We start from the raw sequence: 121,896 nt of genomic DNA on the forward strand, positions 1-121,896 counted from the left end.
TTTAATAGATAAATAACTATTATAGCTTTGCTATATTTTCCTAAGTGGTGGATAGAATGAAAGAGATATCTGTAATCAATCTTATGAAATGAATTAAATTCAATAATATAACTAAAAATGTAAACTTAACTTTCGTAAATACTGGGTATCTTAAAATATTTTCACATATTTTTTCTAGTTTCTAGTTTATGCTGATGTGTAAGTACTTCACAAACTATTTGCAGTCATATCAAGCACAGAAGAAAATCATGCTCACTATCCACTGAGTAAAAATTTCAGAAAATGCATATTATCTCAAAGGCTTTAGAAATAATGAAATATACAATAATAAAATTAATACACTCCTCTATCCCTATCATTATTTGAAAGAAACACCAAAATTGTGATGAAATAAAATAGATGTAGATTCATTTTCCTGCTCCTTATTAAAAGTGATTTAATGGGTAGAAAGGTCAATTGAATATTACCCACTAGTGATGTATCTAGTATTGGCTATTTCCACCTTTTAGATAAACCAAATTATTCAATCCCTTAAGTAAAAAACCTATTATTATTATTCTCATTTGATGTGTGGGAAATGGAGGCACTGAGAGCTTAATAATTTGCACACAGTAAATTAGATTAAGTGACTGGTTGGAAATATTGAACTCTTAAAATTCATGGGTTAATTTCAATACTCCCCAATAACATCTGATTTTGTAGCCCAGAGGGAGACCCATTTCATTAACAATTCTCCTTCTCACTATCCCTGTCGTTTCTTTCACTTTCTTTTCAACTATCGTACCCTCCCTCACCTTAATCTCCAACACATTTTCTTTCTTTATTTGCTTTTTTCATATAATGTATGTGATATGTATAAAATGATATTGGCAATACTTACCGTGGTGGCCAATTTTATGTGTCAACTTGAGTAGGCCAATGGACACAAATATTTCATTCTGTTTCTGCAAAGGCTTTTTTTTTTTTTTTTTTGATAGAATGAACATTTAAATCAGTAGACTTTGAATAAAATACTGTTTTGTTTTGCTTATTTTTTTAACTTTAAAGAAATGTATCATACTTGCATATATTTTAGTTTTTTAAAACTTATTTTTAATCCCCAAATTATGGTTTAATAGTTCATCTATGATGTTGAATGTAGCTATAGTTTATTATCCCTGCTCTGTAGTATGCCACTGTGTTAGTATAATACTGTAGTTTTAAATTTATTCTCTTGTTTATGGACATTTACTTTGAACCCAATGTTTTAGTGCTTCTGTAAACCTTGTACATGTGTCTTAGTATCCATGTGAATGTATACTTAGTATACATTTCTTGGAATGTACCCTGGAATCAAAGTGTTGGTTAGTAGAGTATGTGAATGCTTGAGTTTTCAAAAAAAAAATGCCATCATGCATTTCATGAGTAGTGTATAGGTGTTTCCATTGATTCATATCCTTTCCAACTGTAGATTTTTAAAATTTTGCTAAGCAAGTAGATATGAAATGGGACTATTTTGTCTATTTGTCTTTTTCTTATGATACATAAGCATTCTTTACTCTGGATACTAAGTCTTTGTCAGCTATGTGTGTTAGAAGTATCTTGCACTATATGGCATCACATTCTTTGATGTATTTTTGACAAACTGATTTTAAGTAGTCAAGTTAATAGGTTTTTTTTTTTTTAATGGTGTGAAGGGGCCATATTTAAAAATGATTTCCTCATTCTAAATCAGAATGGTATTATTCTATAGTTTTATGCATAAAGATTCTGTGTTGTTTTCCACACTTAATTCTTTAACCCATCTGAAATGGATTCTAAATAAGTGTGAAGTAGGAATACTTTTTTTTTTTTTTAAATGGATTCACCAATTGTGCTCACAACATTTATTGACATCTCTTCTTCTCCTTTCTCCCCTCTTCTTTCTTCCCAATCTGGATACTATGTTCATATTTTCCCCAGTTCCAAGCTCTCTAACCTGTTGCATTGCTTAGTTTTTAATCTCTTGGCACAAATGCTACATGTTCAAACACTATAGCTTTGTGACAGGTTTTGATATCTGGAAGGAGAAGTTCCCTCACTTTATTCTTGTATCTTTGTCCCAATTATTCTTTCTTTTTATACTTCCACAAACATTTTAGGATCCGCATTTGAAATTCTTGTTAGAATTTGATTGAGTTGATTTTGTAGATTAATTTGGTGTAACTCTACATCTTTTCCCTAATCTAATGCTTTCGTCCATAAACACAAGATATTTCTCCATAGGCTTTGAGTGTCTATCAATCCATGTTATATATATATATTTTTTTTTTGCATGGATCTTACACATCTTCCTTTGGACATATTCCTAAATATCTCATCAGTTGGTAATATACAGGATGTATTTTAAAATAATTATGTGTTGCTGATATATAGAAATGCAATTGATTTTTAAAGTACCAATCTCTTAACTATCTATCTTGCCAAAGATATGGTTATTTGCAATAATTAGATTACAGAGTATTTTGAATTTTCCATGTAGATTGTGAAGTCATCATATAGGATGAATCTTTTATTTACTTTCCAATTTTTAGGTCTTTCTTTTTCTTGTCCTAATTAATGTAAATAACCTTTAGTGCAATTTAAAATAGAAAAAAGCCTTTACCTTATGCAAAATATCCAGAATCTGACCTTGTCTCTCCTATTGCTCAATACCAATCTGGCCTAGGCCATCTTTATTTCTTGTGAGGATTACTTTAATGGCTTCCTAAAAGTTTGCCCTTACCTTTGCTCCCAGTCTGTCACCCACAGTTTTTCCTCAAAAACACAGCTAAATGACTTTACAACTTTCTAATGGTTCTGCATTGAATATAGAGTAAGAGCCAAGTCATTACAAAGAGGTAAAGTGCTCTATAAGATCACCCTTCCCTTCATCCTCTTCCCCTCGCCTTATCTCCACTCCCCTTGTTTTTGCTGCTTGCAGCAGACACTGTTGATTCCCCACCACACACCACATAAGTGTACCTCTGACTTCATTTATAGCTATGTTGATGGTTATTTCAAATGCCCCCTAGCACCATCTGTCTTCAAATACTTGTTTGTCTTGAGCCTTGTTTGACCCTTGTTTCTCTGCCCATTGACTGACTCTGGCAGCCAGAAGACCACTGAGTCCACTGCAGGGGCAGAGCAGAAGTGCCAGTTATGTGGTAGGTATTTCAACCAACACATCCCTTAACCTATAAGGTATGGAAATTAATGGATAAATATTCTTGCCTCCCTCTCTCTTGCTGGTAATTCTAAGATGTATCCTGGGCTAGTCCTCAGAAGAATCGAGATTCATCAACTCACCTTTTATCAGCCACTGTTTCTCTGCCTTACATTCCTCCCATCCTTTTGCATGCTTCTCAGGATCACCTCTCAAAAAATTCTGAGCATCCAAATTCTTGATAATGGGATTAATATCAGGGAAACCCAGTCTAGAATGCTGCTTTGGCCATGTGGCCTCTTTGTATTTCTCAAACATAAAAGTCTTACGATGGTTTCACTGTCAGGAATTCTTTTTATCCAGATGTTTGTTTCATTTTTCTCATAGCTTTCATATGATTCCCAAATACCTTTTTCTCAATGAGGCTTATCATGATTACCTATTTTTTTTAACATTTAATTTTAATTCCAGTTAACATACAGTATAATATTAGTTTCAGGGCTACAATTTAGTGTTTCAACAATTACATACAATACCCTGTGCTCATCACAAGTATTCTCCTTAATCCCCACCACCTATTTAACCCATCTCTCCACCCATTTCCCCTCTGATAACCATCAATTGTTCTCTATAGTTGTGAGTCTCTTTGCCTCCCCTCCCTCTTTCTTTCCCCTATGCTCATTTGTTTTGTTTATTAAATTCCACTTATGAGTGAAATCACATATTTGTCTTTCTCTGACCTATTTCGCTTAGCATAATGCTCTCTAGCTCCGCTCCATTCACATCATTCAAATGGCAAGATTTCATTCTTTTTTATGGCCAAGTAATATTCCTTTGCATATATATATATATATATATATATATATATATATATATATATATACATATATATATGTGTGTGTGTGTGTGTGTGTGTGTGTATATATATATATATATATATATATATATATTCTTTATCCATTTGCTAGTTAATGGACATTAGGGCTCTTTCCATAATTTGGCTAGTGTTTGATCATGCTGCTACAAACATAGGGTGCATGTATCCCTTTCAATTAGTACTTTGTATTTTTTATATTCTTTGGATAAATACCTAGGGGTAAAATTGCTGGATCATAGGGTAGTTCTATTTTTAACGTTTTGAGGAAACTCCATACTGTTTTCCAGAGTGGCTGCACCAGGTTGCATTCCCACCAACAGTGTAAGAGGGTTCCCCTTTCTCTGCATCCTTGCCAGCACCTGTTGTTTCTCATCTTGTAGATTTCAACCATTCTGACAACTGTGAGGTGATATCTCATTGTAGTTTTGATTTGTATTTCCCTAATGATGAGTGATGTTATTGAGCATCTTTTCATGGGTCTGTTGGCCATCTGTATGTCATCTTTGGATAAATGTCTGTTCATGTCTTCTGGCTATTTTTTAACCGGATTATTTGTTTTTCGGGTGTTGAGTTTTATAAGTTCTTTATATATTTTGGATACTAACCCTTCACCACATATGTTTGCAGATATCTTCTCCCATTCTGTAGGTTGCTTTCAGTTTTGTTGATTGTTTCTTTTGCTGTGCAAAAGCTTTTTATTTTGATGTGGTCCCAATAGTTTATTTTTGCTTTTGTTTCCCTTGCCTCGGGAAACATATCTAGCAAGAAGTTGTGATAGCTAATGACAAAGAGGTTATTGCCTCTGTTCTCCTCTAGGATTGTAATGGTTTCAGGTCTCACATTTAGGGCATGACTACCTATTTAATGGTATCACACACTATTTAACCTATTTAACCTGTATCACACACATCCCTTCCACCCTTCCACTCCTGATTTTCTTTAATCTGCTTTACTTTTCCTCATTTTCATTCATATTTCATATTATAACATTTATCATATATATTTAACATTTACAAATCTCGCCCCATGTTGGGCTCCATGCTTTGCATGAAACTTACTTAAAAAAAACAAATAACATTTATAAATCTTTATAATATTTTCAGATTCTAACATCTATGTTGTTATTAATTGTATTTACTGTTTATTTTCTATTTTCCTCTGCCAAACTGTAAATTCCTTGAAATCAGGTATCTTTATCTGTTTTATTCACTTCTATATCACAAGTGCCTAGAAGAATGCCTAGTATAGGTTTAATCAACATGTTTTTAGTAAATAAATGAATTAATAGATGAATCAATGGGCATCTTTGACTTGTTTGTCATTTTAAAGTAAAAGATTTTAATACTTCTCCACTAAGAATAATTGCTGTAAGGTTTTGGTAATAAATGTTTATCAGCTTAAGAAAATTAATTTCTACCTATGTTTTGAATCAACTTGGCCTGTGTTTTTCTTTCTTTACTGTCATTCTCTGATTTTACTCTTTTGAAGTTAATGGAGAATGGTCAACTTTTTTACTTTCTGGAAGACTTTTATAATGATGGAAAGACATATTTCTTTAAAGTTCCATAGAACCCTCCCCCCAAACTATATGATGCTAGAGGTATGTCTGTGTGCGTGTGAATTTTGCTTCAGAGTCTATAATTGTTAGAGGACGATATAGTGTTAAGTAAAGTTTGATGTTTTAATTACATAAGAATCTAGTAATTGCATGTAAGTATTCAAATGAATGACAGAAAACTGTTAGTCTCATTTTATTATCTTTGTATTCTCTGTTGCATCTGTATCTATGTACTCTTGTTTTCCTGATATTGTTTACTGGTTACTTCTCTCCTATTTTCTTAATCAGACTTTCCCAATTTTTACATATTATATTATTCCTTCAAATATCATACTTCCCCCCCCCCCCATCAAAGTTTTGGCTTTATTTTATCTTTGCTTTTAGATCTTTTATTTGTGTTCTTGTCTTTACTATCTTCCTCTTTCTACTTTCTCTGCATATACTCTGTTCTTTCTCTAACATCTTAACTTGGATATTTATTTCATTAATCTTCCATATCTTTCTTTTGGAATGTAACCATTTAAGACCATAAATTGGTACTGATTTCAGTATATTCTACAGGTCTGCTTCTCCCCCAACTGTCTCAAGAGGACTGATAGATATTTTGTTTTTCGAATTTCAAAATAGTTCTAACAAGTCCATTGAGTTTTTTCTAGTTCTTACTATGTGCTCTGTGCTATGACAAAGAAGTTGAGTAATTCATAATCTTAACTGTCAGTCCATTGAGCTCATATTTTAGTGAGAAACAGATACATAAAACAGGCAATTTACAATCCTCTGGCACAGGGGCAACACAGGGGATAAAAGGTAGTATAGGAACACAGTTACAAACTATTACCTTTTTTCAAAGCAATGGAAGTTATAAACCAGTATTCAATTATTGAGGAAATATGAAGTGCTTCAAGTGTGGTTATTAAAATGGAAAACAAAATTGCTGTTTTTACACTATAATGAATTTTGATGCCCGGGGAAGAGGGAATTCCTCACAGTTATTTAATAAATTTTCATATATGCTATTGCCTGAATCACTTCATTCTAAATAGTTTAGTTTTCACTATGGTTTCTTCTTTGACTCAAGAATTGTTTAGTCATATATTTCTTATTTTGCAAATATACAAGAATTTTTTAAAATTGTAGTTTATTGTTATTAATATCTAATTGTCAGGATTCTCCACATTAACAGAACCAATCGGATGTATGTATGGCACATATAATTTTGGAGCCTGACACGTCCCAAGATCTGCAGGGTGAATCAGGAGGCAGGAGACAGGAAAACTAATGTCTCAGTTGAGTGGGAAGGCAGGAAAAACTTGCTGTCCCAGGTTAGAGACAGTCAGCCAGGAGGAATCCTTCTTTGGTAGGGAGGGGGTCAGGCTTTTGTTCTATTCAGGCTTTTGTTCTATTAGATGAAGCCTACCCACTTTAGGGATGGCTGCCTGCTTTATTTATTCAGCCTGCCTATTCAAATGTTGATCTTTTCTAAAAATATCTCTCAGATACACCTCAAATAATGTTTAACCAAATGTCTGGGTACCCTGTGGCCCAGGCAAGTTGAAACATAAAATTAACCATCACACTAATCTTATTTCATAATGGTTATAGAATGTGATCCCTATGACAAGTCTTTGAGATTTGTTGAGAACGTATTTATGGCCAATCCGTGACCTTATTTCATGTGAACTTGAGAATAATATGTATTCTCTAACTGGGTACAAAGTTTAAATATGCACGTGCATACAGGTATGTGTGCATGTTTGTATGCATATAAATGTATGACACAAATAGGGTATTCACTTTAGCAAATAGAAAACTTTGAGTCATTTTTTATTTAAAATACAATGTGGCTAGGAGGTTCAGAACTCACACCAACAAAAAATGACAATAGATTCTGAGACTTTTTAGTAATGTACTGAAATTTTATTAATCAAATTTTGTATTTTAAAACAACTGAGTATCCATCCTTTACTCATTTATTCAACATTTTATTTACCATATTTTCTGCATTAACTTTTTTCCCCCCTCAGTCATGTTCTTTCTAGTTTCTTAAAGCTTGTACATTGGAATCATAAAAGAGGGAAAGAGACAACCCTCTGCTATACACAATTACAGCTCTTCCCTGAGGCGAAGAATACAGAATGGCCAGGATGACTGGATGGAGAGTATTGGGAATCATGAGGAAAGAGGAAGTAAAGGAAAACATAAATTCCAAAACATAACCCCCCCCCCCAAAGTTACTAACTTAGACAGAATTTACCCTTCAACTAAGATAAATTGTCCATTCCTAGGCTCAGTATGTTCCTTCTGAATGCAAATATGCCTTCACACACTTACATCCTTTACAAATTTGCTCTGGATGTCAAAATGAGCCAGAGTTTACCTATGTTCATTCGGTCCATGTAAGTCTGAGAGTGTAACTTAAACTACCAGGAAGGTGTTCTGGGGGCAGCCTGTTGTAAATCTCATGTTATTATTCATAACAGTATCGGTACTAATTTTAAAATTTAGGCATAAATAAGCAAATGAAATTTATAATGCTCTGGCCAATACTGAATCTAATATGTTTGCTGTATTGCTGTTGCCTCAGCGGGTGCTTCAGTTTCAAGCTGAAACTAACCATTGAAATGTTTTGACCCTAGATCACAATGATCAATTCCAATTTTTTCACGAGAGCATTACTGATTTGTGTTTCTCAGTTTAATCATACTATGATCGTATCTTCCCTTTTGGAGTCTCTGGTAGATATATAGACTTTGTTATTGTTAAAACGAGGGAGAATAAAACCATATACATATATATTCCAAGTTTGACAAATAGTTACTGAAAAAGTATATTCAGCAACATTTTTCACATTCTGTATGCCTAATTTTAGTCGTATAAAATGTTTTAATTGGCCAATTTACATCTTAGAATGCAAATAAGAATTGTTTTACATGCTTTCCCCAGATCCCCTAGCGTTCCTTTTTACCATGTTTCTGTGCTTGGAAGGTGCCCTTTTATTTGCTTTTGCTTTCAATAACTTGAGACATTTAAGGAGGACTGCCTTTGCACTTCAGAGGCCCCTTTGCCCAAAACAACTGGATGAAGCTCCTTAAGTAATGGCCAATGGGAGCTGGGGTACCCAAGCCCCAGACTCCTTGCCTTGGTTCCAGGCAACTCCAGGGCAATTTATACTCCAGAATATCTCTGCAGGGTCAGTTTGAAACTACCATTCTGAGACTGGGGCTCAGAAGGCCTGTCTATTCTTCCTTCTTTTGTTTCCCCTACCACTTGAATGGTTTCCCCAAGAGCATTTCCTTATAAATCATTTACATATAGATCCTCAAATCAAGGTCTGCTTCTGGGGTACTTGGCATAAATATATTTAGCCTTAAAATCACAGGTAAAATATGTCTCTTCCCTCATCTTTAATTTGATGGAAAATACACCCGAGTTTACTCTTCAGACTCTCTAACAGTTTTGATTGAAGTTTCATTTTTGCAATACATATAGTAACACAATTTTATACCTTGTACTGCATTCACAGTTGACTTAGTTATATTCCTAATATGCAGATGATTCAAAAGCCATTGCATTTGAAAGATCCATTTTATCTGTAGAGATATAAAAAACTAGACTTGAGAGTAACAAATTACTAAGAATTCTCTGGTGTATTCTATAGAGCGTGTAGTCACTTGTTCCCATTGAATTCTATGTAAGAACTTGCAATTCTTCATGGCTAGTTTTCAGAATTCTTGGGCTGTTGAAATAAATGGAGAGTCTTACTAACATTAGTGCAGCTAGATAAGACACTGAAAAAAACTACACAAATAAATTTATTGTATAAATAAATAAATAAATTCGTTTATAGACTTTTCTGCATATTGTATAGCTAGGGAAATGGTTCTCTTCAAAAAAAGAAAAAAGAAAAAGAAAAAGCAAGTAATGAGTCATTTGACATTGCCTAAGCTCAAATATTTGTAGTGGGCCAAAGTTGGTGAGGGTTTCCTAGGAGGAGAGTATGCTGCTGGGAGAAACCAAATAGGAAAAAGAGGGTTTTTATAAATGATCAAACCATAAAAAAGTAAAATAGAAACTACACACCTAAAAATCATTCAACTGCTGTCACAGAGTACAGAGGATTGAAAAGAATAGAAATTGAGAGACAAGGAGCCAGGAACAAACAAATGAAATGGAGGTTTTTAGAGGTCTTTGGCCAGATGGAAGAGATATTTGTTTTAATCTACCACAGTGGTCATGATACTATGTTATGTGCAACCAACTTAAGTTATATAATTAAAAAGCACTCTTTTATCAATTAAGTCAATTTTTTAACTGTAAAACCTAAATTCCATTTCCTCTCTAAACATTTAGGCAATATTTTTGAAGCTTTTTTTCATCTAGGCCAAAAAAAAGTTAATTATAAAAAAGTTTTTTGTTATATAGATCTACCAGTTAATTTTTGGAAAATAAATAATAAATTCAAAAAAATCTGGGTAAAAAAGGAAATACTGATTACAATTTTAAATGTGAGTCATAAGCTTTTCTCCATTTGAAAGCATTCAAAACTAGATATATGCATGATTTTATTTATTTATATTTATTTATTTATTTAGAGAGAAAGAGAGAGCATGAACAGGAGAGGGGCAGTGAGAGAGGGAGAAAGAGAGAATTGCAGGCAGGCTCCACTTGGAGTGGCGCTATCAGTGAAGAGCCCAATGTGGAACTTGAACCCATGGACAGTGTGAACATGACCTAAGCTGAAATCAAGAGTTGGATGCTTAACTGACTGAGCCACCCAGGTGCCCCATATGCATGATTTGTTAATAAATATACCTGCATATCAAAATGTTGGTGAATAAATATGATTATTTTTGTTTTAGGTAAAATTGCAAACGGATATAAACTTATTTGTTGCATATGTATACAAACTTATTTCCAAATAATTGAGCAACTACTGGTCGCATTTATGTTGATGTAGTAGACAGAAATCTCAGATTATACCCAGCAACCCTACCCTTGTATTATGTCTTCCTTGTGAATATATATGGACCTGAGAATATGAGATATCACTTTCCTGATTATGTTATATTGTACAGTAAAAAGGAGCATTTCCAGATTGACCCTGACCTAATCAAGGTAAGTTGTTTTTTGTTTTTTTTTGTTTTTGTTTTTTTTGTTTTTTTTTGTTTTTTTTTTTTTTTTTTTTTTAAGCAAAGAGTTTTTTCTGGCTGGTAAACACAGAAGTTGGAGAGGACCACTCCACCTGGCCTTGAGGACATGAATTACCAGGTGTTGAACTGTCCAAGAGGATCATGTGTCAAGGAACAATGTGTGGTCTCTAGGACCTCAGAGTAACCCCCAGAACAGCTAACAAGAAGGCAGAGACCTCCCTCCCATACCTCCAAGGAGGCAAATTGTGCCAAAACCAAAGTGGGCTCAGAGACAGGTATTTTCTGAGTCAAGCTTCCAGATGAGAACACAGGTTGGTTGATACCTTGATGTCAGCTTTGGAGACTCTGAGCATAGAACCCAGCTAACTAACAGTCCTAACTCACAGAAACCATGAGATAATAAGTTAGTGTTGTTTTAAGTTGTTACATATATAGTAATTTGTTCCACAGAGACTGAAAACTAATACAGTTGGATAAGTAGTGTTTTCTTTACATTCTTTGCCAAGACTTCAACAAATTCTACTTTTGCTTCTTTTAAATTCATCACATAACATGGTAAGCCTTAAGGCATGGGTAAGAAGGAGTTTTATTTGGACTACACACAAAATAATATGTTGATTATTCATCAAAGTGATGTTTTAGTAGATATTTTAGTATATTTCTTGACATAAAATATGTTCCCAATATATTGTTAATAAAAAAAGTTTTGAAACGTGTTCAGTGCTTGATTCCTTTTTATTTTAGATATGTGTTTATATATAATTGTAAACATTTATGTACTCACACCCTACATGATACTTTGCAAGGTAAATACCAAATGTCAATGAAAAAAATTTTAATTGTTATTTATTTCAGAGAGAGAGTGGGGGAGGGAGGAGGGGCAGAGAGAGAGAGAGAGAGAGAGAGAGAGAGAGAGAGAGAGACAGACAGAATCTGAAGCAGGCTCCAGGCTCTGAGCTGACAGCACCAAACCTGATGCAGCTTGAACTCACGAACCATGAGATCATGACCTGAGCCAAAGGCGGACGCTTAAATGACTTAGCCACCCAGGTGCCCCTAGGTATGTGTTTATATAATTGGAAGCATATAAGCATTCACACCGTATATACACACATGATACTTTGCAAGGTAAATACCAAAATGTCAATGAAAATTTTTGATGGTTGATGCAATTGAAGTGATTTATATTTTCTTAGTTTCTATAGTGAATATTGTGGATTCTAAAAAATATATACAGAGGAAACTAATAAAGCACTTTCCTACCACATATTTAATATGAGGTCCTGGACCTTAAGTTTTATTTTCTTTCTCTTTTCAAAAAAAATTAATTGTTAATTATTTTCATTGAACTGCTAAAAGTATTTGTAATATCTGTGCTAGAGTTATTCAGAGAAATAGATCCAATAAGACATAAATAGATATATATGAGGAGATTTAGTATAAGAATTGGCTCACACAAGTATGGATGCCAGGAATCCCACAATCTGCTATCTTCAAACTGAAGAACCAGGAAAGCTGGTGGTATAGTTTGATCTATAATATAAAATCTATAATCTATAATCTGAAGACTTGAGATCCAGGAGCTCTAATATCTGAAGGCAGAATAAGATGGGCATCAACAACTTAAGAGAAAAAGAAAATTCTCCCTTCACCTTTTTTGTTTCTTCAGCCTTCAATGGATTAAATGATGCCCACCTACATTTGTGAGGACAAATCTCTTTATTCAGTCTACTGAATCAAAGGCTAATTTCTTCCAAAAACACCCTCATAAGCACACTTAGAAATAATGTTTCAACAGCCATCTAGGCATCCTTTAGCCCAGTCAAGGTGACACAAAATTAACCATCACAATGTGTCTAATATATCAGAATAATATAAGTAAGGGGCACCCTCGAACCACATATTGAAAAGAAAGGCCACAACATGAGTCCCATGGTAGATCTGTCATATACAAATCAATAGCAAGGATGTATTAATGCCTCAACAGTGCCCTTATAAGCACTGGGGACAACAGTGAGGCAATGTGTCCTTGTCTGGTTGACATTAGAATACTGTTTATGCACAGTACACATTTCTTTGTACTGTATTTACATAGCTTAATGGGGTTTTGAAAGGTCAGAATTAGAGCTGTAGACATTTGGAGCTGTGAATTACATAGAGAGGCGTTGTTGAATTCTTAATTATATTATTAAAGGCTTTACACAAGTCTAGTTTCTACCAAAGAATAGATTGCTCTTGTATACATTAATTTAAAACTTGTATTTTCACTTATTTTTCAGATCTCTGTATCAGATAAGAAATTCCTATGTTCCAGGTTCACATAAAATAAAAACCTGGTCTTCCTGCACTATTCTATATTTTTCTGTAGTATATTTGACTTTTTTCTTTCTCTAACTGGTGAATACCAAGAATTATCACTGGACCAGGATGAATGTGTTTTCTGAAAGTATTATAGGAAAACTTTGGAAATGTAATGCTAACTGAATAAAGACACTGATTAGTTTAAATTGTTTTTCCACTGCTTTTTAAAGTTTCTCATATGCATTTTTAAATAATCCCAGAAGGAAGCTGTAGAAACAATCGAAGTTCCAAGTGACTTCAAGAAAAATGACTGTGCCAATGGGAATTCTGCAGAGTTTGCAACAACAAAATAAGCGAAATTTCTCCAATCATGGTCACTTTATTCTCTTTTATGTTTTTCCTATTACAGCTCATGTGAAAAAAGAGTTTCCTGCTTATAAGTGAAACTACATTTATTCTCTGCTAGCAAAAGTTTGTTCTTCATCTAGGAATCTCACAAATTGGAAGAAAATAGGTAAATAAGTCAGAAAGCAAGTGAATCCTTACCAAGTAATTCCTTTGCAATTCCTTTGCAATTTTAATGGAAAGTGAATGTTTGAAAGGCAAATGAGTTTTCAAAACTATTTTAAGTTTTAATAAGTTTTGCCTGACTGCTTTTGTGAGAATAAATATAAGATATTTGAGTAACCTTAGGCTGACCATTAGACCGAAAACATTGTTTTAGCTCAAAAATGAAATATTGATGAACAGAAATTGTTTGATGATAACAACAATAAGATAAACCATATAATGCTAAAAAGATAGTTGACATACGGGATGAAAGAACAGAGTTCAAAAGGCTTTTGACAGGTTAAATTGAATGGGACAAATTTACTGTGTATAAATGTATAGCTTTGTACATAGGTTTAATGTTATATCTACAAAGTAAAGAGAGGGAGATCTGATTGGCAAAAGTTTGTGTGAATGAGTCTTGAGTTTTTGTATTTCTCTTTGGCTCCGCTAAAGCAATAACATTATTAGTATTGTCTTCCCAAGCTTTTGCTGGCTTAAACTACCTTAATACTAGTATTAATACTACATTAATAGTCCTTAGGTGAAGTAGGAAAATCAATCGTCACGGATCTGCCACAGTTACACCACATCTGACCTATTGTATTCAATTTTGAAAAGCTGCAGTTTATAAATAGAAAAATACAAAGGGTAGTGAGGATGCTCTAATTCTTGATATAGTGACCTAATTAAATGTATTTGTTTGAGAAGGAAAGATAATATGAGAGCTGTATTATTACAGCACAATAGTTAGCTTGAAGAGCTGTGCAAGAAGCTTCTTGGGTTTAATCCAGTGCCACTGGGCAAATTACTTAACCTTTGGTAGATAACCTCAGTATCTTTCCCCTGTTTTCCCATATCTTCCAAACAGCATTAACAACTGGGTCTAATATTTAGGATTCTTGTTAGCCTTTCATTAAAAGATATGCACTAAACATATAGAACCATTCCTAGAACATTGTGCTCAGTAAATTGTGGTTATTATTGTTCTTGTTAATATACTACTAAATATTTGGAAAGAAGTTCATGTGGAAAAGGAATAAAGAATTCTGACTGGTTTCATACAGCAGAACTATTAATGGTGGGTTAGGCTTAAAATGAGGAAGATTAAATCAATATAAGAACTTGAAACAAAGTTACATGGTCTTCCTAGATGAAATAATAAATTTCTATTCCAGATGATTTCTAAAAGCACACATAGGGGCGCCTGGGTGGCACAGTCGGTTAAGCGTCCGACTTCAGCCAGGTCACGATCTCGTGGTCTGTGAGTTCGATCCCCGCATCGGGCTCTGGGCTGATGGCTCAGAGCTTGGAGCCTGTTTCCGATTCTGTGTCTCCCTCTCTCTCTGCCCCTCCCCCGTTCATGCTCTGTCTCTCTCTGTCCCCAAAAAAATAAATAAACGTTGAAAAAAAAATTAAAAAAAAATAAATAAATAAAAGCACACATAAAAGGTCATATATCAGGGAACACTAGAGTGAATGGGAGAGTCAAGGAGATACTATCTATAGTTCATTTCAACATTAAAGACCCTGTTTCTAAAATGTTTTGGAAAAACATTCCCTGTTTGAGAAAATGAATATTTAAAATATAAGTTATGTTTTATTTGTAATTATACTTCAGTAAAACTTAGAAAAAAGAAATAAAATAAAATATGGACTATCATAATTTCTAGAAACTAAAATAATACATATTCTGTCTTAAATATGCTCTTATTTGTTATTAAGATGCTGTTGAGTTGGTATTTTATGTTAAGTAATGTTGCTGTAAAGTAATTCTGAGCCTTGGCCAAAAGCAAAGCATAGATGACATTGATAAAGCAACCTTTATCAATTGTAATTGATAAATTACAATTAAATTGTAAATCACTGTAATTGTTGTTACAGTGAGTCTGAGTGAAGAGATTAGACAGGAGATTTTGATGCTCTATTCTTTGGTACTTTGAGAAATCACACTTCTGAGTATAAGAACCCTCACATGGAATAAGGTTATTAACTATTGACTTTTCCAATTTCTTTGAAAAAAGTAATCATATATTCAATGATTACTCACAGGTTGACTTTCCTATGTGGGTTTTTCAGATAGTTTCATTTAATGTTAAGGCCATTTTTCTTCACTTATGTAAACCCACCAACTTCTTCAATGGAGTGATCAAGTAGAAAGATATTATTTTGCACAGATATTGTAAATGAAATACATGGTTGCTTAAATTAGAGGGAAGATTTTTATTTGTAATGATGAAGTCTTGAGTCTATAACTATAGTGAAGGAGCAAGATAACGGGCATATGCTGTATGATCTGTATGCTGATGTGTACACAAACACACACACACACACACACACACACACACACACACAAATTGTTTATGTGTAGCCAGGGAGGACTTCTGAATGATATTAATAGGCTGCATATATAATATCTCTTAAAAGTTACTGTGAATAGTGTTGTCACTCCTAATATGAGTTAAGTTCAAATGGATTCATTGGTGGAGAATTTTCAGATTCTTTGAAATCTCAAATTTTTTCTTCCACCTCTAAGGTATAGGAGGCAGCTGTGAGGCACCAATGCAATGAAATGAAACAAATAGATTAATAACTAAAATTTGTTATAGACAAAATCCAAAAAAACTCAGTAGACATAGTTGCATTTTAATTTATATGTTGACTTAGATGAGCCTCTCTTTAAAGCAATGAAGATGAAACCAGTGGATTGGCACCACACACATTACAACCAATAAAAAGAAAATGAGCTAACTCCTCAAAGGGGCATTACCCTTTTTCTGATTGAGCTCTGTATAATGCTGTGCTCTGTGGAAATTTTAATCGCATCTCACAGTGGAGCAGGCTAAGAGACCATCAAACCTTGCACCTTATCTGTGCTTGAACAGTAACCTAGCATTGACCTTTTTGTACTGGTATGCTAACTGCAAGTGCAATTATGAGATTGAACCTAATTTACCATGCGGACCTACCAAAGTAGGATGCCAGCCAAAATCAAGTCCATATTCTGCATGCATTCTAAACTAAAGCATTTCACATTTGCATTTGAACAAGTATTTCCCATCATACTTTTGAGGTCTACATTGTCATATATGGCCAAATTTTCAAAGCTCCTATGAAAATTACTTCTATATTTAATTATCTTTGCATTGTTTCTGCCTTCACAGATCTGTGCCTCTTCTTTGAGATGTGTTGCATGTGGACAGATGTTTAATTTGGGATGATTTCCAGTTGTTATTTTTTAAAACTTATTATCAGAGTCCTCTTCATTTTACAGAAATATATCAGTAGAAATGAAGATGCAATTTGGATAAAAAAGACATATTCAAATCATTCTTATTTTGAAGAGAGAAAAGAATAGATGTTGAAAATGTAGTTGAAAATATAGATGTTGAAATCTTGCCTGAACGTAAGGTTTTTAATGTGAAACTTCTTATATTTGTTAGCAATTTGTCTTATTTATATACATAAAATCAGTTTTAATTCTCTTATTAATTTTATGTTTTTAGTTTCATAAAATTAGGCTGAAAAAAAAAAACCTATTTAAAGGCCAGAAATAATTCAATGAGGTCAATTACTATAAAACAAGTGTTTGAAAATTTTATTGAAAAAGGAATTTGAACAACTATATTCTTTTTTTTTAATGTTTTCATTTATTTTTGAGAGAGAGACAGAGAGACAGAGTGCAAGTGGGGGAAGGAGACACAGAATCCAAAGTAGCCTCCAGGCTCTGGGCTGTCAGCACAGAGCCTGACGTGGGGCTTGAACCCACAAACCCTGAGATCCTGACCTGGGCCAAAGTTAGATGCTTAACTGACTGAACCACCCAGGCTCCCGTAAAAGACTATATTCTTCAGTAATAACTGAATTATATTAAAAGTTCAGAAAATTGAAATTCAGCAAAAAAGGTATGCAATAACAATATTCGAAAAACCAAACAAATACTCATTTTAGTCAAAGCAGTCTATCTATATAAGTACAGAATGACCACAAAATATTTTCAACTTCTATGACCTACAGCATACCCAGTTAATGAAGATGTTACTTTACTGAGGAGAATTTTTACTGCTCTTCATTATTCAGTCATGCACTCATTCATTCAGTCAGCAAGTCCTCATGGGGTGGTTAACATGTGTAATCTACCATAGTAGTTTACAGAAGAAATGGCCACAAAATTTTCTGTAGTTGTAACCACACTCCTTGCACTATGACTTTGTAGCTTGCTTTTTATGTTTTGGAGTCTATTTCTCCACTCCTTGAATCTGAGTTGGCACTGTTACCTGTGTTGGACTGGAGGCCGTGGCAGAAACAAGACTATGCCGTTTCTAAGCATAGACCTCAAGATGCCTTACACAAGAACCTCCCTGGAAAACCTGTCCAGCTACCACAGTAACAAGGCTGAAACAAAAACCTGCCGGATGATAAGATTGCCATTGCCCAGACTCCCCTGTCTTCCATGCAGCAGTTAAGCCTCATGAGCACAACTACCTCATGTCTGCAGACATGTGAATGAGCCCAGCTGAAATAAAAAGAACTGCGTAGCTGTGCCTGGTCCTAGCTGACCTACAGAATAGTGAGCTGAAGGTTGTTGTTTTAAGCCACTGAGTTCCCCCGAAGTTTGGTTTGTTTGCAGCAAAAAGCTAACTGATATTAAATCTGCTCATTTAGAAGATGACGTATGTATACATCATTAGATAATTTTGCTTTGTAGCTAGATTTTATTCATTGTCCTTGTTGAAATGTTTTTACTTTGTTCAAGTAGGAGTATGAATTTAGAAATTGGCAAATAGGCATTTTAGGTCATTTTCTTCTTCAGATTAAATTTAATACTGCCAAAGCTTTGCTTCCTTCAAGAATTTGTCAGTTTTCTCACCTCACCTCAGAAAGGGGTTTTCCTTATATAACAGGGACAAAATGCACGATCTCGGACTGTAACCGAGAACACAACATGTGCTATTCAACAATCTGTAAAAAATACAGTCATTGTTTTATATTTCTAGTTTGCAAGATCAAGGAATATTTATCTCTTTATGTACTCTGCTAATTTTATTCATTAATTAAGAATAGAGTTAAAAATTCTTGCCATCTGTTTCTTTTTTAAACAATACAAGCATATGTCAAGTTATTACCGTGGCTTGTTTATTCAATGAGATAATGAAATTTTTGTACCGTGTTTTTTTAAAAAATATTTAATTCCATTTCCAAACTCTGCATATTGGGGAAATTCTTTATGTTTCTGAGAAAATGAATTTTGAAATAAAGCAAAATACTGAAAGATAGATGAATTATCATATATTCAATAACTTCACATAATAAATTCTCACAACCAGCCAGTAACTTTAATGGTGACTATTTTAAATTTGTCAATATTATTACAAGAATAGTTTATAGCAGAAGGCATCAAATAGGCAACTGAGAAGTGTTCGAACTTACTAAATAGCAGAAGGGTATATTTATCATAAAAGACTCCTCTTTTTACAAGTAATCTAAAATTATAACAGTAGTTGTTTTATTATAATCAGTATTATAATTCATGTATTAATTCAATGATCTTTACAGTATTACCAAAGTATTGAATTAGTAATGTTAATTCCCTTGTGAGATATACTAGGGTTAATATAATTTTATACCTCTTGTTGTTATTAATATAACTCTACTATTAGCTTCTGTTTAAATTATCCTTGAATAATGACAGATAATGTGGATATTTTCAACTGATGATATTCTTTTAAAATTCTGTTAAGGTTATAGTCTCTTAAAGTATTTTATTTTTATTTTATATGTTTTTTAATGCTTATTTATTTTTGAGAAAGGGAGACACAAACGTGAGTGGGGGAGGGGCAGAGAGCAAGAGCGACACAGAATCCGAAACAGGTTTCCAGGCTCTGAGCTGTCTGCACAGAGCCCCACGTGGGGCTGGAACCCACAAATCGTTGAGATTATGACTTGCCCCAAAGTCAGACGCTTAACTGACTAAGCCACCCAGGCACCTCATCTTAAAGTATTTTTAAAATGATAGTGGTAGAAGGGAGTTAGAGATGGTGAAAGGTGGTGGTGGTTTTGTGTAAAATTGTGGGTAGTCCACATGCATTTATGAAATGAAGAAACATAACAAATCTAAGTGGAAGTCATAGTCTTTGTCTTTATGGAGATACTGATGAGATTTATTTCATTTATTGATAGATGAACTAACTATAGTTTGATAACTTGGAATCTTCCTACATTTTAAAAAGTGTCATAGTCTCTGATTTTAGCTTTTTTTTTTTTTTTCAACATTTATTTATTTTTGGGACAGAGAGAGACAGAGCATGAACGGGGGAGGGGCAGAGAGAGAGGGAGACACAGAATCGGAAACAGGCTCCAGGCTCTGAGCCATCAGCCCAGAGCCCAACGCGGGGCTCGAACTCACGGACCACGAGATCGTGACCTGGCTGAAGTCGGACGCTTAACCGACTGCGCCACCCAGGCGCCCCTGATTTTAGCTTTTAATGCAATGTTTTAGTCATCAGATTCATTTGGGATAGATGATTTATAATATCACATATTTAATACAATTTTCCTTGTATTTAAGTATCATGGAAAAAAAGATCTTTCTAATTAGCCAAGTTTACTAACACTCTTTATCCCCTGATTTGGGTTCAATTTTTATGGATGTTATGAGCCATATATTTCATATTTATATTTCAAAATCATAAGAAAGACACATGAACACACATTATCATCTTGAATTATTCAGCAGATCTTCAAAATTTTGAATAGCTGTGAATTTAGAAAGGTTTCTTTGCATACCAATTGGAGAAATATAAAAAATCTGGTAGATATTTTTTATGGAAAAGAAGAATGAAGAAATAGTGAAAAAGTGAATAAATAACTCTTTCGAGGACATTTTAAAATTAAACAATACTGTTGATCTTTAAAAACATTACTGAACTGGGGCACCTGGGTGGCTCAGCTGGTTAAGCACCTGACTTGGGCTCAGGTTATGATCTCACCACTAGTGGATTTGAGCCCCGCATCAGGCTCTGTGCTGAAAGCTCAGAGCCTAGAACCTGCTTCCATTTCTCTGTCTCTCTCTCTGCTCCTCTCCCACTCATGCTCTGTCTCTTTCTCTCAAAAATAAATAAACATTAAACAAAAATTTAAAAACATTACTGAACTAATTAATTTACTTATTTATGAGTTCAAACTCAGTGTTTACTTGCTATAACAAAATTTGGAAATTTATGTTTAAAGAGTCTTGCTCCAAGGCCCTAAAAGTTATTTTCATTTAATATTTTATAAAAAGAGTTCTGCAGTGTTGATTTCTTTCAGTGTTTGAAGAAAAATAATTTTTCTTAAAGTTGCTCAAATGCAAGTTGTTTTTTAAGGTAAGATATATTGAAAGGTTGCATGATGGTCTTGGAATAGTGGAGTATCTTCAAAAACAATTCTCTTAGCTAGAAATTAAATACAATTTAAAAGAAATTTTTGAGTCTAGGACTAATCTACATTATTTCATTCATTTTACAAATAGTTTTATGAACTATGATATGACCATCTTTAGTAGTATAGTCTGTTGATTTAAACATTCAAGAGCGAAGTGTTCTAACATGTTTACCCCAAAACTGTTTCCATTAGAAACTGTAACTTCAAAAAACCACAAACATTTTATAAAATACACTAAAGAAATTTTAAAAATTTATAGGTCAAAGTTGGACGGTGTAGAGTCGAACCTTGAACAACATGGGAGTTAGGGGCACTGACCTTCTGCACAGACAGAAATCCAAGTATAGCGTTAGACTTTCCAAAACTTAACTACTAATTCCTATTAGTGAGTGGGAGGCTTACAGATAATACGAACAATTGATTAACACATATTTTATACGTTACATGTATTACATACTGTATTCTTACAATAAAGTAAGATAGAGAAAAGAAAATGTTATTAAGAAGATCATAAGGAAGAAAAATACATTTATTGAAAGAAGGCCACATATAAGTGGAATCACACCGTTCAAACCTGTGTTGTTCAAGGGTCAACTATACATTCAGTTTTACATAATCTTCATCTAATACTATAAAACACCAAGATATGTCCATTGTCTCCTTTTTTGTGACCTTTCTTAATTTTTTTAAAAAAGAACATTTGATTGTTTTTTTTAAACCAAAGTTAGATATATGTGAATAACACTTTGGGGGGAAAAATTACATGACTTCAAAAAACGTGTATCTGTAGTGCAATGACTATTTGCCAGGGAGACTGTCAGGCAGTTTGTTATACATGACATTTATGATATGGTTCAATGGATGAAGAATATGAGATAAAAGGAGATATAAAAGGGATTTAGATTACTGATTGATCCTCATTTTCACATCATTTTTCTGATACTTATCTCTTTTTTTGTGTTGATATCCCCAAATCATTTTTATGGAAGCAAAGCTCTATTCAAAGTCAGTAGCCTTGCAAAAGGGTTAATCATTAAAGTCTGCCTTAATTTCAGATTTTATTACATTGTTACTCCTTTTTTACCTGTGTAAATATAATGAAAACAATTGATGGTGGCTTTGGTGAACATTTTCATAATAATAAGGTAAATAATACTATGTAACAATAATGTTGACAATAATGATAATGGTTTCAGGCAGAAAATATGGTCTTTGAATGACAAAAGATTGTAACTGTAAGTAAAACAATTTAGAAGCAAATCTCTTTGACAGACTGCTGTTTTTCTGCTTTCTAATATCTATTCCAAAGTCTATTTTGTAATGCCACCTGTACTCGTTTGTAAATATTCAGGCTAAGATCACATGTTTTGTTGTCACAAACAGGGTAATAGCTTGCACCTGGACTAAAAAGAAAAAATCACAAAGAAGACCTTGCTGGAAAGGAATTCAGCCTGTGAGGGGGTGTCTTGTGTACTTTCCCCTTGTCAGGACTGTTATTTATCCCTCTTTAGGGTGGGAGAGATAAATTCTCAATTCATAGTTATCCAGCCAAGACTTAAAAGGTAAAGAAATTTCATTTTTTTGCCTTTCTGTCTACCTACTGGAGTTTAACATACTCAGTGCCTTGACAACACACACACACACACACACACACACACACACAACTGGTGATAATAAAGGTGCTTGCTCAGTGCAGTTTAACTCAAGATCCAAGGCCTTTAGAAATATGTAAGGTACATATGAAATCAAATAAAAAATGTTTCTTTTAATGACTGTGCGTCATTGTGTGTTATTTTTTTTGTTGTTTTTCCCCCTTACATGTTTCAGAGTGGAAATGCAATTATCCAGGTGATTGGTCTGTGGGAGGAATGTTTTAAAGCAGGAATGGTGTTTGACCAAAAATCCCCAAGGGGCTCGAAAGGACGGGGGAGCAAGACAATTTCCATGATATTTTCACTTTCCGAGTTGTTATGGAATGTGCTTTCATTATTGCAACTCCTTGAGTCCTACAAGCTCACTAATAATTGCAGTCATCTCTGAATAGCTCAAGTGGGAGCAGTTGTCTCTCACAACATCCCAAGTAAAACTCTATACTTAGGAGCTGTTCTGTTCTGGGTACATGCGAGGAGTTACAAGTGCTGGGCTTTTGCAGAGAACTGACTATTCTTGTAAGAAATAGTGAAGGTGTAGGTGAGAGCTTTCCAAAAGAGGGGATTAAATGCCAATTTCCCAGATACCTTTTCTATTTTCCTTTGTTATACAACTGATGTTGGTACCAGAAGTTGGAAAACAACAACACAACTAATAAAATGAACAGACTTGATTGCATTGTCTGGCATCCAAGCTGAGGGAGGAAATAGAGGAAGAAAGGGGAAGGAAATAAAAACAAATATTACTTCATAAAAACACAAAATGAACACACCAGAAAAAATATTCCAATAATTTAGAGATCAGACATTAACAAGCCAGAAATGGCCCTAATGGTTCTACACTATTACTCTTTAAAATATATAAATTATATTTCTCTTTGTATTTTATTTGAAAGAGTAATTTTATACCAGTTTTCCCCCATAACATTTGTAACTGCAGTGAATTATGACAGACCATGGAGTAGCATTGATTAATCTATGCTTAAGGGTCCGATTCTGCTTTCTATGTTCTATGACCAAATGGAGTATACAGATGGTACAGAATGAAGCAGGCTTCAATTACTGGTTAGAGCCATCAACAGGGAGATCATATCCTCCTAACCTTATATTGCCTATTCTGAACTGAATTCTTTATAAATTAATATATAGTAAAACAGCACCTAGTAGGACGTGACTAGTTGATTATAATTACTTCTTCCTTAGCATTAAAATTTTGCTATTCACTATTGTCTGATACATTCTGTTCATTGCCATAATAGAGTTACTGACATTCAATTCTTGGAACAAATTATATTTTAGAGAATATATGTTATGATCAATCACCTTATTGTTAATAAATTACAAGGATCCACGGATGCTTGATCCTTTGCATAATACTGTAGTAGATGATCAATTAAATGTTTAAATGCGTTGTCACAATTTGGGGGAGCTTATGATGCTTATAGCATTATATAAAATATAGAATATATAATGAAAGCATAATGCTTTAAGTCCCAAATAGTAATCAATGAACTTTCCGTAAAGCATTGAGATTCTTAAATTATTTGTGGGAGCTTCATGTAAGACATAATCATCTTTCTGGATGGGTTTTCAGGAACCATGGACTTCAGAATGTAAAATTTTAATATATATTTTATGAATGAGTAAATTAATTCATGGTCATTTTATTTATATTACATCTGTAAAATGAGGTTAATTCCAATGGAATGTGTAAAATGTTTGTATGTGCATGAATATTGTATTACACTATATTATATTATTAATGCTCTGAATAATGATTTAAAAAATACCTTGAATAGTATTATTTAGACCTTGATGTATGTATCTACCACTCCTTGTTGTATGATATCAGCCTATTGACATATTTATATTACCTGCCTGGTAATATAAGGCATTTTTTATTTGCACACCTGTAAAGCTAAAGATGTCAAAATATGAAATAAACAAAGACATATTAAACACACAAAAAAAATTACAGCATGAAATTGCTCATAAGCCATTTAGTTGCACATACAGCATTTCTGAGGCATCACTATTAGTTTATTTTGCCAGAGAAATACTTTTGATAGTAAAAATATTAGTTGCCTTGTAGCTTAGAAATTCAGTCTGTTTAAATCAACCATCTGGCTTAATTAAGTGTTCAAGGAAAAAACTCAGTTTTGAAATAATGTGTATCCTAAAAAATCATTGATATTGATACCTGTTAAAATATTTGGGAAGAAATTTATAATTCCCATTGGATGTCTTAATGATTTGTAACAACATGCTGCAGATAGAATGAACACAGCGAACCTCATTCATTACTTCGGAGTTAGGTATATAGAGGCTTCCTTACTTTTTCCTGGGTTTTCCTTAGACTAATGTGACGTGTAGATAATTTTATATTTCTGTCATGAGGCTTATTGGTTGTGTTGCTTTAGTCGATTTTTGTTACCTCAGTAAGCATTGGTTTACTCTTCCAGAAAGGTTTATGAGCATGAAGAGAACACGTACAATGTGTGTGGTACATAGGAAGGACTTCATGTACTGTCTGTTATTATACTCTAATTAGAAAATATATTGGAAAACAATGGCACATAATCAAAGCAACAGATAAAAGGCTTTGTCATTTTGTTTTGGTCTGCATTATGTGTTTGTCCCCTTGTTCTATACATATGCTTTTCTATTCTCATTTTACTTTGAGTAATATCATCATCAGTTTGCCTTCTCTGAATTCAAACCAACAGATGAGGAAGGTAGTATCCGAGTGCCAAAGTACTCTGGGCATTACTAAATGATTTCATGGACTTCTTAAATCTGGGTCATTATGAATAAGCTGTATGTTCTTGTCAATCCATATTGCCAACTGAAACTAAGTTGGTGTTAAAACTGGTCCTCCATAGTCTTACACCATCTGCACCTGTGTTATGGCATTGCCCACCTGAAGTGAACAATGAGGAAAACATAAATCTTGGTACTCAGCTCTGCATATGATGAGTGATAAATAAGTTGTGAAAATTATGAAGTAAAAAAGTAAAATGTTGATCAAAAATTCCATCATCTATCCCATTAATACGGTAAATTCCATGCATTTCTCTTCTCATTGTGTTACTTGTTACATTTTAGAAAGGGTTTTCCAAGCAGCATTAAATCCTATAAATGTATTGGTTACAGGAAAAGAAATGTGACCTCATTGTATATAATTTTGCTCAATTAAAATGTATAATCTGGTTTAAAATATTTAGTTCTCAGTGTTGTAATCTATTTTGAAAAGGACCGCAGAATATTCTAGATTTGACCTGACAACAATATACTTTCTTACCACAAATGAGAATGTTTTTTTTACCTCCTTTCCTCTCCAACCTTGGCACAAGGTGTGAAAAATAATTGTTTCTACATTTTATTGCCATCTGTTGTATGGCATTAAGATCAACTGCCTTTTTTTTTTCTGTTCATGGTGTTTTTTAAGGTTTTTCTCTGGCACTCAGGTCATACCATCTGATTTTGCGGCTCTGTGCCTGTGGGTGGACATCTGGAATAGTTGGCTTCAAAAGTTTGTGCTTGTTTCTAGTTTTGGTAGAGACATACTTCTCAATGGTTATTTCTTTAGATTATCTGTTGCAGTAAGTTGGTTTCGTGCCAGTAGAATATCTTCCATTGCACTTGTTTTCAAAGCCATCTCGTCTCTGGTGTAAGATTTTGGTTTCTTTCCAGTTCTTGCAGCTGTAGGTTAGTTATATGATTACATTTGAGTTGCGTATCCTCAGTTTTATATCTATGCTTTTAGTTTTTGCAGACTCCTTATAAATAATTTAGGAAATAGTTTCTCCTTATGCTGAACATTATTCTATGAATCCATAATATAAAGTGACTTAAGTCCTAGATTGATGTTAATTTTGGGTCTGAAGAGTGCTTGGTTTGACATGATCATGAGACTTAGTAAGCTAGTTGGATTTTTGAATCTTTTGCTAAATTTAATATCTTTGGATTTTGTCTGTAGGTTGCTTGAAAGACAATGTCTGTTGTATATAGTTGCCTCCCTGAATGGTGTCCCTATTCATGTCAACATAAAACAAAGATATCCTCCTTTGAGGATTTGAAGTAAGTGAGCCAAGAGATTCAGTGGAGAAAAAGAAGGGCAGCAGAGTAATAGTACAGATCCAGTAAGCGGAAAGAGCAGTTTCGAGAAAGCCATAACAAAAGGAGGGTTTCAAGAAAAATGTGAGAGAAAAAATTTGAAATTATTATTATTAATTATGTTTCTTTTGTGTTTCAAAATATAGATTAATCATCAGTTTAGAATTTTCTAACCGATTAGGAAACTATTATGCTCCAACCACGTGGAAATGAGATTTTTCTTTTAAAATATATTAGGCTACATTTGACCGCTTCAGAAATAAAAATGTAAATACTTCGCTCAAAGCAGTGCCTGAATACATGCTGATTTATCAATTGCTCTGCATTGAATTGCCCGAAGCAAAGCTGATACTGCATAAAAGGAACAAATGTTCTCCTGTTGACATGGTAAGTTAACTTTTCTGCACAGCTCTCATGATTTGCACTCATTATCTTCTATGGAGCTCACATCGTGTGAAATTCTTCAGCGTGACTTGCGGTATACCAAATGTTCTCTCAGTGTACTCTCTGCAGGTGAGAGTTCAGTATTCCATGTTCTGCCTACATTATTATATTTTACACATTAAATTAATGATTTCTGTTGTTTAAAAAGTCTCCCCCCTCTTCAGGGTATACTTCCAAATAACAGCAATGCAATCTTCCATATACCACCAGGAAATTCCAGTAACAGGTCAGCGATGATCAGTTTCGTTATATGAAAGAAAGTGTATGTAGGTAGACTTAACTCAGAGTTCTTACAATGATTGCAAGACTCCTTAGGTGTTTTTATTCACTCCAAATGGAAATTTGGCATTTAGGTATTGTATTACCATCTTTTCAGACTTGAGTAGAGAAATAATAACAAAAAAGCCTTCTTTTCAACTTTATTGAATTTCTTTTAAATTTTATTTCACTTAGCTACAAATTTATAAGCTAATCTTATAAATTAAATGGGTATTTCTAACATTCATTATTGAAAGTAAACAATTTATAAATGTAGAATTCTCAAGTATGTATCATATGCCTAATCAGATCGTTGCTTTCCCCCAGATATTTCTTCTTGAGTATATGAAAAAATAAAAATCTCCGAAACTATTAGATAATTCTATGATAACACCAGCAACCACTTAAGACAGGAAGAGATAGAAACTAATTAGAATTTTATTAGAATAGTAATTCTGTGAATGTTTAATTGATTGCTGTTGCAATACCCCCAGGGGATGTTTGATTATTTCAAGAGATAGAATACAATTCCCAACCTCAACAGGAAAAATTAATTTAAATTCAATTTAAAATATACAGCATCAAACCACTATTTTTAAAATCAGACATATGTAAATTTCAATGTGAATTCAGAATTTGGTATAAAATCTATGATAATCCCTAAGATCCTAGGTACCAAATTGTAAGGAAAAACACTGTTTATACACTGTTTATTCTCAGCTGTTGAATAAATGAGTGGATGGTACTGGAGGTGAAAACTTTAATTATCAGAAAGACTCCATAATATTGAATCCTGTTTTCTTACAAAGTTGGATGATAAATCAGTATTTGTGAATTTATAGGGGTAGTTAAAAAATAAAATATGACAATAATTTGATAGGAAGATTCAATAAAAAAATTAAACTTATTCATCACCCATTTTGTGGGTGTAAGTGGCAAAGGGGCAGTTTTCCTAGTCTATACAAATCATAACACGTTTGTACAGGTCAAAATTGTGGACTAAAACATCCAGAATGGAAACATTAAGTGTATGAAGTAGTGACAAGAGGAGTGAGTGTCTCATGAACTAAATTAATTTACTCTAACTCAAATTTTAACAGTATTACAGATATCTGGTTTGGCTTATTTTGTAGACTTACCAGCACAGAGAAATAAAGAAATGTGATTTGGTTTAGTTTAGTTTTTTTTTCTTTTCCCCTCTCTCTCTCAAATTGTGACCCATGTGGGTGATTTTATTTTTCAAACTATTTTTTTTTTATTTTTTTTCAACGTTTATTTATTTTTGGGACAGAGAGAGACAGAGCATGAACGGGGGAGGGGCAGAGAGAGAGGGAGACACAGAATCGGAAACAGGCTCCAGGCTCTGAGCCATCAGCCCAGAGCCCGACGCGGGGCTCGAACTCACGGACCGCGAGATCGTGACCTGGCTGAAGTAGGACACTTAACCGACTGCGCCACCCAGGTGCCCCTATTTTTCAGAAATGTCTTCCTCACTATTCTGGTCCCACCTGCTCTTCTACTAATTTATAAGCTAAACTAAGTCACTACCTTTGATATGATTTGTTATGTAACTGATTTTTAGATATACATTTTATTACGATTTAGGTATGGCAAGGCCAAAAGAGGGCTGTCATTGAAAACATTGTTATGTGTACAGTTTGTAAAAGGAGTGGGTCAACCATACCACAGAAAGCCACATAGGATCTGTCTGGAGGCAGAGGGAGCAAGGAGAAAATGTGGACAAGATATGGAGATTCCCCCATAAGAATCTATGGAAGAGACTCCTCCATAGGAAGGAGTGGGTAGGATAAGTAAGTTTAAGATGGACTGGTTTGAGGGGCATCTGGGTGGCTCAGTTAGTTAAGGATCCAACTCCTGATTTCCTTTCAGGTTATGATCTCAGGGTTCAAGGATTTGAGCCCCACATCAGGCTCTGTGTTGACAGCTCGGAGCCTGAAGCCTGCTTCAGATTCTGTCTTCTTCTCTTTCTGCCACTCGCCCACTCTCACTCTGTCTCTCTCTCTCTCAAAAGTAAATAAATATTTTAAAAAATTTAAAAATTTTTAAAATAAAAAAATAAAAGATGTCTTTGGGTCCTCAAACTTCTGTAGGTAGGAATCAGGCTAAAAAACACATTAATTTGCAAACACAAACAATTTTTTTTCCTATGACAAATGAAGAATGCCTTAGAAGAAGCTACAAGAAACCTAGAAGGCAAAGCCAAGAGCCATGGAGAATCATTTCTGGCAATGTGTGTCCAAATGGAATTCAGAATTTATATGGACTTGTGATTCCTTGGTGTATTAGATTTTTCTCCTTTTTAAACGGAAGGATCTAAGGGTTCCTGGGTGGCTCAGTCAAACATCTGACTCTTGATTTTGGCTCAGGTCATGGTCTCATGGTTCAAGGTTCAAACTCTGCATAGAGTTCCATGCTGATAATTCTGAGTCTGATTGGGATTCTCTCTCTTGCCGTGTCTCTCTTTGCCCTCCCCCACTTGCTCTCTCTCTCTCTCTCTCTCTCTCTCTCTCCCTCTCAAAAATAAAGAAAAAACTCTAAAGGATCTATGGCATGCCTAACCATGGTGTGTTGGGACACATGGTGTTGTGGAGCACAGATAACTTGTCTGTTCAGATTACAGTCCTTTAGGTCAATAAGAATTATTCTCTAGAAGCTGTACTAGACAAATTATACCTGAGGAGTTTCATCTATAACTGGACTGATTTTGATTATGAGATCCTGGACCTCAGTCCAGACTAATACCATAATGGGATAAGACTTTGTGGAATCTTGAAGAAGGGATGATTGTATTTTGCACATGAAGGGGATGTAAATTATTATGACCAGAGAATAGACTATGGTAGACAATAGTTTCCGAAAAATGGTTTCAGCAACGTTTCTTGTCCCACACACTCTTCCAGAATCTTGCCTATTATTGTTTTAAGCTAATAGATATGAGTTCATCCTTATAGTTTAATAAATTAGAGCAAAATGATCACTTCAAGGCAAATTAAATAAAAGTGTTCACTCGATCCTTACAACACTGCTTGTAAATGTGTAGATTTTTAGAAATCTCATTTCAATTAATAGTTATAAGTCAGAATAGACAGAAAAGTAAAACTAGAGGGGTACCTGGCTGGCTCGGTCACAGGAGTGTTCAACTCTTGATCTTGGGGTTGTGAGTTTGAGCCCCACATTGGCTATAGAGATTACTTAAAAAGAAAATCCTAAAAAAAAAGAAAAAAGAAAAGAAAAGCTGGAACATCACAGTTTGGATGTCACCACATATTTTCTCCTAGTCTTTGACCTTGCGCTCATGTAGAGAGATGGTTTACAAAAATGGCCTTTGCCAGGAAGCCCAATTTTCCCTCAGATTTCTGTGTTGTTTAATAATCATTTAGATTGTGCCAAATATAGATAGGCAGATATTCTGACAATTGTGTGATAATAGAAAGTTCATGAATTTCAGTACCTGTCATTAAAAATATTTTTTTTCTGAGTTGCTGTTCAGATTACTTTTTGTTTTTTTGTGTTTCTTTCTCATATTCTTCATAAAATTAGCTTAAAAAATACATATCTTAACTGCACCACTACTCTGTAAAAACATTTTAGTAACCATGGTATTTAGAATTTAAAGTGTCAGTATTAATTTGATGAATGAGTAGGTTAATTGATTCATCATCAAGTTATCAATTTTAGATCTATCAAATGGGGTTAATATCTCTGGAAATGAATTACATATTATATGTATATATGTAACCTCTTTTTCTTTCTCCTTCTCTCTCTCTCTCTCTCCCTTTCTCTCCCTCTCTCTCCCTCTCTGTCTCTCTCATATACACACATACACACACATACACACACACACACACATGCATGCACATACACACACACACGCACATGTTAACAAATACTTTTAATCCAGGTATTGTTCTAAATGTTTGACAAATGTTTACTCATTTAATATTTAAAATAATCCTATGAAGTAAAGACTATTATTATTCTCATTTTAAAACAAACTGATACATAAAAAATTTACACATAGTAAATCAAGCACTTTACTCAAAGTCACAGTGGATAAGTAGGGAACCCAGAATTTGAACCCAGGCAGTCTAATTTCAGATGTATGCTTGTAACAATGACTGTATGAAACATATGAAGTGAATCTTTGTGTTGAATCAGCAGGTACTAAGTAAACATCTTAGATTGAACTATATTTTTGGCCCTTAAAAATGTCAATTTCAGGTTTCAACCAATAACAGTTGAAGTATAATTTGAGCAAGAAAAACAGTAAATAACTTTATTTTCTATGAATGAGAAGTCACAATAAGAATAAGAAGAAAATAAACTATAGGATAGTAGATTCTCTAATGCCTGATGACAGATGACAGCTGTGTCTTCAAAGAGTGATGGAAAGAGTGATTATTCTTAGTGTTTCAACTTTCTAATTAATTCAACAATCCCAGGATGGCCAATGGGAGTAGCATGGACCCTACTGGATATGTGAATACAGCCATAGAGTTTCAGTCCACTGTAGAGTCAAAGACTGCTGTCATGCTTCACAATTAGAGACACATCCTTGGTCAGCTAGTCTGGGAGCAGATTGATTAACTTGAAGCAAATCCCCAAACAAGTAATTATTTCCTTGGTAAGGTATTCTTAATTCAACAGGAGATAACAGCACAAAAAGCATTCAACTTTGGATTTTTAGGTTGACAACACAGTTTTACATTTTTCTTGGGTTTTGACATGAGATACATATATATTTTCAGATGCTAGGCAATGAATTCTTCCTGCCCATTCCCCACAGATAAATAACTGGAGAGAAAGGTAGGGTGGAGAGAAAGGTAGGGTGTCTAGTGGAGAGGAAGGTAGGGTGTCTGCACTTCTGTAATCACCTTCTGGCTTTCTCCTTTTTTTAAACAGTGTGACCATGGACAAAACTATTTTTCCTATGTGTTAGCATCCTCAAGTAAATTTATTTATTTGATTTTGAACTGTCATGTAACTGGTCATGTGATTAGGTGATAGAGATACTTCTCTGGCTATGATATTGTCCCTGCACTTGAGGAGAATTAATAGAGGACCAGGATAAGGTAGATTATCTGCCTCTACATTTCAAAAAAGTTTCAAAAAATATGTGAAATGACAAATAAGGATTTTTTTTTCTGAAAATATGCACTGTGTCTGTCACAGTATTATAAAACATAAAGTGTGTGTATAGTAATAAATAATAATAATAATATATTTATTGAGTACCTACTCTGGATAAGCCCCTAAAAGGTTTCATCTTGGCTTTGAAGTGCCAATTGCTGCAAACTTTTCTCTCTTATAGCAGCATCTAGCATTTTCCTATGGACCCCATGTTATGAGCCAAAATTCTCAGAGATAATACTGCTATGGAATAAAAGGCATAGGTGGAATTTAGTATTATTAACATAGCATAAATAATTAATGCTTACTTTGATGAGAATAAAATGAGAAAATGGATTTTGCATAAGAGATTTAAAGTAAACTTTGTTAGTGTGATGAGAAAGATGAATTAGGCAAAACGTATAGATATATATTTATATGCTATCTAGAATAAATGCCTAAATGTGTACCTTATTAATGTATTTATAGATTGAAAATATATTCATATATTATTTTAGGTTTCAATCTATAATCAAGATATTTAAGGCATTTTATTACACAAGCTCAAATATACTTGATTCAACAAATTTTTTTAATAATAAAAAAATAAGACAGAGGGAAACCAAAGGGGGGGGGGGACCTGAGAATCTCAAAGACAAGCAAGGAAATTCAGCTTGTAAATAGCATGAAGAAAAACAATATCTGCCAAAGGCATATAAAGAAGTGAAGAAGATTGACTCAGAAAATGAGTCCAGTGTTTAAGGAGCATGAAATGAAAAACAATATACAGTGTGCTGTTATAATGTTTTAAAGCATTATGGATTTTATATTGGTGTTCATAGCAGTATCTAATCTGCCTTAGAAACTTACTTTGACATTGTCTTGTACTCAGGATGCATATCAAAGAACCTTTTCTACCTCTAGTTAATCAGAATCTGGCTCAGGAATAGACATCATATATTAGTATACTCAATTGTCATGTTTTATCAGATCTAACCTCTGATAAAGCTTTTGGGTGATGTGTAATGAGAGTTAAACAATTATGAATTTTGCTCACCAGAAAACAAAACATAGACATGTTTGTGCAAAATACAATCATTGTCACGTACTTGATTGGAATGTCTCAGTTGACTTTTTGAGAATATAGACAGCAATAAAAGTGAGTTAGTGATAACATATAGCACCTTCCTAAGTAAAACACAACTCTCTATAAGTCTTTTTTAAGAGTGAAAACTTCTTTCATCATCAACTGTTTTTTTTTTTTTTTTTGGCAAATTTAGCAATAGCCAATTACTGCCTACCATTTGTCAGTTTCATTTTAGGGGGAAGGTGGATAAGAAATCCTCAAAATTCATCCCAAATATCTTCTGCTTCACTTTTAAAAAATGTACTTTAAAAAAACCTCACCCAACATCATGGGAGCAAAAAAACTTATTTTGCATTCTCTGAAAACATAATTTAATTCAGCTTCAGTTTTATGGATTTATCTATAATGAGAATCTACCAATTAATTATAATATGTGTGATTCAATTTAAAAGTTACTATCAAGCTTTTGTGGTATAATTCTACAGTAAAGCAAATTAGTGCATTTAAGACTAGAGTTATTACTATTTATTTATTCTAAAGGCGATTATAGTAATGGCCTTATATAGAAAGATAGAGATATCAAGGAAGAAAAAATATTTTATCTTATAATAATATACATGGGATAATAGTCAGTTGTATTTATATCTTCTAAATGGCTTCTTAGATATTATAGGTTTGTATATAAAATAGCTTATGTTCAAACTTGGTATTGCTTAAAATGATACGTATTTTAAATGGTGACACATTGTAAAGTTAAATATATTTCTCACCACATATATAATCTCGTTCTCAAACCTGTCTGCAATATTTCTGTGCCTTAGTTTTCATGGTTTGAAGTGAAGGGCACAGATTCTGTAAGTGTGAATCAATACTGGCAATATATATATATGGTGGTTTTCCCACTCAGTGAGAAGGGTCATATTTCCAAAAGTGCACAAATAATTATTGTACGTTCAGAAACCAAGCCATCGATCAGTTTTAAGTCTATGATTCACAATAATTCCTAAGTAAATATCCAAAGCAACCAGTGGTATCTCACAAAGGCTTAGTGAACTTTCATACTACTCATTGAGATATTATCTAGTTGTCTTTACTAGAGGCAAGAAAACTGCTCAAAAATATATGGAATCTGGGCAATGAATACATTAGAGTGTGATGTCAGAGTTCTTGTTTTGGTTCTTGATCTCTCACACGTTGGGAACTCTTAGACAAATTATGACTACCTTATTCATATAGACCTGATATGTTAAAGAGGCATAAATAATAAAATAATACATATGGTGTACCTTTCAATTGGGCAAGGATTAAACAGTATGAAAATACAATGGAATATGACTGAAGCTCTATCAAAAAAGTTTACTTTTTGACTATCATTTTATGAATTATCAGACAGAAACTCAGGGAAACTTGAGTGCATAGCTTTAGCCATCATGTGAGAAGCTAATTATTCTTTCAGTGTCTCTTTGTTGCATTCTCTATGCCCTTCTTCTAGTGTGATCTCAGTGCAACAGAGTCAAACATAATCTTGATGCTGATGATTCTCTAATTTATATCTTCAGGCCAAGTCTCTCAATTTGACCCTCACCATACCTGTCCACTCCTCATTCTCTTACAAATTTTAATTTTTCTCATGAAACTTACAAAATTCATAGCTATTTCATTTTTTGTTTTTGTTTGTATTGTTTTGATCTTCCTCACCAGAATATTTTTTTTAATGTTTGTTTATTTATTTATTTATTTATTTATTTATTTATTTAGAGACAGTGCATGCACAAGTCAGGGAGAGGCAGAGAGAGAGGGAGACATGGGCTGCCAGTACAGAGCCCTTACATGGGGCTTGATCCCATGAACATGATCCCATGAATGAAAGAAATCAAGAGTCAGATGCTTAACCAACTGAGTCGCTCAGGAATCCCTTTTCCTCACCATAACATAAACGTTGAGCTTACTTGGTTCTGGTAAGCAATCAGTGTAAGTATACACTCTTCCGAGTTACTGTGTCTAAAACTCTCGTGTTTCTCTTACATACTTCTTTACGCCGAATCTTCCCCTCACTGCATATTATCTATGGGAGTAAATGATACCAGCAACCCCATAATTACATTGGTTAGAAATCTAGGTCCTTTCCCTGTCTTCTAATATCCCAATCTATCAACGCATCCTACTAATTTCATCTTCAAGATATTTCCTATAGAGCACAACTATTTCCTTGTTCTAGGATCCTTATTCTATCATCTGTCACCTAGATTATGTAACAGTTTTCTGACTTGCCTCATTTATCCCTACACTTACTCACTGAAATTCACCTGTACAGTATCAGCAGTGATTTTATTAAACATAAATCTAATCATGTTATTCCATGCTTAAACATCTTCAATAATTTTGCAATGTACTAAGAATGAAAATATTCCAAAGTAATGATGATCCTCAAAATCCGGTTTGCTTTGTGAACCCTCATTCGCTTTCCAAAATCATCCTTTCCTATTGTTTTCTCTTTTGCTGACTGTGTCCAGTCAAGTAGATTTTTCTCCTGCTCTGGGACAAGACATTCTCTATTCTGCCTTGGGATATTTGCATACATTATTCCTTTTACCTGGAATATTTTTCCTCCTCTTTCCAAATGGTGAGTTTTAGCTCATCCTTCGTATGAATGTTTCAGACAGATCTTTGCTGATCTTCCTCTTTAAATATGCTCTTTCACGTTTTCTTCATAAAACTTACAAAATTAGTACTTTTTTTTGTTTGCTTGTTTTTGATTTGGTCTATCTTCCTCACTGGAATGTAAGCTCTTTGAAACTGGAGGCCACGCTGGTGTAGTTCATTTGTCTTCTGGTCAGCAATCAATAATTATTATGGGATGGGTGAATTCCTTTTGTCTTATAATGTATCCCACCCAAAAAGCATATCAAAGAAGCCCCCAGTAAACTTAGTAATTAGCAAGGCCATAAGTAAAAAGGAATTTTGGATGGTCCAATTAAGATGTGGAACTGATATTTAGATATCACATATTCTAATATTAGTATAAGTCAAAATTCTTTCAGTTACAAGAAAAATTAACCCAATTCTAGTTAACAAAAAGAAAATAAGTTGACATTTACTGTTTCACATAGTGAGATAAATCAGTGTTTGATTTAATTCTGGTATGCCTGGATCCAGGACTCAAAGAGCACCAGCATTCCATTTTTCTCCTCACCTGTTGGACACTCTTGATTGCCATGATGAGATAAAAATTCTCTCATTCCCCAAGAGTTACATACTGTCAAGCTTGTAATATGAGGAGAAACAAAATAAAACAAAACAAAACAAACAAAAAGCAGTTTATTGAATATCTTAAGTGGACTGGACCAAGGAGGATTGTGATGCACCTGCATTGGCTACCTGCCTTTTTTGAGCCAATAACCTCCCCAAGGAATACTTGTCTTCTCTCAGCCTTAGGTCATATGCTCATTTGTAAGGCTAAAGTACAGAAAACGGTTTCCCTTAGAAGAGCAGGAATGCTATTAGATGAAAACAAAAGTATACTAGAAATAAAGGGCAAATCATGTTTCTCCTATCTATTTCTTGCCTAAAACCGGTGCTGTTTCATTTTTAATTAAGGCTTTGCTAAATGAATAATTTAATTCCTTAACAGTTTTGACAAATGTACTCTAATGGATAATTTTTGTTATATCACTCATGTACATTTTGCTTACAATGTTCAACTCATAATATATAGGTAATGGCTACTGTGTTGACAAGTATGAATTAACCTCTTCATCTTTTATGTACGAGAGACAAATATAAAAATGCTCAAATCCAAATTTATTATTTAAACAATGCATATGGTTGGCCCACAATACCAGGCAAAACTTAAATTCCAGGAAAAAATTAAAATTTAACCTTTTCCCAATACTTTTGAATGTGAAAAAAAATTGAGTATAGACTCAGCCCACTTGGACGAAATCATTACATCTATAAGAAGAAATAATACATTGGCCTTTGATAGATTAGATTTCCCAGAAGTTTATAGAGAGATATTAGTATTTAATTATAAAAATGTAGCAACGATTAAGAGTATAATAAAGTGGAAAATTTTTCTTATACATATTATGGTCAGTTGTGTTTTCAAAAGCATCAAAGTGAGAAATGACAGTTATAAAGAATAGAAAAATCTATTTTCATCACTTTAGTCCAGTAAGAATGTGTTAAAACAGATTTGGCCTACAGCTCTCACATCCATTACTGAACAGAAATAATACATTTGAGGACTTTTGTGTGCTTTTTTGATATTGAAAAGTGGTCTTTTTGAAATTTTGTTTCTAAGTAGACCTTATTTACAGTTTGTGGCACACAATGAATTCAATCTATAAATCAATGTCCAAGAACACAAATCTTGTTGGCTGCCATGTTAGTAAATCAACTCACCTAAATAATCCTGAGATTCTGACAATGATGCAGGCTCTGCACTTGGAAATTTAGCCATCGTCTCACTGTGAACTTGATCTTCTGAAGTTTTAATGGATTGAGGTCCTATTTCTGATGGTTCAGTTTATACACGGGCATAAACTACTTTGAGCACATCAGAGCTGAGAGCTAAGAGCTGATGATGTTCATGTTTGGAGTCAAACTGTCTGTCCTTTGGACTAAGTAGGGCTGGGTTAATTGGGCATCTAAAGAGTTTTCATTATGTGTGCAATTAACTGCCCTAAATAATATCATATATATATGTACAACAAATAAAAACAAAGTAAAACTAAAGCAATGGATAGCCCCCAAGGTGGGGGTGAATGATACATATTTCCAGGAACTTCCCTTATCTCTTAAAGTCAAATACATTTATTATTTATTTAGTGTGTGTGTGTGCGCGTGTGTGTGCTATGCATGTGTGCATTTGCATGTTAAAAGAAAATGAATGTTGTTACTTCAAGGCATAAAATCAGCTTCCAAGAACATGGAGTCTCATGTTTGAAGCACTTTAATTCTACTTTCTTCCTACTGTCTGGAATTGTTTGGCAATAAATTGTATTCTATGCTGCTTCAATTACTAGTCTTTTCAGATCTGACTGCACTTAATTACTCAAGACATGATCTGCTAAAAGCTACATCTGGAAACAATGTCACTCTCTTTGTTTGGCATTTAAAGTTGGACCTATGTTAAATGAATACTTTTAACCACAAAGCTTTGGGAAAACATTAGCATTGCCAGACACTTTCTATGGGTTTAGTTTAAATTGTGTATGTATTTATCTATTCAGTATTTGTTTTCGAAACTGCCTAGGTGTCTCTCTACCTTCTCTTAGTCTTATCTATGTATCCAACAAGAGTTTCCACGATAATTGCCCCTCTGGTATTAAAAGCAGATACGGTCTTTTCTATTCATCAATTTTATACGCTGAGCATCATATGCAAAATATTGAACTTAGCCTTTGGAATGTCAAAGGCAATGGAGGATGTTCTCATTTGAGAGTGATTTTAATTTTAGAAATATCACAGGAATTCTTTAGAATTTGTCTTATTAAAATAACATATCTGCTTCTGTTCAGTCCATGACTATTTGGCATCTTCACAGAGTACAGAGTAAACATGGTTCATACCGTGTGGAACACATCAGTTGGGCAGATTCTAAAATATTTTGGACCCTGTATTTTCTTCACACTGTAAAGATGCATGGGCTTTAAAAGATAACTGTGGTAATGTTTTGCCTTGCTTGTTTGGGGGTGAATCAGTACAAAGGTAGCAGTTATATAAAATTAATAACATATTTAGTTAAATATGTATCTTTAGAAACTAAGAGTAATCTAGAACCTAGTGAAAGGAAGTAAAATTTAATACAAAAATAAGATAATTTCTATTGCCCTTGTTTTTAACTGATAGTATTATTTCTGATATACTTTGCAAAGATACAAGAGAAATTACTCTTTTTTCTTCAACATGATATTAAATAGTTTTGCTAATAACAAATAAACTAGTTTTAGCAAAAAACCCTGTTTTTAAAAATTCATCTCTCTAAGTTTGAAGTAATTTGACAAGGTCAGCCTTATGTCGTATCCTATTAAGTTGATTGAGGCTAGAAAGACATGAGAATAAGATACCTTACATCTTAATTCGTTTCTGATATTTAATTTACAAGGTGGAGTTAAACTTGTTGATTAAAAGGCAAAGTAAATTCAGAGAAGTCTGAATGACACTATTCACTGAAAAAAAGACACCTTCCTCAACCATTTTATATTCTTGATAGTCAGCTAATTGTCAAGTAAATATTACTAAAGAATTGGCACTATGTGTCACTTTGGCACTGAAATTAATGCTGTATTTGGCAGAAATCAGATTCTCATCATCCATCACAGAAGATGATCAGTTTATATATTCAGACTCTTCTAGCTGCATGGTTAGATATTGCAGGTTAAATTGTTTATGTTGTTAATTATATCAATAAGGCATTGCATTATATCAGTCTTTCCCTTTTGGAATACTTGTTTTGATGGTAATGTATGCATTATACAATTGAATCAATTTAAAATCAACACTGTGCTGCAGTGTAGATTGTATAAACCGTATTACCTTAATAGAGCACTTACTGATGGGAAATAATATAAGATTGAATGGTCAACAGAGGTCTTCTCTTGGAGTGCAACACTTCTAAGCCTTAGTGAAATTATTCATGTTTGACAGATGAAAGAACTAATGTCCTCCTATCCGTGTTTCTATTATAATTATGCTGCAATCGAAAACATTTTCTCTATAGCTTGTAAAACTTATTACTAAAGAAAAGCCACTCATTCTGGTAATGTTCTACTGAGAGTTGAGGTGACACACAGAAGAGCACATTAAAGTTGTTTCCTCAAGTTTTCTGTTAACTCTGGTATATATCTGAAGTATTCTCATAGTGTCATGAAGAGAATACAATTGATGTGACACTTTTAAAATATGAGAATACCATGTAATAGATCCTTCTTGGACTTGTATGTTGTAACAATAAGGTGATAAATTAATTTCAATCTACAAAAGGGGTAATAACTTGAGAACCTGTAAACTTCTTTCCCTTTTTTCCTTCTGGTGGATACAAAGTAATGGAGATAATCTTACGTATCTAGGTTCAGTGACCTGGATCTAGCAAGCGTTGTACACAGCACTGGATTTAAAGTAGAAAATTAATTCTAAAATGAGAAGGACAATATGAATGCCATCAGATACGGAGAATTTGAGGATGTGGAGATGTGCACTAGAGATTGTGCATATAAGCTGCCTATTCTTGTTTTTGCAATTGCTATTCAGATTTAACTGCATAACTCTTTCTGGTCATCTGTATGCATTTGACAGGAATGAATGTGTGAATATGCTTCTATATAACTCACCATACTGACATAAAATGTTGACTGTCTTTACTTTTGCAGCGAATTTAAAGTGGAATGCTGAGGAACAGAAAGTGTTCAGATATTTATAGAAATTTTCTAAACAATTTAGCATAATAGAAATGATGTTAGCAAGCAGTTAGCAAAGATATTTGGTAAGCATGTCTCCACGATATCTCTACAAGAACTATATTGATAATTTAAGTTTTTTTTTCCAGATTGTCATGAGATTATACCATTGCTATGGTGCAAGATGTTAGAGGTGTACTAAATTTGAAGTAAAACTATGTCATGTGGATACTTCAAAAATGATGTTTTCATCAACCTTTTCTTTATTTCCATTTCTTTCAAATAGAAACGAAATTATATTTCATTCAGCTAACACATCTCATACTGTATCTAAAAATATTACTGTTTAATGGAAGAAAATTGTTAGCCCATGTAAAGTTGTACTGTACCCACTGTACATTTGGCTTTCCAGGACTAGTCAGCTTATGCAAATATTTATTTCTTCTTCTATCACTAGTAGTCTCTTTAGGTTTCTAGTTTCAGCTGGCTTAAGAATTGGTTTTCTTAACATGTTTTTGAGCTACACTCAACTTCCTTTTTTTTTTTTTTTTTTTTTAGTATCTCATTGCCTTTGGTACAAATGAATCTACTTTCAGCTGTTTTCTTCTGCTTTCTGATGGAGAAAGGAGGGATAACTCATCCCATGCTATCTCCCTGTTCCATTACCCAGTTGTCTTTTGGTTTCTCAAGAGGCAACCATGGCTCTCATAAGCTTATTGCTGCTTTATTTATCTGTAAAACCTTTTATTCTCTATCTCAATGCCCTTTGTAGTCCCCATTTCATTTTCTGCCTTTGCTTTCTGGATCGTTTTCGTGTGTTCTTTAAATCAAACAGGCTGTTTCTTCAAGGTTAATATCCTAGGTACCTTTTTTTTTTTCCTTTGATCATTTTCTCCATTTCCCTGGTCCTTCATATGGCTCATTTACAACTTCACATAAAAGTTTATTTCTTTGAATTCCCTGAAATCAACCCATGAATACTTTATGTTTTCTTCTTGGCTTTATCCCACTTACAAGTCCGTTTTTCAATGTATTTCCTTTAGCAGAACACACATTTATCCCACTGTGCCTTCTTCCTCCTGGGGTTTGTTTGGCTGCTCTTTAAGGACCTTCTGTAAGATTTTTGTTTTGGAACCAACAGATCCACATTCCATTCAGAATGAAGGCTCTTCAGCTGTTTTATTTTATTTCAAACCTATTTCTTCTGGGGCAGCAACAAACAAACATTTCAAAATGACTTTTACCTCTTCCCTACCGCAGAGTAAACAGATCTCAGGAAAGGATGAGATCTCTCATTTTATACACTCTGTCCTGCTTCCTGCCATGTAAGGGATACTAGAACAGTGATCAAAAATGTGTTTTCACCCAGCTGTGCGGAGCACATGCAAATAATGCAGATGCTTTTACAAAACCATTGCTAATACTTTTAGGTGCATGATGGTAAACTGGAAAAAATATTTCTCTAGAGAATATTGCAGACTAACACATGCTAATAATCTTCTTAGACTAAATGAACTGCGAGGTTGTGTTCCGTTCTCTTTCATTAACAGCGGAGGATGAATTGACTGAATTATGGCTGAAATAATTTGCAATTAGACTTCCAGAAAACCATACGATTCTAACCATAAGGGTTTGAGGTTATGGACTGCATCACACAAAGATATGGGAGAATTACTGATGCTGGTGATTTTTAAAAGCAAGGAAGGTAAATGCTTTTGGAAGGTATGGAATGTCTCGATGTAGGGGAATGGGCTATATCTCTTTTGGGAATTCTATTGTCCCTTCCAGCACTGTAATTTTTTTGATTTATTTGGATAAAAGTTTTCTTGATGGTGAGCCAGAAATTCTGTGTGTAAATTTTGCTCCTGGGACTGTGTTCCAGCTGCAGGATGCTGAGTTTATGCTCCTGTCAAAACACTTAAATTTCTGGAGAGTAACTTATGGACTAAGAGAATCTAACCAATGGAGTCATTAGCTTTTCCTCACTTCATTTAGCCAATATCTCTATTTAACTATTTTTCAATCCTAGTAAAAATAATATTCCTCTTAAAAGTTCCATATTGTTACTTATTTCCAAATTTGCCAATATATAGACATATTTTGAGTGAAGGGTCGGATTTTTGTTTTTTCTTCCTTGTTATTTTCTGAGCCAAAAGTTCAAATTTCTTTTATTTTTCCTTTCAATTATTTACTAATTTAAGAAATTTATAAATAGTTTTAAATATTGAAAGCACCTATATTTCAATGAATTTGTGAGTTTTTAGCATTGTCTTTTGATACAGCTATAAATAAATGCAACCTTTAATTTGGCAATTAATAGAAGCATTTATGTTTTTAAATGTTATCAGTGAACATACAAGTTCAAAGTATTGTTTTGAATATCATTCTTTAAATAGAAAAATATCCCTATATATGTTGACCATGCATAGCAAAATTCTGGAAGAACACACTAGGAGGTGTTATTAAAGGCTACCATTATGTGACTGGAGGTCATGTGAAGGAAATAGGGAAGATAGAGAATGTTTATTTAACATTATATACACCTTTGTACTATATCTTACCATTAGTAAATATTGGCTTTGTAATTTTAAAAACTCATTTTATATTGCCATAAAACAAGACCAACTTTCATCACCATTGTGTCAGCAACTAATTTGCCGTAGACATTTATAAAGGTTCCTTTCCCACTGACATCAACCAGAGAAAAAGAAAAGTTGAAGCATTTGTTTCCCCTTCCCTCAACTCAGGAGTGAATTAGAAGCAGAAATCAAGTCACAGACATATTCCAGAATCCCTTCTAAATAAGGCATATTCAGAAAATTAGCCTATTCTGTGACTTTTCTTTCTTAACATTTCTTTCAGAAGAATGAGCATACAACACCAACCATGGCGGATGAGCAAAACTCTTAGTTTCGTTTATTAAAATTCAGGGCAGAAACAAAGGCAGATGATGGCTCTTAACTTGGTGTGTTTGTCACATTGGAAAGCAGTTCTGTGTAGTTGCTACTGTCCTTTTTTCCTCCAGATCTGCATGTGACTGGAACTTAAGAATGGGGGATGTCTCTTCTCCCCATCTGTCAACACTCAGGAAGGCTAGATGAAAGAATTTGAGTTCTGAGTATCTGACAGGGAAAATAGGGTGATGATGGGTCTCAGAGAAGGTCAAATATACTTTAATCTTGTTTGAATTTTAGCTGCAACAAATTCTTTATTGCAGCAGTAGGGAGGAAGCCATGGAAATCTTGTCATATAACTTGTTACTACTCCTTAGAACTGACCTCCACCTGGACTCCTGGCCTTCATTAGGGCTTTGTAACTAAATCCAGTTGTGTTGTCCTTCACTACAAAGGCCCTTCCTCTTCGTTTGTCCCTAGTTCCCAATGCACCACCCTACTCAATGTCACATCCCTAGGACTGTGAAATTTCCTTTGGTTTAGTTATCACTGTGAATGTCAGGGAGGGTCTTGGCTTTAAGCATTATACAGGCTTGTCTCCTTTCCCCAGTCTTGTCCTATGAGATTCGATGATTTGAATGAAAGTTGGAAACTTCATGCTAGTTTCAAGATCAAATATTTGATTTATCAGTCTGCCCTAAAACAATAAGTTCAAAGAAAAAACTAACCTCAGAAGAAAATTAAATGGTTGAGAAAAAATTGAAAAATTTTCAAGATTATGGGTGGTGTTTACATATGAACAATTAATTTCCTCCTCCACAAAACTATGAGCACCCAGTGCTCATCCCAAAAGATGCCCTCTTCAATACCCATCACCCACCCTCCCCTCCCTCCCACCCCCCATCAGCCCTCAGTTTGTTCTCAGTTTGATGTCACCACATTAAATCAATACAATTATCTTCAGTTTGACTGTTAGATGAAAAAAACTATTTTCGCCATCTTGCTTTCAGACCCATTTCTTACCAAAAACACAAATTTAAAAGAAAATATTCTTTTTTATAAAAGACTATTTAATAATAACTACATTAGCTTAATAGGAAGAGTCAGGGTTCTGATTGTATATGAAATACATGAAAGTACACCTAAAAATAGATAAAATCAGGTCTCAAACACAGCTCTAAAATGTGGGTAGATATGATAGCAGTTCCACACTTGAAAGCTGAGACTGAGCAGGACATTCCCCTTTTAATTGCTCTTAACCTATGGTTTGCTGTTATTTAACTGACTCCATATATCTATAGAAAGGACAAAATGCTTATATCAGGATGATGCAGTTTTAAAACATAATTTTATGACGCAAGTATTCCACTGTTTCACTGGGAAGAAAATAGATAAATAAGACAACCAAAAAGGGTTCATTTAGGATGTAGAGGAATTACTGACATATTAACCAATGAAAGTCTTCAAAGGTAGAGAGTAATATAGCCCAGTGCTGACGACTTAGAGTTTGCAAGAGCATTGCAATGAAATATAATTTGTACCTCTCCATTTTTTGCAATCTCTCTTATAACTAAACTTTTTGGTTGTTATAATAACTTCTTAATTGACTTGCTTGTTTCAATCTTGCCTGCATATCTTTCATTTTCTGGTGATCCTTTTAAAAATTCAGTCATGGGACCCCTGGGTAGCTCTGTCCCTTAAGTGACTGACTCTTGATTTCTGGTCAGGTCATGATCTCACCACTCATGAGATCAAGCCCCACGTTGGGCTCCACACTGAGCATGGAGCCTGCTTGGGATTCTCTTTCTCCCTCTGCCCCTCTCCCCTGCTTGTGCCTCTCTCTCTCAAAATAAATAAATAAACATAGATTTTTTTTTAAAGGAAGTCAAATCATGTCACCTCACTTTATTGAAGGCTTCTTATTACATGTAGAATAAACCTAACTGTTTACTATGCACTGTAAGCCTTTTTAGGAGCCCTACCTAGTTACTCTTCCAGTCTTACTATTATTTTATTATTTTAATTTAAATTCCAGTTAGTTAACATACAGTGCAATATTGGTTTCAGGAGCAGAAGTCAGTGATTCATCACTTCCATACAACACCCAGTGCTCATCACAAGTGCCCTCCTTAATGGCCATCACTCATTTACCAACCCCCCCACCTGCCCTCCAGCAATGCTCTGTTTGTTCTCTGTATTTAAGATTCTCTTATGGTTTGCCTCTCTCTCTTTTTTTTTATTTTTTTTAATGTTTATTTATTTTTGAGAGAGACAGAGACAGAATGCAAGTGGGTTGGGGCAGAGAGAGGGAGGCACAGAATCTGAGGCAGGCTCCAGGCTCTGAGCTGTTAGCACAGAGCCTGACACAGGGCTTGAACTCAGGAGCTGTGAGATCATGACCTGAACTGAAGTCGGACACTCAACTAACTGAGCCTCCCAGGCGCCCCATCTCTGTTTTTATCTTAATTTTCTTTCCCTTCCCCTATGTTCTCCTGTCGTGTTTCTTAAATTCCATATATAAATGAAATCATTACTGTTTTGTCACTCTTCCCCTGCCTCCTAGGCTGCAGGGAGAGCTGTTTGGCTGCTGTTTTATTTCATTTATGCATTTATTTTTTTATTGAGCTATAATTGACATATAACTTTATATCAGTTTCAGTGTAAAACATGATTTGATATTTGTATATATTGTGAAATAATCACCACAGTAAGTCCAGTAAACATCTGTGGCAATACATAGTCACTAATTTCTTTTTTGTGATGAGAACTTTATTTTTTTAATGTTTATTTTACTTTTGAGACAGAGAGAGACAGAGCATGAGTGGGGAAGGAGCAGAGAGACGGAGACACAGAATCCAAAGCAGGCTCCAGGCTCTGAGCTGTCAGACCAGAACCTGACACGGGGCTCGAGCTCGTGAAGCATGAGATCATAACCTGAGCCAAAATCGGACACTCAACCGACTGAGTCACCCAGGTGCCCTGTTATGAGAACTTTTAAGATCTACCATCTTAGCAACTTTCAAATATGAAACACAGTATCATTCACTATAGTCACCATGCTGTACATTACTTCCCCATGATTTCTTTATTTTATAACTGGAAGATTTTACTTTTTGCCCCCTTCACCCATTTTTCTTACACCCTTCCCTCCACTGACTTCTGGCAGCCACCAATCTGTTTTTGTTTTGTTTTGTTTTTGTATAAATGAGCTCTTTTTTTTAAAATCAAAAAAATCTTTTTTAGAGTCCACATATAAGTGAGATAATATGGTATTTGTCCTCTGTTGGAGTTGTTTCATTTAGAATAATACCCTCAAGTTTCATCCATGTTGTCATAAATGACAAGATTTCATTTTCTTTTTCTGGCTGAATAGTATTCCAAATAGATTTCCACATTTTGTTGATCATTCATCCATCAATGGACACTTATGTTGTTAATATATCTTAGCAATTATAAATAGTGATGCTATTGTAAATAATGCATATATCTTTTTGAATTACTGTTTTCATTTTCCTCAGATAAATATCCACAAGTGGAATTGCTGGATCATATGGTAGTTCCATTTTTAATTTTTTGAGCAACCTCCATAGTGTTTTCCATAGTGGCTGCACCAATTTTCATTCCTACCAAGAGTGCACAAGGGTTTTCTTTTCTCCATTTCTTTACGAATGCTTTCTATCTTTTGTATTTTTGGTAAGAGACATTCTTTTAAAAAAAAATTAACGTTTATTTATTTTTGAGAGAGAGACAGAATGTGAGCAGGGGAGCGCAGAGAGAGATGGAGACACAGAATCCAAAGCAGGCTCCAGGGTCTGAGCTGTCAGCACAGAGTCTGACGTGGGGCTCAAACCCATGTTGTGCGAGATCATGACTTGAGCTGAAGGTGAATGCTTAACTGACTGAGCCACGCAAGTGCCCCTGGTAATACCCATTCTAACAGGTATGAGGTGTTAACTCATTGTGATTTTAATTGGCTTTTCCTGATAATTAGCAATGCTGATTGAACACCTTTTCATGTACCTGTTGGTCATCTGTATATCCTTTGGAAAATATCTATTCAGATCCTCTGTCCATTTTTAATTCAGTTTTTTTAAAAGTTTTTATTCATTTTTGAGAGAGAGAGAGAGAGAGAGAGAAAGAGAGAGATTGATACTGAGAACGAGAAGGGGAGAGGCAGAGAGACAGGGAGACACAGAATCAGAAGCAGGCTCCAGGATCTGAGCTGTCAGCACAGACCCTGATGCAGGGCTCAAACTCATGAACCATGAGCTCATGACCTGAGCTGAAGTTAGACGCTTAACCAACTGAGCCACCCAGGTGCCCCAAATGAGTTTTTATATTTTTTGGATATTAACCCCTTATCAGATATATAATTTGCAAATATTTTCCCCCATTCGGTAGGTTACCCTTTCATTCTACTGATGTTTTGTTTTGCTGTGCAGAAGCTTTTTAGTTTGATGTAGTTCCACTTGTTTATTTTTTTTACTTCTGTTGCCTTGCTTTTTACATCAAATCCAAAAAAGTCATTGCCAAGATTGATATTAAGGAGCTTACTATGTTTTCTTCTAAGAGTTTTATGGTTGAAAGTCTTACTTTCAAGTCTTTATTCCATTTTGAGTTAATTTTTGTGTATGATATAAGATAGTGGTCCAGTTTCATTTTTTGTACATAGCTGTCTACTTTTCCCAACACGACTTATTGACGATACTGTCCTTTCTCCATGTATATTCTTTTTTTTTTTTTTTGGTTATAAATTAATTGCCATGTATGCATGGATTTACTTGTGGGATGTCTATTCTGTTCCATTGATTTATGTCTGTTTTTATGACTGTATGAATCTGTTTTTTTTTTTTAAACAATGGCTCAAAGTAAGGGGTTTATTTCCTGCTGTAATAATAAGATCAGACGTGGGTTGATCAGAGTTTATGCAGCTGCTTAACATATTCATCAAAGATGTGGGCTGATTTTTTTTCTCTTTCTTTTTTTTTAATTAATTATTTTTATTATATGAAATTTGTTGTCAAATTAGTTTCCGTACAACACCCAGTGCTCATCCCAAAAGATGCCCTCTTCAATGCCCATCACCTCCCCTCCCCTCCCTCCCACCCCCATCAACCCTCAGTTTGTTTTCATTTTTTTAAGAGTCTTTTATGCTTTGGCTCTCTCTCCCACTCTAACCTCTTTTTTTTTCTTTTTTTTTCCTTCCCCTCCCCCATTGGTTTCTGTTAAGTTTCTCAGGATCCACATAACATATGGTGAAAACATATGGTATCTGCCTTTCTCTGTATGGCTTATTTCACTTAGCATCACACTCTCCAGTTCCATCCACATTGCTACAAAGGGCCATATTTCATTCTTTCTCATTGCCACGTAGTACTCCATTGTGTATATAAACTACAATTTCTTTATCCATTCATCAGTTGATGGACATTTAGGCTCTTTCCACAATTTGGCTATTGTTGAGAGTGTTGCTATAAACATTGGGGTACAAGTGCCCCTATGCATCAGTACTCCTGTATCCCTTGGGGAAATTCCTAGCAGTGCTACTGCTGGGTCATAGGGTAGGTCTATTTTTAATTTTTTGAGGAACCTCCACATGTTTTCCAGAGTGGCTGCACCAGTTTGCATTGTATGAGTCTGTTTTGATGCTATAACTTTGTAATGTAGTTTGAAATCAGGAATTGTGGTGCTTCTAGCTTTGTTCTTCTTTTTCAAGATTGCTTTGGTTATTTGAGGTCTTTTGTGGTTCTGTACAAATTTTAGGATTATTTATTCTATTTCTGTGAAAATTGCCATTGAAATTTTTATAGGGATTGCATTAAACCTATAGATTGCATTGGATGGTGTGGAAATTTTAAAAATATTAATTCTTCCTATCCATGAGCATAGGATATTTTTCTATTTGTTTGTGTCATCTTCAGTTCCTTTCATCAGTATTTTATAGTTGTCAGAGTACAGGTCTTTCACATCCTTGGTTAAATTATTTCTAGGTATTTTATTTTTTGGATGAAATTGTAAAAGGAAGTGTTTTCTTAATTTCTCTTTCTGCTGCTTCAATATCAGTATATAGAAATGCAACAGGTTTTTGTATATTGACTTTGTGCCTGGTTGCTGTTTTGAAAACAGTGCTGGGGGACCTAGGTGTCTCAGTTTGTTGAGCAAGTAACTCTTGATTTTGGCTAAGATCACGATCACAGAGTCCTGGGATCGGGTTCCCTGTGGGGTTCCATGCTGAGCATAGAGCCTGCTTAAGGTTTTCTCTCTCCCTCTGCCTCTCTCCCCTACTCATGCTCTCCTCCTTATCTAAAATTAAAAAATCAAATAAAATAAAAACATTGCCTTAGGTTCTCTCTATTAGCTTTCTTATTATCTCGATGCTCATCTGCAAGGTCTTTGCATAGTTGACATCCTTGCATCATTCATGCTTCAGCTTAGTTGTCATCTTCTCAGAGAAGCATCTTTTCATCCTCAGATTAATGTAGCATCCCATTCCCATTCACTTTCTATCACAACATCTTGTTTTATGTTCTTCTAACATGTATTACTCTCTGAACTGTTTTTTCCATCATGATTTTATATGATCCATTTTATGTTCATTGTCTTCTACAACAAGAATGTAAGAATGTAAGCTCTGTGATGGTGGGGCATCTTCTCTGCCATATTTACCATGACTCTGACAGTGCTTGACACCTAGTAGGTGTTCAGTACTTATTGAATAAAATGAATTGATACTCCGGGATGACTCAATATTTCTTCTAAAGGTTGCTTTTCATCATGATCATACTCCATTTATTAACTATCTGCTGAAACACAGGACTTGCTGGGGAAAATCACTATATGATTGTGCTCTTGAGCTGTTTATGATTTTAAATGAATAAAATAAGGACTAATAAATAAAAAGAAATGATTTAAGAAAAAGAAATAGAGTATATGCATATTAAAATATTATATTGCACACTTTAGTATGGAATTTTCATTTTTTAATTATATTTGAATAAAAGATGGAAAGAAAAAGAAAAGGAGATAGATCTTTGTTTCAGTCTAGTAAAGAAATACAATTTTATTATTTTTTTAAATATATTTGTTAATTGACATGAATCAAAGAAGCAAAATTTATAGAATAGTGCAAGAAAAAAGATATTTAAGTAGAATAGAAAGATTGGGTAGCTGGCATGATCTTGGGGTCAAGAAATCTTTAAGTGCATATTCGTTTAAGGATGACTAATTAAAGACCTAAAATGTAAGTAAAGGATAAGTACATTCGGATTAAACAAAAAATTTCATCATTTAGGATGGAAAGAAAGAGACCTCTGTGGATTAATATATAAATGTACATTGTGGTATTAAAAAATTGGCATATTTTGAACTTTCATTATCAGTGCAAAGTGTTCTGTATGAGAACAGTTATAAGTTGTGTTTTTTAGTTGACTCTTTAAGTTTGTATTTATATTTAAATTTATATTTATATTTAAATATATTATTATTTACTTTAAGTGTATATTTAATATGGCTACCATGCAATAATAATAAATAATACTTTTTCTTATCAAATGAATAATTCATTATTACTGAGTGAATAAGAAATGAAAGAGAGTGACATAAGTGAGACAACACTGGTAGAAAACAAGGCTGAGAGTAAGTTGGAATTCATCAGGTCAAAGAGGAGCCATGTGAGAATGTAGCAATAGGCTCATCTTGAATTATATTCATTGAGAAAACAGGGGACTACTATATCATTCTCATTGTCTGCACACAGTGTTAGAACAAAGTGGAATAAAGTTAATGTCTTCAAGGGAGGGAAATCTGTCATTTTCCTGAGTGCAAAACTGCATCCATAACTCTAAAAGGACATCTTACAACTTGAAACATATGGCCAACAAGCTCTGGCATATTGCTGAAAGTAATCTGACTGAGCAGGCAACTTTCACCTTTCTGATGAAAGTAACCATAACTCCTGGAGTTGATGTAATTTTGTGATTTAGGGGACCAATCTCAATCATACTTGGACATCCTGCTGCTTTTCCAAAAGCACTATGCAAATTGTGCAATACTGTTTGTCTGGAGGTTTTTTTCCAATTGGACTCAAATTGAATACAGATCAATGTTACTTTTATTTTTGCCTGCAAGTAATATATTCATATAGGCTTATGGAGGAAAAAAATAATTTGTGAGAGTATACTACTGTGAACCCGAGTTCACTTTGAGAGGAAGTGGAGAGGGTGTTGATGATATATTTGGACTGTGAGTTAATGCATTCTTCCATATTATGAAGATATTATAGAATTTTAATTCATATCTGGGAAGGCTATTAGTCATTTGTGAGTAGAAAAATAAAATAATATTAACTTTTAAAAAATGCTATTATATGGTAGAAAAATATGGTAGAAATGTTTCATTTGTATTATTGGTAAAATATTTCCTTTGTAAAAATTTCTGAAAATATTTAGAATAAAAATTTACTCAAAAATTATTGATATTTCAAAGGATTTTTTTTTTAGTATTTTAAAAAATCAGGGCAAACAAGCTGCCTTAAAAAATGTAGTGCATGGACAACTCGTTGACATCTACAGACTTACTGCTCTCTTAATTTAGCTGGTGTTGCTCTTCATTGTTTTCTATTAAAATGTCTATTAGAATACATATTTAATAGTTATCTATTAAAATATCAAGAAACATTTAGTGGCATATTTGCATCACTTTATCATAATTTTATGAGATTGATGGGTATTTTGCTCTAGACTTTTATTAACAGCTTGTACAATATGAGAAATATCTCTATATCTTTTTAAAAAATTGCACGTGTCATAGCTTTTAAGACCAATTGCCTTAATAGAACATCCGGAATGAAAGCTGGAGGTAACGTTCAGTGGACTGGTAGCCCGATAGTGTGGCCAAGTCAAATTTGAGGAGGATGTGGTCTGTTGAAAGGTGGTGTGACAATGGAAAGGAGATGGCATGGGCCAGATTGTGAAAACTCAGCTCCAATTGGGAAGGGCCGTTGGAAATTTCAAGCTAAAATGTGAGCTGAGAACTAGTAACAAATTATAAAAATCCAACATTAGGTAGCACAAGCATCTGATTTTGGGATTATAATTTTTATAATTTACATTTATATATATATATAATTTATAATTTGTAAAATTATTTAAAATTACAGATTTTAAAATAATCATATATACAATTATATGACAGCTAATAAACTAGTACTAAAACAAATCTATAAGTGCCTTAAAATGCCTGGTCTCATCTTTCTGGGCTGTATGAATTATTAATTCTAATTTTAAATAAATAGGGATGAACCATCCTGCAAGATGCTAGCATCATAGAGGAGGAATGCCCTGGAAGGAACTCTCCTTAATCAGAGAGTAGAGTCCTTTGGATCCTTCCTTTCTCCCACTCTCTAGTCACCCACCCATCCTTTAGTTGGCTACCTTTCTTTAGAAGCTGGAGAAAAAAGAGCTAGAAATACAGTAGACCATGATTCTGAGAGGAAACAAGGAGATAACTGGCAGAAGCTGTTATTCTTTGTTATTAGTTTTCTGTTGCTGCGATAACAAATTACCATAAATTCAGTGGCTTAAAATAACACGTTTACTATCTTACGGTTCTGGTGGCCAGAATTCAAAATGGGTCTTACGGGACTAAAATTAATTGCTGGGGACTAAAATTAATTGCTGAGCTCTCCTGGAGATGTTAGAGAATATATTCCTTGCTTTTTGAAGCTTCTAGAAGCTATCTACATTCTTTGGCTTGTGACCAAATCATTCTCATCTATGATTCCATCTTCACACTTCCTTTCTAAACTATGACCCTTTGCCTCCCTACGATAAGGACTCTTGTGATTTTATTGGGCCTACCTGTATAAACCAGGATACTCTCCCTTTTTTTTTCTTTTTTTTAAATTGTTTATTTATTTTTTTCAGAGAGAGAGACAGTGCGAGTGGAGTAGGAGCAGAAAGAGAGAAGGAGACACAGAATCCGAAGCAGGCTCCAGGCTCCAGGCTCCACGCTGTCAGCACAGAGCCCTACACGAGGCTCAAACTCACAAACTGAGATCATGACCTGAGCTGAAGTCAGATGCTTAGCCAACTGTGCCATCCAGGCATCCCTACTCTCCCCTTTCCAAGATCCTTAACTTAATCACATCTACAAGGTCCCTACTGCCATACAAGGTATCATGTTCATAGGTTCAAGGAATTAAGATTTTATCACATATTTGGGTGGAGTGTGTGTGTGTGTGTGTGTGTGTGTGTGTGTATTCTGCCTACCACAGCCTTTTCCCCAGTGTTGTAGTGTTTTTTTTTTTTTGTCTCTAATTGCCCATTATTGAGTTATACTATACAAAAGTAAGATATGAACAGATAAATATTTTTCTGATTTCCTGACAATTGGAAATTTTCAGTTTGCAAATATAAGCCATTGTTACTTGCTTGGCAGATTTTAAATGCAAGACCAAAAGGATAAATAAGTCATCAATATTTATTAAATGAATTCTCTGACATCATCCTGTGAGAAATTTCAAATTAGAGGTTAGATATAGACAAAAACTTAAAGTTATAATAATGTCTTAATATTCAGATATGAAGACATTACTATTAATATATAACTTTACTTATGAAAATAATTTAAAAATATCTTAATAAATTAATTTGCATAGAAAATTAGTAAATATTATTTTAGTACTAATATTAATATTAATAAAATATCTAGAGCAATATTAACAATGGTCTATACCTTCAAAAAGAATCTTATCTATTAAGGAACTTGGCTGGTGCTAAAATATGTGCTTGTTTCATATATATTCCTTAAAGGGTAAATAAGTAATATCATCTGATCCACTTTCTGCACAGGGCTATTAGCTACAAACTTCTTTTATTTAAGATCTGTATGAGAAACTTGAAGTTTATGCTGTTTCTTTTTTTCTATTGCTCCCTCCCAGAATTTTTGGGGTCCAAATTCTACACTCCTGATTTAAGATCTCCAAGTTTAAGACTCGTCTTTATGGTTTCCATGAGCATAGATGGATGATGCATCTAAATCTGTAAAGCCAAAGGTAATATTAGGAATTCTATTTCTTTCCATGAAATACTTTTAGGAGCAGATCTACCCCCATTTCAGGCATAGACTATAAAGTGTTAAGATTCAGGAAGTGGTCTGTGGAGCACCAAGTGTATCCTGCGATACCGTTTCATTCAGAAGGTGCCAAAAAACAGAAAGGATAATAAAAACACAGGCAATATTGGATGTGAGAAACTAAAGCTACATCTTTTATAACTCAGTTTCCCAAGAAAAGGCAGGAAGAAAGAATAATGTAGCTGTGGATCACCCACTTGAAACACCAGTTAAACTCAGAGAAGGGCTGGCGGAAAGATAATTGTACTTATTAAAAGTGCACATATCTGCAAGGAACCATGTGTCCTTCTAAAACTGAATGCATAAACAAACTGTGGCAAACCATACAATTGAATATTATTCGGCGATAAAAGGAAGTGAGTTATTAAGCCATAAAAAGACACAGAAAGCTTAAATGCATATTTGCAGAGGGAAAGAAGCCAGTCTAAAAAGGTTACATACGGTATGATTCCAACTGCCTGACACTCTGGGGAAAGTAAAACTACAGATACAGTAAAAAGATCAGTGATTGCCAGAGGTTTGGAGGAAGGAGGGAGAAGGGGAGAGTGGATAGGTGCAGCACAGATGATTTTTAGGGCAGTGAAACTATTCTGTATGATACTGTAATGGTAGATAAATGACATCATGCATTTGTCAAAACCCATCAAACTACAGCACAGAGTGAATCCTAATGTAAACTGTGGACTTTCGCTAATGATAATGTATCGGTATTTATTCATCAATTGTAACAAATGTACCACACTAGGCATGATGTTAACAATAGGGGAAACCGTGAGGAGGGAGATAAGGTTTATATGGGGATTCTCTGAAAAAACAAAAAAACAAAGTTCATAAATTTGTAGTCTTGTTAGTTGGAAATAATGTTCTAATCACAGAGTCAACCACCAGCCTGATACAGAGATTCTGGGGTCTACCAAAAGAGTTAGTTTCCAGGTTGAGTTTTGGTGGACTATAACCTTGTGGCAAAGGATCATGCTGGAGTCTGGTTTCCTTGCCTTCATGAAGTATCACTTCTTCAATTCTTGTCACTGCACTTTGGACAATCTCTTCACAGATTATCTGAAGGGAAATCATTTTTATGTCCTTCACTGGCCTCTTAGAGCAAACAGCATATTCCATGAAATAATGGCACACCCCTCTGACTTCTGTCTGCACCCTACCCTTCAGGGTATTTTATGAAAGTATTTGAGATTGCTGGAATTCACTGGTTGTAGCCCAATGCAGACCATATTTATCCCTCTTGTGCCAGATTCTTATGGTAATAGTCCTTAGACTACTTAAAATAATTTGATCTTGGAGATCCCTCATTAATTCATTTGTGAGTCTTCTGCAAGGGATGAAAGTTCCAGTGTTGATCAAAAGTAACTACGTCACTGTTAGAAAAGATGGCGAAATTAGCTAGAGCAGGAGAACATTGTTATCAGTATGTCTAACTGTTTGTGTGAGTCTGTGCTCTCTGGGTTAAATAGCCTATAAAATTCAAATAAAATTTTGAAAAAGAGCTACATCTGTATTAAGGGTGTATATGCAACATTAAAAAAATCAGGTTGAATTTCTTGTTGAGCACGTTTAAATCTGTAAATATGACAAAAATTTCTATTGGGAATTAATTTTTCTTGATTTTTATAGAAAATTAATTGTATATTTATCTAAAGTCAAGATTAATAACATCTTTTCTTTAATCTCAGATGTAAATATTTATAACTAGCTTTTAAAATTATAAAATTGTTTTTGCTGCTCAAAATGAAATCAATAGTTCAGAGAAGCATATGGTGAAAAATGAAGGTTTCTCTCTTAAATCCCCAACTCCCCAGTCACACTTCTCAGAGTACTTTTTATGTAATGATTTCTAGTGTTCTAGTGTATCTATCCAGAATTATCTATTCTTGTACATGCTTACATATATATAATATGTGTGTGTGTATGTATCGCATACTTTAAAATATATGATGAATCAAACACACACACATATTTTGACGTCACCACGTGTAACACTCCACCCATCATATGGATATGGATATGTGTATGTACAATGAGTATGTTTTTGTGGTTCAGGAATATGCATCTAAGAGAAAAATTCAGACTTTCTTTTAATTATTGGAATGTACTTCTAACAATATTTTCCTGATACAGCCAATAGCTTTGTCCAGACTCACGTAGCTCATATTTTGAGAACACAGAAGTTACTACAGGTCATTAAGTTTCAGCAGTGGATTTCCTGAGCCCATGTCAGTCTTGCAAGACTCGGTTTCATAAGTTTAGTGCAATCTTGGAGGGTTCTGAATGTGACACAATACTTCAAAAGTTTACATCTGGCTGTTGGCCAAATAATATAATCTTAGTTTGACTGTCAGTGGAAAATATTCAATTAGACAAATGAATGTATAGTGGAATGATCTCTTCCTACAGGATTCAAACTCAACAAAACATTGCCATATAATTTCATAAGACTAAATTTCTCATAAAGCAATGCCACTTTGAATGTTAAATGAAATTGAATATGCTTTATTTTCTGGCAATAGCCTTACGGATAGATTATAAACCTCCCCCATTCCAAAGTTGTCTTATTTTTATGCCAGAAATCCAGAATTAGAAGGCAGCAAATTGTGGTCTTTAAAATCCTCAAGAGAGGCCTTGGTAAGTGGAACTATTTGTATTTTTTGGCTACATCATAGGCAGCTTGATAGTTACCCAGTATTATATTCCAAATAAGAAATCCTTTGCATATCTGGACAATTTGGAATGGTAAGGCAGATTTAAAGACTAGTTCATGAGAAGATATTTATAACATTTATTAACACTAGTCAAAGTTATTTGCCATATAGACAAAAGTATTAAACATTTACTCTAGAGCCAGTGGCTTTTAAAAGCCTTGTGATGAACAGAATATTTTATCTTACATACCCAGTACTACTCTATGCATTAAATTAAACACACACACACACACACACACACACACACAAGCCAAGTGATTTATAATGAGAGCTTAATTTTAGTCATTTAGCACAAATGAAAGCCACTTGTTAAAAAAGGAAAATGCATAAAATATGGAAGTCACAGGAAGTGAAAGGCTAGCTTTTAGTTACATGTACATAGTTTAAGTTTGCTTTGAGTTTTAGATATATAACTTTTTTTATTAAAATTTTTTAATGTTTATTTTTGAGAGAGAGAGCAAGCAGGGGAGGGGCAGAAAGAGAGGGAGACAGAATACGAAGCAGTCTCCAGGCTCTGACTCTGATGCGCGGGGTGGAACTCAAAAACCACGAATCATGACCTGAGCCGAAGTTGGATGCTTAACCTACTGAGTCACGCCAGGAACCCCTAGATATAGAACTTTTTTGATAGTAAGATACAAACAGGGAAGGAGAACATAAGTGTAAGAAGAAGCTAGTAATTGGGTGGGACAGTTTTTTTTTTTTTTTTTTTTTTTTTTTTTACGTTTTATTTGCTTTTGTAAGATTTTAAATTGTATCTTCAGCTTTTTTTATTAAAAAAAAATTTTTTTAATGTTTTTATTTATTTTTGAGACAGAGAGAGACAGAGCATGAGCAAGGAAGGGGCAGAAAGAGAGGGAGACACAGAATCTGAAGCCTGCTCCAGGCTCTGAGCTGTCAGCACAGAGCACGACGCAGGGCTTGAACTCACAGACCATGAGATCATGACCTGAGCAGAAGTCAGATGCTCAACCCATTGAGCCACCCAGGCACCCCTCTTTCAGTTTTTTTTTTAATGCAGTAATTATATTACTTGATGTTGTTTTATTGTTGAAACTGCCTGCAGATGTGACATGTGCTAACTTTGGATATCAGAAAAATGCCAGGAATTGGATGCTCCATTCCAGTAACAGGTACAAAAGCAAGACATCAATTTACATAATTTTACTACTAGTGTGGGATATATAGGTTAGAGCTACATCAGCTTATTAATTTCATACCAGGAGTCCATTCTCTTCATTCTGGCTTGTTAAGGGTTACTGTGAATGTTGCAAGACTTACATAGTAAGCCTAGCTACCAAGAAAAATTGGGACATAGGCAAATTAATAATAATAATAATAATAATAAAAGCTTAACAATAGTTAAGCTTCTCTTAACACCACCACATATCTCCTTTTTAGTCCTTTTTTCTTCACCGAGGACTAGCCAACATTCAGTTTTCTTGCCCTTTTATAAATTGACTTGTTCTACATACCTTTCCTTGTCTTTCTGAGATTATAAAAATACTTTAATATTGACTACTTAATTTCACATAATCCATGTTGAAATACCAGTGAATGTCCACAGTCTAGAGAAGCACATCCTCAAAGATGTTCATTCTCTTCCAGTATTTTTTTTTCCTGTTGCAAATAGATACATATAAATATAAATAAGAAATATATGTATTGAGAACACAAAAATGGGTAACAGGTCTAGTCTACTTTTCAGAAGTTTTGAAACAGAACTTAATAAGACTAATTATATCAATTCAAAAAGTATTATATATTAGGTGAACATTTAACCCCCATTGGATTAAATATTTCAACTTTTGAAGTCCTACTACCTGTCTTGCTCCCCAGAAAACTTGAGAGCCCAGAAATAAATCCAATGTATACCATGTAAAAGGGCCATTGGCAACATGACTTAAACCTCACTATTACATTTTCAGAGAGAAATCATAATATAAAATTAAAATTCTCCTCATAATTAGAGAAATTAAATTTCAAAGCTGTTAAACCCTGAATTTGTGCATACTGATTAACCCTTTCAGCAACAGAAGTCTCGTTTATATGCTAATAATGAGAGCTTTAGCCTAAACCTTCTCCCATTCTGAAAGGGAATAAATTCTCATCTCCAAACTGTTGTGTTTTTTCACTGTTCCAAAATTCCCATGGGTGAATAGGAAATAAAAACCGTTCTGCATCACTTTCCCACTCCAAAGCTGGCTTTATTGCCAGCGCTTCCTGGTGTTAGAGCTTCTACCTACACTGTAAATAGGGCACTCTCCATTTGTAGCAGTCAAGTCCGCTGACATCAATTGCCTTAATTCCACACATGACCAAACTTAGGCTTTTGTCTGTATTTTTTCAACACAGATGGGATGCCCTATTTTTTTTTTTTTTTTTTTTTTTTTTCTTTTTTTTTTTTTTGTTCTGTGCTATAGTGACTATCACTGCTACCTTCTGAGAAGACTTTCTTCTGGGATCCTCACTGAATGAATGAGAGAGCCATTGTTAATAGCTATCTGAATTTCAGGTGCTGCTATTGACATTTCTAAACTTACATGTTCAGCAACTCAGGGGATGAAAAAAATACCTTTTTTTGGCTGCTCCACATATTGTGCTTCCTTTCAGAGTTTTTAATTTTCCAAGCCATAGTATCTTTTATCAGTCATTTCAGAGAAATGAGGAAAACACTTTCGACTTCCTTTACTTTCTAAAGCCAAGGTTCCTTTTCTTAACTCTTCAATTTCCCAATTAACCCCAATCCTCCCAAAAGCTCAAATTAAAAAAAAAAAAAACAACTACTTTTCAATTGCACATGTTTCTTTTCTGTTTTTGATAGGAAGAACACATATTGCTGGTAGAATTTATTTTTTATTGTTTTGTTTGTTTGTTTCAGGTTTAGATATTTATTCCCTGAGCATACTCTTCTATATTTTGCCTCAGTTTCTTCAAGAGCCAAGGACTAGGAGGTCTCTCCAAATCATCTGTTAATTTAAACAAACAAACAAACAAACAACATAAAACAGAATGAAACACTTTCCCACTACCCTCTTCCTAATTGTGGCATTTTCACACAGGAGATAGATTTTTATAAAAGACTTTATAAGATTTCATCTGGCTTTTTTTCTTTTCTTTTCTTTCTTTCTTTTTTTCTTTTCTTTTCTTTTCTTTTTTTTTTTTTTTTTATTTTGTCGATTTAATCTTTCCTGAATTTTCTTTTCACCTTCCCTAAACACAGGGCAGAACCGCCTTCCCAGGTACAATAACTTGATTCCTTTGAAACTACTAAATGGTTTCTGAAGTATTCTTATCTGATCTTTCTAGCTTTCTTTTTCAGATATATTCACATCTAAAGAAATTGACCCATTCATGAAGAATAAGTTCCCCAACTGCATCAATTATTAACTCTTTCCTTTCAGGACAGCCTAAATATTTTCTTCATCTTGTCTTCCTCTTGGGAAATCAGTTCAATTTACCTTTATGAAATCTTTCCACATTCTATTAAATCATCTTCAATCCTGGGCACATGGTCTAAGAAAACAATTAAGATATCTTAACTTTTTTTTATAATCTTCTTTAAAAATATTTGTAATTGGTATTTCATTGTTTGCTTTTCATGTCTGTCTAGCTTGGCATCTAAGAATTCCTTTCCCCTAAGAAAATGTGTCTTTCCACAGGCCAATTAGTGTGTCTGCATTCACTTTTATTTCCCTTTTCCATTATTCTTATTGAGAATGTATAACACATTTTTTGTTTGTTTTAAATGTATCCCATGATTTAGTCAGTATGAAAATAGAAGAAATGTGAAAGATGGAGATTGTTGGTTTTCTCTCATTCTATGCCAGACCAGCTGCTATCTAAACTGGCTATCTAAATCTGGATTGATCTAAAGAGTGCACTTAATTAAACTACTTAGTTTGTACTTAGCAGTGTCTATTAGAAGTGTTGATGCACACCAGCTTATATCCTGACCTCAGATGCGAGGAGAGTTTGATTTCTTTTGATTGCTTTCTTTCTTGGAATTGAGTTCTAGTTATTGGAAATAGAAAGGTACTCATATTGAGGGTCATTTCCCCTATTGAGAACTAATTTTCTCTGTAGTTCTTTTAAGTGGGTGTAATTTCTTTTACGATATTCCATGAACTCAGGGCCAAGAATAGGGGTTGGCAGCTCTCTATTGCTGCTTCCCGGCCATTCTTCCTCGAATTCTTCTATATTCCTTTGCTGCCATAACAAAGTAACACAGACTGAGCAGCTTAAACAACAGAAATTTATTGTTATGGTTCTGGAGGCTAGAAGTGCCAGATCAATGTGTCAGGAGAGTTGTTTCTTCTGAGGCCACTCTCCTTGATGTATTAATGGCTGTCTTCTCCCTGGATCTTCATATCATCTTCTCTCTGTGGGCATCTGTGACCTAATTGCTGCTTCTTATGACACCAGTCATATTGAATTAAGACCTACTCTAAAGACCTCATTTAACCTTAATTGTCTCTTTAACATCCTTATGTCCAGATACAGTTGCATCCTGAGGTACTGGTAATTAGGGCTTCAGCATATGAATTAGTGACGGGAGTGGGACAATTCAGTTCATAACACCCTTCTACTCATTCTTGCACCTTTGGAAATCAAGCTTCTACTATCATGTTTTTCTTTTGGTTACTGACAATATCTGACCTGATTATTCTTCTTTATTTAGCAAAAATGTAAGCTCCTTATTTACAAGACTTATTCTCATCTTTAATAATTCCAAAGCCACCCTCAATGTCTCACCCTCCAATAATCTGTTTTCTCTATGCATTTCTTTGTTTTCTTTGGTTTCTCTCTTCCACATTCACACTTTAAACCGTATCATCACCTATACATGCATTATCCTCACAATTAAGTATGTGATTTCACTCTTTTCCACCTTGCATATTCTACGACTGCCAGTTTAACTCGTTCTCAGAATCATGAGAAAACATTTATAACTCTATTTTTTCCCCAATATGTCAGGTTTCTTTTTCATTTATCTCCTTATCCAAATTAAATTCCATGGTTCATAATTTCATTTGTACTCTTACAAATATACCAAATGTCTTGTTTCTCATTTTTTTAAAAACCCATACCTGTGTGACAACTCCCCTACCATAGATGAACTCAGCTATATGTTGTCTATATCCCAGCATGGAAAGAGAAATTCCAGTGAAAACAAATTCCACTAGAAGTGCGTGATACTTACGTCCACAATGACTGTCAACCTTATTATATTTCTCTCGCCAATTCAGTCATCCAACTATTTAAAAACTTACTTTTTTACCCTTCACAAACTCCACCTTCCTTTGTTTTCTGCTCCATTCCTGCTCCATTATCTTTCACTGTACAGGGAAAATAGAATCACTTACCTTTTTCAGGTCTGGCATACCAATCTATTTGGAACACACATGCATATCCAATTGTCTGGAAGACTTTTCATATTGTAGATTTCAAAGAAACCTTAGAAATGTGAAGTTTCATTTCCCCAAATGAAATTGCCTCCCTTCTAATGTTACCTACTCAATGAATGGTACTTTTATCCACAGAATAAGATAGAAATCTATATACTCCCCTTGTCCTCCTTTTACATTTTTCCCAAGCCTTGTAGCTTTTATCTTCTAAATATCTTCATCTATTTCTCTCCGCATCTTTCATTTCATCATCCTGCTGTTAATTACCATTAAATGTATCTCCTAAAAAAGCACTCTCCTATTTATATCCTAGCAACCCGAATCCATTTTTTGACACCACAGTCAGAATAACCTTTTCAAAACACAAATATAGTAATGGGGCTACTTTTCTTCCTGTTTAAAATTTTGAAGTTTACCAGTTTTTCTTAGATTAATAGTAATTAATGTATTGAATAGAGGTCTGAGTATGGTCTCTCAAGCAGCTCCTTTCTGCATCATATTTCCTTTCAATTTCAGTTCTAATCTACTACATTATTTTAGTTCATTGTACATGTGGCCCCTCTAGTCACAATTGCTCATGCTTTTCCCTCCATTCTTCTATCTCTTTTCAACTGGTTATGTCCTATTTACCTTAATACAGTGTGGAACACTCAGAAAATTCTTAATAAATGCTTCACAAGTTAATAACTGAAGGAATGCATAAATGTAGACCAATATCTGAATTTGGGAGGAGGAATAAATTATATATCACATTAGTAAGATAATTTTTGGTATAGAAATTTGGTAGAAATTATATGTGATGACTATTCATGGAAATGAATGAGTCTTGCATATGGTGAATTTAAATCATGTGCAGATTCCTCAATGTCAGTTCTAATCTCTTTACTGACCTTAACATCAAATTGATCACTTTAGCATATCTTTTCTATCTCTTACTTCCTATCAAATCACTTCTTTCCATCCTTATAATCATGGCCTTAGTTCCAGACACTAATTCTTTTTCATCTTATTTCTGGAAAGAATCTTCCAACTGGTCTTCTTGCATTAGTCTTATGTTTTTCTATTAGATTTTCCATTTTTTTCAAACTTTAAGAGTGATCTTTTAAGAATACAAAATATATTAAATTTCTTCCTAGCTTGTATACCCTCAGTGCCTTCCTATTGCATTCAGGATAAATCTTGAAGTCCCTAAGCATGGCCCCTCCCCTCCATCTTCTCTAGGATGCCTCCCTTAATTCATCACTTTATACTGACATTGCCTGTTTTCTGTTTTTCTCTGTAGTTTGTTGTATCTTTATACTTATTTGTCACAGCTAGCACAGAAACATGCCATATTTTAGGTGTTCCATAAACATTGGTGAACAAAATTAATGATGAATTAATACATTTAAGAAGTTTGTCAAAACAGTAAAAACCATTATTATGAAGCATTGGGGGTATCTATTTTTCCTCCAAGTTTTGACAAATGAAGTTAACTGCACTCCTTTACGCATAAGAAATTGTGTTGCTAGGCTTTATTGGTCACATATCCAGGTCTAGTGAATTAATACTGGTCTTGAATTTATATTATTGATTGCTCCAAACCTATTCTTTCTCAAACAGGGAACAATAAGGCATATTCTCTGTGGCTTTAAATCAAGCTAAAATTAATTTGCCTTGACTCTAGGATACTAGGTCCTAATAACATGTTTTCACATGTTAGTGAATTAGACATGAGTTACTCAATATTTGTGTACTGAATAAATAAAAATTTTAGATGGATAAATGAAGCAGGCTATGTCTTAGAGTTATATATGTAAATCATCAAATGATTATTTTAAATTTTGAAAAGATGAGTCTAAATTTTTTTTTTAGATTTTTATATGATTCTTTTTCATTTGCTATGTTTCTTGTTTGCTACTACCACATAGAACATGACGTCAGCATTTTATAATTTATAATTTCCCCTTTATTTTTTTTTAGATATTTGAATTTAAAAGAGGGGGGACTGGTTTTTATTTACTAACTCATTTAGCAAATGTATTGGCAACAACTGTACAATTCTATTAAAATGGAAATAGAATTAGTGGTTATAAATGTGAGAAATGGGCTGCTTCATTTGAGGAATGGTGCTTTTTTTTTCTGCTTAATAATGTGATGTTATCATTTGTTTTTGGAAAGATAGTATACTTATATAAATTAAGGTCAATTTCCTGCTAGCAATTCGCACTTAAAATAAAACACAGAGAAATTTATATTAGAAAATCTATTCTTAGAAATTATTTGTGAAGACATCAATTTGAAGTGGATGATTACTTTGAGAATTCTCTGTCACAACACTTACCTTGGTCTTTATTAATGGCCTGCGGAAGTTACCAGACTGCCCTTTAAAAATCTAGTGTGAGGGGGTGCCTGGGTGGCTCAGTCGGTTAAGTGTCCGACTTCACCTCAGGCCATGATCTCACGGTTTGTGAGTTCGAGCCCCACGTCGGGCTCTGTGCTGACAGCTCAGAGCCTAGAGCCTGCTTCTGATTCTGTGTCCCCCTCTCTCTCTGTCCCTCCCCCACTCATGCTCTGTCTCTCTCTGTCTCAGAAATAAATAAAACATTTAAACAAAAAAAAGCTTTAAAAAATCTAGTGTGAGGAGTTCAATCTGCAGAACTCCCCTAATCACCAAACCTTTTCCTTGGATTGCTGTCATCACTTGATTTGAAATCTTGGCATTTTTGACATTTGTTAGACAAATTGGTGCAGTACTTTAAAGTTATCTTCTATTTAGTTAAATTTTATAAGTCAATCAAAAAATGGAAAAAAAAAACAATACAACTTCAAGAGGGCCAACTTTATATTTATGGGTGAACTGAAAATTAACTGTATGACAGAATATCCAAATAAAATCTATCTACCTTGCATTTTGAAGTATCTCAATGTGACAGGACGATGCCAAAGAAGAAAACCACTGTTGTCTTCTAACTAAAGAATAGCCATTCCTGGGCTCCTGGGTGGCTCAGTCAGTTGAGCCCCCAACTTTGGCTCAGGTCATAATCTCATGGTTCTTGAGTTCAAGCCCTGCAGGGGACTCACTGCTGGCAGCCAGAACGGGGCTCACTGCTGTCAGCACAGAGCCTGCTTTGGATCATCTGTCCTCCTCTCTCTCGGGCCCTCCCCCATGCATGAGCGCACATGCACATGTGCATGCTTGTGTGCATGCGTGTGTGTGCAGGCTCTCTCTCTCTCAAAAATAAATAAACAAAACAATAAAGAACAGCCATTCTTTAGTTTTAAATTTTTACTCGTGAAAGGAATACAAAAGAAAACAACAATACTTATTTTTATAGACAAAAGTAATAAACATACAGAAATAAGATCTGGTTGAGTCTAGTTAATGTGGAATAGTTTCATAGGTGGCTATAAGAGTAATGGTTGGTAAGCAATGTGAAAAGGACACCACTGGAATAAACAAACAAAAGGCTGACACACAGATAACAACATATGAGAATAATAATATTCAACAATAAAAATTAATATATGAGAAACATTTGTAATAATCAGATTTTGCTTGACAAAAATACAAAACCATTGATGGAATAAGAAAACAGAAAATTACTGCTTTATTTTTAGCTAGCCAATTAGTTTGCACAGCAAAAATGACTTTTATTCAGTGGCTCTCGAATAAGAAAATATAAACAGATTTCCCAAACCAGAACAATAGTGGGATGAGGGGTTGTTGTAGGGAATATTGAAGGATATAAGAGGGGGGAGTTTGCACCATATGCTCTAATTTAGATTTGGACAGCTTTTGGAAGTCCTTGGTAATAAAAAGGATTTCTGCTTTTTGTCTTCTTGATGCAGGGTTTACATTTTGGGGGAAAACCTACTAGTTTAAGGAAACAAATGAAAGACCTTCTGGTTTGAATATTTATTTTAATGAGAAGAAAGCCCATTTGGATGAGAAAGGTGAAGAAAAAGCAAGTTTATGCTCCCCTGATGTGCTCTATGATCACGTCTGTCTTACCCAGCTCTAATTTTCTTTGATTTTAACTCATCTGTATGACCAGACATCTGTGAGTATTTATGCCTTTTTTGGTTATGTGCTGTCCCATTCTGGCTATCCATCAAATCCAGAACAGACTTCCCAGCAACGTTTTGTACAAAATGTAGAGTAGAATGATAACTGATTAGCATTACGTGATAAATGGACATTCTTCAGCTGAAACTGTAAAGTGCAAAACAGCTGAGACAACATATGAGCAGGAAATATAGTGCACAGTCTGTCTCTTGGTTCCTGTTCACGCAGCTAATTTTTTACAGCTACAATTCAAAACTGTATGCGCCTTGGGTGTATATTCTAGCCAACAAATTTAAAAAAATAGGCGGACTCCCTTTTGTTTGCACATATTTGGGGGAAGACATTTTGATGGCACACTACTAGGATGATATGTTTCTTGGTGGCAAATAGCAAAAGGTATAGTCAAATAGCAAAAAGCAATAGTCACTGTTGCTGATTTCAAGAATTCTGCTCAAAATCCTGAAGAATAGCTCTCCCCAAAGAAATGCTCTCTGTCGACCAAGTCTCATTTTATTTTCACAACTCAGTTAGTCCTTTGATGAATCTCTGAAATAGATTTAGATTTAAAAAACAAAAGCCTACAAAGTAAGTGAGAAAGTGAGACTGGGTGGGGGCTGAAACGGGCGCCCCGTCAAAGGGCCCCAGCTAGTCACCAACAGGCAATTATTTCTCTCCACTAATGAGTGGACCAGTGTTCCTAAATCTTCCATTTTTTAAAAAAGAAATTAGATATTCATATATCCGTATTTTTTAAATCATAGGTTTCTTAACTTAAAAAAATTGATGTATTCTTTCTTTTAAGCACAGGGAACACTGGACATCAACTGCTAAAGAGGTTTGACTCATTGGTTGTTGGTTTTTAACCTCTGTCTTAGATATTAAAAAAAAAAAGTTTAGGGCTATATATTTCTAACAAAAGCTGACAGTTGAATATAGTTAAAATATACTAAACAACTATTAAAGTTTAAGCATACATCTTACGTTACACTGTATCTACTACCAACTGTCTTGGTTGATTTATTAGAGCATCAATGTATGATAGAGTATTAAATCAAGTAGCAGTCTATCACAGTTATGTTTCATTAGTTAGTACATTATCAGTTAGGCTAGAAGAATATGAATAGATTCTGTTACCCAATTCACTCACTGTTGAGATGAAAACAATCGAAGTTGAAGATTTAGGTGATGTGACCAAAGCATTACAGAAAACTTATAATAAGCAATGACCTACACTGAGGTGTTTCTCCAATATTTCCTTTCAGTGCCCTTTTCACTACATTGAACGTCTCTAATTGTGATAATGGGAACAAGGGTTAGTTATGGCTTACTTAGACCTAACTGTGAAGAGGAGGAGTTTTAAGCAAATAGCTTAAGGCAATGTCAAGGGCAGTGTTTACCTTTATAAAAGAACCAACTGCTTTTTAGTACTTCAGATCAGTTCACTGAGATCTGATCCTAGGCGTGACAAGGTAGTTCCTTGGTATGATAAATACAGTTTATTTATTAACCGTATTAAACTGCAATTCTTGTTAACTTATTTTCTTAAAGGCTATACAGCTGAATTTCTTGAAATAATCTTTTAAACTTAAGAAATTGTGATTTCAGATATGCAGGCTTTTTAGCTTATCAAAACTAGAAATATTTAACAATTTTAAAAATTGGACTGTATAATTAATATTTATTTTGCTTCAGAAATTAAACAGATCATACTTGTCATCATAGTGGTCCATTCATTATTGTCTAAAATCTAATAACCATGTCAAAACTTTAACATTTCTAATTGTTGTAATTCTTCATCGGCCTCTGGGTGTTCATTTCCCTCCCATGGATCAGAATAAATTAAAATTTAGATAATGACATGTATTTTATCAGGAAATAATGGTTTTTTATATCTCCTGTGAAGCATTAATGCTCATAATAATTTTGTGCATAAAGACAGTGGACATGTATCTTCTAGTTGAATTTTATATTTCATCAAATCATGAACTCACTAATTTTAGGCAGAATTATACTAGATTTTCTGCATATTTTTATTTGTTTTGTTTGGAAAACAATTCATGATATTTAAAACCTTTATGATATGTTCCGAAAATATGAGGATATATTTAAATCTGACACCTGATTTAAAAAAAATTAGAAAATTTGTTCATGTTTTAAAAATAGTATTTTCCCTAATTCTTCTTATAATCTGATGAGATTTTTATTAAGACCATTTTCACTTCTAAAAATATTCACGAAAATTTATTATTATCTACATTGAGTAAAATATATATTTATGCTCAGTATAAGATAACTTTAATCATGTCTGCATTTTGTCCTTTGAGATACCAATTGCCTTATGCTGCCCCAGGAATTGCCAGGTACCAGATTTTAGATATCTCACTTTATGTATGTTTGATTTATCTTCTGGCTGTAACCTTTACCTCTACGACATACTTTGTGTCCCATTTCCAAAGATTACATAATAAATCAATTTTTAATATGCTAATGACTGTAAAATATTAGGTCGAGTAAGCCTAATAGTGGATATTCACAAATAGTGCCCTAATCTAACATAGAAATCCAGTTTTATAGCTATGTTAACCTTGAAGGTCCATCCCAGGGCGGTTAGCTGCCAGACAATAAAATCCTTCTTTTGCCTCTTTTGTAATGCTCCGGATCACCAATATTAACTATTACTCTATTCTGGTTTGTGTTCTTCCTACCTATTTCCAAAATCCTCAGCTGCTAATTTCATGAACACTTTTAATGTCTTGGATCTTACTCCATCCCTCAAACCTGGGTTTCTGTACTGTTTCTCTTGTCTTCATCTTTGGCTTTCCTATTTGACTAAGATTTCTACTAGTTTCCTTAAAACAGAATAGGTTTGTGTTAAGCAAGAGAGATAAGAAAATGGATGCAAGGTTGAAACACCCAATAATATTTTAGAGAAATAATACACAAAGTAATTCACAAAATTATATCATAGACTCTCAGTGCTGAAATGTTGCTTCAGTATTTAGAATGTAAACATGCATAACCAAAGTGAACTCAGCTACCTTTTATGTCAAGAATTCATGTTGATTTTATGTGGGCACAATAATATTAGTCTCATGAAGTCTCTCTTCTCCAAAGAAATATAAATAAAAATATTTCTAGAGGAATGCTTGAAATGTTAATCATTTCTCTTCTGAGATTATCTATCTTGAGAGTTTCTAAACAATGTTCCCATGACACTTGGTAAGATTTTATTTCAATACTTAAACTGTCTCTATTACAGTTTCTAGAACTATGGTATTTTTTTCCAATGGTATTTTGAAATTTCATTTTATTACAGGAAAACTTAATATTTTATATTAATATTGTAGTCTAGTTAAGTTTTATATTTTCTCTAATCCCAGTAAGTGCTTCAATTAAGCTCTACAGTTCAATGAATAGAGGTATAACAAGCAGGTGTGAACTTCAAAGATCCAGACAAAAACAAACCTTAGATATTGCCTGCATTCCTTTCTCCCACATATTACCTGGGGCAGTTGGGGTGAGAGGAGTTGCCTAAACATTGCTGTTGTGTTACCTCATTCTTTCCTCATTATTTTCTATTATTTCATAATCATCTTTATTGTTTAATACATTACATGTTATTTTCCACCTGGTTTGTCCTCATATAAAAAGTCAACGCATAAACAACAGACACTTTTCATTGATGAGCGTGTATAGCTCTTCAGCAACATGCAAGGACTAGTATATTCTGCAATGGATGAAAGAGTAACTGGGTACATGTCTATGTATGTATGTGAATGTGAGATTATATCAACATCTTCCTGTAAACTGAAACTTTCCAGATCGTGTATGCTTAACGAATAAGAATTGCTTAAAGACTGCCTTACATGTAAGAAAGGTTAAGAACTCAGAGATATTTCTGAGGTTTAGGAAGGCTACAGAGTGCCCCTTCCACGAGTCCAACTGTCCACAATCTTCTTTTTTCCACTGACTGATGCTTGCAATTCTGCTGTCAGAATTTAATTTCTATTTACAGCTTTTTGGCCTGTTAACAATAATTATTACTGGGAGATTAATATCTTAAGTGGTTAGTCATTCATGTAAATTTAAAAAATGGAGGACATTTTTTAGTGGGAACTTGTGGAATGATTATGAGAGTCCCAGGAGTCATAGAGGAAAAAGAAAAGATGTTAAACATTTCAATATATGCTTGCATGAACATAAGGAAACAATTGAAAGATACACACTAGACTGTTAATATTGGTTATCATAAAGTCGGGGTTTGACTGAATAACAGGGATGGATAAATGATTTTAAAGATTTATATATTTTTGCATTATTTTTTGTGTTATAATAAATATGTATTATTTGGTGATAATAAAAAAATGAAGATAAAAAATAGACTGAGGAGAAAAGAGGGCCACTAAGTGGGAAGGGATCATTTATAGGACACATCGATCCTTACAGTTTTTATAATTTTACTCAGAACTACTCTGTGAATGTCACAGGGTGGCTGTGAAATAAATTTAATGTGGCCCATTAATGAAGGTTTTGTGAATGTAGTATGTAGGTTGGAAGGTTCAGCTGTGATGATTCCCCAAACAGATGGTATTAAAAATTATTCTGGAGTACTGCTAGTTTAATTAACCTACTATTGTGGTTGCATATTATCATCTGGCACTAGATGAGTAACACTGTAGGAGGGCCTAACTTCACTCCTGTGTAAACAACAACAACACAACAAAGAATAGAGATTTGACCTTTAAACACTGTTATAACATTAAACTTGCAAAAAAAAAAAAATGATCGCCATAATAAAATGACACACTTGTGAAGTGTGAAAAAAAATTTTTACATAAGCACCAACAAAAATTAGTATCATCCTTGGGGTGCCTGGGTTGCTCAGTCAGTTCAGTGACCACTTGGGTCACTTTCCACTCAGGTCATGATCTCGTGGTTCGTGAGATCAAGCCCTGCATTGGGCTCTGCAGTGTCAGTGCTTGGGATTCTCTCTTTCCCTTTCCCTTTGCTGCTCCCTCCCCCTAAAAATAAACAAACAAACATTAAAACAAAATTAGTGCTACCTTTTCTGAAAAGCAGAGTGGAATACCATACAAATGCTAAAGCCCCAAATTCCCACTTCTGAAAGATAGTCTTAAAAAAAAAAGTCAATAGCAGAAAGAAAATTTGTGTGTACTGAGATTCTAGTTTTAGCATTATCTTTATCATTGAAGTATTGTTACCTTAATTAGCACTGGATAATTTATTTAATTTTATTACATTATAATCATGTAATAATAAAAACATAAAAAAATTGTGTGTATCATAACATCCCTTATATGGAAAAGGTTAAGGATTGAAAGGAATGTTAAAATGAAAATAACTGTGTTATAATGGTGGAATGCTGAGTAATTGAACATTTTTGAGCATTTATAGCCTTTTCTCCCTTAAAATGAAAACAACAATCTTTTTTACGGCTGAGTAATATTCCATTATATATGTAATATATGAAGTATATTTATAATATATAAATTATATATGTGATATATATATATATATATATATATATATATATATATATATATATATATCACATCACATCTCACTAAATCTTCTTTATCCATTAATCAGTGGATGGACACTTGGGCTGAAATGTTGCCATTTGCAATGACATGGATGGAACTAGAGAGTATTATACTAAGTGAAATAAGTCAGTCAGAGAAAGACAAATACCATATGATTTCACTCAGTGTAGAATTTAACAAACAAAACAAACAAGCAAAGGAAAAATAAGAAAGAAAGAGGCAAACCAAGAAACAGTTTTTGTTTTTTTTTTTAATTTTTTTTTTTCAACGTTTATTTATTTTTGGGACAGAGAGAGACAGAGCATGAACGGGGGAGGGGAAGAGAGAGAGGGAGACACAGAATCGGAAACAGGCTCCAGGCTCTGAGCCATCAGCCCAGAGCCTGACGCGGGGCTCGATCTCACGGACCGCGAGATCGTGACCTGGCTGAAGTCGGACGCTTAACCGACTGCGCCACCCAGGCGCCCCCAGGTTTTTAATAATAGAGAACAAACTGATGGTTACCATAGGGGAAGTGGGGGGGGGGAGTAGGTGAAATAGGTGACAGGGTAAGGCATGCACTTGTTGTGACGAGCACATGGTGTTGTATGGAAGTGCTGGATCCCTATGTCGAACACCTGAAGGTAATATTACACTGTATGTTAACTAACTGGAATTTAAGTAAATACTTAAAAAATAATCTTCATATAGAAAAGAAATGTCTCAAAGTAATTATGAAGCTAGGATTCCTATACATTTGGCTATGAGGAAGTGAACTACTTGTAACCTTTTGTTTTTATGTAAGAGCTGCCAAAATAATTAACAACCAGCTTACCTTTAGAACTTCTGATTTCATGAGTCTGGAGTAGTGCCCAATGCTGGCATTTTTTAAGAGATTATTTATTGTTAAAATTATTAATTTTAAAGTGTACAATTCACTTGCATTATTTTAAAATGTACATGTGTTGAATATTAATGAAGTGGTACAACTATCATCATCTAATTCCAGAGCATTTTCATCACCCCCAAAAGAAACCCATCACACATTAGCAGTCATTCCCCATTCCTCCCTTCTTATAGCTCCTAAAAGATGCTAATCTAAGTTTCTGTCTTTATGGATTTGCCTGTTCTGGACATTTCATATAAGTAGAATCATGTAATACATAGTCCTTTTGTCTGGTTTCTTTAATTTATCACAATGTGTCCAAGGTTCATCCATGTTGTAGCAAATATGACAATTGCATTCCTTCTTAAGGCCAAATAATATTCCGTTGTATGAATATATCCTATTTCACTTATCTATTCATAGATTGACAGGAATTTGTGTTGTTTTCGCACTTTTGGCTATTATGAATAATGCTGCTTATTAACATTGATGTTCAAATTTCTGTATTGGCATATGTTTTCAATTCTTTTGAGTGTGTACTTTGGAGTAAAATTGCTAGGTCATATGGCAACTCTATGCTTAACTTTTTGAGAAACTGGAAAACTGTTTTCCAAAACATCAACAGCTTTATATATTTCCATCAGCAATGTCTGAGGATTCCAAATTTCTCGACATCCTTGCAAATTCTTGTTCTTATCTGTCTTTTCATCCTAGTAGGTGTGAAGTAGCATGTCATTGTTGTTTTGATATAATCTCCCTGGTGACTAATAATGTTAAACATCTTTTAAATGCTGGATAGTCATTGGTATATCTTCTTTGGGGAAATGTCAATTCAATGTCAATGTTTAAATTTGTTATTTGTCTTTTTATTGTTGAGTTGCAATGTTTCTTTATATACAGTAGATGCAATTCCTTTATCAGATACATGATTAAAAAGACCCAACCACTAGGCCGTTATTTCTGTTTCTTTGTTCACTTCATTACAGTTGTTATGATGACAAAAATACATACTATAAATGCAAATATAAAACAAAAATATCGACTTGCATGTACCATAATTTCCCTTATATAGATAAACCTAAAATTAGAGGTTATGATGAAAATAATTATGTTGTGATGGTGGGATGAGTAATTAAATATTTTAGTGCATAATAACTTTTTGGCTATGATCAAAAATAATCTGAGAGATGTATACACGTGAAAAGATTAAATATAAAAAAAGTACAAAAGTTTTAAATTTTTGTGTAGTTTTATTTATCTCATTTATCTTTTCTTATTAGTGTTTTTGTTGTCATATCTGAGAAACCATTACCTAATCCATGAGGTTTGCTCTTACGTTTTCATCTAATAGTTTTATAGTTTTAGCTTTTGTTTTTGATTCCATGATCCATTTTGAGTTATTTTTGTATAAGGTTTAAGGAAGGGATATAACTTCATTCTTCTGCAAACGGATGTCCAGTTTTCAGAGCACCATTTGTTGAAAAGACTGGTCTTTCCCCTTTGAATTATCTTGTCACCTTTGTCACAATTAGCTGGCCAAAATTTAAGGTTTTATTTCTGAATTCTCAATCTATTCCATTGGTCTATATATTCATTCTTATGTCAGTACCACATTGTTATTAGTATGCCTTAGTAGTATGTTTTGAGACCAGGAACAAATTTGTTCCTCTTAAGATTGTTTTGGATATATTGTACCCCTTGAATTGCTGTATAAACTTTTTGGATCTGTTTGTCAATTTCTGAAAAAGAAAAAAAAAAAAAGCAGCCGGGGTATTTATTGGAATTGTACTGAATCAGGAGATCAATTTTGGGAATATTTCCAACTGTATTAGTTTTGTGGGACTGATGAACAAAGTACTGCAACCTGACTGGCCTAAACAACAGAAATTTCTTTTCTCACAGTGCTGGAGGCTGGAAGTCTGAGATCAAGGTGTTGGCAGAATTGGTCCCTTTTGAAGGCTATGACCCTTGAACAATGCAGGTCAAAATCTGCATATAAAATTTTACTCCCCCCCAAACTTAACTACTGACAGCCCACTGTTGACTGGAAGCCTTACCAATAACACAAGCAGTTATTAACATATATTTTGTATATTATATGTATTACATAATTTATTTTACCATAAAGTAAACTAGAGAAAAGGAAATGCTATTAAAATAATTATGAGGAGAAAGTACATGTATAGTACTGAACAATGTGTTCGATGAGAAAATGAAACCTGAATTGTATTTAACTTTATTTTATTTTTTTAACATTTAAAAAAATTATTATTTATATTTGAGAGACAGAAAGACAGAGCATGAGTGGGGGAGAGGCAGAGAGAGAGGGAGACATAGAATCTGAAGCAGGTTCCAGGCTCTGAGCTGTCAGCACAGAGCTCCATGGAGGGCTCAAACTCATGAACTGCGAGATCGCGACCTGAGCCCAAGCCGGACGCTTAACCGACTGAGCCACCCAGGAACCCCAAATTGTATTGAAATGATAACTTAGGAGTTATAAAGTGTCAACTCTTTCATTATCTCCACTTTGCATAAAGATATTCTCTAATCGTTCTGAATCATGTTAAAATACTAGAAGTCGCTCTGATTAAGGAATATCGTCTTTGCTTTAGTAAAGCATACTGGTTCAAGTATGTTATGATTCTCACTCTTTTATACTCTTCTTATTTGCTTAGGTACTGAGCCTTTAAATGAGACAGGAATGTTTGAGCTAGAATTGTGAAAGCAACATACATTCTGGAAACGGGAAGAAGGGAAAAGAGATAAATATGCTAGGGTTTTGGGGGGCTCAGGGGTAGAGAGTGGAATAGAGGGAGGTTTTGGCATAGATTTATGTGTTCCAAGTATCATATATATACTGGGTATACATTCCCATTGCGATTGTGAAAAATGGCTCTGCCTGTCTCATTGCAGCTCTGCTCTGGGGGCTAAATGTTTCCCCCAAATGTTTCTTCCCAACTTTCTGTGAAAATATTTCCCATGGATAAACAAATAAATAAATGCCATGGATAAATATCTCAATGGAAATATGATGTATTACATCCAAATAAAACAATGGTTATGTCTTCCTGATGCCACCATTTCAAGGTGGCAAAACAAGGAAACTTATCAGTGGAAAATAGAAGGTGAAAGAATTGCCAATATCAGTAGTGAATTTGCAGCAGAAAAATGGAAGGCATTAAGTCCATATTACATATATATTATATATATTCCATATAATATATTATACATACTAAGTCCATATTATATATGTGTAGTGGGCTTTGCCAGCCAAATCTCTTTCATTTAAAGTATCTTCAAGGGGTGCCTGGGTAGCTCAGTTGGTTAAGCATCTGACTTTGGCTCAGGTCATGATTTTATGGTCTGTGAGTTTGAGCCCCGCATTGGGCTCTGTGCTGGCTGCTCAGAGCCTGGGGTCTGTTTAGGATTCTGTGTCTCCCTTGCTCTCTGCCTCTCTCCTGCTCTCTCTCTCTCTTTAAAATAAATAAACATTAAAAAAAAAAAAGAATTAGTTTACATGTATAAATTAGATATTACTTTCTATTCAGTTTGGTATTATCCGGGGTTAGCAAAAATCCAACAATCATCAAAATTGTACTTAATGAGGTAGGTTATATGAATGAATAAATATTACATTTCCTTCTGCCCCAAATCATTTTATCTTGAATTTCAGTCTGCGATAACCACAATTTATCTGATATTTCATACACATTTATGTGTATTTTTTACGGTGTCAGTTGTTTTGTTTTCCAGTTGATTCATTTATGTTCCACTGTTTTGATTCTTCAGCCAGATTTTAAACTGAGAATAGGACATTTCTTCTATTTTGTGTTTTCCATAACATTGTGCACGGAAAAAACCTCAGTAGTCACTACTGACTTCGTTCAACAAGTGAATGAATAAAATAAATATTTTACTTGCGTTGAAAGTTTACTTAAATTGTTACTCTCTCTCTTTTTATTTTTTATTTTTTAATGGTTATTTATTTTTGAGAGGCAGAGAGAGATGAGCATGAGCAGGGGAGGGGCAGAGAGAGAGGGAGACATAGAATCCGAAGCAGGCTCCAGTCTCTGAGCTGTCAGCACAGAGCCTGACTTGGGACTTGAACCATGACCCATGAGATCATGACCTGAGCCAGAGGCGGACCCTTAACCAATTGAGCCACCCAGGCAGCACCCCCACCAACGTCATTTATTTTTTCTATTAAGTTAAAAAAAATTTTTTTTTAATGTTTATTCATCTTTGAGAGGCAGAGCATGAGTGGGGAAGGGGCAGAGAGAGGGAGACACAGAATCCAAAGCAGGCTCCAGGCTCCAAGCTTTCAGCACAAAGCCCCAGGCAGGGCTCGAACTCAGGAACAGCGAGATCATGACCTCATGACCTGAGCCAAAGTCAGAAGCTCAACCGACTGAGCCACCCAGGTGCCACCCCCACCTCTTTTTTTAATATCAAGAGTTTGATGCTTAGTTAAGGAAGAATTGTTTTCCCCCAGTCATTCTGTTTCATTCTGTTTGGGAATTGGGGAAATTAGCTCTGAAACACCAAAAGCAGTTTTTTCTGCATTCTATGGGTATTTCAGATATCAAGAACTTTTTAACACTACATTAAGAGAACTGTGACAGTGTTTTCATAACCCTGTGGTGAATCAGAATTTTTATGAAACTACAGAAAAATTGATGAGAATTGCCATTAATAGGGGCACCTGGGCGGCTCAGCTGGTTAAGTGTCGGATTTTGATTTCCACACTGGCTGTGTGGAGCCTGCCTGGGATATTTTTTCCCTTCTCTCTCTGCCCCTACCCCACTTGTGTGCACGTTCTCTCTCTTTCAAACCAAATAAATAAACCTAAAAAATTTTAAAAAAAGAATTACTATTACAGAATTGTGGGACTGAGCTGCTCAGAGAGTTAGTGTATAGTGTGTGCATATACATGAATGATAATCTCTCAATATTTTGAATATAATGAAGAGAGTATCATATTTCCTTTCTGAATCAATTGATACAGAATTTTCATTCTTTATTTAATATGTGGAAGAATATGTAAAAGTATCTCTAGGAAAACTATCATATATTGGATATGTGATAGAGAAGCAGGGCCAATATAATGAAAGAGATAGTTCTATTTACATAGTGAGGTCACTTTTTCTTTCTTTTTTTCATTTTTACTGCTTGTAATTCAAATGCTTTCATTTAGAAAGATAGTTTTTAAGTTAGAGGAAATATGATACTTAAAGTAAAATGCATGATCCCTCAAGTTAATTAATGAAGCTATTGTGTTTTTAAAAGCTCATTTGAAAAACAAGGACAATAACTTCATTTTTAAAATTTCTTTAAAGTTTGTTTATTACGAGAGAGCGTATGTGCATGTGCACACCAAGGGGTGAGCAAGGGAGGGATAGAGAGAGAGGGAGAGAGAAAATCCCAAGCAGGTTCCAGAGTGAGCATGGAGCCCCAATCTGGGACTTGATCTCACTAATTGTGAGATCATAACCTGAGATGAAGTCAAGATTCGGTTGCTTAACTGAGTGAGCCACCCAGGTGCCTCGTGTCTGATTTATTTCACTTAATATATGCCCTCTAGGTCCCTCAATGTTATCACAAATGGCAAGATTTTATTCATTTTTATGGCTGAGTAATATTGACTCGCACATATACCACATCTTCTTTATCCATTCATGTATCAGTAGACTTGGGTTACTGCTGTATCTTGGCTGGTGTAGATAATGCTGCAATAAAACAGGAACACATGTATCTCTTCAAATTGGTGTTTTCATTTTCTTTGGATAAATACTCAGAAGTGAAATTGCTGGATCATATGGTAGTTCTATTTTTAATTTTGTTGAGGGAACTTTCATACTGTTTTCTATAGGGGCTGCACCAATCTACATTCCCACCAGTAATGCACAAGGTTTCCAAATATAGAACAATTAGAAATTTGTCCCGTCTTTCCTATTTCTGTGCCATCTAAACTATACCAAATATATAAGAAACTTTCACTTTGTCCTTCTCTCTTTTCTTGTTTTCCCACTGTCTTCACCGAGATTAAGATTAATTTAGGGCATCTTGGGGAAAATGGGGAATAAAAAGCTATCATAAGAAACATCATTCTATTTTACATCCTGAATTGCTTCTGATGTGTCATGCTTTATGTTATTTCTTTACTCATTATTTCTATTACTATCTAGTTGTTATTAATTCATTATTGATTTTGAAGGTTGCTTCTCTGCAAGAGGTATATATTCTCTTTATTTTCTTTAGAAGTCTGTGCTTAGAAGGAGGAAAATGTGACCTAGGACTGTTTTCTAAAAGTCTGTATCGATATTTTAATCAGGGAAAAGTTAGTACTGACTTGGACTGAAATAAGGCTAATACAAAGTATTTTACCGTAAATTGTTTCTGGTTAGTGTTGGAAGAGTATGCAAACTTATTTCCACCTCCACAGCTACTAAACATTAGGAGAGACAAAAGACTTGTATGCGTAATATCTCATTGATGAAGAGGTCCATATTAGAATTTTATAATATTTATTATTATGCTGTGACATCCATATAAAAATAATTAAATAATAATGATCTCACATGAGTAGTTTAATAAAAATAAAAGCAGATATAAGCATTAAGATGTGGGTTAATCTTATCTAACTACTGGCATGTACTGAAAGAAAATCATTAGAAATGTGTAATTGAGAAGTCATTGAATTTACTTCAACTAGATTGGTTTCAAATTGGTAAGTAATTTACTTTTGAGGTCAGGTGTGAATTTTAAAGTAAAAAAAGGTGAATTACATTACTATTATTAAAAAACAAAATCAACTGACCTTATAGCAGGGAGATTAACCTGAATTATCTGGGTGGGCCTAATGTAATCACATGAATAGTTGAAAGCAGAAGGGAAAGGTAAAAAAGTCAGTCAGATATGTGTCAGAAAGGGAAATTAGAGAGCTCTGAAGCATGAGAGGAATTCAATCAACTGCTGGAGAGGGACTGCATGGAAAGCATTAGAAGGACTGTAAGTAGCCTCCGGGAACAGACATGGACTCCCAGCTGACAGCCAGTGAAGAAACAGTCATGAGCAAAGGGATACTACCAGCAGCCTGAGTTAGCTTGGAAGCAGATTCTTCCCAGAGTCTTCCAAGGAGCCCAGTTGGCCCACACTTTGATTTCAGTCTTATGAAACCTGGAGCAGAGAAAGCAGCCAAGCCAAAATCAGATTTCTGACTTCAAGAAAGGTGAGATAAGAAATTTGCATTGTTTCAAGCTGCTAAAAAAAAAAGAAAACAAAAAACAAAAACGCATGTGAGAACTCTATTGTCTGTTGCTTGGTGTCAGGAAATCTACACTGGCACTTACACAGTGAATCCTTTTCATCTGAGAGCTTTTGTTACGAGTAATTCCAAATAAAGAGTAATAGATGAAGGCAGAATTGAACAATTAGATCTAAATATAAACAAATAGAAGGGCCCATATTTTATACTTAAAGTCCAAAATAGTGTGACATTAACTGCTATTGATTGGATCATAACTTCAACCAAGATGTGCCGGAAAGAATGAAAATCTTTCTAATTATGATACATTAGTATATGGAGTATAGTTGTGTTTATAGAAAACTTTTTCCTGCAAATCATGGGTGTCTCTGCATTTATTGTTTAATCTTTATATGATCATGAATGAACATTAATAAGCCACATAGATTTCTTTCTTAGTCACAATCATATATGTGGCTTCAGAGCCACACAAGGGTGTTATTCGACTCTAACTTTGTCTAAGTAGAGAAAATGTGATGGTAGCTGTAGACCAGAAGTCAATCTGATTCTCTTTTTATCTGCGCTATATTCCCTCACTAATCTTTATCATATTATTTTCAGGTTTCCATTAAAAAAAAACTTTCCAATGAGTGACCTTGTGAAGACATTTATTAGCATCCCTGATTACCATTATTTGCTAAGGACCCCCAGATACATACTTATAATCTACTCCCTACATTGATAGATTCTTTTATCCAGACATTATGCTGGCATCTGCTCCCAAACAAAATCTATAGTAAGCATTTAAAAGTTTTTCACCCTAGGTTTTTTTTTGCCTTAGTATCTCATCTTAGTTAAAACAAACAAGACAAAACAAAAAAGTAGGTATTTTTCCTTTTTACTTATTCATTATCCAGTCCTTTTCCTCAAATCTATTTTTTCTATTTATCCACTTATTACATCTCCATAACTACTACTTAGCTAGAACCACTCTCATCTCCCACCCGGATAACTTTATTTTATTTTTTTGTTTATTTTTTAATAATCTCTACACCCTACGTGGGGCCCAACTCATGACCCCAAGACCAACAGTCACATGCTCTCCTGACTGAACTAGCCAGAAGGCCTGTACCTGGATAATTTTAATACTGTTCTCACCAGTCATCCTAATTCTGTACCTACCACTCCTTTCTCCCCCACCTCCCTCCGGCAAGAACTGAGAGTGACATTTTAAAACCAAAGTTAGATTGTGTCACTTTGCTCTTAAAACTCTCCAAATTATTTCTCATTGGAATTAAAGTTCAAACTCCTTATTGTGGCCTTTGAAGCTTTACTTGAACGGGTTCCTGAGTAACTCTGACTTTCTTTCCCACCTCTTTTGCCCTTTGTTGAGTTTGGCCATACTGAACTTCTTCCTATACTTCAACTATAACAGATTTGTTTGGATTTGACTCTAAATACCAGCTCCTCAGAAACCATCCTTGACAACTATCTAAAGTAATTTCATTCTATACCCATTATTTGAACTAATTTTCATTAAAGTACTATATTATCTGATTATGTATATGTTTATGCATTTTTTATGCCTCTGCCTTCTTGAATACAAACCCCATATTAGTAGTGACATTGCTGTCTCCTGCCATGTTCCTATATCTTATAACAGCATTGAGAACACAGTAGTCTTTTGGTAATATTTTGTAAATAGATAAATGGACATTTTTAGAATGCATTCTTAGAAGTAGAATTCCTGGACCAAATGTAATGAAGGTTTGTCTCCTGAAGCAAACAACTAAACATCTTTCACAATATTATTTAACTTTTAATTCAATGGATGAGAGTATCTGTTTTCAAACATTCATCAAATAAAACGAGATTACATCAAAAAGAAATACAGCCAATTTGTTGGATAAAAAAAAATAATACCGTATACACTTAGAATTCTTTATTGTGGAGGTTGAATTATTTATTATTTATTTTTGAGGTCTTATTTCTGTTGCTAATCTATATTTCTTCTTTTGATCTACTATTACCAATAATTTCTAACTTTGGTTGAACATGAAAATAGCCTTCTAAGTAAAAAGAAAACAAAGGAACTAATATCTAGGTCCCGCTTTTGAAAATTCTGATTTAATTTGTCCAGAGTGGGCCCTGGCATTTTTTAGAAAAACTGCTTCAGGGGTTAATAATGTTTTACCAGGTTTGAGAACCACTTGAAATTCATTAATAAGTATTTTGTGTTCTTAAACACGCACCTTCAGATTTGAGCCCCCCTCTGTGAAATTGGGAGAATAAACACGGGCAAAATAAACTATCAGAAGATCTATATTACTTCTTTATGCCCTCTGTATGTGTGATAATTACTGAACTGTTTTCTTTCAGCTTCCAAACCACCCTTAAATACTCTGCTTTGTAAAGCTGGTGCCGAAACCCTGGAAACTAGGTTTTCTCCTTTGCCAGCTGGTTCCTGTTAAGTTCTGCCAGTAGGGGTGACACAGGGAGACTAGAGGGTTGGAGGTGGAGGAAGAGACTTAGGATATTACTATGCAACATCTCTTCACCTAAAGGCAGCGGTTTGCTACAGTTGAAGAAGCCAATTCTGAGTTACAGATTTTCCAGCAATAGCAGAACCAGTCTCATTAAAGACATCCTTCTCAGAGTTCTGAATCCCAACTCCTTAGGGTCCCTCCTCTGAGGCTCCAATAATATTGGAACCCTGATCCTTTTGCAGAGATCTGATTCACAGTCCCACTGGGCCCCTTCGCCAAGATTCTAAACTTTAGTAATATCAACCTTGTCCTTTTCTTCTCTGGGCCCTGGGTTAGCACTAGCTTCCTGCAGTTACTACTTCCTGAAACCTCCATGTTTTTTTTTTTTTTCCTTTTCAGTTCTCTGATACCTGGTGAGCACTTATTTATGTGAAATTCTCTCCGTTCACATAGCTTATGCAACTTCTACATCCGGACTGGATTGTGACTAACAAAGAAGGACTGAATCACTGGCTAATTAAAATGTCTAAGGCATATTTCAGGCTATATTTCAGTTTCTAAAAGAGCCCTTAGAGTTATGGGAAGAAGGAGTTAAGTGGCCTTCTGATGTGGATCCCAAAGGCACAAATTTCAGCTCTTTGGTTAAAAATGAAACAAAACAAATCCTCTTTTTTTAATAGTGATCTCATTCTAGCCACACATTCGTATATTCTTGAATTGCCCGGTGAGGTTCTTGGTTGCAGACCAGGGAGGGTAATGAGTGACATGATAATAAGGGTTCAGGGCAGAAGAAAACATGATGAAAAGATTACAGGATTAGAAAAGGAATCGGTACTGAGGGATATTTCTGAAAGTATTTCTGAACGTGTTTCTTCTTCTAAAACAGTAAAATAGTTATTCTCGCCCTACTTACATGATACGTTTTTTGGCAAAAATAGGAAATCATCTAACTAAAAATATTTTGAGGGATAAGGATTGCTACATTGGTAAATATTTAAGTGTGTATAATTAAGAAAATTAAATCGTATAAAAAAGGGTCTAGGCACATCATTAAATTTTTGTTGACTGTGTTCATTCCTTCTCATCTCAAGTGTAGGAATTACAAATTCAGCCTTATTTAACATCTCTCTGTATTCAGGTGCATATAGACATATATATTTTGAACCATTCGTCTAGCATAAATTCCCATTTGGATTGCTAGTCCCTGGAGGTTAGGTACTTTGCCTCATCTTACACAGTTATCCTTGAATAATACTGGTAGCCTCGATATTGTAAGGAAAAAAAGTGTTGTGTCATGGGCATAATTACTGACACCAAGATTTGAGTGGAGGCTGACAAATTTGTATAGCACTTTCAAGAAAATGACTAAAGTGATATGCAAATATTTAGGTCCTAAATTAAATACAAAAATAATAAACTTGAAGCACTTTGTAATTGGTACGTAATAAACATTTTAAAGAGATTAAAAATGATCATTTCTAATATTTGAAGCAATATTAACATGACAGTGTGCTAGTTTTAACTCTCTCAGCAAGGTTGGACAGGTGGGACAATATAGAGACATCTAAAGAACAGAAACGAAAGTGCCAATCTTCCAATCAAGAGACTATTAGCTTGGTTCTCTGATTTTGAGTAAAAGCCTCCCCTTGTTGTCTTACAAAATAAATCAAGGACCATATATTGTCAATGATTCTGTGACCTCTTGGTGTGTTTGAGGGACTAGACGTTTAGAAACTGCTTTTGGACCTAATTGTCCCTTGTTTTTGCTTCTGAGAATTGGCTCTTATTACCTGCAGTGAATATCAGCTGTGGCTGCACCAGCTGGCACCAAAGAAAGTTCATGTGGAAGGAAACTTTCCATTTGGGGCACAAATTCTACCTCTTTGTCAGGTTTTGTGCCAAGAAAAAAAAGAAAGATGAAACACACCAAATATAGAAAACAGTTCTTCCTAAGCACAGCAGAAAACATTATTTATTGAATCTGTGATAATCCTGGGCTTTCCCGTAAACCAACCTTTATAGCCTGAGGGGTACACTTGAGTGAGCATCAACTCTTCCTAAACAGGAAGCGCTGACAGCAGAGCACGTCACCTGACATTCTATGTCCCTTCTTCATGCCAGGCGAATCTGAGACCTCTGCTGCTGGCCTCCTCTCTCCTCGTGTCCGCATTCCCTTCTGCCTCCATTCTGCGGGGGCTCTGACAGCAGCAAGCCTCAGTTACTGCAGTTGTCTTGGCACAGACACTCAGATGTGCTGTTCTCTGGCTGCTCACTCTGACTATTGGCAGACAGGATGAACAGGCTGCAGAATCAAGCCCATTAGTGTCAACCTAATCCCCTGTAATGGGATCCACACTGGCCAAGATTAGGCACCATTCCCCATCCCCACCCTCATGGACTATGTCAGCCCAGCACAGTATTGAGCAGTTAATAGAAGGGATGATAGCATTGTGTTTGCCGCCACCTTTTGAGGAAAACCAGAACAATGCCACTGGGAATTGGGTGTTGTAAGTGCAAAAACCGAGCAAAATCTTAATTTTCATAGTGAAAGGACATGATTGAGATGTGTTCACATGCATATTCCTAGATGTACCTTTTTTTAGGACCATGTTGCTGGTGCCACTGCTACGGTAGTACAAATACTCAAGAAAAAATATTAGCTTTTTGAACAGGATTGCGCAGGTGTGTAAGAGATACAGAAAGCGAGAAAGAAAGGGAGAGAAACAGAAAGAATGAGAATGATGATCATTTTATGTCACACTTTCATTAGGGGAGGGACGGGTAGAACTTTAGTTAAGGTTTGCTGGGGGGTGGAGGCTCTGAGACTGATAAGAGACGGCACTAGATTTCTAATTATTAAAACTCCGTAGAATGTTGTATTAGGTGAGGAATAAAGTTTTTAGATTGAGTTATAAAAAAAGAGGATGATGTTGATGAACTTTTGCGGCCCCTTGTCATAAAGTTAAAAGTGTCTTTTATAGCCTGATGGGCTTCTTTGCCCACTTTTTCTACCTCTCCAGTTCAGGTCATTTTGAACATCAGAATACACTGGGACACATAGAAGAAACCTGTGTTTTGGCAATAATACAGGGAAGCCAAAGTCTAAATACCAGCAGAAAAACAGTAAGTCAGTTTGAATGTTGTTCACCAGTGACAATGGCCTTGCACTCCCAAGACATAGTGGACATGGAACAGCAGACAGAAGCATCAGAAGACCGATGAGATTGTCTCTGCAATCTTGGGCAATGTCAACATGGCTGCTGACAGTCATAAGCCCTTGAAATTTCCAAGCTCTGTTGATGGAAATATACTCTTCCCGATATACTCTAGTAAACCACGGACCCCTCCGAGTTCAGCTGCTCCTTGATGCAGCACCTGTGCAAGTACCTGTGGGGCTAAAAATAGCAACAGCTAAAACTACATGGAAATCAAAAGCAAACCCCATTGTGTTCACAGTTTGTGTTTCCATCTAACTCCTTGTAAGGACACCCACTTAACATACTTTCCCAGATTTTATAGGTAGCTGCAGCATTGGTTCTTATTTCTTTCCAGGGGAGTTTTTTTTTTTTCCCCCCCCATCAAGAATTTAGTTTTAGAGAGCTGAGTCATATTTGCCTACATTTCCGGATTATGTGGGCCTCCTCTGAAAGCTTTACATAATAAAGCTTTTCAATTGGGAAACACAGTGAATGGTGGACAGACTAAGTTTTCTGTAATTAAGGGTAATTAAGATTCTCAGTGGGAGACGAACTCAGAAGGGAGAGCCACAGAATATACCTGAAACAGTCTCCATTGATCTTCCAATCCCTATTCAGAGTTATTACAACCAGGCAGAATACAAGGAAAAGTTTCGATCTTAGTGAGGAATATGTTCTGTGTGGACCCTCTGGGAAGATCCAAAGATCCTGTTTGTTAGCTTTTGTCCCTGGAGTTTAGAATCATTTACATCAACTCTAGCTCCACCCAGTTCAGGTCATATTGAACACATTGGAAACAACAGATATGAAGGATGTTTTCATTCCTAACAGAGCTGCCCCTTTTAAGCCCAAATCTGAACACACTAAATAAGACTTTACTAGAGACTTCTATTTCCAACGTCAGCAGCCATTTCTTTTTATAAAAATGTCACACTGTCCATCTGGAATTTAGGTTTGTGATAAGAACTATGCCAGAGAATCACAGGCTCATGAGCCAAAGTAGATCACACCTTCCTCTGCCTTCAACAAAAACTCCACCCCAATCATGAATTGTGGTGAAATGAGTTAATAGTCATATATATCTCAGCAAGAAAGGCAAAAATTTCCAAACTCAACACTTAGGATTCTTTGGGCTGCTCTGGCTTTCCCCAACTTTCTCTCTAATACCATCAGGTTTGCACTCAGAACTGCAGAACGGCACAGATGTCCCTTGAGTCATCCCCTAAATGACATTCAGGAGGCAGAATTAGTTTTAGACACTGCAGAAGTCTGGCAAGTATTGCCATGCTGAGAGAAAGCAATAACAACAACAAAATGTATAACTCTTTTCTTCTTTTCGGCAGTTTTAATACTTTCTATGACATCATAATTGCAGAGTTGAGAAACAATGTACTTGAATAATCTGATCTGAAAGAACATTCTCAATTACTTCAGAGTCATCTTCTCCTTCTCTTGTGTAGACCTGTAAGTAAGGAGAATTTACATCACAGACATTTCCGACTTCTTATTGCATATATAATTCAAGCACAATGATGATTCATTACTTTTTTGTGTTTGGCATAATTATTTTAAAGATTTTTCCATGATATTGGCTGGATTAATAGCTCATGTTGTAAATTGCTCAGTAGTATTATAATGTCTATATACGCCACCATATATCGTTTATTCACTTGTTGGGCATTTGGGTAGTTGCCAGTTTGTGACTGTTATGAATAAAGCAGCTACAAACATTTTTGTGCAACTCTTTTTATGTGTGCAGGTATCCTAATTCCTCTGAAGTAAATACTCAAGTGAAATTATTAAGGTGCAGTGTCGGTGACAAATTTTTTTAGTTTTCCAAAGTAGTATCATTTTATACTTCAAGAGAGATTTGTGTGTTTAATTTTGATCAAGCCTAATTTATAACTTTTATAGCTATGATTTGCAGTGTCCTTTCAAGGAAATATTGGTCTACTTCATAACCATTAAGATATTCTCATGAATGTACCAAGGAGTTTATACTTTTAGCTTTCAGGGTTAGGTCTGTGATCAATTTCAAAATAATTTTTGTGTATAGTGTGAGGTAGCTCCTGCTATGTATCTTATTTTATATGTTTATCCGGTTGTTTCAGTACCATTTGTTGATTTCCATTTCCCCAATGAATTGCATTGCATTTCTGAACTTTCTGCAAATTCCATTTCTGAACTTTATTTGGCCTACTGAATTATTTTTCTCTCCTTATACCAGTATTTCACAGTGTGATTATAATACCTTTTTAGAAATTCTTGAAATCAGGCAGTGAAAGTCTTTCAAATGTTTTTTGTTGTTGTTTTGTTTTGTTTTTAAATAAGGGTTTTTCCAGGAGCACCTGGGTAGCTCAGTCGATTAAGTCTCTGACTCTTGATTTTGGTTTAGGTCATGATCTCACAGTTCATGGGTTTGAGCCCTGAGTTGGTCTCTGCTCTGACAGCATGAGTCTTGCTTGGGACTCTCTCTCTCATCCTCTCTCTCTGGCCCTCCTCCACTTATGTGCACCACACATGCACACATGCTCACTCTCTCTCTCTCATTCTCTCAAAATAAATACATAAATTAAAAAAAAAGTTTTTTTCAGTTATAAGATAAATAAGTTCTGGGGATGTAATATACAGCATGGTGATTTTAGTTATTACCAATACTGTATTGTATATTAGAGTCGCTAAGAGAGTAGATCCTAAAAGTTTTCAACACACAATACAAATTGTAACTACATGAGATGATGGATGTGTTAATTAACCTTATTGCGGTGATCATTTTGCAACATATTCATTTATTAAATCATCAAATTGTACACCTGAAACTCATTCAAAGTTTTGTGTCAATTATATCTCAATAAAGCTGGGGAAATTTTATAAGAAATAATTTTGTTTATGCAAGATCTTTGCATTTCTATATGCACTTTGAACTAGCTTCTAAGTGGCTACCAAAATTTTTATTATGCTTTTGATTGGGACTATATTGAAACATATGGGTCAATTTGGGGAAATTGATATCACAACAATATTGTGTCTTAAAATCCATGAACATGGTATATTTACCCATTTATTGAGGCCTCTTTTAATTTCTTTAACCAGTGTTTTGTAGTTTTTAGTGTAGAGGCTGTGCTTGACATTCATTAAATCTATTTCTAAGTGTTTTTATGTGAGCTTGTAAATTTCCTTTGTTCTCAAGGATCACAGTTTTGGGCTGTCTGTTCTCCAATTATGAAAACAGTTACCTTGTCTATTTTGTCTACTGTCTTATTTGTTTATTCTGGCAGGGTAAGTTTGACACCAGTTACTTTCTCATGACCAGAAATGAAAATGCTAAAACAATCATTTTGAAACAGAAAACATTTTATGTCTTCCTCTTTTCAAAACCTTGCTCTGGATCCCATTTCAATTACAGTGAAAGGCCTTACAAGTCTCTAGGATCCTACCTAATTCACATACTATCGTTCCCAAGCCAACTCATTACCTCTCTTTCTGTTGTGGCTATAATACCAGTTACATTAGGTTCACTGTTGTTCCTCAAACTTTCCAGGCAAAAATCCAATGGGATTTGATGTCTTTTCTGCTTGTAATAATCTCACACAGATATTTGGTTGATTTTCGCCCTCCTCCTTCAAATCTGTATATACATCTCATCCTCCCAAAGGGGTTTACCCTGTTCAACTACTTAATAGTAGAAACTGGTCTTTCCTTTGCCTGGATATACCAATCCCTCTTATCTTATTCCATGTCTTTTCTTTTTGCCAACAACATTTGTTACCTTCTAATGTTGTAGCTAACATTTTAAAAAATGTTTGTTCTTTATTGTCTTAGTATAGCATACCTGCAAGTGCCTTACATATACCTAGCAGATATTTTACTATATTTCTGCTCATACCTAAGTGCCAGTTTCTGCATCTTTGAGCTTGACAGTTTCCCTCTGGATCTGTAGAAAACTGTTCTGTGTGTGGTAGACTGAATATGTGGAGAGAGTAACAATCTAAAAGAAGCTCTCAAACAACTTCCATGAGTTAGTCCGCAATTATGCCAGCTCTCTCAAGCCTTTTGTGCCTAATTCTCAAGACTGTTTAATTTTTATTTCCTGGAGTTTCTCCCAATACTGACACTCTCTTACTATGATAATTGACATAACAATTTGTCATTGATTGGTTGCCTTCATATCCCTAATTCAATTGCTTACTATTATACCTTCCAAAACATCTACTTCTAAATAAATTATTTGCACTCAAACTCAGGATCTGCGTTTGAAAAAAAACAAAACAAAACAAACTAGGACATCAACTAGAGTGTAAGTTTCATGAAAGCAAGGATTTTTCCTTTTACTACTATTACTATTATTTTAATTGATGTATCTCAAATCCCTATGATAGTGTCAAGTACAGAGTAGATATACAAATATTTGTGGAATGAGTTCATGAACTTAGTTAATACTTTCCAGAAATATTCCCTACTAATGATACAAAAAGTATGAGTTTTCATAACTTATGTTTAGAATTTTGAGTGCCAATTTTAGAAATGTAAAAGTAAACCTCGTTTCTATTGCATTTTAAGAGTTATTTAATAATTTAAAATGATTTCTTTAATAATTAGTGATTTTTTATTTCTAAAGTTTTCTTATGGTTATTTATATTTTCTTTATGAATTGGCTTGTTCTTTGTAGTTTGGGGGCAGAGATGTAAAATATTTTAATATTTACTTTTTTTACAAGTATTTTTCCTTATTTTTAAAATCTTCCAATATATTTTATGTCTAGAAATTTTATGTTTATGTAGTTGAATCAATTGATCTTTTTTGAGATTCTTCCTATATCCGCACTCAAAATATTATGTTTTCTTCTAGCATTTTGTGTCTTTTAAAATTATATTCACTCTTTATTTTACCCAGAATCTATTTGTATTTCAGATGATTGCTTTCTCTTTTTTTTTTTAATTTTTTTTTAATGTTTATTTTTAATTTTTTTTTTCAACGTTTATTTATTTTTGGGACAGAGACAGAGCATGAACGGGGGAGGGGCAGAGAGAGAGGGAGACACAGAATCGGAAACAGGCTCCAGGCTCTGAGCCATCAGCCCAGAGCCCGACGCGGGGCTCGAACTCCGGGACCGCGAGATCGTGACCTGGCTGAAGTCGGACGCTTAACCGACTGCGCCACCCAGGCGCCCCGTTTTCTCTTTAGTATAGATAGCTAATTACCACAGCACTGTTTCTTGAATGTATTGAATTGTATTTGGAAGAATGAGTATGGTTTAACTAGGAGGATAAGGAAGGGAAGGAATTTTCAGCAAATGTAATCGCATGGTAGAAGACAAAAGTACAATTAAAAAAATAGTGGAATCTGTGACCTATAAATAATTTAGCGCATGACTGGAAAAATAGTTTGGAACTCTACACTTAGTTCTGGATCCCAGTTATTTTATACTACTATATCTTTTAAATGAGCAGATGGTACCTGTGGCAGAGATAGTAATGCTTGCCAAGTAATCCGCATGCTCCCCTACATATCCCAGCCTCCCTTGCAGTTATGTTTAAGCCATGTGATTCGTTCTGTACAAAAAGCTGTGAGTGGAAGTTATGGCAGTCCTGTCTGGGCTGATGCAGTAAAGAGTATGAGATTACTCTAGTCTCCTTTTCTCCTTCTGTGGAGCTGTCAGAGGAGCTATGTTGAAAATGCCAGCTGAGATGGCAGAAACTTCATCAGCCTAGGTCTGTATGAGCAGAGTCCATAGACAATCCATGTGGGACATTTAATGAGTGGGAAAAATAAGCCTTTATTGTATTTGATTTCTAAAATACAGGAGATAACTTTCTGCAGCATCACTTACTTTGTCTTGACTAAAATTGTATCTAAAACCACAACATTAAATGAAACTCATTATCCCTCACTCCAAAACTATTGCCCCATCAAATTTTCTAATTTCTGTTAATGGCAGTCCTTAGTTTCATAGGAAGGAAACTGGTTCCTTAGTTTCATAGGAGTGGTCTGAGGATTAAATAAATGAATACATTTGGGGAACTTAAAATTTAGCAGCCTCACAGTAAGTGTTTGATATCATCATTTTAATTTTTGTTAGTTACTTGGGTGCAGAATCCTGGATTTGCTTTAGCTTAAGCCTTATTCTAATTTCATTCGTTACCAGTATATTTATTCTAACTCCTAAAGTTAGCATTAAATCAAGCTGACTTCTGTATCCTCTCCTGCCACCTTAGTTCAAGCTTGACTTAGTCCATTGTAATAGTCTTATAACTGGAGTGCCTTCCATTATAAGATTAGTTTTGCTATTATAGAGGAAATACAGTCAATCAGATTTCTCTGAAACTTAAATTGTTGAGTGCTTTCCTATTGCATATTAGGGATAAATTTTCACTTCAGGTTCTCTATGATGGAAGACCAACTTACAATTAGGCTCGGTTGTACATCAAACCCTACTATGTTTTCTCTAACCCTACTATATTACTATCCTCAAACCACATCCTATATTTTTCTGCTTATATGCTTTATTCAGGTGCAAATGTTAGTTATTATGCAAATACTCTAAATCTCAATTAAGATCCAAACTCAAATATCACCTTTCCTAAAAGTCTTCCATGGTTTTCCTAAGTAGAAGAAACGTCTGCTGAATTCTTAAGGTATATTGCATCCTCCTGAAATTGCTCTATATCTTTATCACATCTATAAGATATTACATATTTAATATAGAAACTCATCTTTAATTTTAATTACCCCTTAAAATAGCATCCTATATCTCATGGGTGAATGATGTGTTTCTTGAATATAGAAGTGGGTAAAAGCTAATAAATGAGAAGTTAGAAAATTTTCATGCTGAGTTCTGCAAAGCCTACATTTCTTTTGCAGAATTTAGTTTTTATTTATGTATTTATTTAGGGTCTATTTTTAATTCAAATCATTTGATTGAATCCAGTGCATTTATTATTTATTAAATAAAACATTTAAGTTATCTTCTTTTACTTTTCTACCAGGTAATGTTTATGTCATTATTTTCTTAACAGAAAATCAATGACAGGTTTAAATTTCCCTTGTATAAAAGCCTGGATTAAAATATACCTACAGAGGCAACATGAAATAGCAAAATTAGAAAAAAAATGGTTTAGGGGACACTAAAGCTAAATGGTGCTACACTTTGAAAGAAAGAAGATATGAAAGGTCCTGTAAAGCAGCTGCAATTATAAATGTTAATAAGAAACCATGAAAGAACAAGAACTATAAATGAGTCTTTTAAAAAGTAGAGAAATATGATAAATTGTGGTACTTGGATAGTCACAATTAGCAAAATGGAAAATAATTAAATAAATCGAATGAGAACAGATATAGTGATATATGAGGTTAGACTTGTTCAAGAACTCTGTCATTAGCAGTATCTTTCTGTTGGTGAAGAAAAAAATGAGAGAAAGAATTTTTCTGTGAAAATAAAAGATAGGTGTCTATGCCCTATTATACTTATTGAAATGGTGGTCTGGCAGTGAGCTATCCACAGGGATGATAATCTACAAATAGGCAAATGTCCCTGAATCCTCAGGGATGCAACCTCTGTCGCATGACTGCCACTCAAGCAAGTACTTGGAAGATTTAGGTCACTAAAGACTAACCTTTTCCTGCCTGTGTTTTCCTTTGCCTAGTGTGGCTATGAATTACACAGCAGGGAAGGGGTTTGTCTGTGCTCATTAAAGACACAGGATTGAACACATATGGTTTCCAATACCTAAGTTTAACTGTGGTAACCCTTTAGAATATTCCTAAGGAAACAGTGACCTACCATACCAGTAATTCTTAAAAATACAACTGCAGAGGTATAAATTATAGCTCCAATTCTAGATTAAAAAAAGAAACAAAAGAAAAAAATTGACTATTGGCCTAGGAAACACGGCCTAATCTCAAATTCCAGGATTGGTGTTGTGTCCACATATATCTCTGAAATAATGGAACTGTCAGGCCTGTGTCTAGAGTTCTCCAAAACTGAACCCATTAGTGTAATCTGTGCAGAAATGGGTATACTGACTGGTCTTATTTAGTTCTTCCCATTCAAATTAAGTTAGAGCCACAGACTTAACTTAGAAGTCACAGTTATATGCTGACATTAACAGGCCAACAGTTACTGGCCTTCAGACACTGCTTTTACCCTAATACCTATTGCTTTCAGTCACTGACTACATGTTAGAGTTACTTTGGTATGGGAAAGATGTACTAGTCAGGAAATATATATAAATCCTAAAGATACAAGCTTGATAACTGCTATGCTGTCCATAGGTACGAAAATTACTGATTTCTGGTTATTACTAAATTACATAAAGCTTCTCAGCCTAAGCCAAGCTGCCATTTTATTAATTTCTTGAAGAGATGATCTAAGCTCTACTTAAATATCTGATGCCATTTCATCCCTATTGTGAGTAGCTACAACTACATATATTTAACTTTGCTCCTTCAACATGTATTGAAAGTCTCCTAATGGGAAACACTGTTTTAAGCATTATGTATAAAAAATTGAGTTCTATAGAAGAAGCTCTGTGTAAAGATTATATTTAGTGGGCCAGGCAGACAATAAACAGATAAATACAAAATAATTAGTATAGTATCTTGAGTGTAAAACAGGATGATGTGCTAGAGATGAAGTGGGCAGGAAAGGCCTTTCTGAGAAGACAACATTAAAGTTAATTCCTGAATTTTGAAGAGTGAGCCATTCAAATATCCTAGAATAAAGGTTTAAGATTTGAATGAAACTGCTATATCTGAAGGACAGAAAGATAGTCAGTATAGTGTACTGAGTTGGGGTCACAGTGGTGGTGTGTGTGGTCAGAAGTTGGTAGGGGTAGATACTGAGGTCTATTGTATGTACCTATGTTATATTCTAAGTGTAAAGGGAAGCTTTTGGTTGTTCTTAAGCAGAGGAACAAAGCACTGTGATTTATATTTTAAAAAATCCTTCTGTTTGCTCTGTTGAGAATGGATTGGAAAGGGGCAAGAGTGGAAGTAGAGAGATCCATTAGAAGTTTGTTGCAATAATCTAGATGAAAGACGATGACTTGGGTGACAACAGAAAAGATGATAAATGGTTAAATTCATCAGAACTGCTTGAGAGTAGGGTCAGTGGGTGGTGACAGTTTTTCTCTAGATATGTTAGTTTTGAGATGCCTATTAGAACCCCAGGTAGAAATATCAGGTAGATAGTTCCGTGTATGAATCTGCAGTTTGAGTAAGACCTCAAGTCTGAATGCATACATTCAGGGCAAAGGTGCATAATTGTATTTAAAGCCATGAAATGAAATTGTCAATGAATATACGGACAAAATCATGGATTCTAGATCCAGTGAAAAGTCTAGTGGAAGTGGAGAAGCCAGACTAGGAGATTCGGAAATGGTAGGCAGTAAAGAAGAGAACTAGGAAAGAAGTATCTTGAATATATGGAGGGAAAACAAAAGAAAACAAAACAAACAAAGCTACAAGAAAGAAAGGATAACCAGCAGTGTCTAATATTGCTGATTGGCCAAATAATATAAACACAGGGAAGCGACTCTGGGATCAATGGAAAGAGAAATGGGGTAGTGATTATAGGAGGACATGGGGTCCAGAGACGGTTTATTTTATTCAAGGTTGTTTGCATGCTACTGGCAATGCTACCACAGAGAAAAATTGCTGCTGAGGAAAAGAGAATTCTTGCAGAGTTTAAATTGTAGAGAGTGCATCTAATCCCAGGAATTTGGGATTTCTTTTGGCTGAATTGATAATTTTGAGCTTATGCACTGCAGAATTAAGAATGAAACTCAAAATTGCCCAGCACAGTAGTAAGCCTGTAACGACTAACCTGAAAAAGCCAGTCAACGTGATTCATTATATTTCTACAAAAATAAGCACTGTGAATGTGGTTGGCATAGATTAATTTATCATCCTACAGTGTTAATGTTGTGGAATGAAATTAATACTCAAATACTGTGCTAATTTTATATAATTTAATTAGAGTAATATAGTCAGGATAGAATTTTTGCGTTTGAATATAAACTTAAAGAACATCTAGCTCTATTATCTCATATTATAATAGGTGGAAACTTGGCTGTAGATTGCCCAAAGTCACACAAAGTAGCTTTGGATGGTGGAGAGGTTGTGAAAACGTGATCTTGATATATCCTATCTTTTTAACCTTACTTAATAAATATGTAGATTTAATGGAGTGTGGTGATTCACATCTGAAGAGTCTTCTAAATGTCCAAATATTTCTTTGGAAAATATCTTTGTTTTACTATAAAGAATAAGGGTGTTTGTGTGTGTGTGTGTGTGGGAGGGGGTGGGTGTGTATGCGTGTTACATGCAGCTTAGGTTTTTCACCCTCTTCAATGTTCTTATAATGTATTTTCAGAATATGTCTTCAGAAATGTAAATTATGAAGTAGTAGCAATATTTAATGACTGCCTTTTAAAGTAGTAGTATCTTTACTCATCAATCCCGTTTTTTTACAACAGCCATTTACTGAACACTGCTTTCATGCTACACGCTCTGTTTACATTACCTGGAAACTTGACAGTTGTCAGTGGGGTAAGTTTTATTTTGCAATATTATAGATTTAGGCAATAGAAATCTAGAGGTTTGAAATAACTTTCCTAAGGTCACTCATATATTCATTGTTGGTGGCCAAATCTAGATTTGAACTTGCATATGTCTGATTTGAAAATCTCAATTTTTTCGTATTGTAACACACTACCTATGTCAATGACTGAATTTCTAACTGCAAAACATTATGCAGTAGTATATAAGTGCCCTTAGATGTGGGTCACTTTAAAATAATTTTTATTCTGGGAGAAAATGATATGAAGGAGGAAATAAATTTTAAAATTCTAGCATCTTAGAGGTGCTCGAACTTTAATTTGTTGGTAAGAGGTATAATATGACAAAATGTCATAGCTGGGCTGTGTCCTTGCATAGCAACTTAACATGTGTGCAATTTTAGGCAAATTGCTTTAACTCTGAATCTGAGCTCTTCATCAGAAAAAAAGTTTGTTATAATAACTACTTCAGAGTTTGTGAAGTTTAAATTACACATATTTTGACAGTACATAAGGGCATAATGTGCTATTCCTCAAAACTTGAGGGTAGGGATATATTTGAGAATAAAATTGTGGACAATCCACATGTAAGTAAGATTTATCAAAGGAAATGAAAATGCCTATATAACAATAATTCAATGGTTAGGCACGCTGGAAGATTTCAATTCTAAACAAGTTGTACTCTCCAGTTTTAAGCCCTTGTTTATTTTTTTTTTTACTTATTTTTAATTTAATTTTTTTAAATTTACATCCAAATTAGTTAGCATATAGTGCAACAATGATTTAAGAAGTAGATTCCTTAGTGCCCCTTATCCATTTAGCCCGTCCCCCCTCCCACAACCCCTCCAATAACCCTCTGTTTGTTATCCATATTTATCAGTCTCTTATGTTTTGTTCCCCTCCCTGTTTTTCTTTTTATTTTTATTTTTTATTTTTTTTTCAACGTTTATTTATTTTTGGGACAGAGAGAGACAGAGCATGAACGGGGGAGGGGCAGAGAGAGAGGGAGACACAGAATCGGAAACAGGCTCCAGGCTCTGAGCCATCAGCCCAGAGCCTGACGCGGGGCTCGAACTCCCGGACCGCGAGATCGTGACCTGGCTGAAGTCGGACGCTTAACCGACTGCGCCACCCAGGCGCCCCTCCCCTCCCTGTTTTTATATTAGTTTTGTTTCCCTTCTCTTATGTTCATTTGTTTTGTCTCTTAAAGTCCTCATATGAGTGAAGTCATATGATATTTGTCTTTCTCTGACTAATTTCACTTAGCATAATACCCTCCAGTTCCATCCACGTAGTTGCAAATAGCAAGAATTCATTCTTTTTGATTGCTGAGTAATATTCCATTGTATATATATGCCACATCTTCTTTATCCATTCATCCATCGATGGACATTTGGGCTCTTTCTATACTTTAGCTATTGTTGATAGTGCTGCTATAAACATGGGGGTGCATGTGTCCCCTCAAAACAGCACACCTGTATCCCTTGGATAAAGGCCTAGTAGTGCAATTGCTGGGTCATAGGGTAGTTCTATTTTTAGCTTTTTGAGGAACCTCCAGACTGTTTTCCAGAGTGGCTGCACCAGCCTGCATTGCCACCACAATGCAAAAGAGATCCTCTTTCTCCGCATCCTCGCCAACATCTGTTGTTGCCTGAGTTGTTAATGTTAGCCATTCTGACAGGTGTAAGGTGATATCTCATAGTGGTTTTGATTTGTGTTTCCCTGATGACGAGTGATGTTGAGCGTTTTCTCATGTGTCGGTTAGCCATCTGGATGTCTTCTTTGGAGAAGTGTCTATTCATGTCTTTTGCCCTTTTCTTCACTGGATTATTTGTTCTTTGGGTGTTGAGTTTGAGAAGTTCTTTATAGATTTTGGATACTAACCCTTGATCTGATATGTTGTTTGCAAATATCTTCTCCTATTCTGTCAGTTGCCTTTTAGTTTTGCTGATTGTTTCTTTCACTGTGCAGAAGCTTTTTATTTTGATGAGGTCCCAGTAGTTAATTTTTGCTTTTGTTTCCCTTGCCTCCAGAGATGTGTTGAGCAAGAAGTTGCTGCAGCCAAGATCAAAGAGGTTTTTGCCTGCTTTCTCCTTGAGGATTTTGATGGCTTCCTGTTTTACAATTAGGTCTTTCATCCATTTTCAGTTTATTTTTGTGTATGGTGTAAGAAAGTGGTCCAGGTTCATTTTTCTGTATGTCGCTGTCCAGTTTTCCCAGCACCACTTGCTGAAGAGACTGTCTTTATTCTATTGGATATTCTTTCCTGCTTTGTCAAAGATTAGTTGCCCATACGTTTGTGGGTCCATTTCTGGGTTCTCTATTCTGTTCCATTGATCTGAGTGTCTGTTCTTGTTCCAGTACCATACTGTCTTGATGATTACAGCTTTGTAGTATAGCTTAAAGCTTTCTATAGTTTTCAGTGTATAGATTTTTCACCTCTTTGGTTAGATTTATTCCTAGGTATTTTATGGTTTTTGGTGCAATTGTAAATGGGATCGATTCCTTAATTTCTCTTTCTGTTGCTTCATTGTTGGTGTATAGGAATGCAACCGATTTCTGTGCGTTGATTTTATATCCTGCAACTTTGCTGAATTTATGAATCAGTTCTAGCAGTTTTTCTGGTGGCATCTTTAGGGTTTTCCATGTACAGTATCATGTCATCTGTGAAGAGTGAAAGTTTGACCTCCTCCTGACTGATTTGGATACCTTTTATTTCTTTGTGTTTTCTGATTGCAGAGGCTAAGACTTCCAATACTATTTTGAATAACAGTGGCAAGTGGACATCCCTGTTTTTAAGCCTTTGTTTAACAGAAAAAAAGTGACATGAGAAAAAGCATCCACAGAATTATTTGAACCATTAAAATAAGAAGAATTTAGTTCCATTTTTTTTTTCTGGATGGCCCATAAAAATGGACTTGAATATTATGGGCATTGAAGATGTGTAGATTGTTAAGAAGTAGGTATAGATTGCCAGGCTTCATTGTAATTGAGTAAAATAGCTAAGTATTTGAAGTTTATTTTATTTTATTTTATTTTATTTTATTTTATTTTATTGCATTAAGAAATGCATGTGGTGTAAGATCATACTAGAAAAATAAGTAACATATCGTGCAGTTATTTCTTTTTCCTAAAAGGTATATAGAAGTGTAATTGACATACTAAAAACTGCACATATTTAGAAAGTACTATTTGGTAAGTTTTGGTATAAGTATACACCCATGAAACCACCCCCATGATGAATATAGTGACCATAATCATCACCCCCAAAATTTCTCCATGCTGTTTTATAATCCCTCTCTTCTGTCTTTGTCTCCTACCCACAATCACCAAGCACTCTTCTGCTTTCTGTAACTATAAATTAGTCTGAATTTACCATATTTTTTCATAAATGGAGTCATGCAGAATTTACTCATTTTGTCTGGCTTTTTTTTCAACCCACCATAATTATTTTCAGATTATCCATGTTGCATATATAGGCACTCCATTTTTTTAAATAATAGAGGAATACTCCATTGTACGCATTTACTACTATCTTTTTATCCATTTATCTGTTGGTGGATACTTGTGTTGTTTTCAGTTTTCGACTATCAGAAACAGACCTGTTATGAAGATTTATGTGCAAGTCTTTATACGCTCTTATGCTTTCTCCTTTCTTATGAAATGCCTAAGAGTGAAAATACTGAGTTAAAAGTTGGGCATATATTTGACATTTTAACATACTTCCAAAGTGTTTTCCAAATGGGGTAGGAACATTTTACATTCTACCCAACAACACACGTGAAATTTAATTGTCCACATCCTTACCAACATTTGGTATGATCCATATTTTAAATTTAAGCTGTTTAAATAAATGTATAGTGGTATCTTTTTGTGATTTTAATTCGTTTCTTTCATGTTTAATAGTGTTGAGCATCCTTTCATAAGCTTATTTGACATCCTTATGTTACCTTTGCTGAATTATCTGTTCAAATATTATTCTCATTTCTCAATTGAATTGTCTATAGTCTCATTATTGAATTTTGAGAACTATTTATCCCTTCTGGATAAATCCCTTATCAAATATATGATTAGAAAATATTTTCTGCTAGTGTTGTCTTTTCGTTATCTTAACAGAATCTTTTAAAGAGAAGTTTCTAATTCTATGATGTCTATCCATCATTTTTTAAATAAGTGGTGCTTTGATAGTGTATATAAACTTAGATAAATGCTTAACAGAAGTTCAAAAGATTACTATAGTTTTCTAGAAATTCACTTGTATTTTTAATATGAAAATTTCAAACATATGCAATCTAAGGGAACTGCTTACATTCATCACCTCTTTTCAACAGTTATCAATTCAAGGCCAATCTTGTTTTATGTGGATTTCTTCCCTCTTCCACATGCTCCCAAGATATTAAAATTTTTAAAGCATATTATTGATGTATATAGAGAAATCTGCAAATCATTGAGTGTTTAACTCAATAAATGTTCACAGATGAAAACATTTTACTGTATTTTCATTGTATGTATGTGTATATATTCAGAATCTCAGTCAAGAGTTTAAATATTACTAGCTCACAAGAAGACCACTCATGTTCTCAAAGGAATCTCTATTCTTTCACTATCATGCAAGAATTTTGTCTGTCGCTAAATTTATATGATATAATCATACAGTATGTCCTTTTTTATGTCTCAATTATTTTGTTCACTATACCTTTATTAGTTTATCTGTGGTGTTCCATGTAGTAAATTATTTGTTCATCTGATTGCCATATAATATTCCATTCTATGAATATAACAATTTACTTATTATTAATTCTGTTATTAATGGACATTTGGATTGTTTTCGGTTTTTGGCTGATCTGAATATATATTTTTTAAGTTTATTTATTTATTTAGAGAGAGAGAGAGAGAGCAAGTGAACATGAGTGGGGGAGGGGCAGAGAGCTAGCTATATATATATGGACTGAGTGAGAGAATCCCAAGCAGGCTCCACACTCAGAATGGAGACTGACATGGGGCTCATTCTCACAACCAGGAGATCATGACCTGAGCTGATATTAAGAGTCAGATGTTTAACTGACTGAGCCACCTGGGTGCCCTGCTCCTCTGAATATTCTTATACATTTTGTTGTTATTATTGATTATATATATAAATTTTTTGTTGGGTACATAGCTAAAGAAGAAATTGCTGGCTGATTTGAGTACACATATGATTAGTTTTAGTAGATACTGATGGTTTTTATAAGTACATGCACCATTTAAGATATGAAACAATATTGCATCCATGCATACCATATGATATTCTGAAAAATAATTTTTAATCATCTAATTGCCTTGTTATAGTATGCTTGCACCTATAGTTAATGAAAACAATATTGTTTTAGCATATTATTACACTTATCTACCATTTGCACTTTTTATTTCATAACTAATTTCTGTGAACTTGTTCAATTCTTCAGTTCAATCGCTGCATTTCTAGAAGTGCAAAGCTGAAAACTGGATCTTAAATGAGGAAACTGACCAAAGTTTTTCTACTCTCTAATGTTTCAACACAGTGTTGATTTGGTCTCCCTAGATAATATTTTTGGTCCGTTTCATTATAACTGCAATAGTTTTAAAACAACACAAAACAAAGTAGTATCCTAAAGCCTGGTACATAGATGAACAATAAATGTGATTCTCCTCTTTCTATTACAGTAATCTTTTTACTATTTCTTTTAGCATTTTCATTATTGTTAACATCTAGTGTTTTATAAAAAGTGCTTCCATGGCCACAGCTTTAGTACCATCTAGACAAAAAGTAGCAATCCATTGCCATGTAACCCTTCAAGTCTCAATGACAAATCAATACCACATCTCTATGAAACAAGTATATTTTAACAGTGTTTTCACAAAGGACCTGACCTACCCCATCTTTATGTAAGTTTGGGACCAATCCAAATAGCAGTATAGATCTGAGTAAAATGTTCCCATGTGAAGAAATACTGTTGAAGGCTTTGAAATAAGCTCATAATAATAAAAATAAAATAATCACTTCAAAAATTCAAATAACTCACTGTTGTTATTGCAAATAAACCAGTTACTGATTCATGGTTTTCAGTATAGTGAGCAAAATTATTTGGATTACACATAGACTATCTTATACTTAGTTATTATTTAAAAACCATTGCATTTTTGTGTGTTCATATCTGTCTGGATTCCGTATTTATTGGAGGTAACTGACAGAAAGCCAGAGAATTCAGGGAACAGAGTAGTAGTATAGCATAGTCTGGTGTTCTGTATGATTTTACTTCTTGTAACTTGTGAATAAATATTTTCACATTGGATAGTGAACAGATAAATTGATTACAGGTTATAAACCAATTAGGTTGCCTGAAGTGATTGAGGCATACAAGATTAGAGCAGAAGCAAACATGAGGACTCATTTGAACATAAATAATGTAACCAAAGAGATATAAAAAGTAAAGCTGCTCATTCTTTTTCTCAAGTCACTCACTAATTGATGCGTAGTCTTCTACACAAGCCTGTTAGAAAACAAAGGACAAATGATAGAACTTGATCCTTTGATATTTATTGATCCCAAGTAAGTACTAATTATTGCTGGAGATATTCTTAGAGGACAAAAGGAAATTAAAAAAAAAAAGTCCTCAGAGAGTTTATAGTTTAGTTGATCATATGTAATATGTGTGTACTATAGGTGGAAATTTAAGAAAATGTGCAAAACAATGTAGAGTTTCCAAAGGGTTGAGTATAACATTCATTTTGTTGAGTTTTTAATGAGATAGGTCAACCGTTTTATTCTATTTAGTATTTAACCTATTTTAATAAATCTTCTAATTTAGTCTGTGCCATAAGAATTCTTCCCATTTGTGTATGTTATAAGGGCTGTTCAGTAGTCTATTTAGTTTTTACCTGTAGAATCATTACCCTTCGTAACAGCAAAATTATCTGTGCAAATACAGACTCCTTAAGTTTATAGCTGGATATTAGATATAAAAGGTTTAGGATAGTGGCTCAGGCATTGGTATTTTAAAAAAGCTCCATAGAGAATTCTGATTCCAAGAATTAGTTTGCCATTCAATTCACTTTCTTTCCCTGTGTCTGCCATATGTCTGTGGCACTAAATTCTAGCAGCTCCACACCAGAATTATTGTTCTCTTCTTCCTTGGCAGACAGATTGCATTTCTCAGCCTCTTTTACAGTTAGGTATGGCCATTTGGTTGAGTTCTAGCCAATATGGTGTGAGCGGTAGTGATTTGTGATTTCAACAAAGAAGATATTTCTATTAAGGCTTACATGCTCTTCCTTTTTTGTCAGTTGGATGCTTTTTTCATGACCAGCTTTTATAGCCATGAGTTGAAGATTCCAGACACACCATCAATCCATGTCCCTAAATCAATGTGTGGAGAAGAACATTTCTACTGAGATAGAAATTGTTTGTGAACAAGAAACAAACCTGTATTGTGTTTGAGACATTATTTAAATGTAGAACTTTTTGTTATAATTAACCAGCTCTAACTAATGTAGTACCAAACTACTAGTTACTAAACTAGAAGACATTGTTTCTGTCCTTTAAGAGGACCAAAGTCTAAGGGTAAAATAAATAGATAAATAAATAATGATGATATAATGTGAAAACCCATTTAATAAGATGAAAAATACAGATAGGCAAGCAATTTGTCTAAGGGAAGGAGGGAGGAGGGGTGGATGATCAAAAGAATCAGGGAGGTATATAGAGAAGAGGTATTTTGAATAAGGCCTAAAGAATGAATAAAACTTTACCAGGTAGATAAAACAGTTTAGACCGAAGGTTCAGGCACATAGAATTACAAGGGTGTTTAAGTGACTAGGACTGGAGACATAGCAATAGAGGCTGATGGCTAGTAATGGATCGGATTGTGATCTTTACACCATGCTATGAACTTGGAATTTATTCTAAAAGCAATCAATAGACACCAGTTTTGAAAGAAGTAATAGAATCAATAGAATCAGCTCTGTTTTGAGAAATAGTACACTCAAGGAAGAGAGAATGGGGACAGAGAATATGACCAGGAAGTTTTTTTTTTTAAGTTTATTTATTTATTAGAGAGAATGGAGAGAAAGAGGGAGAGAGAGAGAATCCCAAGCAGACTCCGCACGGTCAGTGCAGAGCCCGATGTGGGGCTCGAACCCATAAGCCGTGAAATCATGACCTGAGCCAAAACCAAGAGTCTAATGCTTAGCTGACTGAACCACCCAGGTGCCCCTGATTAGGAGGTTTTGAAAAAATGTTCTGACATCAAGTGATATAATTATGGTACTAACAATAGGATGGCTAGAAGATAGATGCAAGAGATCTTTAAAAGGATAAAAGGAAGTATTTAGCAAGGAATTGAATATCTGGGCCATGAGGATGTTGGTAGAATTGCTTCAAAGTTTCAACTTGGGCAAATGGGCATATAGTGGTGATCTTCACTGAGAGAGGAAACTTAACAATAAAAACAATAAAAGTGAAAATGGCTTTCTTTTATCAGGCTCTTAATATGTATTCTACTAAGTAATTTGTATTAATTTATTGAAACCATACAGCTACTTTATGAAGTTAGTAGTATTTTTTCTGCTCTTTGCAGAAATAGTAACTTAGATTCAGAGAAGCTAAAAACTCGCTCAAGATGATAATAAGGAAGTAGATGGAAAAGCAGGATGTGTGAGTATAGCTCTAGAACCAAGATCTTAATCATCACACTGTTATGCCTCCCCCCAAAAAGATGGAAAATTAATTTCTGATATGCTGAATTGTAATTGACTGTGAGTCATTTGGCTGAGAATTTGTGGACAGTTTAAATATAGCTATGTGTTTTGTGAAAGGACAGGCTCAAGCATAGCTATGACAGTTGAAGATGTGTAAGTAAATTCTATTTCACAGTGAGAATATTATAATGAAGAAATAGGAGGGATTGAGAAGGTTATATTAATGAATACCAATATTTATGGACATGGCAAGGAAAAAATCAGTACAAGTGATAAGTATCAGCACCCTATGAATCAAAACATTTCAAAGGAGTTGGGGCATCTGGGTGGCTCAGTCAGTTAAGTGTCTGACTCTTGATTTTAGCTTGGGTCATGATCTCATGGTTCGTGAGTTCAAGCCCTGCATTGGGCTCTGTGCTGTGTCAGTGAGAAGCCTACGTGGAGTTCTCTCTCCCTCTCTCTCTGCCTCTCCTCCACTCTGTGCTCTCTCTCTGTATTTCTCTTTCTCAAAAATAAATCAATAAACTTTTTAAAAAATTAAAATGAGAATCAAAAAGGAAAGAATTTGGTGTCATGGACAGCTAGGAAATGAGAGTTCCTTAAGGAAGAGATGATAAAGATGCCAGGTGTAGCAGAGTCTTCAAGTCATATGAAAGTGGAAAGAAATCAGTGGTGACTATTGCCAGGTTAATTTGAATATATGCCAATTGAAGTGGAAAGAGTTGAAAATTCTTTGGGGGGAGAGGTAAGAAAATAAGTGGAGGCAACAAAAATCTCCCAAGACTTGAGGAGATAGACGTCTCCAGGTAATACATTTTCAGGATGAACACAACTTGAAACTGTTTTCAAGATGTACTTTCATATTTTTCCATAAAACTGTCAATCTCCCAAAGTCTTAATTATCTTCAGAATTTTGACTCTAGTTTATAGCATTAATTGTTTATAAAAATCTATTTTGTCATACAACTCTCAGTAAGAGTCCTTCCAGTTATTTTATTTAAATCTTGCCTTCTGCAGTTTTACTCTTATTCTTTTATATGAGAGAACAACTATGGCTATTGCCCCTAATCATTTACCATGTCTGGGAACATTGCTGATTTCTAATAACATAAATCAACTTCCAGAGCTACATAAATGCTAACTGGACAGAATTGAAACCTAGTGATCCATTATAAGGCTTTAACTTAAAGCCAGAGAAACCATGGGATTAAAACAACTTGGAACAATGGAAAAAGCCAATAAATACAAATTTAGGCTTAATGCCTTAAAATAAAAATTTTAAAGATAAAGATCTATTACTTTGAATAGAGATGATCAGAAATAAGTAATATGTTGGCAATCAGATTAATAAAGACTCCCTCCTAAACTGTTAAAATTTATTTCTCTGGTTTAATGTCTGATTAGACTGGGTAAATCATAATATATGAACATTAACTCTCTGGGACTTTTACACAAAAGAAAACCTTCACAAGAGCTATCCTTGGAATCTGACTTTTGATTTTTGTTTATATTTGGGTGTGTGGGAGAGGACAAGAAAGCAAATATTACCTATGAAGTTGCCAGTCTCATTTTCTTCATTGTCAGTTGACGTTTTCTATATTTATTGATGCTCATCAATTAGGCCACTGAAATGAAAATGGGAAATATTTTGTCCTCAAGAAAATTATACAGTAGTGGTAAAGACAAATAGTTAAAAAATAATAGATTTAATATAGACTGTGACACATGGTGTAATGGAAGAAAGGAAAGTGATAAAGTAGTTCTGAAATAAGTAGGTCTGTTCTCATAGATTATACTGTGTTCTCAATAGACAAATCAAAAAATAAATAGCTCTTAGTAGCTAATTACATTTGAATCCAAAACGAGTTAGAGTAGAGGGTAGTACTGACATGACACAAAAAGAGATGCTGGCCCATTTTATTCCCCAGCAAAAGAGCATACAAGGGCTTGTGATGTGGCATTTGTGTGACTTTACTAGTTGTATCAGAACATCTGGAGCTTCAGGAACAGTAAGGAGAGAGTAAACAGCAATTCCTGGGAAATGAGTAAGTTATTAATAGACCTAGCCAAAAATTGAGGTAAGAAATGGTGAAAGCTAGGGCTAGTGGTAGAAGTTTAGGTAAAGAAAGGGAAGAACTGAAATTAAAAAAAAAAAAAAATATATATATATATACACATATATATACACATATATATGTATATATATGACAATAAATATATACAATAATGTAATTAATAATATATAAAATTATATATAATAGCAATATTATATATAATTATATGTAATAGCAATAATATATAATTATATATAATAGCAATATAATATATAATAATTAAATATATCTATCTATATCATCTGTATCTATATATATATCTTTTATATCAATATCTATATCTATATCTGTATCTATATCTGTGGCACTGGTTATAGATAAAATGAAGGAAGAGGGAGATGTCCAGAACTCCAAATTTTTGTCTTGGGTAATAACTGGAAGTAAACATAGAGATAAGTTTGGAGGAGATATGTAGAATTGGAGGTGCCTTTGAAATATCTGAATGTTGAGTGTCTTAGTCCTTTTGGGCTGGCATAACAAAAATAACATAGACTGGGTGGCTTAAACAGCAATTGATTTCCCACAGTTCTGGAGGCTGCAGAATCTAAGATTAAGGCTCTGATATATTGAAGGTCTGGTGAGGACTGGCTTCCTGGTTCTCACTAAGCCTCGCATGGTGGAAGGCGCTAGTAAGCTCCCTGGAATCTTTTTTATAAGAGCACTAATCCCATTCATGAGGGCTCCATCTTCATGATGTTATAATTTTCCAAAAGCCCCTCCTCTCTTTTTTTAAGTTTATTTATTTATTTTGAGAAAGAGAGAGAGAGCGCACAAGGTGGGGAGGAACAGAGAAAGAGGGAGAAAGAGAATCCCAACTAGGCTCCATATTGTCAGTGCAGAGCCCAATGCAGGGCTTGAACTCACGAACTGTGAGATCATGACCTGAGCTGAAATAGAGAATCAGAGGCTTAACTGTCTGAGCCACCCAGGCGCCCCTAAAAGCCCTCCTCTTAATACCATCACATTGTGGCTTAGTTTTTAACATGTGAATTTGTGGGAGACACAAACATTCAGTCTATAGCACTAAGGTTAGAGGCCAGCACTAAAAATTGACTTACACAATTGCTGATGGATCTCATACTATCTATCAGTAGTAAACAACCTAGAATTTATGACTATAAATAGATTAAGAAATAGAGCTGTACAATCCAAGCAAGCTGTCCGTTGAGACAAAACAGGAAAAATTTTAAGATGTAGTATTAATTCTCAGTGATATTTAGCTCATGCCCTGATATCAGGAAAATAACTTCAAGATCTGTGATAGAAGTTGTTTCAAAATATAAACCAAAACATGGTTTGTGAATTAGAAAACTTGATATCAATAGGGAATCAGAGAATCCTAAAAAGTGAAGAAATCAAACAGAAAAATTGTGTTCTACTGGAAAAAATATAAAAGAGAAATAAATTTTAAAAGAGAAGAATGCATGAAATTTAAAAGAGTGAATTTGTTATTTATTTAATTATAAGAAAGGAAGAGTGAATCAGAAGGAAGATAGCCAATAAATAAAGAAATAAGAAGAAACATTGCATGATAGCCAAAACCAAAAAACAATAAAACACCCAAACTTGTTCCTTAGTTACTGAGCAGGATTACAAAAAAAAGTAGCTATATTAGATATTTACTAATGACATGTCTTTATTTTGCAACGGTAAAATAGGAGTTGCAGGTAAACTAAACCAGAATCCTACAAAATCCCATACATTGAACCCACAAACAAAAACAAATATAAAAAGACTGGGGTCTGGACTGGTTTCAGGTGTCTAATATGGTAGTAAAAGTTTGGATGACATACAGCAATAATTATAGATTTTTGAGTCTTTGATTTCTATACCCAGAAAAATTATCTTCCCTTTAGGAAGTAGAATTAAAAAAAAAAACACGCAGTTGATCTTCATTTGTGGGTTCTGTATTTGTAAATTTGTCTAGTCAGTAAAATGTATGTCTAACCCTGAAATCAATACTCATAGTGCTTTCATAGTCTTTCAGGGATATGCACATGTGCAGAACAGCAAAAAATTTGAGTTGCCTAATGCAAAATTTCCTGGTTGAAGTTAGACAAAGTGACGCTCTGCCTTGTTTCAGCTCTCCTTCTGTAAAAAAGCATACTTTTCACAGTCTATCTAGTGCTCTGTTTTTCACTTTTTTGTGCTTTTGTTAGTGTTTTAGCTGTTTGAAATAATTTCTAAGGGTAGTGTTAAAGTGCCATCTTTTGTTCCAAAATAGAAGAAAGCTATGATGTATGTTAGATAAGTTCCATTCAGGTATGAGTTATAATGCTATTACTGTAAATTCAATGTTAAAAATTCAAAATAGATTAAATAAGCTGTCTTTAAACTGAAATTATGTATTGATGGGGTGGTGGAAATATTGAGACTGGGGACTCACAATAACCTAACTCTGTATTTCTGTTAGGAGTCATGAATCAACATTCACTAATTCTGTATTTGCAGCAAATTTATAGAACATAACTGCCGCAGATAACAAGAATTGTTGTACTTGTGGACATAAAGGATTAGCCATTTCTGAGAAGAAATCTAAAGGATGAACAAACTTCAGTTACAATGCTGATGAATCCCACAAGCAATGTGTTAGGCAAAAGAAGCCAGACACAAAAGAGCATATACATTATTAATTCATTCATATAATGTTCAAAACCAGGTCATACTACACTGTCCTGTAGAAGTCTGGATAGTGGTTGCTTTTGTGGGGATATGTGATCAGAGAGGGCACAAGAAGTGCTTTCTGGATGTGGTAATCTTCTGACATTGATGTAGATGCTTGTTACATGGATTTGTTCAGTTTCTGAAAATTCATTGAGATGTACAATCATGATTAGTGTCCTTTTTTTTTTTTTAAATTTTTTTTTCAACGTTTATTTATTTTGGGGACAGAGAGAGACAGAGAATGAACGGGGGAGGGGCAGAGAGAGAGGGAGACACAGAATCGGAAACAGGCGGAAACAGGCTCCAGGCTCTGAGCCATCAGCCCAGAGCCCGATGCGGGGCTCGAACTCACGGACCGCGAGATCGTGACCTGGCTGAAGTCGGACGCTTAACCGACTGCGCCACCCAGGCGCCCCTGTGATTAGTGTCCTTTTAACTATATATGTTATACAGAAAAAAAATGGGATATTATGCATAAACAAAAAGGAGTGATTTATATTTATATTAATATAAAGGAATGTCAAGCACAATATTAAGCCAATAAAGGATATTGATGATAATGTATGATATAACTTATATACTTTTAAAAAATAGTCAAAAGCCTATAAAAGAATCAATACTGTTTACAGATAAATAGGCTTATGTTAAAATTATGACAGAATGCATGCAAATGATAAACATGAAATACAGGAGAATAGATAATTTGGGGAGGAGAAGAAAAACTTAAGGAAAATTATTGAGGCTTCTAATTATTTTATATAATACTTTATTTTTAAAGTGTATGGTTGATACATAGATGGGCTATTTATCTACCCACATCTTGAAATAATTTCATATTTCTGATCAAATATTTCATTATATTAACAAGGTACACATTAAGATAAATCTTACAGAAAATTCCTGATTGCTTTACCAATATAGGCAGCTCAAATATACAAGAACATTCTTTGTTTATTTTTTATTTTATTTACTATTTAAAAAAATTTTTAAGTTTTAAAATTTATTTTGAGAGAAAGAGAAAGAGAGCATGAACAGGGGAGGGGCAGAGAGAAGGAGAGAAAGAATCCCAAGCAGGCTCTGTGCTGCCATTGTGGAGCCTCAGGGCAGGACTGGAACTCAGGAACCATGAGATCATGACCTGAGCCAAAATCAAGAGTCGAATGCTTAACTGACTGAATCGCCCAGGCGCCCCACAATAACGTTATTTAAAAGCAAGTTAAAACTTCCATAATCACACTAAGGGATAACATTAAAATTAGGGGTTAGATATAGTTCCGAATAAGGAGCTTCTAAAATTCAAAATTCAGCTATGTCAAAGAGTGAATGAATGTCCAGGATGGCATTGGGGGGGGGGGGTGGGTAACCTCAAGAGATTTTTAACCATATGAAGCTTACAATGCCATTGAGTGGGCATTTAGCCATCATGTGGCTGTTAATAGAATCCTGAAACAATATAGTGTAAATGGACTTGCCAGAATATCATTTACATGTAAAGACTTTCTTGAGTCATTTCAATCTCGGTGTCTGCATTTATAAAACTGATATTGAAAAGCATTTACCACTCAAACTGGTAATGAGGATTAACAACAAAAAAGACTGAGGCTTAAAAATTTCTTGGGGCACCTGGGTGGCTCAGTCAGGTAAGTGTCCAACTTCAGCTCAGGTCATGAACTCATGGTTCATGAGTTCGAGCCTTGCATTGGATAGTACTGCACTGGTAGAACAGAGCTTGCCTGGGATTCTCTCTCTCTCCTTCTTTCTCTGCCCCTCCCCTACTCTCTCTCTCTCTCAAAATAAATAAATAAACTTAAAGAAATGCCACATAATTTCTAAAGAATGATATAAAATATTTGTGAACTGTAAGAGTTTTTAAAATTTGTTCATTATATAATTATATGATTTGATATAATACTAAGAGAGATTAAGTTTGTTTGCTTTTGTGTTTGTTTTATGTTGTTTCTGTAAGCAACAATGCCAGATAAAACAAGGGATAGCTCCCAACTCATGGTAGGAGCAGTTAATTCATGTTTCTCTTACTGAGTTTAGATAGAATCCATTCCTCTAGGACAATGGAAAAATGGGGTTGGAAGAATTGTCTTCCTCTCCCCTGTCTCCTTTAAAACAAACAAACAAACAAATGACCACGTCCATAGAAAGGATGCTAGACTAAATGGATCATTAGTATGATTTGGAATGGCAAATTCTCTCCTTTTATGCTCAGAAAAACTGTCATTCTTTGAGCTATGACCTTTAGCCTGGTATTCTTGGGGACATGCAGTAATCTGTCGACAGACCTGGAGTAATGACAACTCTTATTCCTGACGTTATCTTGCCAATTCTCTCTTCTTTTGGTGGTTTAGCTAGTTATTTATCATGCAACTCTTCCACTTCCAATGGCTCAATAGTACGTGTAATTTTTATAACATTAAATATAAAAATAATATTTCACAAGAAATCAATAAATAATGTAAATATTGTTTTAAAAACTTTTCTTGGCCTCGCAGGCTTTATGTTCCCCATTTGCTTCCGGCTATTAAAATGTTACACAAAACACCAGGCTAAAAAAGACAGATTTCCAAGGAGCTGAGCTGTAAATTCTTGACATATTATTTGATGAAGGTAAATAGTGTCATTTTCTACTTTATTAACTTCATGTGATAAACACTCTGATCTTAAAAAATTTATTATATTTGGAAGAGAGAAGAGATAGCTTGTTTAGAGTTACCCTACCCATAATTTATTGGGCCCTTCTGTGACTGCTATGGATCTCAAACTCTGATCTGTTAATGTTATCTAGTATTTGGCTAATGGGATATATTTTCTTTTTTTCTTTATCTAAAAATGTGACAAAAGAAGACTAAGAGATGTTTTCCCAAAGGGCAATGGGATTTATGAATCATCAAATACATAAATCAGTTGTCTTCCTCTCTTTCTTTCTCTTTCTTTCTGACAGCAATCCATTCCTATTTAAATCTGTTTATAGATTATCATTATCCTAGTTCTCTTATAGTTTTCCTTCTTATTGTAACTTCTGTCATTTCCAAGCAACACATGTGAATTTGACCTTGACATTGTTAATCTTGGCTGTGCTTTGCCACAACTTTATCTTCATTTCCTCCCTCAAAGCCTCAGTAAATAGACTGTGATTAATCAGGTAACTGAATAATTTTTAGCTCATATATTTTTGAGCCTAAGCAGTCAAATTACTTCTTATATCTCTGGGAATTATTAAACAGGATGTCCATTAACATTAGTGAATATGTGTGGCATTTTTCCTTAATAAGGACACTGAGTGTATATATACTATAACGAAGGATAATTTCTCTAGATTAGTAGCCCTCATCATTTATTGTTTTTTGCAGAGACACACTGGACGGCTGATACTCTCATGACCAACATGTTCGCATGGAGTTACACTGGAGGACTTTCAATCCCCCCTGCAAGTTCACTCTTTCCTGGTCACTCATGAATTCCCACTAAATGGCAGTGAATTACTATTAGAGTTATAACTACAAACAACTTTATTTAAACACTTTTGTGGAAGTAATTTATTTGGGGAAAGCAATGCTTAAATATCATCAGTAACCAATCAGTTTACATGCCCCTCTCTGCCTGCCAGTACCTTACCCACAGTGGAGCGTTGTGGCTCTGATGATATCTATGGATGTAGACCTGAACTCAACACTGAAAACTCAGAGATTGGTCACCTGGCTATCTTTGCACACCTCTTTTATAGAATATGCTGTTATGAAAGTAGTAATGGTTCAAGTTAGGAAACTAGAGAAGAGAGAAGTCCAGTTCCTAGACTTGTTGGTGACACTGGTAAAATAACAAAAGAATATTGACACTTGTTATGCTCTTGCTTTTGTTTATACTAAGACTTTCAACTCTCAAAATGAAAGAATGAGGATCTTACCAACCTAGAGGAGTCTAAAGATGCTATGGACTTGATTAGTAAAAACAAACAAAAGCAACGACAAAAAAATCGGTTCCCCATTAAAATGAAACCCTGATTACTGAAGGAATTATTTGCCTGATATATCATTTCAGGTCACATATGCTTTTAAAGTATTTGATGAGTTAGTAGGTACCATGTTTGATTACAGTTCTTTGACATTTTCTACTATGCTATTTAAAAATAAATTGGAAAGAAAGGCCATTTAAAGCAAATGTTTACATTCTTTTAAATACACAAAGCAACTATGAGCCACAGAGACAACAAATCTAAAAAGAGAAGAGATTCTTAAGAAACGGGCTTAATTCATAAACCCTTAAAATCAGTGTGCAAAATTATGGGTATATGCATACGTGTGGTGAGAAAAAAGTTCATAACCTTTATTGGTTTCTTAAGTGGGGTTCATGATCTATTAAGCTGCTAAGGACTAAACACTACTTTAATAGTAATGTTTTATAAGAGACGGAATAACAATGTTCTGGTGGACTGGGGAATGAACAGGATACAGGTTGCCAAGTTAGATTCCTTTCCAGCCATTCTGACTGAATTTGCCACAATAGTATTTCGTTTTTAGTTAAAGGAAGTTGGCACAACACATATAATCACAAAAATGTTCACAATATCAAATACAAACAATTCTAGGGCTAATCATCTCGTGGGTCCTTTTCTGTTGCGTCTCTACATCGAATTGGGCCAAAGTTTGGCAAATTACGGCCCATGGTCCAAATCTGACCCACAGTCTGTTTTTATATGGTCTGCCAGCTAAGAAAGCTTTTACATTTTTTGGAGAATTTGCAACAGAAAGCCTATGCATCCTGTAAAGTCTGTATATCCTGTAAAGATATATACTTTATGTTCCTTTATAGAAAAGTTCAATACCCCCAATCAGTGAGTTAGACAATTCAGTAAGTCTTTTGGACAGTAGCTAATATTTATTAAGGGCTACAAATTGCCTGGTTATGTCCTGGAGCTGGTGATACATCAGTGAGAAAAAAAATGACCCAGATTATTTGCTTTTACGAATCTCATTTAGAGGTTATTTAGAGGACACAAAAATAAAATAGCAGATGAATAAATTGAATCAATTTTATAGTATGTTCGAAAGGAATAAATTTTGTGGAGAAAAATGGAGCAGGATATGGGAATTTGGAAATTTTGAGGGACGAGTGAGATTAGCTCTTGAAAAGGTGGTTAGAGTTGACCTCACTCAGAAGGTAATATTGGTGCAGGCTTGAAGGAGATAAGGAGATAAAAGTGTAGCAAACAGTCAGTGCAAAGACCCTGAGGTTGTATTTGATGTTCAATAAAGGTGGAGGAGAACAATTAAAAACTGACTTTTTACATTGATAAGCCATGTTTCAGTCTCTCTCAGGCACAGTTTCTCTTAAGCATATATAGTTTAAATTTTGCCACAAGTAAATCTCTCTTTATGTTATGAAAATACACCCAAGCGTAATGAATGAGTCATCTGCGTTTCTGAATTAAAATGTTATCTGAGAGAGCATCCGGCGGGCTCCGTCAGCAGCTCCTGCTGGGACGTACCCGCCACGACTCCATGGAGTGTTGCAGAGTCGAAGGGAGCGACATCGGAGGAGCTGGATCTTGCTCGGGTATCCGGTTCAGGTCAAGGCAAAAAGTAGGCGCCCCTGCCTCCTCCTGGGTCGTTGCTTCGCGTCCAAGCTTGGCGGTGTCCCGGGCTCCGGAAAGGAGGCCTGCGGAGGACCCAAACTGATGAGGTCTGGGGGACCCCTAGGGGCAACAGAGGTGGCGGCTAGAGGAACCCCTGCGAACCGCCGCTCCGCTTTGGATTGAAGCACGTGTGGGTCAGCGCTGTCATTGGTCGTGGTGCGTCAAAAATCAGAGACCTCCAGGGGTGCCTTGGTGGCTCCGGTGAAGCTCTTACTTCAGCTGAGGTCGTGATCTCACAGTTCATGAGTTCATGAGTTCCTGCCCCGCACTGGGCTCTGTGCTAACAGCTCAGAGCCTGGAGCCCGCTTCAGATTCTGTGTCTCCCCCCGCTCTCTGCCCCCATCCTGCTTGCGCTCTGTCTCTCCCTCTCTCTTTTTTTTAAAGTTTATTTATTTTTGAGAGAGAGAGAGAGAGAGAGAGAGAGTGCAAGCAGCGGAGGGGCAGAGAGACGGAGAGATGGAGACACAGAATCGGAAGCAGGCTCCAGGCTCTGAGCTGCCAGCACAGAGCTTGACATGGGACTTGAACCCACAAACCGTGAGATCATGACCTGAGCCGAAATCGGATGCTCAACTGACTGAGCCACCCACGCGCCGCTCTCTGTCTCTCTTTCTCTCAAAAGTAAATGAACATTAAAAAAAAAAAAAAAAAAAAAAAAAAAGCCTCTTAAAAAAAAAAAAAAAAAAAAAGACCTCCAAAGTACAACAAACAGGAAAATACAGATAATCAAAGATGATCTCCATGCACAGGTCAAAATTTTTGGCAGCAAGGCAATGAAGAAGAAGCCAAAACAGTGACAGAAAATTTTCTTAAAAAAAAAAAAAAAACACTAAAATTACAATGCAAAGCCCAGAATTGATATTGTGCATTCCAACCTTCTGTGGGAAGACATGTAAGGACAGATAGTAATGTTACAGAGAATCAGCTATTCACTGATTGGGATCAAATTGGAGAAAATGCTTTGAAATGGAGGGAGGGAATGGGAAGATTTACCTCCAGTTAAGAAAAACTTTACATGGAGTCAGAAACAACAAGTTCAGCGTCCAAGTGCAAGTAGACACTTGGAGGAAAGAAAATTTTGATATAATGTGTGATGACTTGCAAGATATTCAGAAGTGTCATATACCCAGTCCTACTTGTAAATTTGAGGATGTTTTTCAATGCAGGCATGACCAATGGTTCTAAGGAAAAGATCTTATAGGATTAGCCCAAACTGGAACAGGGAAGACTTTGTCCTACTTAGTGCCTGGATTATCCATCTTTTTATTTTTTTAATTTATTATTTTTTTTTTAATTTTTTTTCAACATTTATTTATTTTTGGGACAGAGAGAGACAGAGCATGAACGGGGGAGGGGCAGAGAGAGAGGGAGACACAGAATCGGAAACAGGCTCCAGGCTCTGAGCCATCAGCCCAGAGCCCGACGCGGGGCTCGAACTCAAGGACCGCGAGATGGTGACCTGGCTGAAGTCGGACGCTTAACCGACTGCGCCACCCAGGCGCCCCTGGATTATCCATCTTGATTTACAGCCCGTAATTAGAGAAAAAAAGAACGGACCCAGAATGTTAGTTCTTACACCCACTAGGAAATTAGGTCTTCACGTAGAAGCAGAATGTTCTATGTATTCATATAAAGGCCTTAGAAGTGTTTGTATATATGGTGGTGGAGATAGAAATGGAAAAATACAATAACTGAAAAAAGGAGTAGATATTATTGTAACTCCTGGAAGACTGAATGATTTACAAATGAGTAACTGTTCCAATCTCAGAAGCATAACCTACTTAGTATTAGATGAAGTCGACAAGAAGCTAGACATGGGATTTGACCCCAGATAATAACGATTTTATTAGATGTGCACCAGACAGGAAGACTATTATGACAAGTGCGACGTGGTCATATGCTGTCCGTGGACTTGCACAATTTTATTTGAAAGAGCCAATGATTGTATATGTTGGTACTTTGGATCTTGTTGCTATAAGTACCATGAAACAAAACGTAATTGTCACCACAGAAGAAGAGAAATGATCTCATATCCAAGCATTTTTAGAAAACTTGTCTCCCAAGGACAAAGTCATAATGTTTGTCAGCAGAAAAGTTTTCTCATCAAGTGACCCAATTCTGCGACATGGATTGGTGGGAGTCCCTTCACAGCGACAGAAAACAGATGGCCAAGAGAGAACATTAGAAAAGTTTAAAACAGGTAGAGTAAGAATATTGATTGCTTCAGATTTGACATCTTGAGGTCTCAATGTCCACGATATCACACATGTCTATAATTATGATTTCCCTGGAACATCAAAGAATGTGTACATAGAGTAGGGCGCACTGAAAGAGCAGGGAGGACTTAACATCCATTACCCTCATCACTAGAAATGACTGGAGGGTTGCTGGTGAGTTAATATTCTCGGTATCTTCTTTGTGAAATATCTGTTCATGTTGTTTGTCTATTTTTTTACTTGGATTAGTTTTTGGAGGGATGTTGAGTTTTATAAGTTCTTTATATATTTTTGATACTAACCCTTTACTAGATATGTCACTTGAGTATATCTTCTCCCATTCTTTAGGTTGCCTTTTACCTTTGTTGATTGTTTCCTTTGCTCTGCAGAAGCGTTTTGCTTTGATGTAGTTCCAGAATTTGCTTTTCGTTTTTGTTTCCCTACTTGGGGGACATATCTAGAAAGAGGTTGCTATGGCTGATGTCAAAGAAGTTACTCTGTGTTCTCTTCTAGGATTTTTATGGCTTCCTTTCTCACATTTAGGTCTTTAATCCATTTGGGTTTATTTTGCGTATGGTGTTAAGAAAGTGGTCTAATTTCATTCTTTTGCATGTAGCCGTCCAGTGTTCTCAATACCATTTGTTTAAGATATTGCATTTTTCCCATTGGATATTCTTTCCTACTTTGTCAGAGATTATTGACCAAATAATTGGAGGTTTCTTTCTGGATGTTCTATTCTATTATATTGATCCATATGCCTATTTTTATGCCAGTACTCTATTTTGATTACTACAGGTTTGTAATATAACTCAAAGTCCAGAACTGTGATGCCTCCAGTTTTTCTTTTCTTTTTTTTTTTGTTTTTTAAGATCACTTTGTCTATTCAGAGTCTTTTGCAGTTCCATGCGTATTTTAGGGTTTTTTGTTCTAGCTCTGTGAAAAATGCTGTTGGTATTTTGATAGAGATAACATTGAATATGTACACTGCTTTGGGGAGTATAGACATTTTAACAATATTTGTTCTTTCAATCCATGAGCATGGAATGTCTTCGCATTTCTTTGTGTTGTCTTGAATTTCTTTCATCAGTGTTTTATAGTTTTCAAAGTACAGATCTTTCACATCTTTGGTTAGGTTTATTCCTAGATATTTTGTTAATTTTGTTATTTTGGGTACAATTGTATACGTGATTGTTTCTTTAATTTCTCTTTCTGCTGCTTCATTATTAGTATATAGAAATGCAACAGATTTCTGTGCATTGATTTTGTATTCTGCAACTTTACTGAGTTTGTTTATCAGTTCCAGCAGTTTTTTGTGGAGTCTTTGTTGTCTATATGTAGTATTATGTCATCTGCAAATTGTGAAAGTTTTACTTTTTCCTTACTGATTTGGATTCCTTTTATTTCTTTTTGTTGTCTGATGGCTGTGGCTGGTACTTCTAGTACTATGTTGGTCATCCTGGTCATCCTGTTCTTGTTCCTGACCTTAGGGAAAGCTCTCAGATTTTCTCCATTAAGGATGATGTTAACTGTTGGTTTTTCATAGATAGGCTTTATTATGTTGAAGTAAGTTCCTTCTAGCCCTGTTTTGTTGAGGGTTTTTTATTATGAATGGATATTGTACTTCATAAAATGCTTTTTCTGCATCTATTGAAATGATTATGTGGTCCTTATCTTTCCTCTTACTGATGTGATGTATTGCATTGATTGATTTGTGGATGTGGAACCACCCTTGAAACCCAGGAATAAATCCCACTTGATCGTGGTGATAATTTTTTTAATGTATTGTAAAATTTGATTTGCTAGTATTTTATTGAGAATTTTCAAATCTATGTTCATCAGGGATATTGGCCTGTAGTTTCTTTTTTAGTGGTGTCTCTATCTGGTTTTGGTATTGAGGTAACATTGGCCTCATAGAATGGATTTGGAAGTTTTCCTTTCTTTTTTATTTTTTGCAATAGTTTGAGAAGAAAAGTTATTAACTCTTCTTTAAGTGTTTGGTAGAATTTGCCTGTGAAGCCATCTGGGCCAGGACTTTTGTTTGTTTTGAGTTTTTTGTTTACTGATTCAGTCTCCTTGGCTGGTAATCGGTCTGTTCAAATTTTCTATTTCTTCCTGTTTCTGTTTTGGTAGTTTATATGTTTCTAATAATTTATCTGTTTCTTGTAGGTTGTCCAATCTGTTGACATAGTTCATATTATTGTCTTATAATTGTTTGTACTTCTATGATGTTGGTTGTCATTTCTCCTCTCTTTTATTTTGAGTCCTTTTTCTTTTCATCTTGATAAGTCTGGGTAAAGATATATCAATTTTGTTGATTTTTTCAAAGAACCAGCTCCTGGTTTCATTGATCTGTTCTATTATTTTATAGTTTCTGTATCATTTATTTCTACTCTAATCTTTATTATTTCCTTCCTTCTACTGGTGTTAGGTTTTGTTTGTTGTTCTTTCTCTAGGTCCTTTAGCTATAAGTTTAGATTGTTTATTTGAGATTGTTCTTGATTCTTGAGTAGGTCTGTATTCCTATAAACTTCCTTCTTAGAACCACTTTTGTTGCATCTCAGAGGTTTTAGACGATTTTGTTTTCATTTTCATTTGTTTCCATGTACTTTTTCATTTCTTCCTTTATTCCTGGTTGACCCATTCATCGTTCAGTAGCATGTTATTTAAGCTCCATGTATTTGTAGTTTTTTCAGAATTGTCCTTGTGGTTGACTTCTAGTTTCATAATGTTGTGGTCAGAAAATATGCATGGTATGATTTTGATCTACTTGAATTCGTCAAAGTTTGTTTTGTGGACTAGTATGTGATCTATTCTGGAGAATGTTCCATATCCACTTGAAAAGAATGTGTATTTTGCTGTTTTGGGATGGAATGTTCTGAATGTATCTGTTAAACCCATCTGTTCCAGTGTGTCATTCAAAGCCATTGCTTCCTTGTTAATGTTCTGTTTAGTTCATCTGTCCATTGATGTAAGTAAAGTGCTAAAGTCCCCTATTATTATTTATTATCTGTTAGTTCCTTTATGTTTGTTATTAACTGATTTATGTATTTGGGTGCTTGTATGTTGGGTGCATAAATATTTACACTTACTGTATTTTCTTGTTGGATTGTCCCCTTTATTATTATATAGTACCCTTCTTTTGTCTCTTGTTATAGTCTTTGTTTTAAAGTCTATTTTGTCCAATGTCAAGTATTGCTACTCTGGTTTTCTTTTGCTGTTCATTTGCATGATGCATGTTTCTCCATCCTCTCACTTTCAATCTGCAGGTGTCTTTAGGTCTAAAATGGATCTCTTGTAGGCACACACAAAAATATTTTTATCGACTTTTCTT

General features: G+C 34.6%; 1 long non-coding RNA gene and 1 pseudogene across 1 annotated transcript; both read left to right on the forward strand.

Moving 5' to 3' along the window:
- Positions 1 to 54,060: 54,060 nt before the first annotated feature.
- LOC123583455 lies at positions 54,061 to 114,172 on the forward strand. The gene is made up of 5 exons (XR_006704881.1): positions 54,061 to 54,170; positions 54,938 to 55,051; positions 97,132 to 97,204; positions 113,210 to 113,324; positions 114,068 to 114,172. It is a non-coding gene; the product is annotated as an uncharacterized LOC123583455 (long non-coding RNA).
- A 1,974-nt stretch (positions 114,173 to 116,146) lies between these two features.
- Positions 116,147 to 118,771, forward strand: LOC123596460 (annotated as a pseudogene).
- The last annotated feature ends 3,125 nt before the right edge of the window (positions 118,772 to 121,896 follow it).

This window comes from Leopardus geoffroyi, chromosome B1, assembly GCF_018350155.1.
Source record: "Leopardus geoffroyi isolate Oge1 chromosome B1, O.geoffroyi_Oge1_pat1.0, whole genome shotgun sequence".
Lineage (NCBI taxonomy): Eukaryota > Metazoa > Chordata > Mammalia > Carnivora > Felidae > Leopardus > Leopardus geoffroyi.